At 44.7% G+C, this 143478-nt stretch overlaps 7 protein-coding genes and 2 non-coding genes across 9 annotated transcripts; 4 read left to right on the forward strand and 5 right to left on the reverse strand.

Annotated features, from left to right (window-relative positions):
• Nucleotides 1-12858: 12858 nt before the first annotated feature.
• On the reverse strand, nucleotides 12859-53901 carry prkar1b (protein kinase, cAMP-dependent, regulatory, type I, beta). Its single transcript, XM_068750133.1, has 10 exons — nucleotides 53728-53901; nucleotides 46871-47041; nucleotides 45141-45232; nucleotides 30948-31009; nucleotides 28200-28246; nucleotides 25406-25564; nucleotides 21449-21509; nucleotides 19053-19174; nucleotides 14542-14623; nucleotides 12859-13078 (listed from the first exon to the last, which is right to left on the reverse strand). Exons 1-10 carry the CDS (start codon nucleotides 53899-53901, stop codon nucleotides 12906-12908), a joined length of 1143 nt encoding a protein of 380 aa, XP_068606234.1. The 3' UTR covers nucleotides 12859-12905.
• trnal-uag (transfer RNA leucine (anticodon UAG)) lies at nucleotides 50181-50262 on the reverse strand. Its single transcript has one exon. It is a non-coding gene; the product is annotated as a tRNA-Leu (tRNA).
• Nucleotides 53902-56466: 2565 nt separating the features above from the next.
• Nucleotides 56467-73412, forward strand: LOC137906009 (dynein axonemal assembly factor 5-like). Its single transcript, XM_068750298.1, has 13 exons — nucleotides 56467-56995; nucleotides 57490-57674; nucleotides 57793-57917; nucleotides 58105-58223; nucleotides 58897-59129; nucleotides 59359-59583; nucleotides 63053-63196; nucleotides 64680-64848; nucleotides 66379-66526; nucleotides 68754-68904; nucleotides 69928-70084; nucleotides 70443-70634; nucleotides 73004-73412. Exons 1-13 carry the CDS (start codon nucleotides 56467-56469, stop codon nucleotides 73153-73155), a joined length of 2529 nt encoding a protein of 842 aa, XP_068606399.1. The 3' UTR covers nucleotides 73156-73412.
• A 516-nt stretch (nucleotides 73413-73928) lies between these two features.
• LOC137905577 (glycerophosphodiester phosphodiesterase 1-like) lies at nucleotides 73929-77377 on the forward strand. Its single transcript, XM_068749823.1, has 6 exons — nucleotides 73929-74189; nucleotides 75546-75721; nucleotides 75809-75914; nucleotides 76721-76813; nucleotides 76903-77114; nucleotides 77224-77377. Exons 1-6 carry the CDS (start codon nucleotides 73929-73931, stop codon nucleotides 77375-77377), a joined length of 1002 nt encoding a protein of 333 aa, XP_068605924.1.
• Nucleotides 77378-78498: 1121 nt separating this feature from the next.
• Nucleotides 78499-81318, forward strand: LOC137905290 (MAPK regulated corepressor interacting protein 2-like). The gene is made up of 5 exons (XM_068749510.1): nucleotides 78499-78841; nucleotides 78933-79002; nucleotides 79186-79325; nucleotides 80300-80404; nucleotides 80615-81318. The coding sequence occupies exons 1-5, from the start codon at nucleotides 78790-78792 to the stop codon at nucleotides 80683-80685; spliced, it is 438 nt and encodes a 145-aa protein (XP_068605611.1). The 5' UTR covers nucleotides 78499-78789; the 3' UTR covers nucleotides 80686-81318.
• trap1 (TNF receptor-associated protein 1) lies at nucleotides 81296-86011 on the reverse strand. The gene is made up of 18 exons (XM_068749509.1): nucleotides 85912-86011; nucleotides 85198-85347; nucleotides 85020-85102; nucleotides 84796-84936; nucleotides 84259-84330; nucleotides 84023-84183; nucleotides 83791-83900; nucleotides 83609-83682; nucleotides 83370-83525; nucleotides 83169-83289; nucleotides 83023-83092; nucleotides 82785-82932; nucleotides 82517-82702; nucleotides 82287-82425; nucleotides 82100-82185; nucleotides 81844-81989; nucleotides 81687-81759; nucleotides 81296-81428 (listed from the first exon to the last, which is right to left on the reverse strand). The coding sequence occupies exons 1-18, from the start codon at nucleotides 86009-86011 to the stop codon at nucleotides 81327-81329; spliced, it is 2118 nt and encodes a 705-aa protein (XP_068605610.1). The 3' UTR covers nucleotides 81296-81326.
• A 1043-nt stretch (nucleotides 86012-87054) lies between these two features.
• Nucleotides 87055-87245, forward strand: LOC137906199 (U2 spliceosomal RNA). The gene has a single exon (XR_011105888.1). It is a non-coding gene; the product is annotated as a U2 spliceosomal RNA (small nuclear RNA).
• Nucleotides 87246-87732: 487 nt separating this feature from the next.
• Nucleotides 87733-113100, reverse strand: crebbpb (CREB binding protein b). The gene is given in 31 exon segments (XM_068749824.1): nucleotides 87733-91063; nucleotides 91165-91446; nucleotides 91606-91767; nucleotides 91974-92141; nucleotides 93378-93543; nucleotides 93642-93755; nucleotides 93843-93989; nucleotides 94389-94539; nucleotides 94636-94703; nucleotides 94818-94895; nucleotides 95014-95072; nucleotides 95178-95295; nucleotides 96238-96326; nucleotides 96467-96706; nucleotides 96798-96916; nucleotides 97076-97253; nucleotides 97416-97589; nucleotides 97980-98285; nucleotides 98513-98695; nucleotides 98965-99086; nucleotides 99228-99290; nucleotides 99391-99565; nucleotides 99895-100012; nucleotides 100111-100248; nucleotides 100585-100681; nucleotides 100778-101023; nucleotides 102210-102323; nucleotides 103250-103496; nucleotides 104136-104303; nucleotides 107009-107607; nucleotides 113016-113100. Coding segments are annotated over 31 exon segments (7308 nt in total). The 3' UTR covers nucleotides 87733-88729.
• Nucleotides 113101-117824: 4724 nt separating this feature from the next.
• On the reverse strand, nucleotides 117825-139473 carry LOC137905324 (adenylate cyclase type 9-like). The gene is made up of 10 exons (XM_068749550.1): nucleotides 137661-139473; nucleotides 125127-125299; nucleotides 123536-123646; nucleotides 123173-123429; nucleotides 122946-123048; nucleotides 121443-121651; nucleotides 119901-120060; nucleotides 119568-119710; nucleotides 119402-119425; nucleotides 117825-119169 (listed from the first exon to the last, which is right to left on the reverse strand). The coding sequence occupies exons 1-10, from the start codon at nucleotides 139471-139473 to the stop codon at nucleotides 117825-117827; spliced, it is 4338 nt and encodes a 1445-aa protein (XP_068605651.1).
• Nucleotides 139474-143478: the final 4005 nt, after the last annotated feature.

Consider the following 143478-nt stretch of genomic DNA (forward strand, 5'->3'; position numbering starts at 1 on the left):
GCACCTTTATAAAAAAAAATCGGATTAGTGATGGTTTATATTTTTAAAAGATTTAATATGCAAAACGGTGATTATAATCTATAACATATTTGTGCTTGAGTTTAAGGTAGAGGAGCTAATCCGTGCATCATGTCAGGAAATCAAGAGCTGGCAAATATATATATATATAAAAAAAAAAAAAGGTTTTAAAAAAATCAGAAAGCAAACAAAATGAGACAAAAAAAAGATGATGACATCTGATCATGCATGTGTGTGGACGTGAGTTTGGGACCCAGGAAGCAACCACTTTGCAGAAGGTTAACTATAGAGACTGGTCCAGACTTGTGAGGAAGCTGGCGGCCGTGCCGCGCTGCGCTGGGAGGTCTGGAAGAAGAGCCTGAAGGGCTGATAAACAAGACATACCTATACAGAAGCTGAGACAGACAGCGTGCACGCACATTATCAGCCTGAGGTGACAATCAGCAGGGGGCCAGGGGTCAGCCAACCAGGTGGTCTGCACTCCACCTTGTCCATTCAACCGGCTTGCATGACAGTAGACAGTTCTGGAGGTGTTGTGGCTGGAAAAACTGCACACACACACACACACACAAATGCATTGCAGCAGCTGGCGGAGTAAATAATAATAATAATAATAGAGCTAATGTCAGGAAGTGGAATGTTTATTTATAAAGAGCAGTCTCCTGTTATTCATGTAACACGTTTCTCCTGTGAAATTCTCAGAACAGTTTCTTTTACCCTGTGCCAAAAAAATTAATCATAGCAGATTTTATCTCAGAGAAAAGCCCATTACTTTTTGTATCACTTCACCCACCATAGTGATGTCACCATGATGAGTTTGCTTTGATTGGTTGTCATATTAAATAATAAGAGTCAGAGCGCAGAGCGCAGACCTCCGCCGAGCACCTCAGTCTGCCTATATTGTGATTTACGGCAAAAATTATTGTCCTACATATATTTTTTATTATTTCTAGATCCAGAGGTTTTGAAGATATAACAAATCCTTTTTTCCTCTACTAATTCCACAGTATCTTAGTAAAGGTCAGCAGAAACAGAACCTCCTTTGTAATAAGAGAGATATCATTGAAAGTGTGCAAAAACAAAATCGTTTTGTTGTGAAAATGTTCCGCCGATTTCAACTGGATCTGTTTCCTCAGGTATTAAAGATAGAACAAATCCGTTGCTCCGATGTGGATTTAACTCAGCTATAAGACGAGGCTTGTTAGAAATCTCTATCTCTAATATAAAATGCACAGTAGAACCAAACGCAAGTGTACCTCCATTTAAAAACAAATCTTAAACATCGGTCAATAATCAACCGAGATATCAAGGAACAAATTTTGAAGTTCCCTTCACTGAAATGTTAACAAACATTTCGAAGAGATCCAGAAGCCAGGATTTCTTTCTGGATCATTAACAAAATGTATGAAAATGTTCCCAACATTTCTTGGAAATGTCAAAAAGATCTGTCGGTAACGTTTTGAGTTATGTCGCTGACAGACAGACAGATAAACGCCGGCAAAAGCATGACCTCCTTGGCAGATGTTTGTCGTCATTAGGTTCATGCAAAACCTACAACATGTCGTCATGGTTACATCACAGGTCAGCCTCCTAGCCTAGATGTAATCTCAGATGCATGAATCATGTGTTTCACTTTGCACCACAGTAGGGAGCTGGGGGGTCAGAGGAGGAGGTGAGGGAGCAGACCACACAGCGGCAGTAAGTAAAAGAAACAAGTAGCAGGTGGAAGTGATGCTTTCCCGCCTTTCTCTTTCACTGCCTCCCTTTTAGGTGAGTTTGTTTTTATTGTTTTGGGCTCATAAATATCGGGTTAAGACAGATTATTATGATTTGATTTTGAGACACAGAAAAGAGAAGGGGTGGATGTTAGAGTGGATTTATGAAAGATAACTGATGTGTAGAGAAAATAACCAATGCACTATGAGAAGAAGAAATGAAACCAAGGAAACGAGACCATGGCTCTCTCGTCTGTTCTGTGTGAGCTATTAGGTAACGTGTTTACTGGCGACTGAGGTCCGTGTACTTAACAACATTAACCCCATTAAATGGTTTTATAGATGCTGGCATACAGTAAATGTAGCCATAAAGATGATGCAGGGCGGATGCTCTCTGAGCGAGGGGATGACCACACGTAGTCCCCACAGAGAGGAGAGTCTGCAAGGATGTGATGAGCTGAACGGTCTCTGGGGTGGCGGTGTCATTTCGCACAGGTACTTAAATACTCACACAGTTTGCGCTTAAGTATTACCAATGTATGTTCTTGTTTTTTTTACCTCTCTACATTTAACTTGCAGTTTTATTTAGGTTTCCGGTCAGTGTTTCTTTACCCTCCTATGGTAAAAACGCACATGGTTCAAATTTCAGAACTGATAAATGGATCAATTATCTGTTCCTTTATCAGCTGAAATGACTCTCCTAAGACCCACAAACACAGCTCTGTACCAGTAATATTACAATACAAATATAATGCATTTATGGTACTGACATGGATTTTATTTTCTGGATAAGTACCTCGTACTTTGAGTAAATGCAGCTGATAGTTCTAGCATCAGTGCTTAAACTTCAACAAAGACTTAAAAACATTCTCCACCATTGCCTGACTGTGCCTGATGACCCTCTGTCTGTTGTAGGCTTTTAAATCCTGACTATGAAACATTCCTGACAGCTTCCAAGGACAGCAATCTGGTCTCCTAATACAATAAATGTGAGTATAACACATGCATTATCATCCAGAGCCAATCTCAACTTGATCCCGGTTGCAGCTGAACTCTGAGCCTGCAACAGACGCCTAGGATTTCACACTTGAGCGTGTCGAGGAATCATAAAACGATAGAGGAGCTGACAATAGAAACTCAATATACTGGTGATAACTACATATTTACAAAAGTAATGATCACAGATTTTCCACTGGGTATCCCCGTTCTTTTACACGTTGCCCTACGTTGGATTGCCTTGCAACAGAGAAACAAACACACATTCTAAGCCGGTGTCTCCTCCAGCACCGCCCAGCCGTATCATGAACACGCTTGAGTCACAGTCTAAAGGAGCAGGTCCTCTGTAGCCCGGCGAGGGATATCCTCCCTCCTCCCCGGGCTAGAATTAGGCTCTGTTAACTGCAGCTCTAAGCAGCTCTGTGATGACAAAGTCAATTTCATTAGTGGCTTGTGTTTTGATGATTCCAGTGTGGGGCTGTGTGTTATTTAGCGCAAACTTGTGTCTCGTAATAGGCCAATTAGGAACAGTGGTAACATTTATGGTCGGGTTACTCATGCACACACACACACACACACACACACACACACACTCAAAGGGTAAGTCATTCAGGTGAAATTTCCCAGGAGCAAAGGTACATTCCACAGGCTGGCAGCGCTATAGATTGGACCTGGAAATTATCCAGAGCGGAGTGCATATCCAGGGCAACCGGCTCACACACAAAGCGGCGGCCGCGCAGACGCATACACACTGAGACAACTCTCTCTGCTTGTTGTTTGAAATATTAAAGCAGTGGAGGGAGGCCAAGAACAGCAGCCATACTTAAAACTCACAACTGATCTTAGAGGCAGCTGCTCTTTTATAGGGACAATTACTGGCAGCCACTTACATGCCTTCATCTCTCCAACATGCATGGCAACCTGAAAGAAGGGCTCTGTGGGGCCTCCCAGCCCCCCCCTTTCCTTTAAGGCACTATAGGTGTGCAGGCACAATGTCCAATTTCTCTTTCGTATATGTGCAGTCAAGTCCACCTCGGGAATGAGAAATGACACCACATGTCGATGGCCAAAAGGCAAAACCTCCCATCTGCAAAATCCTCTTTTTTGAGAAAAGTAAAGAAACGGGTTGTTGCTATGTTTTAAGGACACTTAATGCACAATCCACTGATTTTAGACTTTATTACTGTATCATGTGTAAACTGCACCGACTCAGTATTGATGCCTTGCAAAGTGCACAGAGAAGGTTTTCCACTTCTTTTTCTGGATCATTTTGCAGATAGGAGGTTTTGCGTTTCGGCCAGCCATGTGCACAGAGAGGTATGAGGTTCGAGACGGAAAAGGCCATCTGCAACACATTACACCTAACAGGGTACGCTTCAGTCGCTGAGGGACTGCAGTATCCTTCCCGCCTGATCTCCAGATATGTCAAACTGCTCTTGTCATAACTCTGCCTTGACTTTTTCCACTCTGGAATCCTAAAGCCATTCTTAAGAATGTGGCACAGTGGGTGCTTTCCCACTGGGCTGGCATGGCCTTCCGCCCCCCCCAGGTGGATTAACTAATGTTATACTTTTATTGTCTTAATTAGAAGGGTTGACTCAGTCGGACGTCAGACCAGGGAAGCTGCATGTCCCTGTATGGATGCTACATCTGTGTTTACACTCCTGACCTCCAGCTTTTATTTGATATGATGTTGGGTGTAACTTGAACTTTCATTTCAAGATTTGGTCTGTTTTCACAAAATTGTTCTTGTGAATATGATTCACGTACAACTTTCATCCATATCTGTCATCGTCATGAAAAAGCAAACACAAGTGAGGATATTTGGGGGAGTGCTGGCGTCAAATTCTAGAAGTTGTAACGTCTCCATGCATTAACTGAATAAAAAAAACTATTTGGTCCTTGCCAATAACATGTTCAAATTCTACAGCTTTTCGTAAAACTGTTGGAGAATTCCACATTTCCGGACCTGGATGTATTATCATTCCACCCATAGGGGAGGCGGGTGAATGAAGTAAAGATATACAGAGACTGCTGCAGATGATGTGCAATAATTAGTCTGTCAGGAAGGCTCCGTTTCTTCAGTGAGATTTTGCAGCAGCACAACAAATCCTCTGATCGAACACAGTGGCGGCGGCGGCTGATGATTCTGCTGGGACTAATCAGGCAGATGAAATTATGGATATATGAAGACTAAAGAATAAAGTGCATTTGTTTGCACACACTCCTAACATCTAGTTTCTGCAGGTTCAAAGCACAAAATGCGGCGCAGGCATAAGCATTTAAATAAAGAGTATATATGTGGGAGTATACACACTCCTGCATATAGACACACACACACACATACACACACGCTGGTACAATGTGCATTCTCTAATTTCAACAAATGGGCATAAATCATTTTGGGCACAAGCCCTTACATGCAGTTCCCTGTTCCCCCTGTCCCAGATCCTTTTCCCCTTAAAACACTACCTCTTTATTCTCTATGAACAAAAAAAAAAAAAGTAACTTTCTGCACACACACACACCGACATACACTGAAAACAGGGGACTTCCAGTCACTAAGAAATAGCAGCATAATTGCCGGTGCTCTGTCGTCTATCAAGACCTGACCTTTTCAACATGTGTGTGTCGTGTTGGGAGCAGTGGGAACCGGCAAGGAGGAAGACAGGGGTCTCCTTGCCTCTGTGGTGGTCTGACCTAACCGCCCCTCCTCTTTTCTCCTTCATACATCCCCCCCAAAAAACTCTGGGAACTAACACGACATCCCTCGGTTCTATGAGTTTGGACGCTCGGAGGGGAGGATATGGTTAACCCACAAATTGCGGCACAGAGACATCAAAGGCAGAGCATGAATACGTGGAAAGGTCAGGGTGGGGGGGGGGCAGAGTTGCCCTGTCTCACGTTTGTCCCAAGGGGTGTCAGAAAATTTGAGGTCTATGCATAGAGCCCAGACATTATAGTCACACAAATGTAAGCTTTCTATTGGTGCCAATGGGAAAATAGTCGAGTAGTATTGTTTTACATGAATCTGGGCCTGAAATTAGGGCATGGAGAATAAACCATATACAGTGACATACTCATAATAAACATGTGGGAGTTTATAGAATTATACATCAGTGGCAAGTGGAAAGAAATGACTTGGGACTGGCAGACAGAAGTCATCCAAACAAATAGAGAGAAGCCAAGAGTGAACCAGACCGAAGACCAAATGCTCCTCGTCATCCTCCGAAACATTATACGGCAAACACAGTTCAATTCCATTTATATTGTTTTAGATATGGGTTAAAAAAGATAACCAGCCCACAGAGTCAAGTTTAAATGCTCTTTTACAATTGGAAAAATGTTTTGACTGCTGTTTGTGTGGGAAGTTTTTATAAACTGGAATTTATAGATTTACACCACACAGAGTAAAATGAGCGCACCTCAAAACATCAAAGACACAAAAGTGTATCGTGTTCTACGTACATGTAAAGATTGGTAAAGTCAGAATTTACACTTTGCAAGATCTGCTCTGTGCCCCTTTCCCCTTGTATTATTTTATGCTTCCTTGCCCTGCCTTTATGTGTTGCATTATTTCCTGTGTTCTGTGTCTGACCTCTTTCCCTCTCGTTGTCACACCTGCCCTGATTGTCACACCTGCTCCTCATTCCCTTCGTCGCCCTGCCTTCTTACCCCTCCCTCTGTCTCCAGTCCTCTGCCAATTCATAAAACCTCACCATCTTTCTGTGTACCGAGGCCTTTTTCCTGGAATAAACTCTTCTGTTTCTCTTCCGTTAGTCTGTGCCTCTGCATTTTGACCGCCTGTTCAGCGTTCGTGACACTCTGGACAAATTACCTCGCAATACTCACCGTATAAAATTCCACAGGAATCAATGCAAATTAAAATGTGTGGCAAATTCAAAATGTAAATAAAGATACTACTTTGTAGTATTTGTGTAGCTAGGGAAGCTCAGCGCTCGGAGGAGGCACACAAAGCTGTCCTCAGAAATGTATTAGGAGCCTCTAAGCCCATAATTAGACCAATTGGCGTGTCAGATGGGGACTTTCACTTTGTTATTTACTCTTCCTTCTTCTCTTATCCTTTCCCTTGCCACAGGCCTCCCCTCTAATGGTATAGGGACCATGAGATGGGGGGGGGGGCAGCGGTGACTGTGATGGTGGTGGCGTTGTCCAGGTTGGAGAGGGGCAGGACTTTCTATCAGGGATTAAAGAGAGATTTCTTTGCTTGACCTGTGTGACTTCAGCCATACACAAATGAGATGAGAAGACATGGACGGAATGAGGACATCAGAAAGGGTTACAGGGATTCTAAGGAAAAGATACCACCAAAGGAATAGCATAGGATTATAAGGAGATTAAGACCAGTTAGAGAAACCACTTTGCTGCACCTGGTTATTCAGTGGGTTTTCCTTGTGTCATCAGCCCCAGGGGCAAATACAGCTCTGTATAAACTCCAACATAGATCAAGGTCTTGAATTGTGTTCCAGATCTTCCTTAACACAGCACCATTCCTATGGCAACTACACCTTTCTAAGCCATGCAGGATCTTAACCTCCTGGAGCCCGATCCTTTTTATGGGCCTACCGTGATGCCGTTCTGAATGCTTCGTGGTAACGATTAATAGTGGCTAATTTCATGCTCCTTACCCCCAACATCAGTGGTCCCCAAACTACAGCCTGCGGGCCGGATACGGCCAGTATCATTGTTTTCTTCAAAAGGTCCCAGTCTTGCTTGAACGCACCCATCCTCTGAAATAGGATATATCCTACTTTATTGATTATTCTAATAGCCTTTTTTTGTAATTTTCCTAATGAACCTATTAATGTTTTACCTGCGCTCCCCCATATTTCTGCACAATATGACAGGTAGGGTAAAAGTGCAAAGAGAAGAAAACAAAAAAGAAAAATGTGACTATCCCTCCTAGTTGTCTTCTCTCAAGGACTGATGATGAAGTGTCAAAATCTCAATGCAGTGGAAGATCACAACAAACTGGTTATCAACAGGAAGTGGGTCCATCGTGGGCTTTAGGACAGCAGCGAGTGTTCTCTGGTTACGGCACTCCGTTAAATCCACACATTCCTGCTGGGTTTAGGGAGAGCCTGGTCACCCCTGTGGACGCTGCTGCACAGCCACTGCCTCAGCCCCCGGGGGGGGGCACTGTGCAAGGTACAGCCGGGATGTTGGAGGGATTTGGCCTCGTAATCAGGAGATAGATGACAGTAGCTGTCTTGTGACTCTGCACACCTGCAGTGAGTGGATATATATATTTAAGGGATGAGGGCAAATCCACTGGGATGCGTGCATTAAATCCCATCTGATAGGCCCTGATGACAAATCAATTCGTGGGCAAGATGCCAAGTCTTATCCAAGCATTGAAGAATTTGAGCACACCCAGTCTATCTCGGAACGTCGTAGCTAAAGAGCCGACAGCTGAATTGGAAACAGGAGATTTTACGTGCAGGAATCTCACAAGCCTGGAGCAAATCACTTATCCAAGCTGTCTCAAAGCCGAAGATGCATTAGCATTGTCTGAGTGGGCTTTCAAGGCCATTCACAAACTGCCCAACTTGGACTTTTCGTTCATTTAATTCCTCCAAGTTCCTAATGTGATTAGAACAGTGCTGATCTGTACTCATAACACTAACGACTGCTGTGAAAATAGACGGGCGCAATTGAGACAATCGTTCAGATGCCTCTCTAGGGAGTTAGGAGTCAAGGCGGGCAGGAAGACGTGCACAGTCATTTGCATGATGGGAATTTCTCACTCGTAAAAATGCTACTGCATCTTTTCCTTGTACAGGCGGAACTTGTCAGGCTTGTGTTTGCTTTGCCACACGCTGATGAGGTGAGTCACCAAGGCGCCGTTGTCTGGGAATGGCTTTGAAATCGGCGAGTCGAGTGCTGATTTAAAGTGTTGGTAAATGCACAAATATGAATTATTTACTCATCGTCCAGCAGGAAATGAGGAATGATAACAAGCTTGGGAAAGAAAAGCAGAAAAACAAACAGATTGCATCTCCTTCCCTCATTACTTTCCCTTTTCCTCGTTTCCTTTAGTGAGGCAGTCAGTCGGCCACGTCCCAACTGAAGACAAATGGCAAAGGACAGTGGCTGAAAAAAATTAAGAAAAACTCATTGAACTAGAAAAAGCACTCATTGTGCACATAAACCTGCGCCAAGGCACAATAAATAAATAACCCGGTCATGTTTTTTAAAATTCCCGGATCCTGGCGGTGACCCCCGCATCATCATAAAAAGGTTCTAAATAGTTCCTGGTATCTTTATACACCAACCATGAAAAGTAAAAGTGAATTGAACTGATTTTTGAATCCATGAATGGAGTTTTCAATGTTAAAATTCAATATTTTTTTCCTGACCTCATTCTGGATCCGATCCAGAAGACATTCTGCACGATAGTTCATATCGGACGCCTTTATGACTGTGATTTTTGGTGACTGAATTGAATGCACCTTTTACAAGATGCTGTCATTATAAAGCCTTCAGTAAATGGAAAAATAAATATATTTTTTTATCCATACTGGTATCCGGATCACTCTCAAAATTGTATTTGATCTAAGTTAGGCAAAGACGCTTGTTCAGATTTTTATTCATCAAGATCCATCCAACAGTTTTTCCTTTATCCTGCTACCAGACAAACAGACTATAGGCGGCGCCAGAGAGGGGCTTGGCGGTGCTGGAGCTCCCCCTGGATTGACCACAGCACCACCGTAGCACCCCCCAAGGAATCTGCGCCCCCCTCGTCTCCTACCACGTCTTTTTAGGTGCACCCACTGAAACAGACTGACAGGCAAACAAACGGCGTCAAAAACTATATCTCCTGACCCAATTTTTGATTCCTCTTTCTCCTCCTGACCTCAGCACGACACGCCCTCTCATCCCTAACCTTTCAATCCCATCAGCCCCACTATTGGCCAATCACCTGTGACCAGCCCTGGGCTGCGACCTCTGACCTTATGAGGTTACGATTAGAGCTGAGAGTCAGCGTGGGGACCGGGCAGCAATGAGATGCCCCTGGACCGAGAGCTTCCACCCAGCCAGGCTGAACACTGCAACAGTTATCTCACCACACCCAGTATATCCAGGAAAGAAAAGCGCTGCTTATCAAAGGCGTTGGTCATTAGCGCACACGACTGGGGGGGTGATTTTTCTTTCTTTCTACGAGGGGGTGATGGATCGTGGAGCAGGGAGAAGGCAGAGGGGGGAATTAACGGAGGTTGTAGCCTAGTGTCGGCAGGCATTTTAATTAGCCTGGATCGCCCTAGACAAGGGGAGAGAGGGGAGCGGAGGTGGTGGCTATGGGAACACAGAAGAGGACAGGAAACAATAGGGAGAGAATCGGGGAGCAGCGGGGGCCACGGGCCCACAGGCTACACTCAGTGTGCCAAATCTAAATATACAGCACCGAAGAGGGAAAATTGTTTTTTTCCGGGGCTTTTGTTTTGGTGGGATAAATTCTTAAAAGCTTTACCTAGTGGTTCTAAGAGGACTTCACACCAATAAGCTTTCTCCCAACCCACTCCCCAAGCCTGGCCTCTTGTCCGGGTCACTGCAGGAAGCACAGGAGTCAGAGTTGATGGGAGTTATTACGTCCGCCGAGGAGGTTATGTTTTCACCGGCGTCTGTCGGTCTGTCTGTCTGCTAGCAACATAATTCAAAGTTCAAAGTTACGGACAGATCTTGATGTAATTTTCAGGAAATGTTGGGAATGCTACCAGGAGCAGATTATTACATTTTGGTGTGATCCAGAAGAGATTATGGATCACTTTGAAATGTTTGCTAATATTGCAGTAAAATTGAGCTTCCAATTTTGTTCCTCAATATCTGGGTTGATTATTGACCAATGTTTACGGAATTTGATACAGTCATGTAGGGTGGGGACCTCTGTCGTACCTTCATCTGGAATGGATTCAGGATGGCGGATACCGGTACTATCACGATACAAAAAAATCCCATTTACTTATAATGAAGGCTTTTTTAAAAAAAAATCATATATTGTAAAATATGCATTCAAATCACTCACAAAAATCACAGTCATAATGGGGTCCAATATGAACTATCGTGCAGAATGTCTTCTGGATCTGATACAGGATGAGGTCAGGAAAAAATATTACATCTCTCAGTGCTTTTCTAGTTTCTAATGAATCTATCCTCACCCTGGCATCATTTCTCAGGATGTGTTTGGGATTAAGTGAGACTGAAACATGACCCACAGAATGACTGGAGAACATTTGATTCATTGTAAAAGTCCCTGGGGCTAAACTGTGAAGCCTAACTGCTTACCGGTAATTGTCATTGTGCTCTGCAAGCAACTGATGCCTGAAAATGTAACAGTGAACATGGCCATGAGGAGAAACAATATCTTTGCATAACATACAAGAGGAAGCATTTAATTATTAATGTTCATCTGTCATGCATGGACATGTTTTCATGCCTGAACGCAAAACTCAATGACCTGCAGATGGAAGAACACTTGTCTCACTGAACTAAAATCCTCAAACCTGCATTCATGTATTTTGAGTGTATTTTGTCTCAGTGATGAAGTTGTGTTATCCCGTCTTTAAGTGTGTGAAGGGGGCACTAAATTCAGCGTTGGCAACATGGAAGCACATTCCTCAGTTGATTTAAAGGGCATTAAGATGAAGCGGAATGTCTAAAAGCTGCATGGGCTTTGGTTCACTGCATTGTAAAGCGGCTGGGGGGGAGGGGCCGAGGCTGTTCTGACAGCTCGGAGTGACAGATGACAAAGTGAGGAGGACAGAGAGAAGAGGAGAGAGGAGGGCGGCCAGGAAGCAGAGGAGACGGGAGGGACGGTGGGAAGTGTGATTGAAGAGGACAGGTTGCTCTTTAGAGAAATACATTGGAGATTGATAGAGATAAAACATCCAGGGGAGGTCGAGTGTGGGCATGAGATGAGATAAAGGGAGGGGAGGATCAGTTGGGAGAAATGTGAGAAGGAGATCAAGAGAAAATAACCACTCGAGTCAAGAGGATTTCAGAAGCTTATCTTTATTTTCTCAAGATGGTTTGATCGTTGAAAGAGACAGAGAGAGAGGATACAGAACATTAGCTTTTTTAAATGTCCCATTTTATACAACGTCAGTTGTGCAACTTTTGACAGACGCATAAAGGCAACACAAACGTATTTCTTAACTCTACATAAGTTGTGTCCTAAAAACATTTAAAGCAAACGTGTGTATTGAACAGTAAAAACTCTCGAGTGGAGCAAAGCTTTCTTATCGCAGTTTAACTTAAATCAGTTTTAAAAAGCATCACATAAGGCGTGTGCGTGTTTGTGTTTGTAGATTCACGTTATCCTGAGACAGTGTCGGCACATACAGCATGGTTCTGTGTTTCAGACGCTGTGTGTGAGTGTGTGTGTGTGTTGAACTGATAACACATCTGTGCCTTTGGAAAAAATACGGCTCGTCGATAAGGCTGAACCGTTTCAGGAAAAATCAGGACAGAGAGGAATTGTATTTTAAGAAAGAAAGTTGTCAGTTCATTTCGTTGGAGCACGCCACATAAAATCATGACTCAACAAATCTCTGCCAATAACAGCAGCAATAAAAGCACATAAAAAGCAAAGCACTAAAATGAATGTAACAGCCAAACTTGATTTTTCTTCCATCCTTTACGTTTATGATTGAGGAAATAACAGTGTGTGTGTGTAGTGCATATCGGATTTGACCTGGAAATGGCACCACACACACGGCAAACCACAGCCAGCAAGCAAAGAAAAGCGTACTCGCTTCCTCTCGCTGTACGTAAAAAATGACATGACTTCCTCCATATTTCCTGAATTCATCCGGACCCTTCGTAAATCCAGGAAGGTGCAAAACTGTTTCTTGTCAGTCTAAAAGCATGCATCACACACAGCTGAATCGTTTACAGATGAACGATAGCAGTCCTCGCTAGGATTTTACACCCCTTCGTGTTGTTTTTCACATAAAGCTACGCGACGGCACAGGTCAAGTCAAAGTGCAAAAGGTAAAAGAAAAGAAAGGAATGCGCCAATAGGAAAAAGAAAATAGCAGGAAATGAGCTCCCTGGTCATTGTGGATGGGAATCCCCTGTCCTTTACCCCGTGTCCTCGCCTCTTCCCACCCACGGACCAAGACGCTGGTGCCTCCCTCCCCTGCTGGTGGGGAACTGTCACACGGTGAGGGAGATGAAGCTGTTGTACCTCTGGATGTTCCTCTTCAGGATCTCCGAGCACAGTCCCAGAACGCGCTCAAAGCGGGGCCTGTCCAGCTTCACGCACTTGAGCGGACCCCGAGCGACTACGGTGGCCGCCCTGGGGCGATTTAACAGCAGGGCGATTTCACCTGAGGGAGCAAAGGGACGATGAGCTGGGACGACATAAAAAATATACACGTAATACTTATTCATTTTTATTTGAAATATAAACAAATTTGTTTCGGTGAGCATCTGATTTTTTTTCCCTTTAGCTCCACGGGAAACAAAATCAGAATGCCCTGCGACAACTCTGAGTTGGGTGCAGCTTAGTTTTAGCCGGTCCAGTTTCAAGCAGATTAAATACCGGTAAGTAACACTGCACACTTTCACTTTAGTTTGACAGTTTGATTTGAGTTTGTGAGATGCTGAACTCTGAATCTGAGATTACACTTCTTTACGAGTTGCGTTCACGGACATGAAACTGTAGAAACAGGGAATGAGCAGGGAGCTCAGTTTGCAGCTAATATTGGTAAAAGTTCATCATCATACATTTACCATATATTACTCACGTTGCAAAGAGACAAGAGGTTGAAAGACTCCCTTTAAAAAAAAAACAAGCGCTATGGAAGGGCTGATGTCCAAATTTAAACAAAGATATTACCAAGAGGCAAGAGGGTCGAAAATTAAGTCTTTTCAAAGAGCACAGAGGCGTAAATGTGAATTCAATAATTTGAGCCACGCAAAGCTAAAACGCTGCTCATGTGGTAAAATATATTGTATAGAGGTGAGCCATGTGCTTCCTTAAAATAATCAATAATTCTGTTTCATCATTTTTCCCAAGAAAGGATGAAAAAAGCATTTTGGATTTTCAATTTGAAGTCTTTTTTTTTTTTCCAGGGGGCATGAAGGAGCGCCGCTCAATTAATGAGTTTTGAAAGTAGCTCTTAAATATCTCTTATTTATGTGGTCTGTGGTGGTTTTATGATGGATCTTTTTATGATGTATCAAGTTGCTCTTTCTACTCCTTCCATATATAGAACTTCATAAAACGCTTTCAAATGAAAGTGTTTTTCAAGTATGCCACATCAAATGCACGTTTTGGGTTTCGGCCTCCTTTGTACAAAATGCCATCAGTTAGTTGCTCTAGTGAGTCGCTCCAGTTTATGGACCTAATACGCCGTCACAAAAAGTCTTATTGGACACGCCCCTCGCCTCTCTGCCAGTCTGGGATGATTGACCCGAAACCACTTGACCAAATACCCAACCCATCTTTTTAGGTCATATGTGTGGTATATATATATTTTCTTTTACATTTCTGATTTTCCTGTTTGATGCCCGTCCTAAAAATAGAATATAAGCATGCTGCAGTTTGACTTTGCTGAAGTAGGTTGACCTCTGAAGTAGGTTAACGTGGCAGAAGCCTATTTTGCCACAGCTTATTATGTGACACGCCAAGAGTTGCTATTTTTCGGCCTTCTCCTTTGATGATTTAATTTGCCATCCAGCATAATATGAAACCGATGAACATTTTATCCATCAGCGTTATGTCTGTGGTGACAAGCTGGGAAGGGAAAAAAAAAAAGAAAGGCTTCCTCGGCCAAGAGCCGCTCACCAAAATAGTCGGAGGGCCCGAGTCGTCCGACCTCCACGTACTCCTCATTGTCAGACCTGCGCTGTAGAACAGAAGCTATTCCCTGGAGATGGGGAAAGAAAGGGAGAAAGAGACAAGCGAAAGAGCAGGATGAGAGGGAGAGGAAGAAAAGAAGGCGGGAGTGAAAGAGAGAGAAAGGAGGAGTTATTTAGTAAGCGAGTGAAAACCAGCAGGAGGATTAAGTTGAGGAGAAATTCCTTTGCTTCATAAGGACACAGGTGCACAGGATTTAGGCCATTTTTTTCTGTGGAACAGGTACCTGCTCCGTGGGACAGTGTGAGCAGGAACAAAACATGAATCACACTCAAATACTCCAGTGGGGTACTCCATACAAATACTGCTTTGTAATAAATACCAACTACTTAAACCCAAATCATTTCAGCGTCTCCGTCACATAATCCCCTTTCTCAGCATCCACCCAAGAGATGGAAACAACTGCATTGTCCAAGACTCCGTCTCCAACATAGCGTCCCTTGATGATTGCAAAAACACAAACACACTTTTTCATGCTCCAAAGTCACATTTTGCAAACACAAAATCCAAGCAACCAGACGAGAGAATAGACACAGACGGAGGCAGACAAACACGCAAACTGCACACACACACACACACACACACACACACACACAGACGGTGAGAAACTCAACAGCTGATGTCTGCTGGATGGACTGAATGGGCCTGAGTGCCAACCAACCAAGCTACGCATATTATCACGCCGTGTGTGTGTGTGTGTGTGTGTGTGTGTGTGAGTCATCTAAAACTTATAATGGACATATCTGGATATCTGACTTCCGTTGGCTCTGTCCAGCAGAAAATAACAGCTCCATGTTGAGTTTCGCAGCTGTCGACAGACTTTGAGAATGTCAATCTTTGAATATTTATCTTCTCATAAGAGCCGCTAAACTTCTGACTGCATGTTACAGAACGTACTGAGACAGCACACACATTTCTAGAGAGTTATAATGTTATTAATGTCCAGACATTAGCAGGTATTCAGCTATAACGATCCATCTCTGTTGCCTAATAATGCCAAAGATGAACGCAAGAAGCTTTAATGAGAACCCCAAACAAGGACAAGACCCTTATATTTGATATAATTCATGTTTTTTCTTTTTATCTATACTTGATGTGGATCAAGGCACTGCAAAGCATACAAAAAATATTATAAGCAAAATGTCTGTGACTGTTGAGCGTAGATGACATCCTGACATCCAAGCAAATTATGATTGAATTTACAATTTAAAAAAAATGCTTCACTGAAAATAAACACCTCTAGAAATCCTAACAGCAGCATGCAACTGAAGCTTGCGTCTATTACAGAGCGTTGCAAAGAGAGGAACAGCTACCCAGGATTCTGGTTTGGTGCCGGCGTGTTTGTCTGATTCAAGTTCTTCTTTCCAGCTTTGCAGGTTAATCCCCTCATTTCTCTTCGACATTAGATTTTAAAGATAAGCCAGTTTATGGAGATGATTGATCCTTGAAGACATTTCTCTGAGCATACCTGCGCATGAGGCTGAAGGCTGCAGGGGCAGGTTTCCCTGCTGCTCCGGGTCCTAATGCTGCTGCTCTGCACCAGCAGAGAAACGGCTGCTATTTCAGTTTGCGTTTGTGGTCGACTCAGACGCTGCTGTGCTAACCAGTGAGGCTTTTCATTGCAGAAGGCATGGAATCTAAGCCACAATGTGAACACAGCATGAAGAGGTTTACTAGACTGCGGAAAATGGAGTCTACATCACAGGGATTTGGGGGGGGGGATGTTTAACCCAGCAAACTGATTCAGAGCCGTGGGAAGTATTAGAGCTGATCTCCATCCACACATTTGCTCTTCTTGGTGCGCGTTGGTGGCCTTTGGTCTCCATCCTCTGTTACCGATCAAACCTCATCACTCACATACACTAAATAACCACAAAGACATGCTGTGGTTCCTAATCCCACAAATCAGGTTCCAATTCCAGAAAACTGGCACAAGAGAAAGCGCTGATGAGTATTTCCCTCCAATTTGCACGTATTAGCAGACGGGCAAGACAAACAGCCGATAGCGCCGGCTCACCAATCGAAACACATCTGATGTTTTCCTTTATTTGTCTTCTCTCCGGCAAAGCAGATGCTTGATGGGGGAAACCATACCACAAATCACTCACTAAGTCTAATTCTTTTCACTGAAACATCACCTTTTTCCAAATCAGACAAATGAAAACAAATATTTGTATTTTAGACAAATGAATGGCTGGAGTGCAAAAGTAAAGAAAGAGACTGAATGGGGGGACGTGGAATCGGAGCTCCTGTGTTTACAACCGCCTGATTCCTTGCTTTTCCGTTCATGTCCAAACAAAGAAAGTGAAAGAGTGCAGCGCCAGCAAGTACAGTAGATCACTGGTGAGCAGGCCTCATCAAGTGTGGTCCAGATAACCATCACATACTGTACCACCCCAGGGGCAGTTCTTTTATAAACACTGAAGATCCTCCTTTCCATACAGGGAGGAACAGACGGGGAAACAAACTAACGTAAAAGCATAATAACATAGCTACAGAGAACTGAGAGAAGAAAGCAGGAAAAAAAAACATCTCCGTACAGACACTCGTACTTTAACAGACACGCATACCACACACATTACACGGCAGGTCATTCAGTGGCCACATGTCATAATACAGCCTCTTACATGTAGGAAGTAAGAGAGAGGGAAGAAGGAGAAGCAGCGTTGGAGGTAGAAAGGTGATATCCTGAGTGGCCTGTTCACAAGGCCACCCAGCACCAGTGGTGTCTGCACCTTTTCACTCAAATGCCAATGCACACACACACACACACACACACACACAAAGATCGCTCTCTGGAGAACATGCGATGGCCTGAGGGTGGCTTTAGGACATGGAGAAAACTGGTTCCAGCTAATAAAGACATGCTAAGTTTAAACTTTCTCCTCCTGACTTTATGCTTCTACTCGGACACAAAAGACTTCAGCCGTGAACTGCATTGAGCTTCAGTCTAATTCTTTCTTTGTTTTATCTCCTTAACGTCTCCTTTCCAACTCACTGACAACTTCCACTCTAAGCTTCCCTCATTCCTCCATCTTTTCATATGCATCACTTTGGGTGGCGGTGTTGAGACCACGGATGATGGGGCGGCCGAGGTTGAATGAACAAGTGAGAACGAAGGAGAAGGAGCGCATGCTGAGTGAGCAGGAACAGAAGCCCCGAAGAGAGGAGGAAGTGGAGGAAAGAGAGGAAGGAGAGAGGAGTCTTCACAAGCCCAGAGTTCTGTAAAGGCTTGTTTGTACAGTGTGAGAAAAAATGTAAACGTGTCACATTTTATTTGGGCCCCCCCTTCCTCCCGACAGGCAAAGAAAGTGATGTCTCTATGCCTCTGCTTTGTAATCCTCTCCATTGGCAGCATGTAATTAGTGATTGTGGGTTTTATCTTTGACTGATTCCTCCAAACCACAGAAATAACAACGCAGCGGAGGAAGAGGAGGGAGGAGAACCCCCCACACTAAAATCTAAACCTGGATGAGATTAAAGAAAAAAGGTGGGAGGAAATCTATGGTTCAAAGTAGGTGAGAGTGATATTGCTTCTCCTGTGCTTTAATTGTGGTCAGTTTTAAATAATTATCTCTCCCTCCCCATCCTCTTTGACTCATCCTGCGCTCTCTCGTCTCCCTCCCGGGAGGCTGAGTCTCCTGACCCTGTGTGAAAGTCAGTAACATGCATTCCACCAGAGCCTACCGTCCTCTGGGAAAGTCAGGGCCTGCTGCATGAGATGGAGGGAGGGGAGGGGAGGGAGGGAGAGAGAGAGACAGAGAGCTCAAAGAAAAAAATGGAGATATACATGCAATAAAGGATGAGCCAAAAACTACTGTTGGGGGATGCAACTTCATGTTTCTATTATCCTTGAAGGATGAGGGACACTGAGTTCATCTGGACATCAGTTCATATTGAGAGAGGTACATGTAAGGGAGTGAGAGAATGAATGAAAGAAGGGTGGAGAGTAGGCGTGTTGTGCTGGGGAGGTGGATAAGAAGCAATACATCACTCAGCACCTTTGATAAAAGGCCAGAATGCTCCTCACCACTCCCATCCACCTCCAGTCCACCTCTCACGCCAACTACTGACGGACATACATGAGCATTAGATGAAGCTGCAGACAGAGACCGACGCTGAGAGAGGAAGGTATGGGGCATGGACCCAACCACGGCCGATTGTGTCTCCACCCCCCCTCTGGAGAGGGCCTTCTTGATTTGACCCTGGTGAAAGCCGTGTAAGTATGGAGTTAATCAAAAGTGTGTTCGGATGACAGGCGGGGGGGGGGGGCTTCATCAAGCTGCACCAGGGGCCCCAGCTCCACAAAGCATGCAGTATGACGGAATTAAGGAATCAGTCGTGGGCCAGAGAGGAGGAACCCCACCAGGTTCCACCTGATGACACGCCGGCTCAGGCCCAATATGTCAGTGAGGAAACGAGTGTCCCTCAGACCTCACCTCTGTAATAATGAAGAAGTCATCGCCGGGGTCTCCCTGCACCACTATCCTCTCTCCATCCTCAAACTGGACGGGCTCCAGAGCATCGGCCACCGTCAGGCGCTCCCACTTATCCAAAGACTCTGTGAAGGGAGGGCAGCGATATTTACAAGGATCATTGCAACAGTAGCCGACCGGACGTGATGTGTGTGCGTTCTACTGAGAGAATGCCTCTTGTTCAAACCGGTAGGAAGGATAATTCCTACCCTTGTCATCAAGAACCATTACAATCTCAGGTCCTCCTGCGTTCTCTCTCCTAGAGCGAGCGACACCACCTTGAAATTCACCTAGAATTCTGTGAGACTTCGACTCTGGCGATTTGAGGCTAGCCGAAAGCTATCGGCTTTATTCTGACCACAGAAACAGAACGATGACAGTCAGACCATCTTTGAGAGAGGCCCTCCCCCCCCTGGGTATCTTACTGTAAAGGAGAGCATCAGTGAGGTGAATGATTACATATCAATCAATCACCTGACACTTAATAACTTAAGCAACTCAAGATAAATTAATTCAGCCCTGTGGATGCCACCCAAAACGAAAGCATCATATTTGTTGAGCAGTTTGAAGGGCAGCAAGAGATGAAGAATCATTTTTCATGTCCATAGCCTAATATAGAACAAACTATAAATAACTCATGTTTGTTCAATATTCACTTTTCCCGTAGACATCAATTCCAGTCCAGATTTAAAACTGAATATATATTCACAGGAGGACAGAGGGAATATTATTTTGTGATAGGACGTATCTTTTTTAGTTTTTGTTGATCCTGAGAGCTGGAGGCAAAAAAAAAACAACAGTCTTCCGAAAGAGTTAGCCTGGGAAATTTGCAGAAGCTGTTTGTGTGACCACAGAAACTAAAAACACAAACAGTTGAGGTTTGAGAAGAATCATTGTTATTTACAGAAACACCTGAACACCTCCATATGGAAGGATTACCAAATAAGCTCCTCCTTCTTGATTTTAACAGCATGTGCCTGTTGGCACTGTGATTAGTCTGCAGGGAGAACACGCCTCATCTTAAGCTCCGTCTGGATAAAAGGGTGATTCGGTGTTTTGATTTGACGACGAGTTGGGAGTGTGAAACGGCAGCAGTATCCTCGTTGTCTCAGACTATTGTCTCCTGATGTGCTCAGTAACCAATAGCAGTGTGTGTGTGTGTGTGTGTGTAAAATGTTTGTATAACCAGGATTAACTAAAGTGAACCGTGGCCAGTTGAAGGTGTTCAGTGTCCCCTCTCTGCTGGGGCCACGGTGTCTGCCGGCCCCAGACGGATGTCCTCCGTCTGGCTGCAGGTTAAAGGCAGCAGGTCCCTTAGAGCTGATCCTTAACAGCTCGGCACGTAACACGATACACAATTGTGCTGGCAAAAGAGCCTACATTTCACGCTTCACGTAGCCCTGCACCCACTCGGATCACCTTGCTCCACAAATGGGACAACAGAGGGCTAATACAGGGAATAGACCACTGAATGTTCGAGTCTCCGTGTGCATGTTGTTGCCATCGCCCCTTCTCCCCTCGACATCAAGGGGCTTGCACCCAATTTCATGACTATCTTAAAAATCAAAGAGAAACAAAAAACACTCCCGCCTCGTTCCCCGCCTTCAATTCAATGTCGATTGGAGTTGCAGAGCCACAGCAATGGGAAGGAGGAGGGGGAAAACACTCGGGTGAGGGAGGTGGGTGTGTGAATGCGGACCCTCAACAAGGCTGTCGAAAAGGGATACGCTGAAGAAAGGAGGAGAATGAAAAGAGAGTGGATCTTGCAGGGACGTTCACTTAAGACCTGAGTCTATGTGTTTACTCAGCCAGCTAATAACTCTGCACAGGGGGCACAGCCTCACTCTATACACACACACACACACACACACACCATCAAGTGGAAGAGGAGGAGATGTCAATTCCAATTGTGACTCGTTTCAAAAGTCTGAATGAATCTTGCTTACCGTTATTCCAAACTCGCTGGCCTGCGAGGGCCGGCGTTAACCAAATTCCATTGGGGGAAAAAAAAAAGAGGCTTAGCTTTGTTCCCTATTCTTTAATTGTCCTCACAGCGACAGGGCAGAATGTGAGCGGATTTAGTGTGAACAGCGCGAGATTAGGACTGTACACACGGATCTCCCTCAGCTATGGGGCTTGTGTGACAGCGTGCGCCTGTGTTTACGTGGGCTAATCCACAGTGCATGTTGGACCCAGCAGACGTGACTGTCCGGCCCGCTGTTTGCAGTGAATGCATGACGTGCAATCGCATTCTACAGGAGGCTGCAGTCAGATCAGAAATAAAACACCAAAGAATTGTCCTCCAACATCATCGTCCGTCATTACGTATGTTCAATTTCGATGCACGCGCACTGACTCACCAAGAATGGAGACCTTGCTGAGGAACTCTTCATACATCTTCCTCTTCCTCAGTGTGCTGCCCTATAAGATAAAACGAGTAAAGAGACTGATCATGAAAACCACATAGTCTCAAAATGTATTTTAATATAATCCAGTAATTGCAATATTCCACAGATACTTTGATTAGATCTTGATTTGGAGAGACAGGTTGTTGAACTAGTGTATACATCATTTCCTGGGATAGGTTTCCAACTCCTGCAAAACTACAAAGGTAAACTGCTGATAGAAAATGAATTGATAGTCTATCGAACTTTCCACTGAAGGTATTGTTGCATGTTGATTGATTTTCGAATAAGTACAAAATAAAAAAAATGCATTATACCGGTAATCTGATTATGTACGAAGTTCATGAGGTCATACTTATGGATGTGTGCGTAACCTGTGTGGCAAGGTTCACTATATGTGTGTATCTGTGTGTGGCCCACCCCACCCACCCACCAGCCAGGGTACTTTCCCCTCTTTGCCTCTGCCATGAACATCAGGTGCTTCCTGACAAGTCTGGGCCAAGACGGCCCCTTCCCAAAACCCAATTTCTTCTTTTTTTCTCTTCCTTTTTTGCACAGAACCACTCAGAGAGAGCAGGAACATAAAGAGAAACAAAGAGAGTGAATCCCGTCCCTGCGTCTGCCTCTCCATATGGAAATGATATATTGAGGCTCGGGGTGTCTTTAGTGCCTGAGTCCCACTGCTGCCTCTAATTTCATATAATTTCACATTTTGTCTTAAAAGGGGAGGAAATGTTTCCAAGTGAGCCAATGTCAAACTCAAGCTCATAAACAGGCTGATTAAAGGAATTCTAGCCTGCATTGTGTGTGTGTGTGTGTGTGTGTGTGTGGTGTCGGTGAGTGTGTAGAGCATGCATGTTTGTTTTTAGTTCTGCCACTTGCGTTTTGTTGCTGTCTCTACAGAGATGAAACTTCATGCTCATTAAGCAGGCACATACGGAGACCCATACAGTACAAGTAGACCTGACTGCCAGGAACCTTACACACACATACACACACATGCACGCACTTCATCGTCTATTGATGTCATAGCCTTTGTTTCTCAAGACCGGCTTTTGCTGAGCTTAAAGGCTCACATAACTTTACATTTCACACGTTGTGATTTACGCCACTGGTGTGAGAAGGGCTGGGTGGGCCAGAATAAAACTTAAAGTCATTGCATAAGAAAAATACAATCATTTATTATGTTGGGGTCCATCTTTTCTATGTGTTTTTTTTCTGCCATTATTCTTCCCGTCTACTTGGGAGGTTCTGAGCACACGCTCTGCGTATAGACAACTCCCCTACTCCCGTTGGCCCTAATGTGTCTGCTCCTCCTGTGCTTAAAGATGAACGAGCCTCCATGTCTGCTCACTGTCTTTGAGGTGGAATCATCAAAGGTTGGAGGTGTGGCAGAAAGCTAGATGAAACCAAGCATACGTAACATCCCAACATTATCTTCATCGCTGTCCAATGAGAAAGACACACATCCCACCGCCTCTTACGTCCCTCTTCATTTCACACTATTGTTTCTCCTCATCTCCTTTTGTTGTCCTTCCTGTTTGTTATACTTATATAAATAAAACATTTTTTTAATTTACAATAGTACCATATAGACCATATTTTCAATCAACAAGGAACATTAATTCACTTTGAGAATTTAATTATTACAACTGCATTGTATAAACATTACGGGCTGTGAACTTGACTGAGACAATATTTCAAAAGTCCCTGAACATGCATCAATGAGCAAAGGTTTATATGTTCTGATGGATACAGCCTGTGATTCTCTTGATACACAATTAATGAGAAAATATCGACAGTCTTGATCGAACATGTGCTAAAGTAAAAACTATTTTACAGTAATTTCACTGTATTTAGATCCAGCAGAGAGGCGGGACAGAAGAGAAGCAGATGTGTAAACAGTGAAAGTGATTGTAACACACCTTCCTGAGAACTCCACTAACTGGATGCAGATGCAGGAACGCTGCATAATTACATCGGGAAACACAAACAAACACATACTTAGACACAAAGATAAGCCTGACTATGTTGGTCTGAGACGCTGCCATAAAACCACACTTGTAAAAAATAAAAAAAATAAAAAGCAGCTTTACAATTGACGGCAGTAATTAAATACAGATTCACATTATTGAATTCTGCTTCACCCCATCTCCCCTCCAGCTGCTGCTACTGGAGAGGATGGAGAAATGAGGGCCGGAGACGGAATCTGCTCAAAGAAAAGTAACCAGGGCGGACTGCGTCCCGAGTTAAACTATGCACTTCAGAGGTGCTGGATGGGTCGCTGCCAACCGTACCCTGAGCTAAAGAGTTGCCAACACAGACACTCTGAGGGTTCAGGCTTGTTGATGAAGTCTTGGATGCTTCGTCTACAAGTGTTGGGAAGGCTAATTCGAAGCTATCTGGTTCATTTGGAATAAGATGGTCGGAATATGTGAGAAAGTATTTAGTTTGGCATGGAGACTCACATAAACACACACATACACAAATGGAATAATTAGCATTTCCTACAGCAACCAAACTGTACGTGTGTGTGTGTGTGTGTGTGAGCGAGCGAGAGAGTGGGAGAGAGAGAGAGGGAGAATTTGTATGGCAGCTAGGGCAGAGCACCTTGTGTTTCCAGTTTAAACATTTAGACATTCCTGCGAGATAAACTTCTGGAGCTGGACGTGTGTGCAGAGGCATCAGGGGTAACCCTCACTCTCCCCCCTCAGCCCTCCCCCTTTCCCTCTTTCTACTTCCTTCATCTAGCAGCAGATCCAGAGAGGCATGAAGAGGGGAGGATGCACCCGGTGGAAAGGTAGTTTTTGTTGTCGTGTGCATGTATGTAAAAATTAAAACGACCGTTTTGATTTTTAAGCGGTTGATTGGAGAGAGAGGGAGGAAGGGAACTACCAGAAATGATGATTAAAAAACATTATATTACATTCTGTGTACATCAAACTTACGACTTATTTTTGTGTTATGATAGAACACATAAATAAAATAAACAAATAGAAATGGAACTTCCAAACTACAAAACTTTCTTGACTTCACTTCCTAATCTGGAATGTATTCGAAGAAATGTGAGGAGCTGTTTCTATTTCTATAACTATTTATAAATATACACGTTCGCAAGCGGCCCAAAAAAGACCTCCAAGTTTCGGCTCCATTAAAAGGCGGTTTTTCCTACCCACTCTTGCCAAGTGTATGCTCATGGGGGGATTGTTGGGTCTCTGTTCAATACAGAGACGGACTTGATTAAGTGCCTTGATATACATATTTTTTTATTTGGCACACTACAAAAAAACATTTGATTGGAATTGTTGTGCAGGCTTTATTATATAATATAAATGTATGTTATTTATGAAGTAATGTGAACTCATATCATCCACTGGGGATTAAAGCGGCCCAGCAGTGCTTGATCTTTAGATAAGAAATAAAAACGCCAAAGCATATTCACATGAATGGATAAAACTGCATTTGTGTATTTTCCTTCTGATCTCTGGTGCAGGTTCTGTGAGACTGCTAAATGTGAATGTGTGTGTGAGTGACTTATTTCAGATGTATTGCGTGAGCATGTGCAGGGCAGCATTTCGCAGCCTCATCTCTGAGAATAGGACCAACAATTAATTATATACATCTTTTATCGTTTGAACATCAAACAGCAGAATAATTTTAACTCTTTTAAACCCTGATAAGGACGATGGAAGTTGTTCCTCTATCAGTGGGTCATTGTTTGATCTCATCCACTCATATAGGAGTGCAAATGTGCACACAGGTGATCTGATCCACAGTTTCCCCAGTGGTTTCAGACTAGTGAGGCTATGACTCACTGGTTTTTACAAATGGTACCTCATTACATCTATGAGAGAGATGTCCGTATGCAGAAGAATGTGCTGAAGATGTGTGAGTGCAGTGCCAAGCTCGTACCATGAGGATGCGGCGGTAGCTGTCTCGATCGATGCCCCACAGTTTCAGGTCAGTCTTGGCCTTGACGGTAGCGGCTCTGGGAGTCCCGTAGATCAAGGCCAGCTCTCCAAAACTTCCTCCATCTCCAATGCTGGTCACCCACTCCCCATTCACATACACCTGTAGGAAGAACAACGCAATGGACAGGGTAGTGCGTGAGAGATGAAACGCTTCAGAACAATGTCAATCATTTCTGGGAAGACACCTTCCCTCGCCCTTTATGCCCTCTCTACCTCCCCTCAGTTTCCGGGCTGTTTGGTATTCTAACTAGGCTTGTCCCAAAGCATTTGATCCCCCACTAAGCCCTCAAACTGAGACCCTCTAAAAGGTCCTCTATCCCTCCTAACTCTACATCTATCCCTTTTATTCCCCTCTGCCGCGTTCCCTTTGATTTGAGAGTGATGGAGGACAGACAGCTCTGGTCGACATTGTCGATTTACTCCCTGATCTAAACAGGGCACTAACATGCTTGTACACCTCCATGCACATGCACACACATGCACAGCTGTATTTAGGCCAATCACTGTAGCTCAGCAGACAATGCAATCTCATCGAGACGCATTCAGGCTGTCTCTGGGGCAGTTATGGTTTCACCTGTTGACACAGTATCCTCTAACCTTGTTGACTTAATCACACAGAAAGAGGGAAAAGGGGGAGAGAAAGCAAGGGAGGGAGGGTTTCTCCCTCCGGTGGTTGTGAATTTCCGGGATTGTTGAAAGTCATTATCTAAAGCTCAGAGATGACCACGAGGGACTTATCCTTCCCTATTAAGTGTGGTGGCTTCAAAAGAAATGCGCTGCCCGCTAGGGTTACGTCGAGATGAGAAGACAATGCTGCAAACGGGTTACATCAGAGCATACAGATAATAGTATTCACTGGTTCAGTGTACTCTCACCATACATCTAAATACTCAAGCGTAAGCATGGTACAGATGGCTAAATGGAGTTCAACAACTGAAGTCTGAGACTATGTCGCTGTCTCACAACAGGAAGCTTCAGTGTGTGTGTTTGTGTGGAGCTACTACATATCCACCCTAATACTAATAATATTAATAATACTAATATTAAAACAAGGCCTTTTTTTATTAACAAAGATATAATCGCCTGTGATTAAAGCAGGCTTTTCACATTAATTTAGGATTAATAAGCATTTTATAATGGTCTACAACACATGAAAATACAGTTGTAAGAATGTGGGGACATTTTTAAGTGTTTAATAACATTTACAAGTATAATATTCACTACTAAGACATGGTTAATTTAATTAACTGTGTTTTACTATGTGTCATTTAGGCTCTGTTTAGAGTTATGAGGTCTCACCACTGGAGTGTGACTGAATTACAGTGTGAAATCAAGCTTTTATTAAGTGTTACTCTACTGCAAATAAACTCTAAATAGGGTGATTTAAAGAGTTACCGCATATTCAATATTTAATGAAAAGCTGCATATTTTCCAAACTCAACCCCCATGATGAAAGCTTTAAGTTCCTTTGAGGTGCTCCATAATAATTCCGAGCAACTGTCTGCGAGTCAATGTATATAATGTTTACATCATTGACAGCAGCAGTCAGCTTACATGCAGTTTATGGGATGCCAGCAGATTTACACCCCCGTCTAATGTGAGACATCGCCATACTTTAATATCCTCCTTAAAGCTAAGCTTGAAGTGGTTTAATGTCTCTGTGCTGTGGCTGGGAGGGAGAAACTGTCTGTGGAGGTAAATGAGGCACGAGGGGTGAGGTCAAGAACAAGAGACTTCCACCAATAAGGATGTGGAATGATGTGATCCGGTCATACAAGGAGATGCTTGAAATTTACGAGTGGTTGACAGTGGGAAATTGAAGCCCCAGACCGAAGCACGTCAGACAAAAAAGGACATGAAATGATGCTGTGGCTGCTGGATTGTGAGAACCACAAAATGTTGGGCCAAAGACATTTTCAATAAAATATAAAAAATAATAAGAAAGCAAGCCTATAGGCTACGCTGCTATTGCAGGTGGAAACATTTACCAAACTTGGTGTTCGATAAGACTTTTAAGGATGAACTGGGATTAAAAATAAAGACTTAATTTCACCCAATAATAAAAAGGGCTACAGTAAGAATGACCATAACAACAAAGGTTTGCTAAATATTTGATCTTACATAAGACTTTAACGTCAGTGAAAGCTGACAAAAAATGAAAAAGAATTTTACATTTGCAGACAGAAACATTAGGAAAACACCCCCTCCTGCGCCTTGGGGTAGCTGCATCCTCACACTGGGGCAACCTGCTTCTCTCCTCTCACCCGCCGTCCCTGTGCGCACCTCTGTAAACTGATAAGGTCACTTCCTGTTTGACTTTCCGTCAGCTCCTGTTTTATCTCCCCCACTTAACTCTATCACTCTGTTTCAGACTTGCTAAGACAAAAGAAACCCTCAGTTTGGCTGCCTCCACAGTGCGCGGGACCTCAAAGCACTCTATGTTCAGATTGTCATCAGAGTGGAACCAAACTTTGAAGAGAACAAAACATGAGAGCAACTTGATACAACCTGTCCATTGTCAGAGGCAAAACATTGTCTGAACATGAGTAGAGAAGGCAGGGTTTCCCACTGAGACCCAAGGCTTCATCGGTACACTGACAACTGGAGGCCCTTTTTTTCAGTATTTATACTTTTGTAAGTTTAGCTCATAATTAAAGAAATGCCTCCAAAGTTAAAATGAATGATTGCTTTTTTGTTTTTGCGTGTATGCTTGTGTCTTCATGTCAGCCACTTACGTCCACTTCACCTTGGTCAATCACATAGAAGTTGTCTCCTTCATCGCCTGAAGCAAAGAGAAGAGGACAGGAGTTTGTCAGCAAGAAAGAAAAGGAGGAAAAGTGCCTTGAGGCAATAGGAAGGCTTTTGTTCAATTAAATTAATAAAATAAAACAATTTCACAAATACTTCATGATGCACTTTTTGCCATATTTCTCATATCAATTGATTTCCATCCATTCTCATGGAATGAATTAAAGCATATTTGTTTCTTCTTGTGTCCTATCAAAGCTTCAAGGCAATCCTGGCATCAGAGAAGCCGCTGCCTCCTCCAAAATGCAGATTCCATTAATCCATCCAGGATCAGACTGGAGCGGCGTTCTCGCCAGCAGAAACGTGCAGGAACAGTAGTGTTTCCTTTCTACAGCCTGTGGTGCTTAATAGTGGAAACTGTGAAGCAAAGGTGCTTCACAGAGTATGCAGCGCTGCAACATCGGGCTGAATTTAAACTATATGAGTATGGACAGCTGTTTATTATATTCCAAGAATGCAGTTTTGAAAAGAAAATGGACACATTTAAATATGTTCTGTTAAAAATTTTGTTTTAAATAATTACCTGACTGTAGGATGTGTCACTATTCTGATATTTCATAAAAATTATTATTACATTTTTATTGTCATAATTCAATTTTGACCCAAATGTGATCGATCTTAGTCTCGACTTTTGTACCTGGGCTATGTTGGTGAATAATGACTAGAAAAGTATTTTACACAAATTGTGATGTTATAATGCCATTCCCTGCTGCGTCTTCAGTTATCAAATCCTTGAGACGGATGTGAGGTCACAATAACCTCTGACACTAAAATCTAATCAGTTCATCCTTGTGACTAGTTGCCTTAGTTGGACGTAAAAAACATTTGGCTCTGTCCGTAGGGAATAAACTCTGGCCAGCAGCTTCAATAAATCTTACTAATTGACAACTTGGGACTTGTTCGTTCATTCTTCCCAGGAATGTGTTAAATCCGACATTTTACTGCAGGATAGTTTGATCAGAAAAGATAGATACAGGAAATCACCACTGTTTGCATTGGAGACAACACAAAAATGCAAAACCTCTGTTGAGATATGGCTGGAGGGTTAACCAGATAAAGTTTTTGCCTAAACATGAAAGGGTTTATTCTTTGGACATTTTAGGACATCTCAAATTAAGCTTGACAGGAGATATGACTATCCAGGAAACTACCTATTTCAACACTCCTTGCAAGTTGAGGGCGTTCCATGATATCTTTGTGACAAAGGAAAAAACAAAAGCAGCAACTGAGGCTAAATTTGAATTTGAATCCAGCTTCAATAGTTCAAACCAAAGTTACACATACGTTATGTTTCCATTATTAGCTCTAATTAATGGATAGCCATTACATGTGCAACGCAAACAAATCCAAAAATGCTGCCTAGTCTGCAGACCGGATCTCTTTTATGTAACTGACAGGAGCGCGCCGTGCTTTCAAAGCGAAACTTAAACCTGGAAGTGAGCAATGGGATCTGGTTGGTTGACTGCAAAAGGCCCCTAGTCTAGAGATAAGGCTGAAAATTGTGAAGTGTTCCTTCAATTATGCTATCCATTACATAGGGCTGAAGGGAAATTATAAAAAAAAAAGGACTGAGAGCCGCGTACAAGATCCTTGACCCAAAGCTGCCAGTAAGATGTAAAAGCAACTCATTCATAAGTACAAGAGTTTCAGGCATAAAATGGAACTTTGGTGGGTAACTATGCATGACATGATGGGCAGAGACAAAATTTATTATTTTAGTTACTACTAATCTTTACATGCATCTCTTCAATAAAGACCTATTTCTATGTAGATTTTCCTCAGTGTGTCCATACTCCATGGTGTACTGTTGGGCCACAGCAGAACCCAACCACATACCTGCTAAATGATTTAAGACAGTAGGATTATGATTACTATTTTCTAGCATAGGATTTCATCAAAAAATGAAATGGCTCTTATTTCTAATTGGCTTTCATGTTACGGAAACCCCTGTAACAGTGGGTGTTGATGACACGAACATTTCTTATGTACAAACAGTGTGTGTGTGTGTGTGTGTTCTTGTGTGCATGTTGACCTTAAGCGTTTGCAAGGCAGAGCGCCCTGTGTGTAAAGTTCACAGGAGTTCACATGGCTAATTAATATTGAGTGGCGAGTGCTCGTTTATCATGCAGCTCTATTTGTCACACGAAACGCTCCTTGTCTATCTGAGGGTTTGTCCCAGTGAAGACCCCAGACCCAGACACACACACACAACCTGCTGCAACCGGGTCCTCTCCTATCTCCCCCTCTCTGTCTCTGCCTCCCTCGCTTTCATCTAATCTATCTCTCTTTCAATTCCTTCTCGTTCTGTCTCTCTTTTTCTTCTACTCTTCCTGTCTTTTATCACTTTGGTGCTTAAGTCTTTGTTTTGTTGCCTTCCAGCCCCCCCCCCTGCGCATGAGCGTGCAGGCAAATATTTGACCAGAACATGCAAAAACACAAAGACAGACACACACACACACACACACACACACACGCACACACGCACACACACAAACTAGATTTGTTTCAAAATGAGCTGGTTGTCGTATACGTACATTTTTACTTTTAGCAAGGCAGAGCTTTGTCATTTTCCAATCAGTCACGATGATCAACTTTAGACAATTTCCCAAACTGTGACATCAAGTTTGCACAGGAACATTTCCTACTACATACACTCCCCAAACAGCTATGCATACCTTGCTGGATAACTGTTTCCCCTGCAATGTGGGTGACTGGAAACATGGCATCAAAGATATCACTGGAGGAGTAAAAGAGAGAGAGGGGGGGGGGGAGAAGAAGGGAGCGAGAGAGAAAGAGGGAGAATAGTTATTACCAACATGGACTAATTACTACAGACGTTTAGTCACATAGAAGAGAATATTATCATCAGTTGAAGCTACCAGCAGTGCACAAAGATGCAAACGTGCCTGATTCAACACATGATCAGAGTCTGTAGGGGCTGAGAAAACAAACACAATGACGACTGTGTCTGAACATTACCGAGCAGGAAGGTGGCCTGTTTGACTCCGCCTAATCAGACCGTTAAAACACACCAAGCCCCAGCAGATTAACGCCGTTCTCTTGAGCCCTGAGATGTGTTGGGGCAAGAGAGGATTCAGTATCCTTCTTTTCCACCTCTCCTCTGCTTGTCTCTCACCTTCGGGGTATATTTATCTATCTAATCGGCCCGCATACCACTCGACTTATGAAGGAATATAGGAAAAACAATAAACGAGGGTCAGGCATATCAAAGGCGTGCGAGGCCTTGCCGTGTGAATGCGGGGCAAGTTGGGACATGTTTGTGGTTGTGCGTGCGCTCAGATTTCTAGAAAGTAGTCATGACGCTACGCCAGCCGAAGAGAAACTTAGAAATGAAAAGGTTTACACAAGAAACATGAAATTGTTGCTTTACGTGAAACTTTCTCAGGAAAAAACAAAATGCAGGTCAACAGATGTCGGGGAGAGAGATCTGAGGATGTTATTGAGTGGTTTGGAAGTGAGCAGACCCTGCCGGCATTTGTTTATGTGACACTGAATAAAAAGCAGACTTAAGAAGGTGGATTTGGGCCAACTGCACCTATGCAATGCAGCTGTCCACTGACTCACACATACTCAGGACACACAGTGCACCCATGTGTGCATAAAAACAAAAACACACACACACACACTCTTTGAAGTGCGCAGGCAAGCCTGAGAGACCCAAAGCCACTCATACGAGGCACAGCCCCCCCCCCCCCCCCGTAGAAACCCGCGGCGCACTCCGTTGTGCATGTCAACGCACTTAAAATAAATACAAATGCACTTGGAAAGACGCATACTGGCACTCTCGTGTGACACGCAGACACAAATACTTTGAAGGTGATTACTCAGCGCAACATCTGCAGGAGTGCCCTCGAGTCTCCTCACGTCTATGCCCACCTGCGCTCAGCATGGCGTCCGGTTATTTAACCAAGTCGCTTTCAAGTCGTGCTTTAAAAATGCACCGTTTTGTTGAAATTATGACTTCAGCAAAAACGGAAATTCCAATAAAACTAATATCAAAAGGAAATCGGCAAATCGCACGAGTCATGTGACAACTTGAACGGTGTCAGAATATATTTCAACGCTTTCCTAAATCGAGACAGGCTGGACTTTGGTGTGAGCACTTTCCTCTGGCGATGATGGCGTTGATGATGACGACGATGCTAATGAGTGGGGCTCGTAGTCAACGTGATAGGATCAAAGTAGAGCGTACCTGCTTTTAGGTAACTACCCTTGACCGCCTTTCTATGGCCTTGCCCTGCCTCTCGCTGAGCGCATCGGTGAGCACAACAAAGACACTTAAGCAAGTAATTGCTTCCCCTCGTCTCTGCCTGTCGCTTTTTCCCTTTCTTTATCTCCAACTTCCTCCCTGTCTGTTCTCGATAACGTTTTCCCTTCCTCTCCCCTCTCAATTACCCCTTTCTTCCCTCTAATTCTCCTGCTACCCCACCTTCTCTCATCTCTGTCGACTTCCCCCCCTCCCTGCACGGCCAAGATGAAGTGATTAATCTTATCTTTTCTGATACCTGTACCCCCTATGACCTTATGAAAAAGCAACACCCCCCCCACCCCCAACAATGGGTTGCTGTTCTGACATGGAAGGAAAGATAGATCATACAGACTCTCAGTGGAATAGAAGTTCATTTCCACCCTAGAGAATCAGAAAAATCATGGTGAGTCTTTTGCAGAAATGTGCAAACACACACTAAAAAGCTCACAACCACAAGATCATGTGTTGAAAGAAATTATATACTTTTATGTATCCCCAGTATTTCCTCTTCTATGGTACCAAGAAGAGCTTGGTATCAAATCAATTACATTTACTAATTTGAGCAGGAAGCGCTGCCTATGAAGCACAAAAATGGAAAGGACGACAAAATATTGCAAATAGTTTCTCAAAAACTCTTTAAAACCAAAGTACAGGAGATTTCTACACCACAAACAGAGTAACTCGAGCAACTGTTCTTAACCCAAATACATCTAGATTTGAATTTAATGAAAAAAACAAATCACTTCACTAGGTAGGTGAAAGAGGACAAAATGCCAGACTGTATGAAAAGCACAATAAATAGGAAAATGCTGTTCCCATGATGCCATGCGGAGCTTTTTCTCCAAGCGGACGAAGATCAAGTGCAGCAATAAGTCACGTGTCCGCTGTTCATGATGGCTTGTATTCACGACTTAGCAGTTAAGTTTTGAACAACTTATTTTCAAAGTATCATTACTTATTGAAATAATTACTCTTATTTGCTTAACTTCTAGTGTTGGCGCAACAAATGCAGTTTAGTAAGTCATCTTGTTGTGATCCCTTTGTTCTATTTCTTATACATGAAAATAAATAACTGCAGATTCTATGAGGCTGCCGCACCTAAACTTCATGCATTGTGCTGTTCTGGGCTTATAAAGGTTCCAGCCACAATATAGCTTCCATCTCAGATTACCAGTTGCCTTTCATGCAGTGACATTTAGGAAAAGCTCACATGATCCTTCTCCCTCTCTCTCTCTCAAACAGATGCACACAACAACACAGCGACAGCTGACTATTGTTGTGAAACACCCATAAAATGCAGTTAGCTCAGGGGATTTCAGTCATTAATGAAATTAAGCCGGGCTTGCTTGTTGTAGCTGGATTGCTTGTTGTTCTTCTTCCTCGTTGGTGTCTGACTGCCTTTTTCCTTCGACTCTTCCCACGCCTTCTTCTCTTACAACACAGCTGTTTATTTGTTCAGCAGCAAATGCCTTATCTCTTACTTTGCTGTCTCGATACACAGCACTACCATTATGCTACTACCGCCAAGGGGATCTTAAACTGCGTGGCGTGCCGCCATGTCTTTCTGTTTCCTAATGGGCAGCGGAACGCGGAGATACACAAGCCACTTAGTGGGGATCCCTTCCAGAATGCACAATCATTTGGGTAGAAGAGGTTTTGCAATAACCAAAACGGTCAACAACCGCACCACACTAGTGATTAGTCAGCATAATGTGCCCAAGCAAGCTCACAAAAAAGGATGAAAACATCCATTACCCTTTCACTGACCGACACTCCGTTGCTTCGTGAATTGTTTACAACCTTGTGGTGTGACTCATTATGACTCTATCGCAGTAAGATGGAAAACAGCTTCATGAGACTGAGTGATGTGCAGTTTACCATCCAGAGTTCAAGGCCGAGCACCGCCACACGTCCAAGAGCCCTGTCAGGGCGGAGACAGTGAAATCTGGATCCTAATTCATAAGCATCATAAAATACAAGCACATCCACACACAATTAGCACTTGCAGACAAACACAAACTGACATTCGGATGAGGGAGTATGTGAGCGAGGCGCCGATAAAGGAGGTTTAATTTTAAAGCGCAAAAACATTTAGGGAGGATCAGGCCTCGTCTCTCTTCCAGGAGGTGTGGTGAAGAACCGGGGGTGGGGGCAGAGGGGGCTGGACCACCCCAGCATCTGGCTTCTGGTGTATGTTGTATACAATACTAGATAAAGACAAAAAAAAACATCCTCATCTGAGCAGAAAACTATCAACAAGCCACACAAAGAGTAGAGGTGATGCACATCGGAACCTCGGTTATCGAACGATGCAGTAGCTTAACAACTCAGTATTCGACCAAAAAAAATGGAGTTTAAAATGCCTCAGAATGCGAACACAGGGGTGGATCCAAGGCGAACCAAACACATGCGAACGAAGGCGGAGTCTACCCGAGTAGGTTCAGTTTGAGTCGGCCTGCCATAGGAGTTTTAGGACAGAGTATTTAATAACGCTTCTCACTGATAGTTCATGCTCAAAGATTGAAGGGGAGCTGGCGTCGACATACGTGGAGGTCGACAGAGACCTAGTTAAAGCAAGCCGTGTGATTAAATGCATTAAGTTTTATTTAGCACGAACGGAGAGCAGGGAGCACACTGTGTTAAACGCACACACCTGGACCTGGAGGGTTTATAAGGGGGTGTTAAACCTGCATGCATCCTGTCGCCTGAAAATGTAGTTACAGTGTCGAAGCACCCGAGGGCCAGGCCAGAGATCTGTGTGACCTGCAGTCTGCTGCTAAAACCCGATGAAGCTAGCAGGGTCATTTACGTAGACCCCGACGATCAGACAACCTGAGAGACACAACATGGATATATAAAATCAAAAAAGTGCAGCATCTATTGGTCTGAAACAGGAACACTGTGATCAAATGCAAAAGTCACCCTGTAGGATTTGTGATGTGTGGAGAGCTGATTCAGCTGATAGTCAGCAAACGTCGGGGAGTGTTTATCCAATGATCTCATGTCTACGAACTCCCAAGCCCTCTATTACCGCCTATTTAAACTCAACCGGTTGTTGAGATAAAATGAAGCATAATTCTGCGACTGCACACACACAGCTTCTTGGCTGAAATCCATTCAGACACTAATTTTGAACAACAGTTTTTCTTTTCCCAGCTGGAGAATCAGAATCAAAGGTCACAGAGAAAGCAGCACTTCCGTCCCATTTGAAGAAGTAAGAAGATCTGATTTTCTCTCAGTTGGAACAAAGTCTAAGGCCGGGGCGTGAAATATACTTTACAGCTGCGTCTCCAACACAAACAAACACTGACGGCGACGCATATCAACGCTTTGCAGAGAGGAATGCCTGATGTGGAGGAAAGACTAACTGACACAGTAGCTTTCCGTAAACCTTTGAGCCTAATTGAAGCAGTCCTCAGATAAAATATCAGACTGAACCACAACTGAACTTGCACCGTCACCTTGGACCCTGCTAGCCTGCCGATGCCAACTTCATGAGCGGGCGATATGCTATTATTGCCTCCTCGTCCTCCTCATCATGGCCGCACTCAGTACTGCTGCTTTTCTCACACAGTTGTGTTGCTGGCGTGGCAACGGGAAGAATGGACTAGGGAGTATTCCCTTAGAGGTAAAGAGGCAGAAATAGAAAAAGCAAAAATAGACAGCGACACTGGAAAAAAGAGAGATTTCACTGACGCCAGTTAAAGAAGGCCAGACAGCTTACACCTAATAAACACCTTGTTTATTATACTCACTTGTACATAAGTAAGTAAACACACACACACACACACACATCAGTGATAATGATTCATTGTACACGCTGAAAGATTATCCTGCTTTGACTACCGCATTGGAACAAAGCCTTCCGGCACACACACACACATTTACACATTCTCGGGTTGGCCTCGGGGAGGTGAGAGGCAGAGGTGCATGGCAATGGAAGAAAGGACCAGTCTGAGGGAGCGGTTAATGGAAGGATGTGAGACGAAAGGAGAGCGTTCACAGTGTCTTGTGGGTAAACACCTGACGCATCAGAATCGCTGATGTTCAAAAGAATGGGATTATATGCTGCAGAGAACAGCGTGCTGATAAAACAGTAAACTGGGTTTGGGGGTGTACGTTTTCTTTATTTCCTATTTAAATCTTGTAGTAACCTGCATGAAGGTTGCCCTCTTTCCAGACGGCGGTTTGTACGTGGCGTGACGTGGCTGTTTCACAGCCCAACCTGGTGATCCAACACACTCCACCTGCTGAAGCAGCCGTGATGTCAGCCTTGAAACATCACAAACATGTCCGACCCTGCAGTCTCTCCCATGCATTCCTCTCCCTTTATTCCTTCGTTACATGAGGCTGCCATGCTGTTGACTACGTTTGCTTCAAACGTATTTTTTTTCCGTTTTCGAGATCACATTTTCATTCCTGCTGCCTGCTTTCCTCTGTGGCTTGTTGCCCCCGGGCCGAGGAAGGAGTGAGTTCTTCCTCCTCTTAAAGAGAGAGGGTCAGGGAGGATCAGGTGCTGACAGGGCTAAGCTTCTACCGCTCCGACGTGTCTACAGGACATGTCACTGAAATAAGAGAATGAGACAGAGAGAGAGAGGGTGACAGATAGAGCGAGACATGCTCCTCCTCTCTTCCACAGAGAGAAAGGAGTTAGTTTATTCTATTCACATGAATATATTATGTAAAGATGAAACAACGGCATACATTTTGTATTTCTCTCTCGACCGCTCTCTCTCAAACACACACACACACACACACCCTGCCACATTGCTAAACATCACAAGACATGCCGCTGTCCCGCGGGCATGTATTTCCTCCACTCTCTTTCACATCCCTCCTTCCTTCCCGCCCTCATTCCTATCCTGCAAAGGAAAAGTGCAAGAGCAAGATAAGTATTTGAGAAGCTGACCGGGACACAAATTGTCTTCTGTCGGGGTTTAAACCTGAGAGGAGTTTACACAACAGAACACAGTGCACACTGGACTGCAGACAGACAGAAAATGCCCCAGAGCCTGAGGAAGAGGGAGGGAAGGATGAGCGGATGACGGAGAAAAGTGAAGGACACTGTAGAAATACTCACGACTAAATCTGTACGCTGTACTCAAGCGCCTGTGTGTGAACCTCATCAAGCAGCGCTCTGGGCAATAGGGGATAGGTGCGCCGGGTGCATGGAGGGGAGACGAATAGTTGACATTCAAGAGCTGACATTTGAATGATGTAAGGCAGGGGGTCCCCAAACTTTTTCCTGTGAGGAACACAGAACTTTTCCCTTCTCTGATGATCGCAGGCGTGCCTAAACATTTATTGTTTTCCAGGCAGCCACACATAACCAAATAACCCGTTCTTCACAGAAAAAAAAGTCAGGAAATAAATAATAACACTGTTAATAAAACAAATAATAACCAAATAACTCATTCCGGGTTTGTCACAGAAAAAAAGTATCTGGTACTGTTCAGGCCAGGCGGGCCGTAGTTTGGGGACCCCTGCTCATGAGGCTTCATCTCACCATCACTCCTTCTTACCATATACTACACACAGTCACATGAATCGAGTGAACTAGAAACACACACCTGAACTGGCAGCCACATTAACATATGCACCAAACTCCAGCGTCACACACGCCTTACCTCTCACACCCAACATCAGTGTCTCTCAAGCATTATCACAAATGGGCGAAGATGGATTCTTTCAGAGTCGTTTTACCCTTGAGGTTCTAGCTGTAGACAAAACCTAAAATGACAGCCTCAATTCTAGCATAAGCTCTTCATATCTTTACAGACATGGGCTGAGCACCTCTAGTATAAATAAAATTCTTAAAAAGGATGATACCCACAAACCGACAAGGAGGTCATGGGAGAATTAACACGCTTCCAACAAGCTGGTTGCCTGTGACTGTGCACTGGAACCTATCACAGTCGCATAGACAAAGCAGAGGGGATGTATACAATAGGAGGCCGACTCGGGCTCGTCTGTAGGGCGCTGGGCTCCTCTGCAAATATGTGGTCGGCAGAATGTGGGTTCTGCTTTGCCTGAGTTATAAAGGCAATGGAGGCTTGCAGGAACTTCATGTCCTCACAGCAGGGGCAAACACTGTCATGCTCACGTGCAGACATTCACACATTCATCAACAAGAAATGAAACGCAACGCTCTCTATGACGTGAAAGAACACATTTCGGCTCAATGAAAATCTTTTCTCTCTTTCACTTTCACCGTCTCAGTGTTTCTCAGTTATTTTTTTTAAGAGCTGCCAAGGTGAGATTGAGGTGATTCGTTGCGCCGTAACTCCGAAACGCTCATTCCTTGACGGCGCAAGCAGCAGAAGACGCAGGGTTTGATCACAGCTTGCTGGAAAACTACTCCACACAGCCACTAGGTCACATTTAGATGAAGGAAATTATTTGATACGCACTATTTTCTGCATGAAGAAAAGTACTCGAGTGAAGGATGGAGGAAGATGACGGGGGGGGCGGAAGAGGCAGCAGAGGGTATGAGAGAGGACAAAAGTTTCCAGATATTTGTGCAGTTGTCTGTGCAACTGTGCATATGTGTATTGTCTATTCTTCTGAGTTCTGCATTTGTCTGTGCGCTGTGAGAGGAGTATTGTTACAGAGGTGAAGTCATGTGGGCTGAGGAAAAGATGTATCGCTGGGGGGAGGTGAGGCGGCCGGGCATTTAGTCCTCTGTGTGCTGGGTGGTTGAGGGGATGGTCGAGGCTCAGTCAGGCCTGCAGCTCTCCTGTGGAGAGTGACCTCATCTCCTGGCCCCTGGCATTGTGGCAGCGGCACAAAACCATGCATGGGTGAGAGAAGGGAGATCACGCATGAACGTGGGGGGGAGGGACTGGATTTAAGCGTGGATGTAGATGTGAATGAACCGCTGCATGACTGAGAGAGGCAGAAAGAGAAGACGATACGGAAGGTAGCGGTTTTTACAAAAAGGAGGCGAGAAGACCACCAGCAGGCCGAGAACACACACAGACAGTCCATCAGTGTGACAGGAAATGCAAACAGTCGTGCAAACAAATAGACTCAACAACACAGACCAGAACGCTGCTAATTTGTCCATGCTGTTGTTGCATAGCATCTTATAAAGACAAAAATCCCACACTGTCAGGGACAAACATCCTCACAAGGCCTCTGCCTGACCACACAGAGAAACGATTAAAAAAACCACATGATGAATAATAATAAAGAGAATAAAGAGACATCTTATGATCGCTGTTCCAATATTGCAAGAACAAACGGCCCATCCACAACCGTGTGTGCAACATCCCGTTTCAATGATACTACTGTCAGGAAGGACAGTCTGCAAGTGGGCGCCTTAAATCAATTGTTGTTGCTTGTTTGTGTGTAAATATTTGTGTCCAGAAGAAGGATTCGTGTTCATGAGTCGCAGAAGCAGCGAGTCAAGAGATTTTAATATCCGTATTATCTCTGTGAGGTAAAAAAAAAAAAAAAAGAAAAGAAACACCCCCTAGGGGTGTGTGGTAAGAACACATTTTAAGGGTGACTGTGATATTGATGAAGATGAAGATCAGTGTAGTATCAGTGTTGGAATATGAACTCGTCCGTCGCAGCACAGAGATCAAGTTCCTCATCTATTGGACGTGGAGTCTGAATGAAATGAACGAGCGTTCACATAAAATGATGCCGCGTTCATCTGATACAGCTGCACAGAGCTCCAGCTCACGTTGCATCCTCTTTGTTGTTGTTTTTAACTTCACACGGGCCTTAAATAAACTTCCTCTGGAACACAGTTTTAGTCTTTCGCTTTGTTTTTGTTTCTTTATCTAAGTTTGATGTCATTTGCTGATTTATTTGCTTTTTTTTGTGCACGTCCTCGACACACAAATATAAATATGGAGACAAAGAGTGCCGGTACACTAAAGATGTTCCACGTCCATCGACAGGGCTAAGTAGGGAAGGTGCAGAGGTCAGGGTTTAGGAGTCAAAGGTCACCTAATCAGTCACTTCATCAACTCATTACTCTGCTTGTTAATTAGGGGATTAAAGCAGGACGGATGAGGTAAGCGCCATCTCTTTAGAATCCTTTCCCTCATTTTACCCATTGCTTTAACATTTTAACTGCAAACTCCAAACTGTTATAATTACCAAATGATACTCTATATATTTAGTTCTGGAGTTTTCCTCTGCATATAAAAGATAAAGTACTGTATTTCCTAGAGTTGCAATTTGTTCCTGAGCAGATAGGCTGTTAGCTATTTTAGAATCATGCAAACTTTGCCATGGCAGCTGTATGAGTGGAATAAACAGGATTTCCTAATGCTTGCCAGACTGTTGATGTGGTTTTAAAGAGAGCAGGGATTCTTGTGTCTGTAACTTCTCCAGGACAGTTTTGTTGCATGAGGGCATTGCACTAATGAAAATGGACAGGATTGGAAAATCTGGTGCACATATACGGTTTTTTTCTATCTATGTGTTGTTCTCTAATCAATGACTTATCTGTGGTGTTCTATGATTGATCCCTCTCTACAAGCGATCTAAAGCAATCGCTCAAAAGGCACTTCCTTGCTTTCTCTTCATTGTTATACTCACAAATTAACAAAACTGGAAATCACTGAGGTCATTCAACCAGGTGTGCCTAGAGACAGACAAAACAGACCAACACAGCACAGGCTTGCTGTTATCAGAAGTCTAATTTCATATCGCTTAGTAGGAAGTCAGATAAGAAGCATTATTACAGTAGGAACTGAGAGAATATATGTTTGAACAGGCGATAGCCTGTGTTGACCATATGAAAAAATTAATTCTCAATGGGCATTTAACAAGAGGACGTGGTGGGGAGGCTGGCAAATATCATCTGAGGGTGCAGCTGGGCAAACAGGCGGTGTGCATGCATGCATCACGCACAAGCCTGTAAACTTGACTGTTTGATATCCAAATTGGTACAAACCAGCCTGAACTGATTACTTCTGTTAACAATCCCGACATTTTTTTTATCTAAACTTCAAATCGAAAAACTATCATCTGAGTGCAGTTACGCAGCTGAAACAGACATCCAGGTAGAGAGATAATAGTTTCAGTCAATATAGTAAGAACTACTTACTGTATTGTTACGGTAGCGACACAGGCGGTTGAGTGAAATCTAACACCTGTTCTCATCTTATCTTGTGTGATTGTGTGGCTTTTTATTTGGGTATACTGAAATGAGGTCATTATGGCCACTAATGGACGGCAGGGAGAATGATCCGCCCTGCAAACCGCCGGTAGCCACACCATGGCAGAGGCACAGGAGTCCGTTTAGAAACCAACCAAGGTCAAGAGACAATCAGGCAGAACACCTGTCGGTACCGTAAAAACAACTCCATCACAGTGTGGACCCCTGGCAAGCATAGCTTTTTGTGTATATGCATAAAATATTAGTGTTATACACAAGTGTGTCCTAAAGGGTAAATCTGAATATTTGTTTTTTAATATCTCTATTCCTATAACTTCTCCACTAACTCTAACTTTTTGGTAACAAAAACAATCTTGTTAACCTCTGTAAAGAAAACATTTGTTAAAGTTTAATTCTCAGGCAGCTGAAGAAAGATGGAATACACACATCATCTGAAAGGAAACACACACACACACACACACACACACACATGCACACATGGTTGGTGGAGCTACGAGACTTGAGGCCATGAAGTTTGACATATGGAATGAAGTGTTAATCAAAGACTTTGCGCTCCCAGCTGGAGCAGCCTCAATGGGAACGGTCTGACATGCATTCTTGAGAATGTTCTGTGTGTGTGTGTGTGTGTTTCTCATGATATTCTAATCCTTTGTCATCCTTTGTAGTGGTGGTGGTATTTGTGCGGCTGGTTATAAAATGTGTTTGCCCTTCCCTTCTGCATGCACAGGCGTTAACCATGTTTGTTTTCCTAAACCCCTGCACAATTTAGCCCTTTTCAGCGGCTATCATCACCAGCATTTATGTAGTTTACAGGGAGGATATCAAATTTTGCTCTGCATTTGCGACTAAAAAATTAGTTTGTTAGTAAATCCATTCAGCCCTTATCACTAGTTATCTTTTGCATGGTCCAGGAGACAGGAAAAACATAATTCATTTAACATCTGAGGGGAATATTCACCTATATTCATGTTTTTGAACAGTGGGAGGAATTCGGAGCAAGGACATGCAAACACCACACCGAAAGAAATGCTTCTCCTCCTTCAAGGTCGGCAACCCTCAAAGATTGAATCAGATGCAACTGGACTTCTGTTTATGGTTTGAAGGATAGTCAAACCTTAAATAGAAGTCTACACAAACAGGCCACAGGCGAAGACTTGAACCTTTTTTTTGCTAACAAGTGCTGCCCTGATTAACAACACACCAGAGAAAGAGAAAGTAGAGCAAGTTACAGAAAGAGAGGTCAGATCTCTCGGTACAGTCTCCCTGCGTTGCTGGTCAAGATAAGTACTGTAACTGAAGAAGAGAAGATAAATGATGCAGGGAGAGAGAATGTACGATAATAGAGAGATAAAAGTTATGAGAAGTAATGGAGAACATTAGAGGGAGTGGAGAAACACAGAGGGCTCCATTATCTCGATCATTACTAAATGGGATGGTAGAATAATTTTGTCTTAATGGAGGAATAAATCATGCGTTGGTTGGCTTACAGAACTGCCAAGTGTCTAATCACAGAAAATGTTTCCTTGGCACGTACAGCTAAGCTATAAGCCCTCTAAATGTTTTTATTGGGTCTCAAACAACATAAATAGTCTTTTGTGAATGCGCCAAACTAATTATTGTAGAAAAACAATCTGATGCCAATAGTAAAGAGAAACTCATCCGAAGCTGGTCATGCATGTAACGGCACTGACCCATCAACCTTGGTGTCAATCAAAGTCCCACACAGAGCACTGGTCAAATATCGCAGCCTTCTCACTCAAGAAGACCACGTGAGCAGGAGTGTCTTAATAGCTCAAATGACCGGCTGTTTTCAAAACAAGAGAAGAGCGATAAAGCGGAGAAAGTGAGAGCCGGAGAGAGACTCCATCTGTTCCTGTTTGTCAGTGCTTGGAGCCAATGTTCTTCACTGATACCAATAACAGAAGGCGTCGACAAAATCAAAAATATAAACAGTTATTGAGTCCCTGTCTAGTTGTGTGTTTAATGTTTTCTTTGCCTGTATTAATGTAGATATAAGTTTCTATGGAAGATCGCCATCGCTGTACTAAATGCAGAGATGAGCGCAAATCGAAGTTGCATATTCTCTCAGGCAAAGTTCTGTTAAAATCCTCATGAGTAAGATGTTGTACCATAAGCACGCAAAGGTCAGCAGGTGGCCGTGTTCATGTCTTCATTAAAGATGAAGCACTCCATTTACCACACATCAATACGCTTCTATCGTTACAGGCTGCAAGCGTGACAACTGCAACGCAAACCAAGCCACCGGCCAGCCGGCCAACTAGAATCATCTGCTGGAAACATAAAATGAGAAAGAACAGAAGACAGCAAGGGAGACTGCAAGAGTGACGGAGACAGATGAGTAGAGCGTTAGCAAAAGACACAGCCAACCAACTGCCATTTCCCTGCACAATCTAGCAAATCAGACATGGTCTAAGAGCCTTCAGCGCTACTGGCTCAACAGCTACTTCCTATTGGCATGGCACTCATGACCAGTCAAATACATTATACATCATGCATGGCTTCAATTTCTGATGACATGCGCGATGGGTTATGGTCAACTGCCATATATTTTGTGATATTTCCGCAACCCTCCACGGGAGCCACCCAAGTACACGTTTTGTTGCACCGTCGAGATCCATCCTATGTTGCTCAGGGCAGTTTCAGAGGTACTAATGTGCAGTCAGAGGCCTGCCAGCCTGTGGCGACGGAACGCGGCACGCAGTCAGCTGACCAAAGACTGGTAAGAGTGCGTTTTGGGTTTGGTCCGTCAAACCTTTAGCCAACAGGAAACTCCTCTGTTTTCGTCTCCATGGGGCATAATGGATTCTCCTCGCCAATGAAACACTATTCCGGCTGGCAGGACGGGCCCACCAGCCACCTGAGACCCTTTTCCCACAACGCCCACCCTCCCGTGTCAGAGCCAGACGTAATCATCACTGGAGATGTGCGACAGATGTAGAGAGGATGGGTGAAGAGACGAGGAATGTGAAAGAGCCATGTGAATAAGAGCAGATGGTAAGAAAAAGGGAGGGGAATGAAACAAATTGGCGTCGCTCTCTCTGCGACAACTATGGAAAATCGTTGATTTCTGCGCACCACCACCCATATCTGAATACACAATAGGATACTGATATACACCCCAGTTACCATGACAACCAACAACATAGCATAATGCAACACACACATGGCCCCTTACCCATCTTTTGCTGCAACCCCCCCCCTTCTCTTCTGACATATATCCACATCCACCCCTCCTTTTCACTGCTGTCTCTGCAGGCTTGACATTCTCCCAAACAAAGCAACACTGGCACATAGTGGCCACAGGGGCATTACACTCAACAGGAGAAGAAAAAAAAGCCTGTTCATGAATCTACCACCTTTCAAGCACACACACATTTGGATCACCGGCATTTCACTGGAAACGTATCAAAGAACTGAGCTGGTTCGCAAAAGGCTTACCTTCTCTCATTGTCATCAAGGTGAGCAAACAGAACGTTCTTGGAGATGGCCTTTGCCAAGGCAGTCATAGTCTTGTAGTCCTTTGGGATCACCTGGGAATAAGCAGAAATACCCATTACAGTCAAGTGAACTGCAAAAACACTCTGCAGGTGGACACATGAAACAAACCAGCACAAACACATAATAGTCCCAACTTCAAAGAGTCTAAATTGAGTAATTAAAGAGCAGCATATTGGCAGACTTTAAAAGGAATATCCCGCACATGTGTCTCTGTGTATTTTGGGAAAGCCCATCTGTTCAGAGATTACACTCAAAATGTCACACAGGCATAAAGATTTCACAAGAAGCCTGAACTCATTCATAAAACATGCATTTTCATGTCCCAGATTGGTGTGTGTGTGTGTGTTTATCTGCGGGAAAGGGTTTGGCAAAGTGAGCAACCCGCAACAAAGCTTGGGGTATGTATCCCTGAATAGAACTCAAGCTCTACTCACGACAAAGTATGAGATGCAAAAAGAGAAGGGGCAATACGACTGAATAAAACCCTTTTCATGCAGAATATCTAGAAAAAGGAGGTGTGTGTGTGTGTGTTTTGTCTCTGGTGGTGGGGCAGAAGAGGGGATAGGCTGTAATTACATTACAGCAGCAGATGTCTCCACATGAAGACGACCATGTGGCATGTAGATACACACATGACCACATCACATATAAAATGAACAAGTACAACATTTTTAACCTTCCAGTTTGGCTATCACGGACGACAGAATGAGAAAGTGTCTGGAAACAGATTTTGAGGAAAGAAGAAGGAATTCTTTGAAAACCTCTGTAACAACATTCAAAGAAATGACATCCAGCTGTCATATGGTGGCTGGAAGGGGCGACTGGAGGTGGTTTTGGGGCATTAGCAGCGCCCTGCTTAGTATTTTCTTTAAGGGGGTTCATGCAGCAACATGGCTGTTTGGGGTTAATGAAAATGATGTCAGAAGATGTCTTAGGCCCCAACTCAATGTGTGCATGTTACCATGGCAACTCTCAGGCTGAAGCAATGATGTGGTTTCACCTTAATGCAATGCAAATTTACTTTTCTCTTTTATTTATTTTTTATATACGGCTAACCTGCATGCATCAGCCATTGTGTGTGTGTGTGTGTGTGAGATAGTGAGAGACAATGAGGAAAATGAGGCTGGAGATGGGGGCAGGTCTGTTGCCATGGCTGCAGCATCTGGTGAAGACTTCAGAGGCATCACAAAGGTATGTGGGCGTGCACACGCACCTGACACACACACACACACACAAACAGAGCCGTTTAATTGCCCAGTGGTGACTCGGGTTTTGCTGACTTAAGTCATAACCCAGCAATTAATGGAATGTTATGATCGACTGAGCAAACATGGTAACGTAGGGTGTGTGTTTGTGCGCGTGTGTTTTTGTGTGTTTGAGTCAAGAAATCCATTATTTTGCAAAGAGTCCATCCCTTCCCACAGCTTCATTAAATTATGGAATGAACACATGGCTGCGGGATGAAGGACACATCTGGAAGCCGCTCACTGGTTACACTGAGAAAACAGTGACAGTACACAGGAATGCCTACCCTTCAGCTCTAAACAATACTGTCTGCAGTATCGTAGCGTTGGTTTGCTGCCAGAACCAGCCTAACATTGTAGACGCTGTACTGAACACTAAACATGAGTTCAGCATGCATCTGACTGCATCCATCTCCCGAGGCTGACCTTGCGTACGTAGCTGACGGCATCCTCTTCGGTGTAGACCTCGGCGCTGACCCCTCCCCTGCGGCGCCGGGCCTTGACGACGGGGTTAGGCGGTGGGGGAGAAACCTCGTCGTCGTGTGAGTCTGACTGGCTGTTAGATTTCTGCCGTGCCATGATCTGCTTGCATTCTTCCTGATGAGATGAGATGAGACAACACAAATAATAAATCCAAAAAGTTCATCTCAACAGTGCCCATTTAAAAAAAAAAAACTTTAATACAGACCAAACTATTATTACAGCTTCAGGGAAGATCAGGTACTATCAAGTACTAATATCTGCAGACCTGAATGTGCAGACAGAGGAAGACTCAGGCAGGCGCGCTCTTCCTCTCGGATAATGAACGAGACATCAAAGGGAGAGCAGACGCACCGCAGAACACACCGTAGATAATGAATAATAGATTCCGCACTTGATTAACACATTAGCATAAGCACACAATGAAACCACCGGGGGCCTGCGAGACAACGGTAATGTGATAACAGTTTCTGAGTTGAGCTGGCAGCAGCAACACCATGTATTCTCTTCTTCTGGTGACAGCTTGAGCCACGCGCTGCTTAACTGCTTCATTACTATGTCATCCAATAAAAAATGTCGAATCATCATAGCGAGAGCAATAACTAGAAAAAAGAAGCTGTCGGATTGCATGTTAAGGTCTGCCACGCTTCATCACGAGGAAGCTGGGTTTATTCTGCTACTGAACAAGCGTTCATCCTGGACTGATCCTGAGGCAAACACTGAAAAGCTTATAAATCATCTATATTCAGGTTTCAGTGGGAACAGTCATGATTAATCAGTAATTGGCAAAATCTGCAGGTTAAAACATCTGTTTACGAACAACAAACTCATCCGTAAGGCAGGTGATGTTGTGGGGGTGAGCCTGAGGCCGCCCCCGTCAAAGACTGAATGCCATGGAAGGTCTTTCCTTCCTGTGGCAATATATTTCTTAATATTATAGTTTATTATTCCTATTAATGCACAATGCACATACTGTCAATTTCGTATTGCTGTGTCTTTTTGAGTGGAGCAATGTTTCTGATAGAATGTCCCTCTGGAATTGATAAAGCATTCTGATTCTTAAGTGACTACTGGAATGTTCATCAGTAACAAATCAAACAGACATTATTTGTTGAAATAACATTTTAAGCATCAGAAAACATTCTCTCGTTCAGTCTTCTAATATGCAAAGATTTTGTCATCTAAATAAGAAAATGTGATGTTTTTTGTGTTGTGTGCTTCAAATTATTTAAAGGGAGAGCAGACGATTCTGCAACCTTTTAATATTTCATTCATTTTTGAGTTCCACCTGTGCGTTTAGGATTGTGTGCTGTTAAATAAAGCACAAACATTTTCTATAAAATGTAGTATAGCAGCTTTTTTCCTAAAACAAAAAAACTGGAGAATGGAAAAAAGAAGAGGAACATCGTGCCACTGTTGAGAGCATCGTCTCTCCAGCTGATTGCATCCTGAGTTTACTGTCTGAGGCTTTCCTCCGAAAACAATTTGATAATGCAGATGCCTGACACACACACACACACACACCTACACATAAAAAAAACATTTATTGTTTATGCATAGTCACTGCCTGAGGGAACACAGCCAGCAGGAGGAAGTGAGGAGACGCTGAGAGCCGGAGAGCTGCATCAATGCACACACACAAACACAGACTCTCATAAAAACACAAGCAGCCTGAAGGTGAAAAGGAACACTCACACACTCACACACATCTTAATCGAGGTGGAAAGATCAGAAACGATACTAAAGAAACACTAACAACACTGTCAGCATGCTGATGTCAGTAACTCCAGTTCTCATGTTCATACGCATCAAGTACCGAACGTCTTTACCTTCCAACAAAACTTGCTCTGATGAAAAAACCTCCCGCCTCTAGTGAGACTGTGAAAGGTAGCTCCAGGAGGCTAATGTCTGCTAGCAGGGCTGTTTACCATGGCACCGAGGACCCTGGTCAGGCCTGCTGTGTAGAGGAACCGGGCATCAAGTCACAGTGCGGGTGAGTCAAAGCGTGCACGCCAATCAATGCACACGGATCCCCGTCTCATCTGACTCACATATCACAGCAGCATGACAGCTGTGTGCGTGTGTTGTGTGCACGCGCAGAGATGCAGCATGTGTGTGTGTGTGCGTGCGGGTCAGCACTGTTCGTGTGTGTGAAGCGTCTGCAATCCTTTTGAAACAGCAGCGACACAACGGAGCTACTGATGAAAGCACTGGTCGCAGCAGAAAGCCAGCCTCTCCGTCGCTGCTGCGCAACTCTGTTTCCCAGCATCCCCCCCCCCCCCCCCCCCGCCCACCGCCTTCCCCATCTCTCTCTCTCTCTCTTGCGCACACACACCGAATCAGCGGGGGGTTGTTGGGGTCGTCTCGCTTCCCTCCTATCTCTATGACAACTGGGTACTTAATCCTGAATAGACAGTGTAAGACTCGCACACCTACACTCAGCACACAGATTCCTGTTCGGGGCCAGGCGGAGTGTGTTTCCATGCTTCTGCACTGGTGAATGGGTCCAAACATTCCTATGGGCAGTCACGGTTGTGGATACATTCACAGTGTGAGTCAGACTCTGGTTTGTACCACGCAGTGTCTCTCTCACCCACACAGGTTCCTCTCAGAGGGTCGGATCTCAAGTATAAGGGCCTTGTGTCTGACACTGTTCTGGCTCAAACCCAGGAAAACACAATCTAAGCCGATGAATCGGATAAGAAATACATCTGAGGTCAGCTGAGGATTGAGGTCGGCTGCGATGTGCGGTTTACCCACAAACGTTTCCTTGCTTTCACTTTATCTGATGAAGTTATTTACATTTCACACAACATTAAATATATTTCCAAAAATATTAAATAATAATCACATTAAATAATATCCAAAAAAATAAAGTTATATTTCATGCTATCTATTCTAGCCGTTTTCCAACGCATTCTGGAGTGCAATCGGTTCCGTTACCCTTTCTACCCTCTCTCTCCTTCCTCACTCCTCTGCTCTCCTCTGCGTCATCATCGGCAGATGGATGCCAGGGAGCGAGGACAGGATGGGACAAAGGCGTGAGCACGAACACAAAAGCACCAAGAAAAAGTAGCTCTTATCAGAGAGGAATGCAGCGACGGTCAAAAATGTAATAACAAGCAATGTTATTATAAAATCATCTTACATGTGCACGATGATGTTAGAGTAGTGGTCTCCATTTTTTTGTTGAGTCAGTAAAAATCAAGATAAGACATTTATGTATTAGTCCTGCAAGAAATAAAGATATTCTTGCTGGCAGTGGTGGGATTTGAACCCACGCCATTGAAATGACTGGAGCCTAAATCCAGCGCCTTAGACCACTCGGCCACACTACCCCATACGGCCGGGTGCACAAGCCATGAAAAACCACTGCACAGATCCGCACAAATGCATCAATTATATAATTTCACAGAGACGGTTACCTTATCGAGCCCTAATCCTGCGATGCAGACGATGCCCCTCATGCAAGAGAGGCAAAAAAAACAGCACAGCGGCACACAAACACGCAGGTAATGGAGCGTGAAGAGCTGACCCACCAATGGAGCTCACAGTCTGCTCATCACTTTGTTCCACACCATTTACAGCAACACAATGGGCAGAAATGTTTTGCAGTGTTGCGGCTACATGCATGTGTGGAGTGCTGACCTCCGGGCTGTGAAGTCTAAAGACACCCAAAGACTGATAGCATTTTATTTTCAGTATAGTGCACTCTGCTTCTGGATGGTTCCGCATTGTGCAGGACTCTTTTAAGTTTGTCTGCAGGGTACGGTTTCATACACAGTCCTAGAAAAGTCAACTGAAAACTTTAGCCAGTAGACACATTTTTGGATGGACCAGCTGCAACTGGAACCATTTTTGTTTTTCTTGCTTAATTCCTGCAAAGTTCCTTCACATAAACTTCATCTGTACATAACTGTGTTGGGCTTAATTCTCTATGTCTGTACACCTGTCAGGTTTTCTCTTCTCCGACACGGATTACAGATTACTTTGGAAGGGGAGGAGGAATGTAACAGGTAGATGAGAGAGGACAAAGAAAGGACCACCAAGGAAAGAGGAGCGAGGGACCTGATTTACCTGCCGGGGCCTCAGGGTGGGCCGGGGGAGGAGGTTTAGGCCCGGGTCACTGCATGCACTTTAGGATGATTTGACAGAATCCAGCATGGTGGTGATGACAGACAGAGGCTGGAGACACAAGTTACACTTGCAAAACTCTGACAACCGTTGTGAACAGCACATAGTGTTGCGTGTTTTCATTTCCTAGACCAACGCTGCTGTAATGCTTCATGCATAAACGCATAACTGCCACGCACAGGTAGATCGATCTAAATTCTGACAAAGGGGAATGAAAAGAAGTCTGACGCACGCAGAAAGAAACAAGAAGACAGGTGAGATAATCCCAAACGCCAATTCAATTCTCCTCTCAGCAGGCCCAACGGTCTTTAAAAAGATGACAGATTTGTTGTGATGGGTCCTACAGACAGCAACACAGACAGGCGTCTCACATTACAGGACACGGACAGACTAGTTGACTGAGAGGGAGTCTCCCATAATGGGAGTCGACGGGATCTTTCACAAGTAACACGCTCATTTGTTTGACCTGACACGCTTGATGAAGCTGGAAAACAGTGAAACGGCACCGGACATTAACTGATATTTAAAATAGGTGCTCATGTAAAAGACTGTGGGGGAATACTGCAGGTTTTTTCACTCGTGCACCTACAACAGAAGCCATGAAACCAGGTACTCCTGACACAAACAGGTGAAGGGAAGCTCAAGTTGACAAGGAAAACTCCATGGAAATAGTTGCCGAGCAACTATTGTAAGATGAGGTATGAGAGGGAGAAAATGCAGAGTCAGCAGAAACACATGAGACTCAGTGATTGAGGCAAATTAAAGCCAATACGTATAAAAGCAGCAGCAATGACAGTGAGGCTGTGCTTGCATTGTGAATGGAGCAGTGCATGCAGCACGATTAAGCCAAGCAGGAAACCTCAGGGCGTGAGGGAACTAGAATACACGCATATTTGTTTCTAAGATGGGCCACAGATAGAGGAAGTGTGCAGCATCAAACACATTATGCTACTCTTTGCTCATGCTGAGCTCCACCGCAGCCATTAGTATTCCTGCTGCCTCTCTCACTATGCAGCATTACAGTCAGCAGCAGCTGCAGCATGGGTGCCGAGCTCATTCCAACGCTCCGTCTCCTTGATCCCAGAGCTCCATGAAAGCCACTAGCCTCAGAATACTGAGAGCAAAATGAAAACCTCAGGCCAAGTTTGAGAAACGCATTAGGACAAATAGCTTCACCCTGACTTTACAGTTCTTCTATGTTCCGTCATAAAACCTGATCTGTTATTTTACTTGTCTGTGTTGATGAATACATCTTTGGGTTTTGTATTTTTGGCCATGGTTTTGTGATTTCCCACAAACTGATCCCAGCAGTTTGGGATTTCTTGTTTTATTGTGATTGTTTTCTTGTCACTGAACTCTCTCTCCCTTCCAGTTTAATGATACTAAATTCATTTTTTTATTGACTTTTTTATTTATGTATCCACTACTGATTTGGCTTTTTTTTTTTTTTTTAGATTTGACTTCTTTGTCTGTTTTATAGATTTTTGATCTGGGCTGGATCAGTCTTTGTTCAACTGAGCTGTTCCTGGAATTCCAGCTGCTTTTATTATTTATTGTGCGTGCTGAAGTTGAAACCTGGAGGAGTTTAATAAATTTATCATCTGTTCATTCTATTTCATCTGCCTTTTAGATTCTCTGTCTATCCCTTTGTTTTCAACGAAAAATCACATGTTTAGTGAAAATTAAACATGTTTGAAAGGACCGAGTGAACTGTTACCGGAACTGTTACCGGAATTCCGCTGCTTTAACGTCACACAGTGACAAGCAGCTGCAATGGAATCAATGAAAAAGAACTTTATGTTCATTTCGAGCAAAATAATTATATTGCAATTAATAAAAATAGTAAGAAATGTACAAAGAATTAAAAAAGTTACAGTCAATTAACGTAATTACTGTTAATTACTGTTAAAACATTTCCTTGCCAATTAACAGTAATTACGTTAATTGACAATGAAATGTTTTTCCAGATTCCAGTTTACATGGCTCCTAAACTAAATACTGCAGGAGCCAGCAGAGCATCTTTTATGTAAACAACAACAACATCTTGTTGCTGCTGAGGTGGCAGACAGAGCAGAAATCACATGATCCATGGGGTACCAGGAAGGACCTACACAGAGCCAGTCACTGTTTTAACCTGTTTTCTCGTCATGATTTTTCTTTCCTCATTCTCACAAAAAGCCTCCGCTCCTCTCTGGAGCTCTGATCTTTTGTTTCTCCGCTCACATACAGAGGGATGAGGGGCTACAAACAAGCCTGGGTCACAAGCCAGCAAATGACATCGGCCTAATGGCTGCTCCTCTCACATTCCCAAATGTATTCTGCTATTATGAGATGAAAAACGGAAGCTCTCGTACGACGGATGGAGAGCACCGTACCTGCATGGGAGGGGGGGGGTTGGGCCTACGTTGTGATGGCAACAATAGTGCATTTCATGAAATTCTAAAGACAAGTTGAGCAGATTCAAAACAAAAAATAGCGCAAGATTCTTGATCTTGATTTTTACACACACACAATCATCCACAACAAAACAGAAGCATTTTTTGCCTCGTAATAACAACTAATGCTGCAATCATGATTAGTGTCACGTTTCATATCTGGGTTAATTACACTATAATGAATTTATACTTTAAACCCAATGAATACAAAGAGGAAACTTTGTTATCACCAACCTTTTCCAGCTTTTCAAAATGCTCCCGCAGAAACTTCATAGGACGGTCAGGCTTAGCGATGCAGAGGTTCACAATGCACTCTTTGAGGATCTGCTGGATGTTGTGCTTCTGCACAAAAATCTCACAACCCTTCAAACTCTCGTCTTCTTCCAGAGTAGAGGAGGAGGTGGCCATCTTTTATCTCTGTGACAGTCGGAGAAAACAGGGTGGAACATGAAAGGAGGGCAGGGGAAGCAGGGCAGAAGGGGGAACAGAGATGAGGGGGGGGGGGAGGAAATAAGGAAAAGTCTACAGTTCTTATAGAATAATGAGAAGGGAAATCAGAGAATGAATAGAGGAGAGCTGGCTCAGGGGAGTGAGGTGAATGTTTCCCTCCCTGTTTCTTGCCAATGAACTTCAGGCATTAACTTTTGAAAGTGACCTCTGGAGACAACAACCTTCGACCTTTTACCAAGATGCTCCCTGAAATTAAGCTGCCTTGGTGGCGGTTCATCCACACTCAGGTACCAGAAAGAGTCCTTGCACAGCACGTGTGTATCAGCGTTTAAAAAGTGCACAGACTTCATGCACAGATGCTGAATTACTGATCCGTGATCATGCATTCACTGCTTCTGTGGATGAAGATGAGCCTGCATGGGAACCGATGCTTTGACCAAAGAATTCAGGAAATTGCACAACAGGATATAAACGAGTCACTACATTGGGGTCAACCAGCAGCAGCATATCTCACAGGAAGCCAGGAAACAAAGCAGGTGCAGCTCGCCGTGAACTATTACTTCCTGGAAGGGAAACGACGTGTGCATATAAACATAGTGTCTAACTCTATGACATCAAAAATAATTATTCCTAATTGGGGACATCATGACAAAGCAGGACCCACTTCTCACATGTTGCCATGTCAACTGTTGACCTGGCAACGCGCTGCAGCTGTTTCAGATGCATTCAATAGCCCGGCCACACAGCAACGCAGGGGACTCACCGCGACAGTTGAGGGCCTGGTCTATCCCCTTGCTTTTTAAATAAACGCGGTTCCCTCGGTGCTTTCGCGGGAGTCCCTACCGTTTCTGGAGGATGCTCGGTGAGAAAACGCCTCGCCGGCGGAGGGAGATGGGTCAGGTGTCGGCTTTTTAAAGACGGGATGCTGCTGCTCTGCTCTGCCTCTCTGCTGCTTTCCTCGACTCCGCTCTGCGTCAGTCCCGATGACGTCACTCGGTCAGCTGGGCCGCAGCAGGAAAGGAATCGAGAGGCCCGCAGCAACAAGCACGCTCCAGCGCGTTTAAATTAAAGGTAATAAAATCTTGAAAGGAATCATCCACCGTGAAAATGACCGAGGTGGGTGTGTTTTCAATAATGCAGTTCAAACCTGCTGATTTGAAGATGCGCATGCGTAAAGAGAAATCCTCTCTGACGCCTGGGAGTAGCCACTATTTGAGAAATACACCATGGAATACGTCAAACATCTCAAATGATTGTTAATAACAGTTAATTGTTTGCAGTATTCATATTTTTTAAAATATCTTAATATTTTAATTTTTGAACTTTATCTAAAAATTATTTCCCAGTATGAGAGTCCATAAACTGGCAAAGTCTTCTCCACAACTATAAAGCACCCAGAATGCATTCCCATTCAGTAAAAGTAAAATATTATCCCTACCATTTAGAGTCACGTATTTATCAATAGTTTATGACTTATCAACAAACATGTTATATTTTCACCAGATCCAGATAATGAGTCAAGAATCAAGAATAAAGAATAAAGACATTTTAATGTCACTCCAACACTCGCATCACAGGAATGAAAATTGCACTCAGGTCCCAGTTCGAGGCGTACAACAAAGTCATTAAAACAGAACACATTCATTCAATGCAAAAAAAAATCCTTCTTAATATATACATGTTACTAATTGCACATAACCCAAATAGCAGCATCCAACAGTGTAACATGAGTCCCCTTTTTGATCTGGATAGTCCACCTCAGAGTTATCCACTGTTCATAACTCTCACAGCATCAGGGAAGAAACTGTTTTTGAACCTGGTGGTTCTGGACTATTCTGTCAATAGTCAGATACCTTTTCATTCTAAGTCATTATATTATAATTTGTTTACATTTAGAAATTAAGATTATGTTTGCTGTTTGATTTCAGAAAAGAACCTGAGATTTTGTCCTGCAGCTTCACCCTTCCATGGCACCTAACGTGACTCAAGAACAAACAATTTGATGTACAAAATAATTTGTTTACTAATAACTGTCAGATGCAGTTTAAAGCAGCATAACTGCTTTCAACTCAACTGAATGTCTCAAGGAATAAGAAGCTATTCTGCTTGTGACGTTTTTACAGAGAATCCCAATTTGTTCAGGTCTGACCGTCATAAATTGAAAGCTCTCGTGTAATAACAATATAAATAGTAGATTGTCCTGACATTCAGGCTTGGTTGTTACAAACTGATACGTTGTTATCTCGTAATACCATAACAATATTGTCATTAATGCTGTAATAATAAATCGTTAACGTTTAATTGATACTGACCCTTGTTTAATTTTATGGCGTGGCAACAATATGCTTCCTCAAACAAGTATAGTTAATGTTTTGTTGTCCTATGATGACGTTATTTCAGTTTGGTTCAGCTTTGTCAGCAAAAATGACAAGACAAATAAAGTTTGCGATTTTGAATCGACAGCTGTCGTAAAGCAGACGTTTGTTTGTCGTGCGGACTCTGGTTGCCATAACAACATCCAAGATGGCGGTTGAAGACCAACGTGCGGCCTCTGAAGTTCTGAGAGGGCTCTCTCGTCATTTAAATTGCCTGGAGGGGGACAATAAGGCAGCAAGGAGAAGAGCTCTGGATCAAATCCGGAAGGAGACCGTGAATAATGGCCTGTCCAGCGGCGTCTTGCAGGAGGTGTTCTCCGCTCTCCTTAAACCGTTGCTCAAATGTCTGTCAGACCCGATGGAAAGATGTCGAGAAACGGCGTTAACGACAATAACGGAGTTCATTCGCTGCGTGCCTAAACCCGAGGAGTCGCTGCCTTATCTGGTGCCCTGCCTGGCCCGCAGGCTCGGGGATAAGGACATCCTGGAGCCGGCGGAGGAGCTCCGGCTCTCGGCTGTGGAGCTGCTGGCTCTGGCGCTGGAGGTGTGCGGGAAGCATTTAAAGCCGTATCTTAACGAAATGATGAACATATTACAGAAAACCATCGTCGACCCATTCCCGGATGTCAAACGGGAAAGCTGCGAATGCACCGTCGCCTTAGCAACGTGTTTACCAGGTTCGTTTTGGTTTGTTTGTTTTGTTTTTGAACTCTGTTTCCATGGTTTCAACAGCTAGCGCCTAGCTTTCCACTGTAGCTAACGTGCTAAGTTTCGTGGATATGTGGAACTCTAGAATGGAAGAATGATTTTAATTACTTATGATTAGAACTTCTGTGACTGTCCTCAGTTCGGGCTGCACCCAAATAGCTATGCATTTACTTCTAGACTTTAAAATACAATAATCAACTTGCTATCTTACTGCAACCATTTTCCAGCTTGCTAGCTTCCATTCCAGAGGAAACGGTTTCAGATTTCTGAAAAGGATTACCTCTTCTGTAAAAACTTGAAATCCACACCTCAGCGAACCCCTTTATCAATCAGACTTGTTTTCAGATTATATCACGTGATCACTACTTCCAACGCCGTTGAGCTCCTGGCGCATATTTCTTGTCACATTTCAATAATAATGATCAATGCATCGCTCAGCTGGGCTTCACCTCTTTATCTTCAGAGCACTTCCACATGCAGGCTGAGAGTCTGGTCAAGCCTCTCATGCAGACGATCACTCACCAGCACGCCAGAGTACGAGCGTCCGTCATCAAAGCCACGGGCGCCGTCATTCAGCATGGCTCCGGGAAGGATTTGGACGATGTCCTCTCTCACCTGGCACAGCGACTGTTTGATGACGCTCCGCAGGTTAGCCACTTACCTCCCAACCAGTGTGATTAGATGCGCGATCAATTGCATTTTCAATCAAAGCGTGTCATCTCTTGGTTTGAGAGATCAAAGATTTGTCTTTTTTCTTCCCCTCCAGGTGAGGAAAGCAGTTACTACGGTCGCTGGTGATTGGCTGCTTCACCTGAGGGACAGGTATTCCTATGTCCACAAGCTCATCCCACTCCTGCTGAGCAGCTTAAGTGATGAGATGCCAGAAATAAGGTAAAAGTAGACATCGTAGCTCTCTGCTCTTTGCTTTATAAAAGAATACAATCCAGTAAACGATCATATACTATATCTGCAGGGTAATATGACGCTAAAAGGAAAATGTACCTAAATATCTAGCACATATATGTGGAATTTGAGTGCATGGCATTGTAATAATTACCGGTACATATTTTCTCTGTAGCCTTCTTGCAGGCAATTTCTGGAAGCAAGTAGGTGCCCAGTGGGAAAAGGAGAACGAGGACGACATCAAGGACAAGATGGATTTTCTCTTCGCCAGACCAGCCTTCTACCCACCAGGAGGTCCGTCATAAACTAATGTCCATTTGATGAGAGTGGCAGGGGTCAGAATCCCATGTCATAATTATTTTTATTTAAGTCTGCTTCATGGTTGAAATTAATTTGTTGATCTACATTTCGTTAATTATCTTCAAGATATTATATATAGCTTTTATTTGAAATGCTTTACATCTGAGGAAAATCCTCAGATGACAGGAGGCGGAGAGATGAAGATGCTGAGGTTCTCCTTGGGAGTGGCCAGGTTGGATAGGATTAGAAACGAGGCAATAAGAGGGACAGTGAAGTTTAGACGTTTTGGAGACGAGGTCAGAGAGGACAGACTTCAATGGTTTGGACATGTCCAGGAGAGAGTTCCTCTCACAGTTTCACGTGAGCAGTCCCAAAATGTCACAAATTCAAGTGAATGTTCGCAGCAGCGCGATGCTCACTCATCGAATGTTATCTCGTTGTCGTAACGTACTGTGCCGGCAATAAAGTTATATTCTCTTCTAAATATAGACACCATAGTCATTCTGGACAGCTAACTCTTTCACTAATAAGAGTGGTAAAACAGGCCGGACGGGGGGGGGGGGGGGGGGGGGGTTCTTCTCCAAGATGAGCTTGAAAGTCACAGACTGGCATCAGACATCGGAAACGTTTCCAAAGCTACATGTTCTGTCTTCATTTTCTCCTCCAGTGGAGCGTCCAGGGCTGGGCTGCCGAGAGATCGTGGTAAGAAACCTGGGCAGGCTGGTGCCGGCCATTACCCACGACATGTTCGACTGGCTGGAGCCCACGAGGGTGAAGACCTCCCAGCTGCTCTCTGTGCTGCTGCTGCACAGTGAGGACCACAGCACCCAGCATCTGCAGCCTCTCTTGGCTGTGCTTTACCGGGCCTGCGCTGACCCGGAGAGGGACGTGGTCAGCAATGTGAGTTCCAGAGAGTTGAGTCATCAGATGAGCAGGATGTAGTCATGTAATAATGTTCAAAATGGACACAGACAGAGACTCAGACTGGGGATCAGATTTATTAGTCGGGCTTGCATCTGATTCTGTATATACATTTTTGATGCCCAAAAATAAAAGCACTTGTTTTCATCCTCTTTAATTGCACACCCCACTTTTATCTCCTGTCTCCATCTTTTGTCTCTCCATCTAGTGTCTGGCAGCTGCCAAACATCTGGGCACCTTCGTCCCCCCCGCTGTCTTCCTCAAGCTGCTCCTGGACCACGTTAGGAGCCCTTACTCTCCCTCTACCCCATGGACCCCTCTCATGGTGCTGGCTGCCTTGCTCAGAGGCTGCCCCCGACCCCTTCTTCAACCCCATCTGAAGGAGGTTGCAAACGCACTGGCCCAGCCTGAAGTGTGTCAAGAATATCAACAGGTCAGCAGACAGATGGCTGTTTTTGGGGTCGACCTGAGAATGGCAACTGCTATACTGTTTTTAACCGATTAGCTCCAATTGCCGTAACATATTTCTTGCTTAATTTATCCCTCATGGAAGTAGGTTTTGTGATAAGATGCCCCGACCTCTTGAAAGGGCTTTATGTGAAGAGTCTTGAAGAGTTTTCAATAGCACTACTGTACACGAGGGGTTCATCGAGTTCGCTGTTGAGTAATTCTATAAAATGCAGACCACGCTAAAGCGACAGCCTTGACCACGAGGTGTTTTTTCAAATCTAACGTTTCAAGCCTCTGATCAAAAGGATCCTGCTCGCACGCAAAAGTGAAATGTTTTCCCACAACGCTGCAAGCAAAAAAAAAAAAAAGCCGTTTTAGCTTCTCAGCAAATAACAGCGTACCAGTGGAAAAATCCCATGGAGTCCAGCACAGACTGTAACCCCGCTTCCTCTCCTCTCACACCAAACACGTTTCCTTTTCAGACTCAAAATAACAGTTGTCTGCTGTAGCTATTTTCTGATCCCCGCCACATTAATGACTCGCCTGTAACCCATGACCCCGTCCCTATCCCAGTGAGGCCCTGCAAGAACTTCCATTGTGGGACAATAATAACAAAATCCATTAATTCCGTGTGCCCCCTGCTTTGGGTGCTCGGGAGTCGGGACCTCTCGGAGCGGAGCCTTTGTTGTTTTATGGCTGCGTGTAAGCGCTCTCTGGCCCTGATTGTAGTTCAGCCGTGCGATCGAAGGAATCCCTGAAATTTCAAAGTCTGTTTGGTCAAAGCCGGTGATAAATGGAAAGGAAAGCTGACCCCGTTCTGTCCTCCCTCGTCGGTATCCGGCAGGGGTCAACCAAAGGGGGGGAAGTAACAGGAGAGGACTGTCACACATTGTTGCACAGATGGAGGCAGACCCCTGTTTCCTCTTGGTCTGTTTCTCCATCTACCCCCCCCCCCCCCCTGTCATTCCCCATGTCTCTGTTCATCCAGACAAAGCACCTGCAACATTTTTCAATAACAGCCAGGGTTCATAGCAGAGAGCAGGAGCGGATCACCGTGTAGCTGTAAATAACACGATTGGAGACACTAGCACCTGCACCCCCCCCCCACCCCCCCTTCTCTCTATGCTGAAATCCTGACCCCGAATATGATCTCGGACAGACAACGATGAGTTTGACATGTTTATTATCACAACGGCAGAACATGCCACAGCGTGGGTTTGACTTCTTATCATTCCCTGCAGATATGTTTACATGGAGGAACTGATGAGTGAGCAAACTTTATGAACCCCCCCCCACAAACCTGAGCATACAAGTGGATGCAGGGGGCAGTTGGTGAGCCCCAAAAACGTTGGTAGCAGCAGGAGAATTAGCAAACAGAGGGCCTGATGGGAACCTTTTAGGAAGATGAGGCCTCTTATTTGCAGGGTTCACTTCCTACAGTCGCACAGCTTCTCACGGAAACCTTATGAAGCCCTTAGTTTTCATCCTGGACTGATTTAGCTGTATTTGACGACTTCATTACCTGCAGAGACGTAATCGAAAGACCAGCATGGACTCGTAGTATGTTTTTTTTTGTGTGTGTTTTTAGTAATGCATCGTAAGAACTTCAAATATATTTATGTTTGCATCTAACTTGCTACGTGCCACATACATTGAAGGACAACAAAATTAAAGAGAGGTTTGAATTGGATAAAATGAAGCCCGTTATGAAATGGAATATAAATCATCTTCAAAGTGAACGGAGACGACGGGGGGGGGGGGGGGGCAGGCCCCCATGGGGAGTTCCGGGAACCTGCTGAAGATTTAGAAGCTATATGATACTTCTGCACTCTTTCAAGTCCCTGTTTTCTTTTCTTTACTTTAGATGGGGAAGACAGCATATAAAAATAAAGGACAGATGCTCAGCGAAAAATAAAAATAGCGGTCCTAAACTTAAGATGATGTCAACGGTTTGGGGGGAAATGAAAGGCGAGCCGGTGGTCGGAGAAGCCGCCGCATTCTGAGGCACCTTGTGTCGTGTTTGTTAATGAAGCACATACTGGCTTCTTTTTAAGGCGGTATTCCACAGAGGGTTAAGAAATCACCATCGTCTCTGTCGCTCTCTCTCACACACACACACGCCTTGCAGGGCTGTGTCACTTTGTTGTGGTTCGTCATGGTGACAGGCTCATCACAACATCTGCAGGGCTTGAGTAAAGAGGTAACGATATATCCGACAGAGAGAAAGAACATCTTAAAGATAAAGACGAGTCCTGACAGTGAAATCTCAGGCACATTTACAACCACGCTTGTTAAGCATGACCCCCAGAGACGGACATGGGCAGGAGAGAGATGGGATGTTTCTTTTTATCTTCTCTGTGCATAGAGACACATCGCTGAGGGTTCACATCGGCCTGTTCGCCGAATGCCTGCTCTTTGTCAGGAACGGCGGCTGCACTCTGCTTAGCAACAGATTAAGAGAGGAGAACAAAGACGGGATTGCAAACTTTACCTGAGCGCGAGGGGCTGGCATCCTAATGTTTATTTTCTGTTACCATAGTAGCACCCATAGCCGTTGGGGGTGGGCTCTCCCACTGGATCGGACTCCAGCCTCTGGTATGGCACCTTTTTAAAGTGGGGCTGTGTTACAGTGATGCATCCAGTTGCAGACAGACACACGCAGACGTTGTGTAACGAGGCCCCTGGAGCGTGCCCGGGCCAATCGAACCAGGTGTATCTCACCTGACTCCAGGTGTCCGCCTAGGCGTTACGACACACTACTTTTTCTGTTCTTTCCCAGTTGGTCCTAATGGTTGTTTTCTGTGCTGGTTACTGAGGTTATATATAACAAGCCCTTTTCCAGCGTGTGCTCACTGATCCACTAAGTAAAAAAAAAACACTGCCTGCTATTTTATTTTTTATAATCTCTGTGTCTTTTGTCATCCAACCCTTCCACTCTTTGTCACTCATGTGGGTGTGGGTGCTGCATTGAGCTCCCCTCAACACCAACTCATCACCAGACCAAAGCAAACACCTGGAGGCCGCTTTTCCCACTCTCAACCCTCCACATACAAAAAGAAAACACACTCTCCCTCTCTTACATAGCCTCCCTTCAGCCCCCCTTCTTCTCCATCCAGCCCTAATGACAGGCTGCCCCAAAACAGGAAAAGAGGCCGTGATCCTGGTGATGGCATAGAAATTAGCCTGAGCTGCAGGTTTTTGTCTAAACATGACCTCAACGCAACACTCGGCTGCTGTGATGCCAATTTCACACAAACACACTCGCACACCATTTCTCATGTCTGGAGATGGAAAGTTCTCACTTTGAGTTATTCTGGATGATGTGTGGAAACCAGAGGGGGGGAAGAAGGGGGGGTGGAAAAGGATGCCGTGAGTCCTGACGCATAAAGGCGAATCCTCACGTGTGATACAAACCAAACGAGATGATCTCATGATGCTCTTCTCTTTTGCAGCTCTTGTACTTGGAGCAGTTGTGTGCCTGCGTGGATGCGCTGCTGCGTCAGTGCGAGTCGGACTGTGGGCCAGTCAGCCTGGAGCTGCTGCAGGTGCTGGTCGCCGTTCAGAGCCTCTGCAATGAGCCGGATCTCAGCAAAAAGGTTAGAAAACACCAGATATGTGGTGAACCAGCATATTTCCTCACTTGTGCAATTCTTCATTTTCTACCCCCCCCCCCCCCTTCACACACACACCACTATCTTCAAATGTAGTTTTTACATCCTTCTTATTAGAGAGGTAAGCAGGTTTTATTAAGCAGGAGAGCAATTTAAGGTATGCAAACGTTTTGTAGGCGTTCAAAGTGGGCATAGAACACCGTATAATTACCCACTTAGGCAGGGGAGCTGAAATTGCACCTTTCCAGTGGAACTTTAAGTCCATTCCTGGGTGAAAGGAGGCGGCCGAAAGGTGCTCCCTTTCACCCAGGAATGGTGCGAAAGGTGCGAAAAACAGAACGTCTGAACTAGACAGAAATCGGATGGGGATGGATGAGCCGCGAGGATCGTCAGCCCAGCCTGCCTGCCACGTGACTGAGTGACGCCTCACATCATTTTGCTCCCCCTTTGGGGGGGTCAAAGCACCAATGCTTATCGGACCACGTGCCTTTATGGCATTAGTATGCGACCAGAAAGGGAGCAGTGTCGGGAGAAGAGATGAGAAGGAATGGATTAAAACTCAGAGACGCCTCGGGCATTCCCCATCCCAAAGGAAAAGCGTTGCATGTTTTCCCAGAAAAGAGGCACGTCTTTCCCATCAGTGGACAGCTCAAAGGCGCTCCAGCTCTCTTCTGGAGCGGCCGATCGATGACTCAGACATTGTCTCAGTACCCGTCCATCCCCGAGGGACTGCGAATGGAACTATGACGAGCCCTTAAGGTCGATTCCCCTGCCCTACAGATTCTGCTAATTATTTGCTCTCCTGTCTCACATTCTTCCTCTTTCCTCCCAACTCAACTGTGTTGGGGTGTGTGTGTGTGTGTGTGCGTGTGTGCGTGTGTGCGTGTGTGCGTGCGTTTCTGTCGGTTCCTGTGCCTTGGTGACATCCTCTGTCTCTGTCAGGGTTTTATGTTCGAGACCTTGTCGTGTCTGCACTGTTGTTCTTCCCATGGTTTCACACGATGAGTTTTGCTGCGTGACCCGAAAAATGTCATTGAAATTATAAGAAAACAACTGGATCGGATGAACTTGAGCACAGTGTCCCTTTTCTTTCTCATTTAGTCTCTCACCCTCCAGTCAACCAGATATTATTTTCAGCATCTACGCAGATTCTTTTTACAATGTATATTGATTAGTCATAAAGTCTTTAATTTCTGTAAATCTAATGAATTATTTTTTTAACGACTTCATTTAGAGCCAAAAGTGTCTGTTTTTGATCCACCCAACAAAAACCCAAAGTGTCTTTCCTTATTATAAATGATCAAGAAAAGTTCTAACATTTAAAAGTTGGACCCAGCAAATGTTTTGCTTATAACGTCACTTATCAAAATAAGGTTTCTCTCCATTGATGAATGAATGAATCCTGGAAGCCCTAAAGTTAAACGTGTGTTAACGTCATGCTGCACCCACCCGTCTCTCCTTGTCTCAGGCCTTGGAGAGTGTCCAGCTCTTGTGTCAGGTGCAAGGCCTGGGCTCCGTAGCGGAGCTCTATAGACGGCATATGGGCCAGCTGCTGGGCTGGCTGTCGGCCTCTGTCAACGATTGGACCAGTTACTCCCCACAGAGGCTCCAGCTCCATGTCATAGTCACACAGTCTGGTGAGCTCAACAGTTTATTGAAATTATTTGTCGTCAATAATATTCTGCACTATCTAGGATGAAAGTCCCCGCTCCAGACATCAAGTGTTGGACAAGAATGGTTGGAGCAAATCATCAGCAACTTTACGGACGGCTGTTAGACGGACTTAAGATCTGCACAATTTATCGCTTGACCCCCCCCACACACAATAGAAGCTGTTTTGTTTTGTGTGTGTCTGTGTCTGTGTCTGTGTAGGTGTATGTGTGTGTGTGTCTGTGTGTGTGTAATGTAGGTTAAAAAAGCCCTGACCCCGTCTTTGGTGCTGAGACTGTAATCCTCCACCATCAGCGCCTCCATGCCACACTTTCATCTCCATCGCTTTCTCCCACCCTCCCCTCTCTTTGTAATCAACTGGGTACCCGAGCACCACCCTAATCCCCCGACACACACACACACACACACACACACTCTACCATGACTAACTGACCAGTCCACTCGGTGATCCCCATGCAGGTCACGACATCAAACAGCAGCATGGTCGCTGCTCTTGACCTGTGGATCAAGGCTACTTTGAAGCTGTGTGTGTGTGTGTGTGTGTCTCATGCGCAGGGTTCCTGGAAGTCCCGCTCTCTGCTGAACAATCGAAACGTGTTAATTTGACGACTGAGACTTGATCATTTTGTTTGCTCACCGGTTCATCTTTGTTGAAGATAAATAATTGGGACCCTCCTGCATCCTCCTGGTGGTCTTTAGATTTTCTGCTGCTCTGACGATGTGTCTGTTTGCGTAGCACAGTGTTCTATAGCTTTTTATGTCTGCGGTCGCTCTGCGGCGACATGCAGTCATCTCCTCCGACACCTCTGACTGAACGACCCGCCCTTTGATTCACACACGGAAATAGCTTTCTCTTTCTCAGTCCTTTCATATCTGCTCACAGCAAGTCTCAGGATTTCCTCTGTCTCCTCTCATGTCTGTCCTACCAGGGCTGGACTCTTATCACTAATCACACACACACACACACACACACACACACACACAGGCCTGGATCACCATATATAGCTCTGTAAATAGCCCTCAGACTGTTTGTGTAATTGGGGAAACTTGCCCTGTGAGCTCCTCGGTTTTCCTGTAATAGACTCATTTAGGAACGCTTTGTCACACAGAGACTTTTATTATGTCTCATTTCCTCTGAGCTCTGTGTCACCGTCTCGCCAATCCATCGAGGCCAATAACTGGAGCCCGCTAGTCAGTGCTAAGGATAAAAACACTGTCGGGAAAACATACTATGGTGGTTTGGCGGAAAACGAATGGTTAAGTTGATGCTGTCACCCCAGTGGTATCAAATCTGGGATTAAACTGTTGCTTTGTCGTTCAGTTTGGTTGCCTTAGCGGCATCCAGCGCCTTAATTCATACTCGTACTCCATGCTGCAGCATTCCCGATTTGATCAAGGCTTCCCTGTACGTAATATATATCTACACTGCAAACTGCGTCCATAGTAACCATTCAGATATTTGTGTTTGTGCGTGTGTGTGTGTGTGTGCGTTACAGGTCCAGTGATCGGGGAGTTTGTCGGCCAGTTAATGCCTCTGCTTCACTGCTGCCTCCAGCCGGACAGAGACCCAGAGATGAGGATGAGCATCTTCTCAATGCTGGCAAAATTGCTATTGGATGCGGAAAACACACTGGATTCTCAGGGGTGAGAGAGAGAGAGAGACATACACAGATTCACAAACTGGCACACACACACACACACACACGCACACACACAGGCACGCAAACTAACAAAGCGCAGGCTACGACCGTAAATCAACACACACAAGCATAATTGTGTCTTTCCATGAGGCCATCCTTTTTTTCAAGGCTTTTAGGATTCCGGTAGGATCTGATGGGGGTGTTATTACGGTTTTGTCAAGCTTGAAGAAATAATTAACCTCATTAATATCTCAACACAAAGAGTCCCAAAGAAGCAAACACCAACCCCTCAGGGATATAATAACTTCTTTGAGCGGTTATTGACTGACGAGTGAGGTGGGACGTCCGAGACGGGACCACCCATCCGTAGAGGCTTCCTCTTTATTCTCCGAGGTCCCTCCCGTTCCTGCAACGACCGCAGCTGCTGCTGTCAATCAGGCAGACACAACCTCGTCCAGGGGAGACGTCTGTGCGTGTCACTGCGAACATCCATCACGGTTGGTGTCTCCACTGTTTAGGATGAGGGAGAGCCTGGTTACTCTTTGCGCGGTCGGTGACACATTGACAGCTCCGTCTGGCAGCAGTGCAAAGAACACAGAAGGAAACTCTATCCTTTGTTATTTAAAGTTGCACAAACAACAGGAAACGTTCTCGAGCCAAAGACATGGAAATTCAATCTTTGAGCTTTCGTCGGATTGTTTTACACCTAAACGTGAACATCAGACAAAAGAGGCCTGTGTCTCTTCCCGACTCCCGGCGAGGCCACCTACGCTGCTCCTCCTACTCCTCACCTGCATCTCCGGTAATCACGCCCGACTCGCCCGGCAGACGGAAATCGCGCAACACCTTCAAAGCCCTCCGAGCCGACTGCTTTGTTTACGCTTTGCGGTCTGCCATAATATTTGCACTCGCGCCCGTCTCATCCCTCCATTCATGTTTTACGGTGCGGTCTGGGCCACATGCACGCTCGCAACACCTCGCCGCGTGTTATCAAGACGACAATGATAGTCGTAGAAGAAAAAACGCTTCTCTTTGTTCTGCAACCAAAGCGACGTAATGACAGCTCCACCGTAGAACAAGCGAAAAGGGAAAGTAGGTTTATCCACATTTAAGTGCCTTTCATCCCCACGTGCACGCTCTCATCTTTGGTTGCGTGTCGACTAATGCGCTGTGATCAAAAAGCTGCGTGAAATTTAAGTAGAAGGTGACGAATGAATGAATGAATGAATCCCGTGGCAGTCACAAAGGAGCTCTGAAGGGTTTTCGTCTTCATTTCAGATTCCCCGTCGTAAAACAAGGCAGAATGATGTGCTGTCTCTGTTGAAGGGAGATCAGTGGTTTCCCTTATGTCAGTGGTTTTTTTGTCGAAAAGAAGCCTGACGCGAAGAAAGACGAGATGACGACGTAGCACAAATGAATCTGTCTTCAGTGTCATAGTCCAGGGACAACTTTGAACATCTCTTTATTCAGCTTTAAGGCGGCGAGGTTTCTATTCTGGATAATGTCGCCGGAATCATCACAGCAACGATGTGGATGGTTCCTATAATCGGTGTGACTGGTCCGATTCAACGAGAAGCTCTTAAACGTTTTGCTGAATTACTAATCGGTCCTACTTGTCAACGTGTAGATTTCAGCTGTTAGAGAAAAGTCATGTTGTCAGCTCCGCAGTTTCACTGGGGGACCCAGGAGGTACGGTCACCGTTGCCCCCCCCCCCAGGAGGTACGGTCACCGTTCCCCCCCCCCAGGAGGTACGGTCACCGTTCCCTGGCAGTTTGTGTGTCTGCACGGAAGCCGAAAGCCAAAGTCCCACTTCTTCCCTTCGGACGTCGCGCTTTGCCATGTTGGAAATATGACTTTCAACACCTGACAAAGAATCAGATGCTGAGCTCCAGCGTCGTCCCCCGGCTGCTTAGTGACGCACTGTCTCCCCCTACTGGCCTTTAAATGTTACAGCACGCGTTGACACAGTCGTCCGTGACACCAGCTGAAAGCCAGAAGCTGGAGGGGATGAAGGACTCTGGAAGTGTGTGGGAGGCTGAAGGACCGGTGCCAGCATGGGAGAGTGAACGTTGCGCTGGTGCTGCAGTAGGACGATAACTAGTACAACCGCTGCTTTACGCTCTCAGGCACTAACTGAGGTCATTAAAGACGTATAAAGGGTCCTCAGCGTAGTCGTGTGTTTCTGTTCTACTGGTCCAACGCCATGTTTTTACTTCCTGCTTCTTTCCAGACGCTTCTATGAAGAGTCAGAGAAGTTCCTGTCGGACACTTTGGTCCCTAACCTGGTTTGGCATGCGGGCCGTGTTGGCGCGGCCGTCCGTACGGCAGCCCTTAGCTGTCTGCTGGCCCTGCTGCACGGGGGGGGCGTCACACCTGCACAGGTAAATACACACAACCCATCTGCACAAAGACACAGCAAATCCATCTGTTTCCACCGGCGAAAAAGGAGCTCCTAAGCATCTGAAGCAAACTCCTGGTGGGAGAGCTCTCCTTTCGGATCAGCTCCTCATCTCCATTCTGCAGAAACGGCTGTGAAGGATGTTTCTGGATGTTCTGTTATGTCCATTCTACATTATCACTAGGGGGTCCTGCTTGGCACATTTACGAAAATACATCATCGGCCGTCGTTTCTCTCCTTCGCTGAAAGACTTGGCCATGCCAGGTAGCAGGTGTACGGGAGGGCAAGCGGGTTCACATACCTTTGTCCCTGCGGAACAATCCCTCCGCTGTTCTGGCCCTGTTCTGAGGAGCAGAGCCCCCCCTCCCCCCTGCACCTGCCTGTCGGAGCATGCGCCCAGTCTCAGTGCGTCTCACCTGGAGAGGCACATCTGGCTTTGTTTGCCTTGCTTACGCAGAGTGACCAGATATCACACCGCTGTTTGGCACGGTACAAACAGTAAAGTCACTGCTCGGGAGATTAGATACTTGAGGTAACAGTTGAGACAAACTAATCAACACGTCCTGACGGGTAGATCAAAGGAGCGCGAGTATTTCCATGGCATCTCAAAGAGACTTTCATTTGGAGGGGAGTCGTTTCCTCCCGACTCCCTGTGCAAACATTTGGCTGCTCCAGCTCCGCTTTTCACCTTCAGATTGTCTCTGACGTAATGCCGGATCACCTCCCTGCCAAATCTTCCTTCTCTTTCCATCTCCCTCTTTTTGTATTATTATTATTATTTCTCCTGTGCGGTTTTAAAAGCAAACCGACAACGCAGAGGTTTTATCCATCACCTCTTGGCTTGCGGCTCGCTGCACCTCATCCTTGCCTTGTTTATCCATTTTTCCGTGGTTCTCATCCGTTGTCGTGATGAAAACAGCGCTCATCGCTGGACTTTTGACATGATATCAATCTGCGGCTCTTGAGATGATATTTCACCTGTGTAACGTGTGTGTCCTGTGTGAAGGTGATGCTTCTGGAGGAGCGGCTGAGTCCCCTGCTGCTCTCTGCTCTGGACGAGGACTCTCAAATGGCCCGACTGTTCGCTTGTCGTTCTCTGTTGACCATCCTCAAACTCGCAGGAACCGGGTTACACTGTGAGGCCCTCAACAAGATCTACCCCGGTAAAAACCCGAGCGCTCACGCCATTGTACTCTTAACATTTGGAGTAGTGACGCAGTAAAAAGACGGAATGCCTCGGCCTCACTGCCGATTCTTTCCAATAGTTTATATTGGTAATTATTGTCAGTTTTTAAGAAGCTGACGGTAAACAGCGTCTGAGTCGTTTCAGCCGAGTTGGTTGACCTTTGCTTTATTTGCCCTAAACCCCAAAAAAAGTATCTCCTCGCATACCCAGACCAGCCTCTGTGGGACTCTTAGCCCGTTTTAGTCTTCCTCGTCCAGCATCTTAATGTGTCTGCTACGAGTGTGCCGGGCTGTTGTTTTATCTACATCCCGCCCCCCCTGGGCTTCTCTCCACAGAGCTCCTGAAGCGGATGGACGACAGCAGCGAGGAGGTGCGCAGCGCCGCCCTTCAGGCCATCGGGATGTGGCTCTCCAGCTTGACCAAAGACTACAACCATGAGCGCTGTACTCCTCATCTGCAGCTCCTCTTCCAGCATCTCCTCCTGCATCTGGACGACCCCGACAGCTCGCTGCAGGGGAGACTTCTCGGTGAGACCGGCTGGGACGTTTAGAACCTTTTGTGTCCTCTCCCATAGCGGCGATTATGACGTCCGATTGCTTGCTAAATATCATCTGACGGCAAAGACGATAATGTGAGTGAGATGATGAAAGCCGGGTTCACTTTTTTGATGACTGCATACCAGACATTAGCAGAGGGATAAGACGAATTGGGGGTATCCCCTATCAAACGGCAGATTATCGTCTGGCACGCTGCCACTGGATTCCCCAACCCTTATTTCAGACGCTCTGTTTTTCTTCTTTTCCACACAATTCATCATGGGGAGCGGGGGGTTGACATGCGAGCCTTAAATCTGTATCTCATCCCCTGCCGGTCCACCTGGGGTACGCCAGACCTTCGGGTCAGCAAATCCCTGCTGCTCCACCCTCCACTCTCCCTCCGTCACAGAATGGGCCCGCCTGATTGCAACCACATGGGTACCGCTTTCTCTCGCCACCTCTCCACATCTGTCCTCACATCCAGCCCTCTTAATCCTTCCATCTTTTATCTACCCTGTCAAACTTGCTCCTCTCATACCGAGCATGTTCTGTAGCAACGGCAGCTTACATGGCTGCTTTTTTTTTATTGATGTGTCGGTGGAAAGACTGAGCTTTTCCTTTCTTTTTCTTCTTTCTGGAGCTCAGCTGGACTTTCACTCTCTCCCACTCTCATGGATGTTAGCTGTCATTACTTCTGACAGGATGCAGGTGGACTCTGAGGCCTCGGCCAACAATGAAGTCTTACTATGGAATCCATCATTTTCTTACAGCTAGATGGAGGGGAAACAGCAGGGAACGCCAAGGGACAGGCTTCCGCACTCTCTCCAGACACATCGATACTTTCCATTCCTTGAATTCTAGCTCTGCAGGACAGCTTTGGAAGGCCTTCTAACGGCAATAACGGTGTTGTTACCGAGTTTCTGTAACATGCAGCCAGCAAAACATGCGTAAATTAACTTTATGAACTTCAAACTGGGAATGTCTATCTGTCTATAAACTCAGGATTATGGTTCAAAAACAAACTTTAATCCCAAAACCTGCATTCAATCAATCAGTCCTCCTATGACATTAGGTCTGGTTCGTCTTATTCTAATGTGCCAACAAAAGCCACGGTCATCCATACACACAAATAATTGCATTGATTAACCATAATTTTGTACATTATTAGCAACGAAATGAGCTGTAAATGTTACACGCTCGCACTCCTTTGAGTTTTTCCTGAAAATAAATAAGTATATTTTAGAAACCTGCTTTAAAGATTGATTTCCTTTGTAGGAATTGATGGTTTTATGACATCCAGGTTGTTGGCGTCAGGATGTACTTTCAGCTGGCTGTTGCCATGTCAACACACTGTGTGCCATAGTCATTAAAGCTGATTGGATATTTATCTCACTAGCCTTAAACACAAACCTTTGTGTGCAGAAAACGCTGATCCCCAAGTACAGCCGATCTGCAGACAGCTCGGAGTCTCGGTGAAACGAGACGAACCTCATGTCTTGCCGAGTGATTCGCTGCGTCTGTGTGGAAGCTTTCTTCACACTCATGCACGGCTCTGTCTGAAGCCTCCTCTTTATCCTCCGTTCTCTTTCTTCTCCTTTGTTCCATTTTAATAGTTGACGCCATTCTTCTGCTTCTTGAATTTCAAACGCATATCTGTGAAGTGTCCTGATGTCTGCAGCGTGTCCTGACAGCATGATGGACAGCACCCCCCCCCCCCCCCCATCCCCTGCTTTCTCTCCACCCTTATAATCCCACCATCCTGGCAGCGCTGCTGCTGCTACCTGCTCAATCACAGACTGTTGGCACGAGCATAACTCACTTCTCACAAGTTGTCATTGTTCTCCTTTTTTTCAACATCCCCCCCCCCCCCCCCCTTCCCAGCTCTGTGCAGTAAACACAAAAGCTAAAAATCCCCCAGATCGCCGTGCTAGAACAAAAGCAGGTTGTGTCGGATGATGAACTTACGTGAGCTAATTCATCTGCGTTGACGGCATGTGACCAACTGGAACTTTTGAATTGTGGCTTCCAAAGACTTTTACCCAACCGACGGAATTTCGAGTAATTCAATACTGGAAGGTGTGTGAACTGAAAGAAGAGAATACCTAAACAGAGAACTGGCGCCTCAAAGTGGTCGAAAAGTGCGCTGACACACAGGTTGGAAAGTATACCTTCACTGCCATCCGCTGGCCGGACTTGATTTAGCTGCAGAAAACGTGACGTCATCTGGACGTGCATGGGATTAGAGACTAAAGCCTTAAATTCAGATCTGTAGTGAAGTTGCGTTTCACTATGAGAAGTTCCTCTCTGAGCGCTTTGATCCGATGAAAAGTCCGACATCTTGTTTGTGTGTGTTTGTCCAGAGGTCCTGAAGAACGGCAGCTCGGTCCACCCTGCTCTGCTGAAGAGGGCGGTGGAGGCGGCGAGAGACAAGCATCGGACTCCTCTGTACTGTGACCAGCTGCTCCGGCACATCAGCTCGCTGCCCACCAAGACTCCGCCGGGGGAACCCTGAGTGATGGAAAGATGGAGAACGACGGAGAACAATGGAGAACTCTTGCCTTCCATCGTGTCGTTGATGGTGTTGTCTTTTATCCGCACGCTGGAAACGTTCAATGTTCTTTCAATCCACAATGTCTCCTTTAAAACATGTTCAATAACGTTTTTTTGTTGGTTTTGTGGTTCTCCTTTGAGACTGACGTTTGGAATGATTCTTGTTTTTTATTGATTGATTGTGTAAATTCAGATCACACCAATAATACAGATGAATCTTTCAAGTAATAAACCACGTTTGATTTCTTTATCTTATTTTCATCACTCACAAAATTACTGTTCATAATTTATGTCATGTAGCCTCAAGGGTGGAAATAACGAGATGTCATGATGCGACTGCAGGCGATGAAAAGTTCATAATCGGAGCAGCGGATGATGTCAGACCGGCACCAGAATCTGCACCGTGGACACACAGAAAACAGCCGTCGCTTATTGTTTACAGAACTGCATGTTGTGTAAACAATCAAATATTCAACTTGTCGAATGATGGAAACAATCGAATGTTTATTAGTTAAATCAAATAACTAATCACAACATGTTCATGAAATGTCATCTTTATATTTCTGTTCTGTCCCTTCAGGAAAGAACCAAAAACATTTTGCTCTAATTGAAGTTTTGTATTTACTCTTTTTACTGGCACAGGCATGGGGGTGGGGGGGGGGGGGGGTCTGCCCCCCCAGTAAATCGGATCCAGCTCCGCCCCTGCTGAGCAGCATCCTCCGTCCTCCGCTCGTCATGCTGCCGCTCGGGGATGAGCTGGTGTGTTTCTCGGTGCTCTTTGTGCTGCTGATGCTCGGAACGAGGAGCGTGGCGGGCGCCTCCTTCCTCACCGCATCCCTCTACGGCTTCATGGTGATGTTCCGGTTTCCTCCGGTGCCGGCGGAGCAGGCCCTGCGCGTCCTCCGGCCCAGAGCTCCGTGTGGCGGCGTCCTGGTGGTGGCGCACCGCGGAGGGAGACACGACGCGCCGGAGAACACGCTGGCAGCGATCAGAGAGGTGACGTCAGCAGATGAATTGTCTCATGAAACTGTGAACCAAAAGATTATTCCAAATGTTTGTGCGTAATTCTAGAGCGCTGGGATTAAAACCATCCGGTTGCTTTATTTAATTAAGATGCTGCGTCAGCTCTGTTTGAAATGATCTCAGGTATTATACCTGTCCTCCTTATAATTACCTCCTTAGGGCGAAAGGATAATAATAATAATAATAACGCTTGATTTTATATAGCGCTTTTCTGGACACCCAAAGACGCTTCACACCGTGCATTATTCATTCACACCATCGGCAACGACAGCGGACACGCGTGCCGGAGCCAGGAATCGAACCGCCAACCTCTCGATCACAGGACGACCAGCTCAACCACCTGCACCACTGTCGCCCCGGCACCCCGTAATAACACCCTGTAATAACTGTAACTGTAATAACACCCTGATCGTTCTGATTCTGAAGGGTTCCACCGCTAAACCCAGTCTGTGATGTTACTGGTCTTCTTCTTTCTCTTTCGGCTTGTCCCTTGAGGGGTCGCCACAGCAAATCAACCTTCTCCACTTCACCCTGTCCTTTGCATTGTCCTCCCCAACACCAGCCACTCTCATGTCCTCCCTCACTACGTCCATGTATCTTCTCCTGGGTCGACCTCTAGCCCTGTTCCCTGGCAGTTCCATCCTCAGCATCCTTCTACCGATATAGTCCCTGTCTCTCCTCTGGACATGTCCAAACCATCAAAGTCTGGTCTCTCTGACCTTATCTCCGATACGTCTAACCTTCGCTCTCCGTCTTTTTTTCTCATTTCTAATCCTGCCCAACCTGGTCAGCCCCAAGGAGAACCTCAGCATCTTCATCTCCTCCTCTTCTAGCTCCGCCTCCTGTCTTTTCCTCAGAGCCACTGACTCTAAGCCGTCCATCATGGCTGTCCTCCCCACTGTCTTGTAGACCTTTCCCTTCATCCTCGCTGACTTTCTCCTGTTGCATCCGGCGTAAAACTTTGCCAAAATTGAACATGAAAACGCTCATTAAAAATACTCAAGCAAAAGTCATATTCAGATAAAAGTACTCACACTAGGTGCGTTTACATGGACAACATTTATTTAACCCGATCAGAGTTCAGAGTAAAATCTTATGTGCCTTCACAGTGTATTTATTTGTTTTTGCGAGTAACAAATGGAAATAAGTGCATTTTATCAATAGAGTTCAGGAATTGGGAAATATTTTTACACACTTTATATTATGTTATGGTCAAATAAATGTAGTTCAGGAAAAACAAACAATACTTCCCTTCAGAATAGGAAACGACAACGTCTCCAAAGATAGAAACCCTCACCTGATTCATATCAAAACTGTCTCCCGCTGCAGGCCAGTAGAAATGGGGCGGCTGGAGTGCAGCTGGATCTGAGTTTCACAGCCGATGGCGTGGCCGTTCTGATGCACGATGAGACTTTGGACCGCACCACAAACGGAACCGGACCAGTCAGCAAAGTGCAGTTTGTCCAGCTGAGAAGACTGGATGCTGCCGCTCATCACAGACTGAAGTATGCTCTCTGTCCAGCGCTTTCATTAATGGGGGGACACGTCTGTGAGAAGAGAGACAGACGGTTGGTGCTTGCTTTTATCGACAGGGACAGGTTCGGCGGGGAGAGGATCCCGACTCTACAGGAGGCCGTGGAGGAATGCATCCGGCACCAGCTGAACATCTTCATTAATGTCAAAGATCAACCTGATAAGGTTCGATTCCTTAACCATGAAAAGACATTTAGCAGTTTGATTCGCATTAATATCATTATTCGTTTGGAGGTTATTCACAGAAAGCACACTTTCAGTAATGGTGGATTCTTCTGGATCTATAGATCCGTAGCATTTGAAGATACAGCGAATCCGTTTGTCCTCTACTAATTCCACAGTGTCTTAGTAAAGGTCAGCAGAAACAGAACCTCCTTTGAAATAAGAGCGATATTATTGAAAGTGTGCAAAAACAAAATCGTTTTGTTGTGAAAATGTTCCCCAAATTCAACTGGATCTGTTTCCTCAGGTATTAAAGATAGAACAAATCCGTTGACCTGCTCCGATGTGGAATTAACTCAGCTATAAGACGAGGCTTGTTAGAAATCTCTATCTCTAATATAAAATACACAGTAGAACCAAACGCAAGTGTACCTCCATTTAAAATAAATCTTGATAATATCCGCAATCTGGATCCGATCCAGATGAAATTCGGTTGTGAGACAGAGATCCCCACCCAACATGGCTGCATCAAATTCCATAAACATCGGTCACTAATCGACCGAGATATTGAGGGACAACTTTTGAAGCTCCGTTGACTGCAATGTTACAGACAGACTGCATCAGGCGGAGGTAACTATACATTTGGAGTAATGTAGCGACGGAGATGTTCCGTCCTGTAGCTCAGGTTCTTCTGATCCGTTTAAGACGCGTTCATCTCCGGGATCACTTGAAATCATTTCTCATTGATGGAATGACATCCTCTCTGCCATTGATCCATTTGTCATAGAAGAATCTCTTCTCTCTTCTAGGCTGCAGCGGTGCTTCATGAGATGTTCCAGAAGCTTCCCGCCCTTTATAATTCCAGCATCGTTTCCTCCTTTGAACCCAAAGTCATCTACAAGGTATCAAACCCGACTGTGGAGGATTATCCGTCTGAAGACGCTGAGATTTCTTCACAGCGGGGGGGGCGGGGTCATATTCTGCTCCACAGATGCGCCAGACCGACCCCGGCGTGGTCACGGCTCTCGCCCACCGGCCCTGGAGGCTGAGCCGCTTCGGCGACGGCAGTCCCCGGAGCCGGTCCGCGTGGAGTCAGATGTGGATGGGGGTTCTGGACATCCTGCTGGACTGGGCCCTCCACCACGTGCTGTGGAAGCTCTGTGGAGTGTCTGCCATCCTCATGCAGAAGGACTTCATCTCTCCGTGGGTGACATTAAAGGCGGTTGCTATTGAACCCCCACCGTTGTCCTTCAGCCATTAACCCTTGAGTTGTTGTTGTTGTTGTTGTTGTTGTTTTCCTCCTTCCTCCCAGCGACTACATCCAGACCTGGGTGCAGCGAGGGGTGGAGGTGGTGGGCTGGAACGTTAACGCCGCCGTGGAGAAGGACTTCTACCTCAACCTTCTGAGGATTGGCTACGTCACCGACAGCCTGCTGGAAGACTGCGACTCTCTCATTACTGAATGATCGCAGGTTAAAGATTCAAATTTAAAATGAACAATAAAAACAAATTATTTTACAGTCTCTCAGTGAACAGATCAGGAGTTTTGCAGAACTCCTTGGTTGTGAAGAAGATGCCATAATTCCCCGCCCCGGGGTAGATACAGCCGCCCTGGGGTAGATAAAGCCGCCCCAGGGTAGATACAGCCGCCCTGGGGCAGACTGACAGGCGTGAGGCTGCCAATTTACACCATCGGCCCTCCTGACCACCACCGACATTCACTCGCTCACTACATTCACACCCGATGAGATCTCCCATCCTCCATCCGTACTAAATGATGCGTGATTGTGAAAGAAATTCTTCTTCTGTTGTGCAAGAAACTTTTAATATATGATGTTTGAAGGTTTAATGTCCTCCTGTCCTCTGTAGTGGACATGTCAATGGGCTGGGCCTCAGGAGGACACATATGATGTATGTAAATGTTTGATGTTCTGCGTCAGCATCCATCTGAGGTACCACGAAACCTTTTTTTTATTCTTTTCACACTGGAAGCATGTAAATGTTATTTCATATTAATAATTTCTGTTAGTACATGTAGTACTCGTGACCACCCAGTTTATCTTGTGTTTCTCTTTCAGTTCATGTACTAGTAGAAGAATCATCATAAGGTTATATTTAGTTTATATTTAATTTTCAGTAAAACTTGTGTTATCTTCCTCTTGTGTGTGTGTGTGTGTGTGTGTGTGTGTGTGTGTGTGTGTGCTGTAAACACAGAGATCTCACCCACATAGGGGTGCAGACAAAAAGACCCTGTGAACACATTTTCTTTTCTTTTCTATTTTTGTTAGTAGTATTCTTATTATCTCCTAAACTACGCGTACTAGCCCTTTACACATTAAACTTTACACATAAAACAATCATAATATGGAGCTGCTGCGCCTTTTAATAGTTTGGATTCTTCTACAAACTGTATGATTTCAGGGTGCCTTCCCCATAGTACCGTAGTATATATATCCAAAAGCGATACCCACTACTGGAGAGACTCCACTCTGCTCCGTGGGCGGCGGGACTCTGCGCCTTTAACGCGCAGAGGGAGGCGTGTCGTGACGTAGCAACATGCTGCGGGATGACGGCGCGTGCGTGCGTGCGTGACATTGCGGGAGCGCAGGACGCCTCGGATCCAGAGACATTTAAATGAACCGGACTCACGCACAGAGGACAAGGTGAGAGGGAGGACCGCGCCACGCCACGCCACGCCACGACCGCTGAGTTTTACGCGGAGAGGAGCGTGACGCGCGGCGACCCAAACACGACCTCCCCTGTGGATCTGCGTAGGCGTCCAACTTTCACGCGTTGGGGGGGGGGGCACCTGTTATCAGGAGGAATGTGACGGGTTTTTTTTCATCTCCGTCTGTTCTTTGAAGTTTACGCACGCATTATGTACACAATTACAAGAGGACCCAGCAAACTGGTCACCCAGCGGAGGACAGGTGAGACGACGCGCACGCGCTCCAAGATCCGCCGCGGGTTTAAAAGAAAGTTCAGGTGATTGAAATGAAGCGCACCTTTCTCCTCCTTCAGGACCGACTCAGCAGTTTGACAACAAAGTAACGGACTCCAAGCACAAACGCGCGTCCTGGAGCGTGGACGAGTGAGTGGGGGCTCGTTTTTATTCTTGGGGGGGCTCTCAGTGGGCTGTGCGCGTTAGTTTTATTTATCTTTTGTTCACATCGAGCCTTTGTGACCTTGTGTGAAGGCCCCCCCATGTGACCTCTGACACATTTGTGATGGACTGTCCTCCCCTCATTTCTTCTTCTCCCCCCCCCCCCCCCAGCCTACCTGCCCCGAAGATAGTTTTCAGCCGTCCTAATGGTAGGAAGTACCAGCACCCTGCTCCGGGCCTCGCTGCAGACGACCCCCAGGAGGAGAACTTCACCCCGGCGCACGAGGAAAACGTCCGCTTCGTCAACGAGGGTGAGAAAATAAATCCCCCCCCCCCCCCCAGGACTCACCCACACAGCTGCTATGACATGATAGCAGAACTTGGGAGGCACTTACAGCCCCAGAACTGTTCTCATACCAACATGACACAACGGGGGGGGGGGTGTTAATCCTAGAGGAAACAAAGACCCACGGGTCCCGCTGGGTCCCCCGTTGGGTCCCGCTGGGTCCCCCGTTGGGTCCCCGTTGGGTCCCACTGGGTTCTGCTGGGGTCCCGGTCAGGCCCGGGGAGTCCGTTTCCACATCAACACGCTCCTTCAGCCTTTATTCGGTCTCACTTTCTGTTGGTTTCTGCCACTAAAGCTCGGCCACAGCATTGAACGACCTTTCCAGCATTGACCTTGTCCTGAGGTAGACAAGGACACAAAAACAGGCCCCTCTCCCTCAGTGGGGCGGATTCATTCGCTCTTTTCTTTTTTTTTTTAGTTATGGGCTTTGGGATAAAACCAAAAATAAAAGATTTGCTTTATTTAAAATGTAAACGTCACCGTGAGGACATTCGGAGCGTCCACGCCTGATTGGTCCGGTTGGCGTGACGCTCCCCGGGGATATTTACTATCGCCTACCGAGTTCACTGCTGGTGCAACGATCACTTAGTTTCGGTATCATCATCCTTATCGATGCACAAGTTCCTGTCGTTAACTAGACGCAAGTAAAACTTTATTGATCCTGAAGGGCATTCTTTCTGCAGTCACTCCAAAATGTCAATAAACAAACAAAAAAACTAAGATGGAAATAGAAGCAAATTCTACATCTATATAATCACGACATAATTCCATAACTTTTAAATTTGTCCTGTACTAATAACTCAAATATCCAGATGTGTTTTCTCTTCCCAAAGATGTTCAACTTACTTCGCTTTTGCTTTCATTTTTAACCTTGAACCTCCGAAAATAAAGTGTTTTCTGGCGTTTACTGGACTTTGACCGACGCCGTTGTGCTTTCAGTTTGGCGGGAGGTGCTGCAGCAGGACCGGCGGCCCAGCTGTGGGTCAGGAGACGCCAAGGAAGCGGTCCACTATGAGGAAGCCGCTCCCAGCCCTCACATGGACAGTGAGTGCAGCTTCTAAACAGTCTCAACTGGAACACGCTCCATTTGTTTCACCGCCAAACTCTGAGCAAACGGCACAATGGATACCAATCATTTTAATATATGCATGCATTCTAATTGTTAAATGTGATTACTCTGCGTCTCAGGCTTCATGTCTAAGCTAACGCCCATGGGACCAGAATTTGAATGTTCTCCTTCCCTTTATTTCTCAGACTTCGTGGCCATAGATCTGGATGAATGGTGGGCTCAGCGTTTCCTCGCCAACATAGACAAACTCCCCTGATGTCCTCCTCGGAGTCGTGGATCTCGACAGACGGTCGGGTGGAGACCTTGAGTGGGGACGACTCATGGAGGAGACGAGTCCGACGGGGGTCGGAGGTGCGATTTAAAACTGATCCGAGACGGATGGATGGACCGGGCTCGGGACATCGGACGATAATTTCGGACACCGGAATTCGCCCGTCTGCGACTGAGTACCGAAGGACAGCTTCTCCTTTCACACCAGAGGTGTCATGTTACACGGAACGCAGTAAAAACAACAAACGTTTAAGAAGCTCTGTATTTTCATGTTTTTAATGGTCATGAGAAGCGTCGTTGACGTGTCTGTTAAGGACAGCGTTTTGATTATCGAAACCTGTGGAACCCGTTCTAGCTCCCGACGGTTGAATCACCCGGAGCCTCTAAACAGACAAAACAGTTTCCATTTGAGAGACGCTCGGAAGTCACAAAAATAAGTTAAAACAAACTCTGGGAGCGCGAGGAGAAAGAAGCGAGACTCCATTCAGATCGTTCTTTAACCGCCGCTGGGCTTTGTGTTCTCTCTAAAAAGGGGGAAAGAAGGGATTCTTTTTTTTTTTATGGCGTGTCGTTCCTCTCAAACTGCAGGCCCTTCAGCGTTCAGCCATTGCACTGGTCACAACTCCGTCAGTGCCTCTCCAGAGCTTTGGTCAGTAGGTCGTTCAGGCGGGAGATCATCGGTCGGGGATCGTCGTTCAGGCCTGCTGTGATCATGGCGTTGTCGTAAATCTGCAAAAGAGAAATGCGTGTAAAAGACCGGAATCTCCTCAGAGCCGATTCCGTTCTGCCAGACGACACTTCTGAGCGACTGAAATGCTTTTAGTGTGGGAAGAACCTTTGCAGGGAGTTTAACGCTTCATCCCCAGTGCCTCAGACAGTTTTAATTAGAATGGGGATGAATAAGGGAACAAAATATATCATGACACGGCCTTGTGGAATTTAAATTAAATTCAAATTAAAAGCTGCGCACGACGAGACCGACGGTACCTGCTCAAGGAGCAAAGCAGCCAGTTCAGAGTCCGAGTCCTTCAGCGCCTGCAGCTTCTTGATCAGATCATGTCTGTGAATTAAAACAAGAGTCCAACAACAAAAGCACACATTAAAATACCCCCCCCCCCTCCCACACACAGCACCTCCCCCCTACCCTGCATTGATCTCCAGTGTGGGCTGCAGTATCTGAGCCCTCTCCTCAGCCGTCCGGGCCAGCTGCTGGGTGCGGAGGAAGTGTCGCGCAGCGCCCATCTCCAGCACCGTGATCATAGCCGGGTGGGTGTCCAGCCGAGGAGTCAGCTGGGAGGCAGAGGATGAGAAAAAAAAACTACATTTACCATCACTGCAAGGAATAACACGAGATGTGAGAGCATCGCTGCAACAGCAGAAACGGTCCTCGTCTGATAAACCTTTATGTTGGCGACTCGAGAACCCAAAGCGTTCTTCATCCAGGGTATGAGGCCGTCGGTCTGTTCCTGTGTCAGACGTTCAGCGGCTGCAGGGGGAGGGGGGGGAATAAAACAGGAGTCTGTACGGCAGCCCTGAAGGAGACAATCCGCTCAGGCTTTAACTGGAGACGTGGGCAAAGGAGCGGACCTGGCTTGCTGTCCTCAAACTTCTCCTCCTTGTAGTGGTCCACCACGATGTCCGTCTCCACGGAGATCAGCTTCTTCTTGTCGAATTCGCGAAGGTGGAGCAGAGTGAGTTCGTCGAATTGCTCGTAGCAGAAGAGCACCTGCAGAAACGATCGTCTTGGTAACCGTTGCATCGAGACCTCCCAGCATGCATCGCGTGGCGATCATCATCATCATCATCGGCCGTCTCACCTCCATGTCTTTCTGTTTCATGGCCTCAAAGTAGGGGGAGTGCTCTGCGAGGTGGCGGTTGGGTGCACACAGGTAGTTGATGTTGCGCGTCCCAGCCTTCATGCGGGAGGCGTACTCCACCAGGTTGGTCTGCTGGCCGGCCGGCAGGGCAGAGGACTCGTACCGCAGCAGCTTCGCGATGTCCTCCTGCACAGAGGGAGCACAAAGCACGACATCAAGACGCCACGTGCTCAGCTAACGCCGCCACCGCGGCGTGTCTGCTCGTCACCTTGACGTCTTGCTCCTGGGTGGTTACGATGCCCTCCCGCATGAAGAGGCCGTAGTCCTCGAAGAACTTGCCGTACTTCTCCGGCTCCTTCTTGCTCTGGTCCAGAAGGAAACGGATCACCCTCTGCTGCAGGACGTCACGAAGCTTCCTGAAAGGCGTGAAGGCGCAAAAAAAAAAATAATAATAATAATAATGACTCGTGCCGAGCAACAATTTGGATTTCTTTCTGGTTGGGTACCTGATGAGGGCGCTCTCCTGCAACAGCTCTCTGCTCAGATTCAGCGGGATGTCCTCGCTGTCCACCACACCTACCCGACAACATAAGCGCTAATAAATAACAAAAGTGAGAACTAGCAGACGGTGGGGCCTCTGGAGGAGTCGCACCTCGGAGGAAGCGGAGCCACTTTGGCAGAATGTCCGTCGCTTTGGTCTGGATGAGAACCTTCCTGCTGTAAAGCGCCACGCTGGAGCCCATCTCCCTGCTCACGTCGACCATGCTCGGCTTCTGGAGACGGACATGGGATCTCGGTGACGCGCAGCTTCAGCTCCGAGCTCGTCGCCTCCGGAGGAAAATCTGTTCCTCACCTGGTCAGGTACATAAAAGATGCTCCGGATGTTGAGCGGGGCGTCGGCGCGGTAGTGCAGCGTGTAGCGGGGCTTGTCGTAGGCCTGGGCCACGTAGCGGTAGAACTCCTCGTGCTGCCAGTCGCTGATCTCCTTGGGCTCCATCATCCACAGAGCCTGAACGCGATGCAGTGAACTCGGACTCAAACTAACAACCTTAATCCCGCGTTCATGAGCCGCAGCGGGGGAAGGGTTCATACCTGCAGCGTGTTCAGCCGCCGTCCGTTCAGGAAGATGGGGAAGCTGACGAAGTTGCTGTATTTCGTCACAACCTCTGAAAGCGATACGACGGCATCATCATCATCATCATCATCATCATCATCATCATCTTCTTCTTCACCGCACGCAGCGACTTGTTCAAGCGTCTCATCGCTGCAGTTACCTTTGACCCTGTCCTCAGACGCAAACTCCTTGCAGTCGTCCTTGAAGTGCAGCACGATCTTGGTTCCCTGTTGAACGCCGCTGGCTTCGGCGATCTCGAACACACCGGATCTGGGGGGGGGGGAAGGGCAACAGAATACGTGTTCCGTTGAAGTCGCATTCTTGGTTCTGCTATAGAACCGTCACATTAAGGATTTAGTAGTTCCGTCTGTGATCCAGCTCCGCCTCCTCACCCGTCTGAGGACCACTTGTATCCGGGCGAGCCGGGCTCGGCGGATTGGGAGTACACATCCACGCGGTCAGCCACCATGAAGGCGGAGTAGAATCCCACCCCAAACTGACCAATGATGGTGCTGTTGGCATCCGCCTGGTTCTGCAAGGCATCCAAGAACGCCTGCGGTGCGGAAGGACGATTATTGTCATCGTTTGTTCGTGCCGGTCATGCCGGTTGAATGTGTCGAGTGGTCACCTTTGAACCCGAGCGGGCAATCGTCCCCAGGTTGGCCACCAGCTCCTCTTGGGTCATCCCAACTCCCGTGTCCTGTAAAGAGCGCAGAAAAACGAACGAATAAAAAACAAAAGAAATCATTCCTGCTTGTTGGACAATATTCATCCACCAGGGGGCGGATTATCAACCAGGAGCTCTTTTTCTGTGACCTTTTCGTCTGGTTCTTCATGTTTCCGCTGTAAATAAACGGATGTTTTAGACCGCACGAGTGTGGAATATTTTATTTTTTCCCCCAAAATGATGTTGAAATCTTTGTGAGCATCTTTTTTATTATTATTATTATCTTAATGCCCAGTCCATATTACTAGCTAAAGCTGATTAAATGCAGGATCCTGTTGCCTTTCTTCTTCGTTTCAAATCCTAGGTGAGACTGGGCAAGGGAAGGAAGTGAGGACAGGACTCAAGGACGCACAAAGAGAAGAAATGAATAACTCTTCTTACATCCTGAAAAGTTGCCAAAAGGCATCCCAACAGCAGCGATGGAACACGTCGGCGTACCTGGATGGTGAAGGTGCCCTTTGCAGCATCGGTCTGCAGGTGAATCTCCATCGGTGCCGTTTCTCCACCTGCTGTCATCAGTCTGTGACGCAGTTTTTCCAGAGCGTCGCTGCCGTTGGAGATCAGCTCCCTGATGAACACCTGGTGGGATGTGGGGGGGGGGGCATTTAGAGATGAACTGAAATGTCAGTCCCGGTACGATTATTTCTCTCCAACCCCCTTACCTCTTTCTCCGAGTACAAGGATCTGGCAACAATGTCCAGCAGTTTCTTTGTCTCGGCCTGGAATTCATGTTTGGAGAAGCTTCCTGCAGGAATCAGCGCAGAGGAAACATTCAGGTCGACTCCCGCCTACGAAGCGATTACACTCGGGGAGAGAACGCGTCTACAGCTGCAGCAGCACCTCGGACAGACTCCGTGTCGCTTATGATGGTGTGCAGAGGCTCGTCTTCGGGCTCTTTCTCGGCCTCCTGGGTGCTGTAGAATGACGGCCGGCTGAAGCCGAGGGAGGACCGGCGGGCGCTCCACCGCTGCTGGTGTCCGACCTGCACCCCTAATAACAGGAAGCATCGTCCGGTAAGGCCGCATCAGGAGAACATCTGGGGAGGGCTGAGCGATACGACTTCAAATACATCATATTCAAAACTATAGCCTCACTTTATTTCATATAAAAAGCTACAATTACTACACATAGGGAGCTCTCAATGCTGCTACATGCTGAATTGTTACGCCCCATTTTATACTGGCTGCAGTGATTGGCAGAGGCAGATGTTTACAGATGTTTATTTGTTGCATGAACTTGCTGCTGCATTTAAACTTAAGACTGGCTTTTGCTTAAAAAAACATTTCATAATACGGAATATTCTGTATATAAAATGAAAAATGGGTATCAGCTGTGTATCAGTTCACTAATAATGATGTAATATGCGAGCCTTGTTAAGAAATCAATCGACTGACATTCATTTGTAGTCGTTTTCACTTTTAAAAGGAGATCCGGGTGAAACACGACACCCCATGATTAAAAGGCTGGTTAATGATCCAAACCTGCAAGCTGGTTTACGTCACTGATAGCATGGGCTAGTCGGTTAGCTTAAACAACAACAACAACATATCTTACCTCCAGTGATTGAGCGCGAGACAGTGTGTTTGATCAGCCGTAAACTCGGCCCGCGAGAAGAACCGAGCGCGAACCGAGTCAGCGCGAGACAACGGAACATTATGACGGCCGGTTCCGACAGAAACAGGCAGGCCGACTGACCGTGGGGGACACACGCCTACGGACAGCAGCACACTCAAGACCTACAAATGCGCCTTTTGATGACGTCAGGGGGCGTCAATAACACTGCCTGATGAGAAAATATAGACTTGCAGGCGAGATGCAGCGCTTGATGGTGGACAATGGTCTTTTACGCCTAACATGTCCAAACTAATTTAACAAATAGTGAATAATACTATGCGCATGTGCTGTTAATTATGTGTGCGTGCGTGTGTGTTTACACATCTATTGTTGGTAGAAATATTCAATGCAGCGTCTTACTTATGTGCTGCACTTAAACTCCCGCCCACTAGAGGGTAGCGCACCGCCGTAGAGCCTTGCAACACTCCTGAGTAAGAATAACATCTCGTGAGACTTGTCCCTGGGTGGCTTCTTCGTATTACAATCTCGCGGGAGTTTAGAGTACAGCAGAATTCAACATGGCGGAAAGGGAATTGCGAAATGCTTCAAAGCAAATTTCTAAATCGGAAACCTGGGTACACTTTGGTTTTTATAGCAAAGACGGAGGCATGGATTATGATAAAGAGTCACGCTACATGTAAACACTGCAATGCGAACATAAAATACTGCAGAAACACCACAAACTGCGATCTGTTTGTTAAATACTGTTGCTTCCTGTTCTGACAATGCAGATATGTACATTTGAAAAATCGTTTTCCACTGTTGCTGAACTATGTCATGTAAAGTAGACTTTGTATAATAAAAACATTCTTATGCGTTAAAAGCACTAAAAATAAGGATTTCTAGGCCATTGGTTTAGCTTCGATCAGGTGACCAGGAAGTGTCAACCAGACGGCTTTGTTACTTCCAATTCATCTAAAATAACTAATTTTCCCAGCGATTCTGGGACGTTTTCTTTACTGTCTTGTGTTTACATTTATTCACGTGACCCAGATCGCCTCCGGGCTGTGACTCGGTTCTGTAGACCGTCAGTGAGAAGTGCAGGGCGGCGGATGACACCCCTGCCTCGGACCCTTTTCCGTTATCGCTTCTCGGCCTTTTGGCTAAGATCAAGTGTAGTATCTGTTCTTATCAGTTTAATATCTGATACGTCCCCTACCCGGGGACCATATATTAAATTGATTTTTGGAGCAGGGAGATGGAATAGGGGCTTGCTCCGTCCACTCCACGCATCGACCTGGTATTGCAGTACCTCCAGGAACGGTGCACCCCCCTGAAGATGTACAAAAATAATGAGTGGAGTTATGAGCTTCACTACCTATTTTTTGATTACTGACGATCTGAACAGTGTGATCTCTGATTTATCTTTCATCATCAAATGGTTGGAGATGATCTCAACAATGAAAACGTCATCCATGGTAGCAAACTATGAAGCTTGTTTTCAGGAAAATATATTATGATTGTCTTTCTGTATAAGACGGTAATTGTCTCCTGTGAAATGCATCCATGTGTGTCAAACAATCCTTCGGTCAGTAATCGTATAATAAATAACAGACAGAGGGTGAAATGAAGAAAGTAGTATCGGATGTCTTAATGTTTAAACAGTGGCGGTTCTCCATGAAATTACACCCCGGGCAAGATCCCCTCTATAAACCTGGTGGGGGGGATGGGTCTCACAATATTAGTAATGCGTGGGGGGGGGGGGACATTTAGACTTTAGATGCAATCCTACTGCGCAACAGAAAAAAAATGAAGGCAGAGTCTGTGGCACACAGGTTTATTTAACAATATGTTATATAAGTACGAAATGAGCCGTGTGAACCAGTTTGTACAGATTTCCATTCTTACTTTCTGCATATTTACAGTACTGTCTAGCTGCGTGATTTACATTAGAGAACAGTTCATTATCAATTCAAGTTTAATACAGGTGAGAAAACGATGCACAAAACTCTCTAAGACAAATCAGCAGTTGAGTAAGTTACGTTCCCCACCACAGGCAAAAAAAAAAAGTTTAGGATTTAATGAAAACTTCTTTAGACTGACGCAGACAAAGCCATTTTTTTCTTCTTTTTTTTTTTAAATATATATTTGCAAGACAAATCTGGGCTTAAGCCAGTTACGAATATCATTCTGGCTCCTGTGAACATTGACGAGCTTCAAAGCAGGTTTCTCTTACACCTGCCTGTTGTGTTCGGGCGTGTGCAATAGTTCGTAGATCTATACAAATATGTTAATCTCCCATATACTCTGCAAACGGGAAAGAAATTAAGGCTTTCCCAAAGGCAGTCCTTTTTTGAAAAATGGCATAATAGAATAAATTAGCCAGAAACAGAGAAAACACAGCAAGACGCGAAACCTGGCAAGAATTTCCACACAAATAATTTTAGTCTTTTCAACACAAATATGATATCTAGCAAAGGTAGAAAAGAAAAAGAAAAGAAAATGAAGTATTTTTGTTTTGAGAAGTTTCATTATACCAGAGCATAACAAATGAAAACGTGAAACACGAAGACCAGGAAGATTCTCGTATGATTGGTCTGAACCAAAAATATATTTGTGTCTTTGTTGTCTTCTTTACAACAGCAATTATTAAATCGCTGTGTTGGAAGAAAAGTAGTCCATTCATTTAAGGAGCGTTCACAGTCTGCAGGCCTCGTATGACTCGTGTCTTTAAGCTTTATACATCAGCAAGTACAAAAATTTATCAGCTCAAAACAGAACAAGGCCTTCAGTCAAAAAAAAAATAGAAAAAAAAATGCTACAATCCTTCAACAAATTTCTCCAGTGTGTCGCCCGTTGTGTCGCCCACCATACCCATTTCATTATTCAGCCCCCCTCTGTTTGGGGTGTTAAGCTGCGGAAGCATGGCGCTCTGCTCTGGCGTTCCCATGTGTCCTTGCTCCATGGAGCCTGACATGGGGCCTCCGAGGCTGTGGTGAGGAGAGCCGGAGTGCAGACTGCTGTGCTGAGGGGAGGGCTGAGGCTGTATCCGTGGGGAGGGGCTGGAATGTGGGGGCTGCTGCGAAGGAGGACGAGGGGATTGCACTGGAGCCGGGGACCGGACTGGGTTCCCCAGCGTGGTCTGGCCGGGTAAGTGAGCTGCTCCCTGGGCCTGGCCTTGGAGCATGTGGGGCTGTGGACTCATCGAGTTCGCCTGTGCTGGGGAGCCCATCTGCTGCTTCAGCATCTGCTGCTGCTGCTGCTGCTGCAGCAACATGCGCTGCTGGAGGAGATTCTGGGGCCCATCCATGCCCATGCCAGGTTGGCCCATGTGTGAAGTGGGAGGGAGCTGTCCCATGGGCCCTCCACTTCCTTGCATAGCCATTTGCTGCTGCATGCGAAGCTGGGAGTAGCTGGCTGGCCCTGGCTGCTGCTGGGGGAACTGGCCATGCCCTTGAGGCATGCCTCCCTGCTGCTGCTGCTGCTGCTGCTGCTGCTGCATTTGCTGCATCCTGAGCAGCTGCTGTCTCCGGTACAGTTGGGTATTGCCGTTCTGAGCAGCATTCATCATCTGCCCTTGGGGGCCCATGGTCGCCATTCCCTGGGATCCGGCCTGCTGGGCAGGCGGCTGCTGCTGAGGCACCATCACTGGTCTCTGGACCTGGTTAGCCATCGCTGCAATGGCCTGCATTCCCGCTTGGGACCCCAGCATGGCCTGGGGGTTCTGCTGCTGCACCTGCTGCACCTGCTGCGGTTGGGTTGTGTGGTACTTGGCTGTCCTCTGTTTAATGAAAGCAGCCATGAGGTGGGGGTTGGACTTGAGGATGTTGAGGACCTGCTGTTGCTGCTGCGGGGAGCTGGGCGACTTGAGGGTGAACAGTAATTCCTGCAGCGCACTTGGAGCTATGCTTCCGGGTATCCCCCGCGGCATATTCTGCTGCTGTGGTGCCATGCCCTGCTGTGAGGTCCCTTGGGGTGGCATGACTCCAGGCATTTGGAGACCCTGTTGCTGGGGCATCATGGGTCTCTGCATCAGCTGGCCCTGGGTCATGGGGGCCCCCCCTGGAGCCTGCTGAGGGGCCATGGGGCCTTGCTGTGGAGGGACCTGTGACTGATGACTCTGGGCATTCTGCATGGAATTCTGCATTCCCGGCCCCCACTGGCCCTGCTGCATGGCTTGCATCACCTGGGGGCCCCGTGGCCCCTGCATCATCTGCATCTGTCCCTGAATGGGCCCCATCATTCGAGGGTGATGCATGGGCATTCCATTCATCGGGTAATTCTGTTGGTGCTGCTGCTGCTGCTGCTGCTTCGCCTTTGCAACCACCTCAATCTGTCTGGCCACCTTCAAGGCTGCCAGCAGCGGCTGCTGCTGCTGCTGCTGCTGCTGCAGAGGCTGGGGCTGCTGCTGATGGGGCATGCTGTGCAGAGGCGACTGCTGCTGATGAAGAGGCGACTGCTGCTGATGAAGAGGTGACGACTGAGGCCCCGGTTTGCCCTGTGGCACCGGTGTTGGCGGCTGGCTGCTGCGGCCATTGTTGGGGAAAACGTGGGCGATATTTGCAGGGTTTGGTGGTTGGTGTTGTTGGAGTTGGGGTTGGTTGGGCATGGGCTGGGGGGTCTGGGGGGTCGTAGGCTGCTGCAGAGAGTTGGGGGTGTCGGGACCAGCTGAGGTAGGTGGAGAGGGCATCGGCATTCCCCGTCCAGCCATGGTGGCCATTCTGCGGCGCATCATCTGCGCCTGCTGGAGCCGGTGCTGCAGCTGCTGCTGCCTGAGCTTTTGCTTGATGTTGAGGCAGAAGGGAACGGGACATTTGTTCTCCTGACAGTGTTTGGCGTGATAACAACATAAGGCAATGAGCTGCTTGCACACAGGACACCCGCCATTGGTTTTGCGCTTGCAGCCCTTGGTGTGTTGAACCACCCTCTTCATCTTCTGGCATGAAGGCAAAGAGCAGTTGGCGTTGCGGCACTGGCAGGCGTGGACGAGGGACTGGATGCAGCGCTGGATGCTGAGGCGTCTGCTTTCCTGAGGGCTCTTGGAGGCCTCGCCACCCTGACTATTGCTGTCATCGTCTATACCCAAGCCCCACTTCACCATCTTGTGCTCATGGCTCTTCGAGTTGTAGCAATTGATGCACAGGTCATAGTCCTGAGACAAAGTCAAGAAGATCGCCATCGAGGTCAAAATTGAAATTTAACGACGCAAAAGCCGATCTCAAACCGTGCAGGTGAAGTGCCACCATTTCTTACCTCACACACGGTGCAGTGCCAGCGCGTCTCCACGTGGTGCTTGCACTCGTTGCAGGTGTAAACAAAGCGGTCTTGTCCCTGGTTGTGCAGCTCGACCAACATGCACATTGTGCTCCATTTGCACCTCCTCAGGGAGCTGAACTCCCAGTGCTTGTCCCTGGCCAAAGTCAGAAAGGCGTCACGGCCATCCATCAGGTCACAGGTCAATAAAGGATCGGGGTCCATGATGGGTGGCAGCGTGTTAATGACCGGCCCGGCATGCAGATGAATAACAAAAAACACCTGGTAGTGGAAAAGAGGGGAAAGTGTCTGAATTCAGTACAGCTAAAATACTTCTCCCTGCCATTTACCCATTATAAAAAACGCAACCATTACATGGAACGGTCTACTTCAATATGAGGAATGAAGTGCAAAAACAATGTAGCTGTCAGGGTTCCCCACCTCCTTGTGCTTCTCCATCGTGGCGTAGAGCTTCTGGGACAGATCGTTGGCTACATTCGGCATCCCAGGCTTTTTCTTACTGGCTCGACTGATGCTGCTCTTGTTTTTGTTGGTTTTCTTGTTATTCTTCTTTTTGGCATTTTTGCTGTCGGCATGGGCTCCCTTGAAACATAAAATGTCAGAGTAAAAAAAACAACAACAAAAAACGCGATTCTGCAGTAAAGCCGAGTGGCTGAAAATGGACCAATAGTGAACGCTGGAGCAAAACAGAGGCGTACGCACCAGGCTGTTGATTTTGGCATAGCAACAACATTCCTCTCTTGAAACCCATCTCAAACTGCACAAGTCCCCCCATCCATTTAATTTACCTCAGTTGTTTCAGAGCACGCCGTGTTCTCCTCTTTCTTACGCTCCTCTTCCTCCTGCTCAAGCTCCTTAATGCTCTCTTCCAGTACGTTAGGCCAAAAGTCTCCCTCAAAGTACGGCAGCTCGTTGGCACTGGTCACCCGGTCTTCTGTTGCCTGCTTAAAAATGTCCTGCACACAGATACACAACAATGTTTGCTAATTTCATCAGACTGAAAGATGGGGGGGGGGGGGGGGGGGAGATCTCTACTGGACACACAGCATTTGAGCTGTTGCATTGTTGACCGTTACATTTTCTGGCATGTGCGTGATGTTGAATAAAACACACAAGGGAACAAATAGGAATGCTTGCCTACTGGCAATGGGGAAAAAGGTGACTGTTGTCCCTCAGAACATCAAAACTGAATCTTCGGTCTGCACCAAGGATCAAACTCAAAACCAAAGATGAAGAAACATTTGCTGCTTTAGCATCCGGACTCCAGTAGCCTCTGTTTAACCTCAATTTTTAGAATAAATGACATAAATAATACTGAGCTAACTCATTTTAGTTCACAAATACAAGACATAACTATACAAAAAAACATCATATTCATATGCATCATGTTTAACAAATACAGCAGGTGGCGCCACTAGGAGTCATTGCTTAATCTACAGCAGAGTCAATTCTGCAGACCAGAGACTTTGAATGGAAGCCATCACGATTCGTTTTTGTTTGACAGGATTGGAAGCTTCTGATCGGAAAAGATGCAATCAAAGAGGAATCTTATTTTCAGCATGGCATCAACTGAAACAGTCGTCAAGAATTTATTCAATGAATGAAATCAGAAGTATTATAATGACTGGGGAAGAAATTATCTGTAGCAAATGAAAAGCCAGGAACGGCTCTTGTTGTAAGTCGTGTCATCAAGTCCGAATTTTTATTTTTAGGTCATAAGTGGGCCGCATTAGAGTCAACGGCCTGGCCTACAGAGAGGCGGTGGAACAGCTGATGGTGCTGGTGCAGGGACAACAGCCTGATCCTGAATGTGGACAAAACAACAGAGATCACAGTCGACTTCAGGAAGAACCAGACTGGCCACGCCCCACTTCTCATCATCAACACGGCTGTGGAGGTGGCCAGCAGCTCTAAGTTCCTGGGGGTGCACATCACAGACAACCTCAGCTGGTCTGTGAACAAGGCGCTACTTGAAGAACGTGAGGAGAGTGGTGAGGACAGCAGAGAAAAACCATTGGGACTTCTGTCCCTGGGATATGAAGCACAGAAGCCCTGCATATCCCGAGCTAAAACCATTAGCCGGAACCTGCAGACCCCCCCCTGCTCCACAGGAAGGAGCATCTCTACTCCAACATCCTCATCAGCCCAGCAAGGATGCGTACAATCTAGAGATATGTGGCCCTTCTGTGTACCTTGTAATCGTGTATGATTCGCTCAGCGAGAGCCTTATCCACCATCTTTCTGTACCACTCCTGGAGCCTTTTGGGCTTGGGAATTTTCTGGTCAGGCGGGTGGCAGTGGAAAATGTAGTCGTCTCCTTCACTGGGTGGGCATGCCCAAATGTGACCCGTCACATACCTGTGGGCCACAAAACGGATCGGCATTTTAGCACTTGCATGAATATCTTAGCTGGAATGTTGTGAAACAGTCCACTACTTTCTCTTCTCTTAACTCACCCTAATTTCTTTACGTACTCCAGGTAACCTATCAAAATCTCATGGTACACCGCAGTCCTTAGCAAACGTGGTTTGAAGAAGTGAATACTGTCAAGGTACGATATATAAACCCGTCTGTAAAGTGAAGATGAATTCAATTAAAGACAAAAACACAGCATTCCGAAAAATAGTATGCATCCTCTATCGCAGCAATAATTGTACCTGGTATTCGGGAAAGGGCATTCTGAACCGTACTCCTGGACGTGCATGCCAAAGAAACAAACGTCCACGCCGTCTATTTCCTCAAAGGCAAAAAGTGCTTTGGTTCTGTAAGGGAAGGTCTCCACCATCTCACCCGAGTCCACAAACCTGCAGAGGCATCACAGAAGCGGTAAACGTTCATGTTTTTTTTGGGGGGGGGGGGCAGAAGAATAAATTATTATTTTTGACTGACTCATGAGTTCTCCTGGAAAATGTTCCATGATCTATATTTATGAGACATATTGATAACAATAACAGATATATGAACTATTGTACAAACACATTGTTTATAAAACACGCTTATTCACTTAATTTGATGCTTGACGCACACGTCCGCAGAAAGCATTTAAAAATCATCAAGTGTCTTCTGGTTCATTCTTCAGATCGGAGAAGCGGTATGTACCGGTAGCTTATTTTCCCACAAGGTTTCATTGACACAATAAAAACCACGAGGTGTTTGCAGATTTGACCAATTAGAGACGTTTGACCAGCAGGTAAGGACCTTACCTCGACTTCATGCCAGGCTTTATGTCCACATTTTTGTCAGAGCTGGCCACCACTCGCACAAACACCTCACCGGCCTCTGGGTGGTTCTGTCTTTTCAAGTACTTATTCACTCTGTCCTCAATGTAGATCCCCAGCCTTGTGGACTGTAATCCTTTAAGGTCAAAGAATCAATAGAAATAATATATTAAACAAAATGTAAATGTAATTAAAAATATATTTTATTTTTTAAATACTATTAGTAACTTACGTTTGGCTGAAAACTTGTTCTCCTTTCTTGATTTGCCAGACTTCTTCAGACAATTATCACAGATGAAGCTGGAAGAATAACCAAACTATAGTTCAGCGTCAGCATACAGTAACTCCGCAGAGTTACATTGAATTAATGCTGTTTGGGTCAAACATCGACCGTCTACGCTTGATAGACCTTACCCCGAAGGCCAAATGACATCATAATGCAGAACACAGATCTGATGCATCTTTCGTCCACAGTCTTTGCATTCAACGAACCTGTAATGACAAACATTCTCTCATTCCGTGCTTACTTGGAAAGAAAGAAATTTCACTGACATTTCACTGCCATTAAATAAAGGAGTTAAACTGAAGCTTCTGTCCAGAGAATACTCACGGTTCAGAGTCCAACATGTCATTTTTCTTCTTTTCAAACTGCTCTTTTGAAATCATGCTGTGCAAAAAAACAAAAACAAAAAAAAACAACCAAGTTCACGTTGGCTCCTGCGATCCAAACTCTTCCAGAGAGAAAACAGCCTGACAATCTCGCAATATGATCATCGGGCAGCGGTTGGCCCGCCCAGGCCTGCTAACTTACGTCTGTGGCTGTGCCGGGTCCTCCCCCAGGGTCACACTGTTGCCCTGGATCTCATTGAAGCACTTCTCACAGAAGTGATACCTGTCGGCAATAAGGCCATATTTGGGTGAACTGCAGCCAGCACACACAGTAGCAGCACAGGCAAACCGGCGCACAGGTGGGAAAACAACCGAGGACAGAGCATGGGCAGTGGGCACACCGAAGGACACACACACACACACAGGCAGAGGGGTAAAGGTTAGTCACAGTTGAAATGGTCACAATGCACAATGCATTCAAACTGGAACACAAATGAGGGAAACATGCTAAAATTCTACTTTGATTAGTGAAAACAATGTTTGAGCAGAAACTACTGTTTGGTGGCACTTCCTCATCTAACTGCATGCTGAAACATGAAAGCAGCAAAGATGGTTTCTCTCTAACAGTACACGAGATAAATACCGTGCATTACGAGCTGATGGAGTCGTGCGGTCATGCCGGGGGGGGAGATGAACGGAGGGATAATGCAAACTGAAAAGTGCGTGTCTTGAAGCTGCTGCAAGTTTACATGACTAAATTCATTTTGGTCTTTTTATTTGTGGCATTCAGGTCAAAGTTAGTTAATTTTTGAAACTTTCTCGAGAACCTTTTGGGAAATGTAAATGGTTTATTGTTATTAACACTCTTTATTTGAGAAAATCACAAAGCCTAAACTTCACAGCATTCGTGACAACTGCAGAAAGACATCGGCGCTACTTCGGAATGATATTGAGCCGCAGTAGCAGATTCTGTGCAGCAGGGGGCGCATTGGTGCTGAGCCAAGGCACCCCACACTGCTTAGTACCTGATCATGCCCATTTTCCTTGGACATGTCTCCCACCCCGAAAAAGCTCATCTTGTGAAGCTTTGATGGCGCCACATACGAGCGGTGCTTTCGGCCATGTTTTACATTTTGAGGAAGAAGCGGCGCTTCCCTCAACTCCTCCTCCACCTGTTTACCTGTCCCTATCGCTCCGAAGAGCAGGAAGGTATTTATTTTTTTACCTGTTTTGGTAGCTGTAGTAGGTGCCATCCCTGGATATGGTACACAACTGTTTGCCATAGCAACACAGCGTCTGAGGTGAGAACTCAAACTGTGGAAACGTCAGACAAACATCAACAATTTATATCATTGTTAGCAACCGTTCGTACGCCACGTACCGGCAGACGTAAATGCAAAGCGGGAAACTCAATCAGGTAAAATCTTCCGCTTTGGCGTTGCGACTTGGCTCACCTTCCTGCCGCAGCAGTAGCCGAGGCCCTGCATGACGGGATCGATCTCCGTTTCAAACACTTCGGCCAATTTGGTGCAGTACTTGTAGACACGAGAGGTCTTACGGTTGTACAACCAGGCGTTGTTGAACATAAGCCAGACGTCGTCCACGTACTGCCACGGTTCCTGGTACTGACCAGTATCCAGCTTGCGCTTGATGGTCGATAAGTCAATGGGATTCCTCACAATTTCAAAGTAGTCCTGAGCAGAAGTGAGATATTCGCATGAACGACAAAATTCAGGCTTGATATTTATATTAAAGGCATCGGCGTGTATAACTTCAGACACTCACAGGGATGCAGAGCTGCATGGGGTCTACGGGTTGTCTGAAGGGGATCGACTCGGGGTCTTGCCTGTAGAGGGCCTCAAGCGTTGGCATTAGGGCTTGTCTCAGCTCCTCTGGCTTGAAAACTTGACACACAGAAATTACAAGGAACCAAAAACAAAAAATGGTCAGTCTTATCTGACTGGAACCACAGGTAGACATCTTTACAATACCTTGAAGGACCACCGACACGTAGGCTGATAACAATGATAAACACTTTATACGAATGATATCTGTGACCTCACTTTTTTTGCGATTCTGAGTGTTAGCATTAGCTGATGCGCCGTTGGCCCCGCTTTCTTCCTCCTCTTTGGGTTCTGCCTTCATTTCCGGCTTCTTCTCCTCAGTTTGCATCGGTTCCCGCTTTGGCTCCACTGCGTCCGGCTCCTCCTTCACCATCGGGGGTTTGGTTTCATCGTCGTGCTGCTCGAAGACAACAATAGGTCAACAGGTTTATCTTACAGTGCCGAGTCAGCAAAAAGTCAAATAAGAGCGTGATTGCAAGCGATTCTTTCCATCTCTCGTACAAATGATAGATTAGTGATTTCACGCCTACAGAATAAACTTGTTGAATGGAGCACAAACCTCCATTTTTACATCAATCTGCCTCTTCCCACAGAAGGCGTCATCGTCTTCATCTTTTACTTCAGGCTTGTTTTCTTTGCCACGCATGTCTGGCGGGGCTTGCTGGGAGCTCAGCTCAGCAACAGAGGCCGGTGTAGGAACTCTGTTGTCTATACTTGCTGCAGCCTGGGACAGCTTCGGAGGAGGAAAGAAGAGACATTCTGATCATTTAACAGTCGAGTTGCACTCCAGCTTACCACGCGCTCAAATGTTGAATTGCATCAGTGAATGGCAGGCAGCCAAAAATCTAGCCAAGAAGCAGCGTCATAGCCGTGGTACGGAGCACAGCATTGGCCGATATGAACCAAAGACACGGCATTTGTGTTTTGAAACTGAAAAATATGAAGACAAACCTTTGACTTAACCGCACCGTTCTTGTTCAGGTGCATTCTGGGAGCACTATACCCGGGATCTGAGCAGAATCCTACCACATCATCTCCTCTTTGTACACGTTTACCTAATTATAACTTCCACATGAACTGGAAAACGTCTAAGCGGCACAAAGCGCAGGAACTCTTATCTCACCGGTGTGCTGGGGTGCTGCGCCTTCACCGAGGTGGGCTGCTGCATTTGGCTTTGGGGTTCTGTCTGGGGCTGCAGGGGCGTAAGCGGCAAGGAGGTGTCCGGGGGAGTGCCAACGGCTGAGGGGGGGCGAGGGAGACCGCCGTGCATGTGGGTTGGGGTGGAAGAAGGCCCGCTAGCTGAAGCTGACGGAGTGGAGGGTTGCTGTGGCACATGGGCTTGTGCGGAGGCGTGGTGAAGCTGCATTTGCTGCTGTTGAGGCTGCAAGCTGGCAGAGGCCTTGGGTGGAGGGGTGGCACGCAGGGCGCTCTGGGGTGCGGGACCACAGGGCAACTGTGGGCCAAGAGATCCCAGCGCATTCAGTGGGTGGTTAGAGTTCTGTGGCTGCTGTAACAGAGATGGGTGAAGTTATAATTCCAGCGTGCTCCACTCATACAACCCACATGAGGGCAATCACAAGACCACGTTCACAAAGACAAATGCTGGGAGAACAAAAACTGTCAGCATTTCTCCGAGCTCAGCCCAGGTCTCCCTACCTGAGTGCCAGCAGCCTGGCCCAATCCCACATTCACATTCATTGCTCCACCTGCAACGGCAGCCGCAGAAAACTGGCCCTGTGGCAGGAACTGGCCCTGGTTGGGTGGCTGAGCGGACATGTTATTAACATGACTTCCCATCATTCCTTGAGTCTGGGGCATCCTTGATGGGGACATACCCATCTGTAAGAGGGATGTGAAACCTTTTTTTAAGATGCAGGACATTTAATACATGCCACATAAAATATCATCAAGTGTGAAACCGATGAACGACAGAATTCTAAAGATTCCACAGCTGCTTTATAAAGAAATCAGGAGCTGTGTCAAAGACAGGCAGCACAGTTCATATGAATGCATGTTAAATCGGTAACGAGTAAGAAATGGATCGTGAACAAGACCAAGAAAGAGCGTGACGACAGCGCGAAAGAGAAACATTAAATTAGGGATCTCACCCCTGGGACGCCGCTCATGTTCATCTGCTGTGGATGGTTCATGGGGGAGGAAGCACGCGCTCCCATGGGCGCCTGAGACATCTGCGCATTCTGCATTGCCATGGTGTTAAACTGACTGATTCCTGTGGAACAGACACGCACACACGCACACACACACACACAATGGTTCGCATCGTTATCGTATATATTCGGGAATTGTCATTTAATAATCCGTGTCCTGCTGGGCCGGCAGAGGCCCGGAACCAGCTCACTTCATCTCATACCTTGGGGGACTTGCATACGGCTCATCATCTGATTTGGCATGTTGGGCATAGGTACCGGTCCATCTGAGAGAGAACAGAAGTGCTCATGTTTTGTATTCAAATCAACTAAGAGCTACACAATGTCAATATTAGCATCCAAAATGTCTGGAGTTTGAGTACTAACTGGGAGGATGGACACCCTGTGCTGGGCCCATAGCGTTGGTCTGAGCAATGCCAGGTTGCTGAGGCCCAGCTGTGCCCACGATGCCAGGCTGTTTCTGCAGCCGGGAGCGCCTCTTCTCCTCCAATTCCTTCTGGATTTTATAGATTTTCTCTGCCAGGAAGTGGTAATATTCATCCTGTTTGAAAAGATGAGAAGAAAAAAACAGTGCGTGAGTTATTACCACCAAGGAGGTTATGTTCTTGATGGCATTTGTCTTTCTGTCTTTTAGCAGGATTACGAAAGAAACTGCTGGAATGAAAAGAAAATCTGAGGATGGGTCTCGGCCTAACTTGAAAACCCAGACGGATCTCCGAGTGCTTTACTAGTTTTATATTGATTGACGTTTTGAAAAATGTAAAATATTCTGTTCATTTCTCTGAACCGTGAGAAATGTTGAAAGCTTAAACTTTAGAAGAGGGGCTGTTGTGGTGCGAGTTAAAAACAGAATACTGTTATATTAGTTACCCTGCTGTTCGCGGACTCGTACATGTCACCCTCAACTTTGCGTGCGTAGGCCACCAAGTTCTCCATGCGCCGGTCCTTCAGTGCTGCGGGGTCGGGGGTGGGGAATATGGCTTGTACCCTGAGGAGACGGAGGAAATAAACCCAATGATCAAGTTCCGTTTCATCTAACATAACCCGAGCTTTTAGAAGTGACACCTGTTCCATCGGCGGACTCACAGTTTGTGCACCAGGTGGGTGCGCAGGTCCTGAGTGACGTGTTCATGCCAGGCCTTCCTCACCCCCGTGGCAGAGAGAGGTGTAGCAGCGGGCAGGTTGCCCATGCCTCCCGCGATTGACCCATCTGGCATCAGCTGACTATACGACAGAGAGACAAAGACACAATTACTGAAGTTAAACATTCCATAAGGCTTCGGCGGAACGTGACTTTCAACTGGTAGAATATTTAGTACTGCTGGAATAGTTCTGTTTTCCACTATTATACTTTACAAAAACAACAACAACTAAGGGAAAGACAATAAATTGTGGTCGTGGATGATTATTTGTCAGCCGATGATGCGTAAACGCCGACGTGGTCACGTTTCATCGTGTGACTATTAACAGCGCAGCACAGATCGTAATAACATCACGGGGCCTTTAGCAGCAAGAGCAGTGCTTTGAGAGCTATACTGTGCTAAGGATGAGAATACTCACCTGAGCGTGGGTGGGAGGGACGAGTCGGCGTGCATGCCACTCTGGTCTGAAGGGGGGGCACCCATGCCTCCTGTCATCTGGTTCATCTGATTAGTGCCTGATGAACACACAAAGAATGACACAAAAATGTCTTAGAAAAAGATTTAAAGAATTAGGACGGCAAAGTGGCTGTGAGCCGTTATCTATTCCATACCCAGTGGGTTCATATTTCTCATCTGCTGGTGCTGAGGACCCTGGGGGTTTTGCTGTGTGGCGTTCTGCCCCTGGACCCGAGCAGGGGACTGGTTCCCATACGTCAGGCCGAGGGCGGCGTACGCCCTCTGCATGGAGCTTGGGTCGATTTGCGTAGCAGCACTGTTGATGGACGTAGCGCTGGGCTGGCCAGGCCCCGTCGTACTGATGGAGTTCTGCAGGCCAGCCCCAGGTGAGCTTAGCATGGCTGGTGAGAGGAAATGAGAGAATACATAAGCATCTCGAAAACGATTTACATGACAGCATCTTCTTAGAAAGCAATGAGTCAATGTGTCCAACCCGTATAACAAACCAGCACCAGCGCTTTGAGTGAATCAACAGGATCACGCTTGGGAATGCCTGAAATTCATTCTCTAACTCACAAACATGCACCATTAGCATAAGCTCGCCCACTTTCCCTCACCCTGTGATGCATAAAATACTCCACAAAGCAAACTGTATGTGCGAATAGTAATTAGAGCCTAAAATGCACTCATCCAATAAAAGGTGTGCTCGGTTTAGCTTGATCGCAGTGCGACGGGTCAGCAGGTATCGACACACCTTTCTTAATGGGAGTTAATTGTACATCACCCCGTCTCGTGACGCAGCACCTCTGAGCCGCATGCAAATGTTGGCCTTTTTAAATTTTAGCTTTGCATTTCAGGAAAGGTTTTTCATCAAAACAGAGAATGTATTAAAACTCTTTAATAACATAAATGGCTTTGGTTAATTTGACAGATAATATTCCTGTGTAGAATAGAAACCTCATTTTATTTTCTGATTTATTACTGCTCTTTAATAAAGCAAATGTATTTCCTATAATTCTCGATTAATAAAACTATCTATAGATGAAGCTCTAACTAATACTGTTTAATAAAATGTCTCTGTGGGCTTTGTAATTTCTGTTCTTAAAAATCTATCAATTACCTCAATACCATGATACAATTTATTTCAGGGCAAAGAAAAAAAACCTCTTCAGCCCAAAAGATCCACTTCTTGGGAAAGGAATTCCTTCTAACATCCTCCCTCTGCTCCCTGCTGTGTTGCCGATAAGCAGCATGCTGCTTCTGTGAGGGATTTAAATCTGTCATAGGGCCTTTTAACCAATCGGACACCATGTCACCCCTAGACCCTCCCCCCCCAGTTGTAGCAGAGGAACAGAGCCCCTCCCATGGGTGTCACATTACAGGCCACAGATCTGTGAGAGGGAGACACGACCTGCAGGTGGCACCAGTTCATGCCACACACAGAGCCTAGCAGCTAGCTTACAGTGTCAGAAGCATCTTCACAATAATCCCAACCGAAGCAGCCATTAGGGTTTCTCTGCTTCCCATTAACTCCACCAGGGTGCATTTTCTACAGATTTATAAATGCACAACCTGCTAGTAACTCACGTTGCTGGTTCCTCTTGTCACTCGCATTCTTCAGAGGCAGACAGACTGGACAGTCGTGCCGTGTACAGTTCTTCCAGTGGGAGATGATCTGCCTGGACGATGCACAGTGAGCCACTGGAGGAAAAGAGTATGGAAACAGAGTGGCAAGTAATGTAGTATCATCTGCTTAGCTGAATGTGTGTATCTGCGTTCACACAAACAACCCAAACAACACTAGTGAATAGATGACCTCCTTGATAGAGGTGTAAAAAAAAAGTATACAAGTGTGCATTGGCTATAAAAAAAAACAATTGCACATTGTTGTGAAACCACAAATGCAATTACCTCAGGTGCACAAATAATATTAATATCAGCATTCAACTTCATTAGCCTGAACTGACATCCTTAATACAACCAACTGTTGGTTGCAAGGTTCAATGAGGAAACATGTAAAACTGCTATAACTTTAATTAAATAAAACAAAATAAAAAAACAGCAAACAGACTCGCTGGTGCGTTTAGTTACCGAGGCTCGTAGAGTGAGTAAGCAAAAGATAAAAGAGGCTACTTGGACTACTATTGTATGAATGGATAACTGTATCCTGATGAACGATCGAGTAAAATCGCTCTGAAGGTCCCATATTATACCCCTTTTCCCACAAGTCAATGCAGTTCCCAAACACTTGATGAAATATCTAATACTGACTGTAGTCTTTTATTTTCTTAGCAACTTGACACACAACATCGGCCAGGTAACCTGATGTGTTCTTAGCCAGCCATTAACGCAACTAGAAAACACATCCGTTTATTAAGTGCTACCGCTAACGTATCATTAAGACACCAACAACCTGGTCGTTTCTATTAAATGTCAAGCCAATGCATTCTGTGAAAAAGCAAAGGTCTGGATTTGGAGAGAATTCTAAATTAGATTTCAGTTTTGTCACTATCTAAGAAATGAATAGAAAAATAAACAAATAAATGCCCCACAACAAAAATCAGATTAGAAATATGCCATTTATTTTAAATTCTCTGAAAACCCATTAAGTCATAGCTCAAACTCACCCTGGCAGGACTTGCCGGCCTGGCAGTGGGTCATATGGTTGAGGACGTTCTTCATGGTGCGGCAGTGGGGCAGACTGCAGGCCCTCACCTCCCCATTGGCCTGCTCCCGCCGCTGGCACTTGTGTGCGTGGAGCAACAGGACCAGCTGCTGCTGAATGAGTTTGCGCTTCTCAGGGTCAGCGGTCGGGCCCGTCGACACACCGCCAGCCCCGGCGACCATCCCACCTGAGGCTACCTGCTGTTGCATCTGGGAATATGCAGATAAGTTAGACAAGAATAGACATGGATGCAGACGAGGATTGCAAACGTACCACCTTTGGCAAGGCCAATGGAAAAAGGCGATAAGACATGTTAACGTGTTAAATACTCAACTAAAAGTGAACAGAAAATGAGAACTTTCTTAATGAGCTATCCGAAAGGGACACATCGCTGTTTACAGCAAATACGTCGGCACATGACATTCGCTCGAATCCATTGGTGAAGCCTCGAGTAGTGAATATTGTAGATTCCTGCCAGACTCAACAAACATCTGCAAGGTCAGTGATGTTTATTATGATGGAGCTGAACTGTTAAAGACATGTTCTCAAATATCTGTGCCTTCCTGCACAACTCCCGTCACAAATTCTACAACTTGCCGGTCAGCCTCTGGGGTTTTTTCACTGACAACAATCACACCCAAACGTACCGAAAATAAATTTGGCATATGTGCAACGTGCACGCTGGGGGAACGTCAGAGTTTCTTTAAGACTTTATGACAACTCACCGAAGGAAAGCACAGAAAAACAGCGCTAGTGAGCTTACCTCTATGATTCTATGCTATCTGCAGAGTAAAGCAAGCCTAAAGCCCATCTTTCTCTAACAGACAATCAGAAGAATGGACACTCACCATGTTCGGCACACTCCCAGCTCCCTTCAGCTCAGCAGGGAACTGGGGTAGGTTGTTGGAAAGAGCAGCTTTGTTCTGGAGTTGTTGGCCATTGACACCCGCTGCCCCCATCTGCTGCACCCCAGCCTGGCCGTACTGCTGGCCAAATGGCGCTCCCGTCATCCCCATCTGCAACGGAAATAACGACAGTGCAGTGAGAAAATGCGTAATCATGTAGCATACCAGCGCACTAGACTGATCCTTTGCCTCGGTCTGTGTGCGAATGGAAGGCTGCAACAAAACACACTTCAATTCAGTCACCCTGACAGTTTGGTACAAAAACACAAATGCTTGCAGCCTTAAAACAGTATTTGATTGTACTCATATTCTAGTAATCTAGTACTAAAACTACTTTTAAAGTCACCAGAAAATAACTTGTAGAATAACCTCTCTCCCATCACTGGCCAGAGAAAAGTTTTAGTGACATTTCTTGTTTGGTCTTGCGAGATAATTCCTCCTCGTTTCTTTCCTGAAGCCGTCTGCAGGCGTGTGTGCGCCGCCTTTGCTCGCCTCGCACTGAGCACGCCTAGCCCAGCAGAGAGAGCGAAACGGGGAGAGACCAGCCTGCTTGACAACTGAGCAGAATGCTTCAGTTTACCCCTCCCCCTACGCTGCTTGCCGACTGCCTCCCCTCACAGGCTCTTATCAGCGGCACGGCATGCACCAGGCTACTGCTAACCGATGAATGCAGAAAGCCTCCGCTCATCTTGTGCTCTTCAATTCCATCCGAACGACAACATACGAGTAGCACCCTCTTAACATGGGTTGCAGCTCCAATATCAAGAACCAAAGGAAGAGTGGTGGCATACACCGGAGAGAGAGAAATTGAAAAGAGGTTGCGTCAACAAAACCATCCGAAACCATCTTATGTGATCAGTGTGCAAGCATTTGCTTTATATTCGGTCTGAAGACCAATTGTTACTTGCAAAGATGTTTGCTGCAAGAAAAGGCAGGAACAACGTGCAGCACTGTCGCAAAAATAGTCCCGGCTCTTTATTTCTCTCAGATCTACTAATGCCACCGCATTGTCAGCAAAATAAACCTCCCCTGCTTCGTAACAGTCTGCACACACAAAATAACTGAGCATATTTTCATTATCACTGGCATGAAGGCTGTACTAGTTAAACCAAGATAAATTTGGAAAGTAAATTTGGAAAATTTGGAAAGAGCAACAGAATTATGTGGGGGGTTTTAAACTCGTGTTTTACTAATGAGCTAACAGCTAACAGAAGAGTAAGAACAGACTCAGCATGACTCTGTTTTATATCCGTTTGGAGGAACATAGTGCATTAAACAGTGAACTGCAGTTCACAATGAGAACACAAAAAGTTCACAGCAAGTAATTGAGCTGAAGTTCTTCGCCCCAGGAACACAGAGTCAGGAGATGCATAACCTTTACGCCAGATACAAGCAGAGTCCAAGTGGTTGAGAAGAGCTACAGGGCCTCAGCATGAAGACTGAGGGGCCATTTACACGGCAACCATTTCACCCAAAATCTGTCTGTTATTTATGTACCGGTAGATATATAATATATATCTAAATCATTTTCTCCTCACCATAAAAATGGAGAACACTTATAGTGCATAACCCAGGCATGGGCAAACCCAGGCCCGGGGGCCATATGCGGCCCGTTGGTCTTTTTAATCCGGCCCGCCAAACTTGTCCAAATTATATAATTAAATAAAATTGTATTATGATTAAGCCCCATTAATTTGACCTTTTCCCTGCAATGCTACCTGTAAAAGGCCAAATCCTTTAGTGCAATAGCTTTCATTTGTCATTTATATTCGCTCACACAAATACTCCATCCATCTGTTTCTGGCCCGGCCCATCTGTCAAATTTTAGAACCTATTGTGGCCCGCAAGTCAAAAAGTTTGCCCACCCCTGGCATAACCTGACATTCTGAAAAAGTAATGATTCAAAACAAAACCAAAAGCTATTTAAAACATGAAAGAAGGTAGGAAGTAGCAGTGGAAGAAAACGACCTAAAATGAACAAGAGTACGTTTTTCCCCACTTACAAACCTTGTTAAACAGAAGTCAAATGAATAAAATTTGTTATTTGTGTATTAATATAATGTTTATGTCATGTCTTTCAAAATAAAAGGAAAGTCAACTCAACATCTGGGTCTAAAGACAACACATCACTTCGGTAAAACATACCCATTTAAATGTAAGTAAATCCATCTTTTCAGTTTCAGGGCTAAATGTGGTTGGTAAGCCTTCCATGGATGTACGCTTCCTACAGCTACTAACAAGAAGAAACCAGTATCATGATAAAAGAGACAACTTGTGATAGCCCAGCAATGGAGCAACGCTACAGAAATAGATATCTATCGGAGGAAAAATTCCATGAAAATTATACTGAAACCATAAAGGTACTTAAATTGACAATGGTTTATTCTACAATTTTGAGTCAAACCAACTCAAATTTCAGTCTTGTGTTAAAGAGAAAAATGCAGAGTAGATGGTTATGTTCTTTAAAATAGCCAGATGGAATTACTTATAAAGAGTCAGCTCTCCTCCAGAAGCAACTTTAATCATACGATTAATGTAGACAAACAAAATACAGAAAAATGGCTCTTTGATTAATGTGTTAGCCAAGCAAATATGACAAAGGTTTAAAAAGTATTACCCAGAGCGGTGAATAAAATCACGATGAAGTCCATCATTTTTTCCCCTCACACAGAAATTCAAATCTGAATTTATTAATAATCCATATTTGATGTGTTTGACAAGACTATGATCTTTCCGTACTCTGAACCGGTCTTGTATTTTTCTGAGTAGACAGCTAGTAAAGTTTTAGGACACATCAAGCTGAACTTAAGTCTTACCTTCTTCATGTTTCCAGCTTGCTGAGCATTCATCGCGTTGTGGGGACCCAGCTGTGGCCCTCCTTGCGTGAGTGTCTCTGCCAGCACACTACCTCCAGCACCAGGTCCTTGGGCTCCTTGCATGCCTTGACCCTGGTACTGCATGCCAAGTCTACCCCTGCCTGCTGGCCCCAGAGCCCCATTCATCACATGTCCTGCCTGGCCCGTGACCCCATGACCCGGCCCGTTGTTCACCATAGTCGGGTTGAAGCCCATGCCCGTGGTTCCATTGCCTTGTCCAGCAGCTAGACCTCCTTTCTGAGCCTGAGGAGATAGGTGATTGGTAGACCCTGGTCCAAGCGGATTTTTCCCAAGCACAGCACCTAGCTGGCTTCCCAGCATGCCACTCTGCTGGGGGCCACCACTCACGATGGAGGAGCTTCCTGGTCGAAGCAGCTCAGACAGCTGCTTGTGTTTGGCAGCGGCATCAGGGAGTACCGAATTAAGACAAGGTCCTCCTCCACCAAGACCACCATTAGACGACATTCCCATTCCCAGGTCTCCATTAGGGATGAGCTCATCTGGAAGGTCATTTTCAAGGTCGAACAAAGACACGAGATCTAAAAAATGAAAAAGGCAAATGGAAACAGGAATTAGACATCATCACTGATCCACATTCTAACACAAAAACAAGAGAGCAATAAGATATTCATCAGAGGATCGCCTTAATCATCTTAGTCATCTGACTAAAAACACAAATGTTGGTCCTAAACGCCAACAGTAAAATGAAACTGTCCTGATGTGCACCGACAAAAATAATGTAGTCAGTTACGTACTCGGTTGGGTACATAACTGACTTCATTACCCATTTCTACAAAGGAATATGACAAAATACCTTGGAAATATTTTTTTTTTATGATAAAGTATGCTACAGAGTTATAGAAAGAGAAACATGCAAAGGAGTAAAGATAAAGAGTGTTCTCAATAGAGGCACTGCACTTCTTACTATTAGCATGGACCCTCTAAGCAAAATGCCTTAGCATTAATGTATGACATTTCGACTTAAATGTCATACATTATGCTATTATACAACATAATTATTATCTTTGAACATTAAACAGTTTAAATTCCATCCTGCCGCTGCAAGAGGACTGATAGTAAACCAGAAAATGAAAAAACATCCTCAGCGGATCAATGTTACAAAAGACATTCTCCCGTTCTTGATTTCCACAGTACAAAGTGGGAGAACACCAAGGGTTACAGCTAATTTCTCTGCTACAAAACAGATAAATAAAAGGTACTGAAATCAAGGTTTCCTCCATCAAATTACAGACTCAGCAAAAAGACACAATGAATGAATGCTCCCTAATGCTAAGCCCGTATGGCACGCGAGAAAATAATAAATTCCACATATTCAACAGTAAATACTGTGCCCATTAATGGGAAATTAAATGTTGCAAAACGGAATCCCTGAACTTTTAGTGCATCAAATTCACTCATATTTCACAGTCAATTCATGGTGCAAGCATGACATGTATGCAACCCACTAGCGGGAGATTTACAAAAAGCAGATTGTAGGAGTTAGCGGCTAACCAAAAGAAGAAGAAAATGGACACACACAAAAAGAAACTCTCGAAGAACCAGCATCAGGTCTGACGGCAGAAAACAAGGCCAACTGTCACGTAACTGGGCGGGTCATTGAAGCATTGAGAGTCTCTCCATAAGAGTAAATGGATTTGATTTTGCTCATTATACAACAAGGATATGATGGGATGTTTTTCCTACCGGATAAAGTAGTGGCAATACTTTGATGTACTAACCAAAGAACTCCCGACACTCGAGTCACACCCTTCACTTAAAGCTTCTTACTACAGTAAGACAGAAATGGGATGGATATGTAAAAAGCGTATTGCTCCCACTCTCTCACAAGAAGAAAAAAAAGCCACTACAAAATTATGGAATTTTACTTCAGGCACATATTTTGATTTTTAAGATATCAGACTGTTGGAGACTGAGATTGATAGATCAATGAAACAAAAAATAGGGAAGAATATGCAACATGTTCTTTGTTCTGTACAAACAGGTTCAATTGAAAGAGACTCCTGCAGGCTGAAGCAATATGACTTCACAAATTTTTCAAACGTTTCCCTTCTTTAAGATCAGTAATCAGACCTCAATAGGTGCAGTAAACTACGATGTTATCATTGAAGTGATACTTTTACCATCTATTTTAATCATATAAATTTTTATTTGTTCTTCTTCTGAGTTAACTCTAAAATAGACCGGATTTTGTTCATCACAGAAAGCCTCCTGAAAAGCCATTAATTGAATTTATATGAGGGGACTCTCGCTGTTGTATAAATGAAAGCAAGCCTGACACCGGCCTTTGATCGGTGAAACACAAACTGAGTGTAAAGGACCATAAAAAAGGACACACATTAACCTAAATATCAAAGACTGGGGGCTAATCTGTAGCCGTGAAACACAGCAGAGTGCAGCAGGTATCATTAATTGAATTTGTACAGCCAATGAATACTGAAACTTAACTTTGTAATTCTAATGCTGCTAGATTTTATACAGATTTCCTTCATCAACTGAGTGCTGCTCAAAGGCATTGTACATTAGGAGTGTACTGCCTGCAGGATGACACTCACATCTTCCAAATGTACTTAATGCTGGGCTAAGATGCCATGATTGAAAAACAAAAACAAAGCCTCATGCAATTGCCCTTTCTGTGACACGCCCCGTCCCGACTCCTCATGCAGACAGACAAACATTGACCAACATGGAGGAAAACTTATGTAGTACAGAAGAAGTTGACAGATCTCCCTGATGATTTCTCGGTCATGTTTTTGCAAGGATACTGATATTTTGCCGAGGAGCAAATAGAAGGGATTCAAATATGTCTGTGGCGTGGGGGGGAAATGCTTGCTGGAACTATCAGTAGCTACTAGCTATAAACGTTATGATAGCTTACCGACATGGTTAGTCGTCACAGTAACGTTAGTATGCAACACAAATGGAAATATTAGGTCTTTGGTTTAGGGAAGGGAATAAACCGTACACCTCCTTCCAGTCTTCCAGGATTCCGTTCGTCGCTGTTACACAAGCCAAGATCATAATTTTCACAATTTTCACAGATTTTCGCTTTTGTAAGACACGCTAATCAATGACGTGTAGCAAAAGTAATATTGTAAGCCAATGATGTTGTTCAACAAAGTCATGTGAGTGTGTTTTACAGAAAGGTAAATTTTACTTTATATTTCTTCTTTTAAAGTTTAACCAAAGGTTTCACAATAAATGCTTGATAAACACCGACCAAAACACTAGAGCACTTTTGATATGAAATACATACAGAAATTGTTCATTTTTTTAACTGTACAATGCAGTATGTGTATAGTTTGCATGGATAATGCTTTCATTATGTTTTATTGATTGTTTTTCACTTAAATGCACCGTTTATAATGATGACACTACAGATTTAAACATCTTTTTCAACAATTAGCAACATCGAATACTCCCGTCTTATTTTCCCATTTAGATATTACTAATGCTGAGCATGTAATATTTCTTATTCAAATACACGATTAAACGATTACCGGTACCAAGATAACTGATTATTATGTGTTGTGGACACCAGTCAACGAAACTCAGATCAAGTATCTTGTGGGGAAAAAAGATCATTCTCAATTTATTTAGCAACTGCAAATATGTTTGCCACACAGATTACACAATGTACAACAAAGACCCTCCTTCACTGACAGAAAGAATAGCGACATGCCGTCGAGCGCATGTATGCTTTTAAATAGCACGTCAAGGCTCCAATTCAGAAAAACGGGTAACAGATTCGTTGTATTGTCACATTTTGTGGAGGCATCAAGATGCGTTTTTAAAATAGCCATTTATCTCATAAGCCTGTCTCGTAAACAGATCATTTGGGTTCCATTTCTTCATGTTAGCCTCCAACTGCTGTTAGCTGGCTTCAAATCTTGAGCTTGATTAAGTCAAGTGATTTTATTTGTACTGTTACAAATCACAACAAATGTGATCTCAAAGCACTTTAGGTCTAGACTGTATACTTTATACTCAAGACCCATCATGAGCGACCCCCATTTAGCATCATTGCCACAGAAAAGACTACCTTTTACTCACAAGACAAAAGAAATGCAAAACCCCCGTCCAGTCCCTCACGAGTTCACTCCCTTGCAGACTAAGGTTGACTTCGTGTTGTAACAACCTTCACTTGTGCCATTGGCACAACAAAAAATATCTCCACTCTGCCTTGGTTTTCTTCAATGCAGGAAATTAAGGCACAACAGTCAGATTTGAACAAAAACATACTCTCTGTAGAAAGCTGACCTGCTTGATGTCAAGCTGGGGGAGCGTGCACATGCGTGCGTGCGTGCGTCCCCGTGTCTGCGCTCTCTTCACCGCCATGTCGACGAGTAGAATTTTTCAAAAAATACTTCCACGTGAAACTGTTCACAGGCATACGTCTTATGCATCTCTAAGTCCATGTGGCAAAATACAAACATTCCTTTCATGCGTTTTTAGACTAGATAGCAGTTAACTGGATACAGGGCTTGAAAGAATTTAAAAACAAACGATGAAACTGCGTCACGCAAGCTGGTCGAATGGTTGGCACTCACATTGACACATTGTTATATTCACCAATACACGTAACAAAGCTGTTACGCCAAGTCGGCAAATTTATATCAGTTAAAAACGTCTCATGCTACAGGTAAAGTCTTGCAGGTAAATGCAGTTGTGGGTTACACTTAATAGCAGATAAGTCTAATAAATAAAGGCAAAGTCTGGAGTTTGGTCATTTGTAAATTTGCTAACCAGAAGTCCAGTTTCAACCTTAAAAGACTCCCAATGATTCTATTCTGTGGAAGAAATCAGTTATTCAACGACGCTAAACCCGTCACATCCAACATCATCATTTTGTAACAACCACTAAACGCGAACACAAATCAGTGTGAGCAACATTGGGCAACCATTCCTTGATTACGCACTTGTGTTGAAAACCTTGCAACTTTTGTGAGATGTTGGTCGGAAAATCAGCTGCTAGTTTAGTCAAGAAATCTTCTGACAACAACATAAAGAGCTTATTAAAAAGAGGGGCGCTTCCGTTTTTTTTATATATACTAAGGTTCCTCTGCTGGTGGGACTGGTGGCTATGCATGCCTGAAGAGTAGCTTAAAATAATTCTGCCTTATCATGACAGCAATTTTTCTCAGCTCAAAGGCCAATGCTAAATGATGACGAAACAGAGAAGTTGGACGCAGGCACGAAACCCATGTCATCTTGCAGTATTTTTCCCCCAGTGCTAAACGAGGGCCTGAATGTCCAGTGGTCAAGTGGAGAGATCTTCTTCACAGAAAACAATAAGCCTGTGGTCATCAAGAACGTGCATCGCTGAAGTGCCGATTCTCTTGGCACTAAATGATATCCAAGTCCAAAGATTCGATGTCGACGTGTTCACCTGCGCTGATTGCAGAAACATACTTTATATAAATAATCAAGAGGGGTTTGCAATTTGTTTGTTTTTTCATGTCAAGGTAAAACTGTACATGTTCCAAGTGCGCAGCACAAATCCAGAATGATAGCCAGAAAAGAGGAAGAAAAAACGTAATAATTAACGCCTGAAGACATTTGCTCTTGTTAAATTAACACTTTATTCACCAGTGTCTCAGATATTTTATAGCGGACACAACTGGATTTTTTTTTTTTTTTTTTTAACTCCTTGTAGTTGAAAAGTTCAAAGCACTTTCTCCCAATCGAATAATTCCAATGCGACGACATTGTTTCACTTTTAGTTTTAACCCTAAACCACAGATCACAGAAAACAACGTGCAGCTTCCCGACGGGTTTTACTTCACTCGTTTTCCTGAAAGAGCATCCGGCTTCAAAACACAGCAAGACCGCGCGTTAAGCTGCTCCACTAAACATTCACACATTTCAACGTCAACGTCAGAACATCGTCTTCATCAGCTAGATTCGTCGGGGGCAGTGCTCCATTTACCTGGGCCATCTGATCCAGAGAGAGGTGAATTCAGTTTCGGTCGCTTTGCAGTGGGGGGTCCAACGTCCAGCAGATTGTCAGCCATCCTTGCTCGGCAAATTTTATGAAGGATGATACGCGAGAAAAAAAAAAAAAAAATCACAATAAAATCCGTCCAAGTCGAAAGGATGTGGCTCGTAATAACCGGTAACTTTTTCTAGCGTTACATGCAAAAGGAGCAATTTAACGTTTTGGGTTTTTTTTTTTTCTTTTCTGGATTGGTCGACTGGCGAAATGTTGCCTGGTGAAAAGGGCTTCAAAAGAAAGGCAACAGCGCCACGCTCCGCCGCCGAAGATCACCCCATGATAATCCAACACCCAACACCCACATAATTAACCTTAATAATTACGTTCAACTATTATTTTAGTTCGAGAAAAATAAATAAAAATCAATCATAAAATATTACAAAAGGCATAAGCAAATCCTTTTCTCGGAAGATCCCCGGCTTCACGTCCGTACAGAATCATTTTTTTCGCAGTCGAAACGAGCAGCCATAAAATCTAGCTTTACCTTAAATAAAAAGAGCAAAATTCAGAAAATATTTTCTATGAAGAGGATTATTTTTCCCGTCGCTGTCTCCCGGATAATACAGCGTCTCGGGACAGACATACGGCGAGAAGCGCCGCTCTCTAAAAGGGAAATCAAATACAGAGTGGGCTTTCGAGACGATAAAACCCATGTAAGCGCCAAATGCTTGCAATAATTCCCATCGGAAGACCCAACTCCTCGATTTTCTGCACGAAAAAACCCGTTTGAACCTAATCTGGGTAGCTCCGGTCGGTTTTAAAATTAATGCTCCCTCTGAAATCCTGATTCTGAGCCGCGTCAAGATGGCGGCTGTTGATTCCTCCGATACAAAAAAGTTTTTTTTTCTTCCCAGCTAGACTGAGGGGGAGGCGGGGGGAGGCGTCGCGCTGTGACGCCCTGACGTAAACCTGTGGCCCACCGTGCGTCATGTGGCGTACGTGTATTGTCGAGGTTAACAAAAAAAACATTAATACTTCATATTCTATAATGAAAACTAAAGACACGCCATGGTTTGATGTACTTTTACTGCGTTATTGCCGTGATATACTTTAAGAAATAATTACATTTTAATATTATTTTGTATCCATATGCGAAGTATATAAGGTTCTTAAATGTGAAACGTTGCAAGACTATTAAATAATATGGTGGAAATTTGCTGCACATTGTCTTAAGCAAAATGAACAATTAAAATGTACGAATTTTTGTTGTGTTTTCATGTTATAACATAACGTCATTCTCTTTAGGGCTATTCTGCATCATGCACAGTAGCAATTTAATTAAACAGTTTTACTCTTACTGATTTTAAATGCAGGACTTTTTAATGCTGTGGTATTAAAGCATACGCTGAAATCTAATCATGAAACATGCACATTCTGAGCTATTGAAAGTGAAATGTGTTCCCTTATGTTGGTTTACATATTTAGATTCCGGCTTAATTACTGATTCATTAAAATCTATGTAGCACTCAATTGCGTGGCTTGTTATACAAATATTATATTGAGTGGTTTAATCCAATTATTAAACTATCAATACTTTTTATGTCACATTCAAAGTGATCAAGTGTTTTGTTTGAAAATGAGCAAAAGTAATATTGTAAGGCAATTATGTTGTATAATAAAAAATGTGCAGTATTAAAAAGCATATAACAAAAATTCCAAAGAGCAGTTCCAAGTTGTTGGCTCCTTTACAACATGTCCGCAGCTACAATACAACACTGGTAAATACAAAACCAGATGTAGTGTACATGTTACAAATTTAACAAAACAGCATTTTCCAGCAACTGACTTTATTCAGTTTTATCTTTCATTTGTATAACTATTAACGTGCTATATACAAAACATTTCCAAAGAAAGCAACAATTTCTTAAAAACTGGCCACAACTGGCCTCTAAACACTGCCTACAACAAACACTAGTCTTATACCCATGTTATCTGGCCATTTTAAATAATAACAAATGAAAAGCTGAAGTGACTGAAGCCTTGCTATTCTAGCATGTCGTGCTTTTGAGATGACAAAGAGTATAATCGCAGTTACTTTTCTGCTTAGATAAGTGCATCCTTTAAAAGAAGAAAAACACAACCACATACTTTAACAAACACTCATACAAATCTTATACACATGCTGGCAAAGAAAACACACAAGTGTTAGTCCAATATTGTTTGAATCACCCAGTTGTTTACACTATTTAATCCTCGATTACATGCACTTATATAAATCATAGAAAATGCTCAAATACTATACAAATAATATAAAGGAATGCTGTACATAAGAAAAGTGTGCAAATGGGTTTTAACAGTGAATATATAATAAGGTGTATGATGCAACCTGCAAATTAAGGAGATACGATATTACACACAAAGATGGCAGTGACACTCTTTGGCATCATAATATTCTCAATGTCACTTTCTTCTGGTTCAGAATGTTTTTACAACTTGATAAAATTAATATTTAAATGTTTACAGTAAAAAAAAAAAGGTGATGTGAATCTTATCATGCATGTCTCATGTACAACAACAATAAACCAGGAAAAAAGGTTCATATAAAACACATTATTCAAAAGAGTTGATTAGAATTAAAGAGAAAAGAAAAAACAAGAAATATAGCTTGTACACTAAACCTGACACTCAAGTATCATGAGCACTATTAAGCAATTAATCTTGGTTTATAACAACGATAACTATTATATGTTTCCCTTTATTGGACTATGACAAATATTAAAAGGTTAAGTGCTCATAGGCTTAAATAAGTTTCTTTCCCCCCTCACACGAATGATGTGATAATCATTTAAAACAACCTGACTGAGCAATATATACCACGCACAATGAAAAACAAAGACTTAAAAATAACGTCCAATAAGGTCAATTACTTACCAGTGTTTTTACATTTAATTATGAATATTAAGACAAGGCACTGCTTAAATTGTAATGACCTTAGAAAAAACTTTATGAACTTTTCCTGTGACTTAAGCACAAAGTTGCACATTCTCCTTGCATGTACAGACCATGAGCTTTATAGAAATATACAGTGTCTTAAGAATTTAAAGCAAAATGTTACAGTATTAAAAGGCACGAGCTACACTAGTTGGACACAGAGAGAGAAAAACATATCATTGTTAGGATGCAGCAGTTGATATAAATTACTTCAGGATAAAATAGGAAATGTAACGTTGTTGTTTATTACTCAATAGGTACAGTTTATGAATATGAATATTCTTTTAAACTCTTTAAAATAAGACACTGGCGAGCTTTTATGCCTCTGAGCACACAGACCTTTTTGCTAAGATGATATGGAGATAAAGTAACTGCGAGAGAAATTTACAGGTCAAGCAGTTTGATGCGCTTAATATCCTGACACGCACAGCATGAAGTAAATGAAGTCAAGAACAGAAATACATTTGAGGAGCGAGAACTTCCTTTGGTGCGCTGCCTTAGTTGGTACATTGCTTTTACATATTGTTTCCATTACTGTTTCCATAAAGTAATGTCTCACATTATAGAAAGAAGAAACAGGATGTTGAAAGTTGGGAAAATGTCAGGTTTTGTGCAATAAACAAAGCAAAACACAATTACATCCGATTTGTGACATCGCTCTTTGATTATCTACGTTTTAAAAGCACTATAACAAAACACAGTGGAACCCAGAGAGAACCAAGGCCGCCGTTTTCCCTAATAAACTGACAGTCATCGCTAAAGACGCTCTTGCATGTGCGGCAGTGCCTTTTAGGATCCACAGAAATACCCATGGACACCACTCACAACTCTGGATTTTGAGGCAGGGCACAAACACAAGCAACAGTTATCCTCATCTACATTATTGTTGTTGCAAGCATGTGGGATCAAGAGTGACTGAGACCATGATGCCCCAGTATTAAAACAATAGAATAACCTTGATCAAGGCCAAAAAAGAAAACTGCAGCATCAGCAACACAGATTTTTATCAGTTGCATTCCCAAATTTTATATGATCCTGCAGTTTTACTAATTCAGTTGTGTAACTCATCAGCACGTACACACACGCATTGTATGCATTCAAATAAAACAACGCGGCACACAGCTCGACCTTGTCGGGCCTTAAACGCTGCTGATTGGTCTCTGCTGTGCCTTCCATGAAGCGTTATGTTTTTCAAGAAGAATGTCAAAACAAGATTTGCCTTATTCTAGTGCAGTAGTTTATCAAAACATATCTTTGAACAATATCTTCTTTCCTTCCCATTGTGATGCTTTCCACACACAGCATCATCATGCCAAGCTCTTTTTTTAGTTTTTTTTTTTTTTTTACAAAAGGCAAAACCCTGCAGCAAAACATAGTCTACAAAAAAAATGTAATGAAAGCAAAGAATTTTACCAAAACATATAGTAATTAAGAGTTTTCCCTTTATGTTATTCTTCCCTTATTCAAAAAGGCTTAGTCTAAACTTTATTCTAGTCTAAAGGCACTTTAAATACACATGAAAGAAACAATTAAGATTAAAGGTATACAGATAATCAAGTACGTTTAAGGGAGATGATGGGATCTGTAGCAGGAGAGAAGGCTCAGAGTCAGCCATCGCATCTTCCTATGGGCTCTTTGTGCTCCTTCCTAACATCTCCTAGCAGTGCAGTGACGAGTCCTGCAGTTCATCTGACCCCGATACTTCCTGGAGTAAGACCCAACATGTAGCAGTTCTTGAAATGCCAGATGGCAGGAACAGGAGCTTAAAGGGCAGAAGGTTTATTGTAATAGTGCAATCATCACTTCTTCTTCTTAAAGTCTGGTTATCTCTCCAGCGCTCCTGTCATGGTCGTCCTCTGCTTGAGCCTTCTTAATGTCTTCCTGGGACACTGCGGTGGAATTTTGAGGAGTGTTTTCCTTGGCCACTGAAGAACTGATTAGCTGTTTGTTATTTTCAGAGGGAGGAGGTCCTTCTCGGTTGGTAACAGGGACGGATGTCATGCCGTTGCAAGACGTAGACCTCCTGCCATTAGGGGCTTCTGTTGAGGGGCACCTATCTGCCTCTTTCTCATGATTAATCCCTCTGGTAGAAGAACCACTGGTGGTATTAGGTACCATGATCGTTGTACTTTTTGTACTTGTGCTTGTCGTGGGCATCATGCTGGCAATTTCATCAGTGGGCGAGCGCCCGATGCTGCCATCCACTTGCGCTCGGATCTCTGGTGAGACTGAGAGCTGGTACTGAGGAACAGGGCCACTCTCGCTGCTCTTAGGATAAAGGAAGGTCTTCATTTGACCTTTGCCTTTGACATTAACTGTGCCACGGTAATCAAACTCATAATCCATGCCACTGAGCACACAGTAGCTTTCCTCACTCACCTGGACACGACACTCCACGCCTGTAGTATCCATGCGACTAGCAATGTTGACCGTGTCACCCCAGATATCGTAGAGAAGCTTCGTGGTGCCAATCACCCCCGCCGTTAGAGGCCCGTGGTTGAATCCGATGCGCAGCTTGAAGCCAAAGCCCAGCATGTTCTTGTTGAAGTCATCCACCACATGCATCATTTCCAGGGCAAACTGGAAAAGGGCGCGAAGGTGGGCATGCGGATGCGCCGCGTCTGCGCAATGCTGCGTATTAAGCCCCGACGCTGCCATGTACGTGGCACCGATTGTTTTGATCTTTTCAATGTTGTTGAAGGCAAGCTTCCGTAACAGCTCATCAAAGTCTCCAATGAGTTCGTTTAGGACCCGGTAGCACTCCTTACCTCCCTCATAACTCTCCTCATAGAACTCGCTGAAGTTAACAATGCTGGCAAATATTACACCCACATTGTCATGGTTCTTGGAGTAGCTCTGGGTGACCTTCAGCTGCTCAGCCACATGGATAGGGATGATATTTCGGAGCAGCCAGTCGGCCTGGTCCCTCATGTTCTGGATCTTGATCCGATGCTGATCGGCCTCTACATTGCCATGGTAATGGAGGCGATGACTGACCTCAAATTCACGGTTAAGGAACCAGACCAGGAGAAGGAGCAGGAAAAAGGCCAAGCAGGCCTCAGGGCCTAGCATGTCCCGTGGGTCTGGGTCTGCTGGGCTGGCAGATGGGACAATGGAGATGTTGCCAATGCTGCTGTTACTGTTGTGGCCATCCGCCCTTTAGGATGGAGAGAGAGAGAGAGACATCCTGAAAAATGTTTAAAAGATGACCAGGATAATGCTTCCTAAAATGGTAAATATAGATCTTCTACAGCTGTCAGTAACTAGTACTGTATGGCTGCGGAAGATACTGGCATAAGCTGCTAGTTTTTCACCTTCAACGGTCTACCAAAAAAAAATCAACCACAGAGTAAACTAATAATAATGCAAACAATAATCACAGAACTTACCAGGAAAACAGACTCTGAGAGACACTGGAAGAGAAACACAAGTAGCACTAATTGATAAATCAGCTGCATCTAAAAATCAAACACCAGTCAGCATCTCTCACTCTGCGTTTGCCTTTAAACAAGAATGTCTGTCACTTCCTGCCAGTGTCTCCTCAGCATGTCGTACCTGCAGGAGGCGCAGAGGAGCAAAGCAAGCAGTGCGAGCCCAACCACCGTCGCCAGAGCTGAGCGCATCCAGTAGCTGAGTTGGCAGAAGTTACAGTACTGAATGATCACGATGATGACAGCGCAGCAGATGAACATGGTGAACTGGGGAAGATATGGACCACAGAGTCATTGGTTAAAAGCAGCCCATTTGATTATTATGTGAATCCCAAGTATTGTGCACATACGCATGAAGAATTAGGAAGAATAAGCCTCCTACGAAGACTGGAGCCAAATTTGAGCACCCTTGTGATACCTTTCTCAAATTAGAATAATATAAAAGCTAGAAGTCCACCTGGATGGACAGATGCATATCACACGTGACATGGGAGAAGACAGCCACAGAAGGCAGGGACACAAGGGCCGCTCCACTGAGGTGGCGCGCTATCCAGCCTGAAGCCCCTCTCATCAGCACCCGGGTGCAGATCAGCTCACTGTCCAGGTAGAAAGCCATACTGGAGAGGAAAAACAAGAGATCAATAAACAGATCATACATTAGATGGCTGATTCATGAACACTAAGCATATAAGTAAGTAAACCAAATCTGTTCATTTTACAGTGAATCTAATATTATAATTAATTCCAATACATAATACATATATATGTCTAACAAAAAGGACTTCCGTGCTCCTGGACCCTTCTCAAACAATTTCCTGCGTCATCATCTCTGAATTCACATGGAAAAATAGAATATCCATAAAGTCTGCAAGAGCGGGGATGGAAGGAGATTCATCAGATGACATGTCATCAAACAGACTGCGGTCCTCAAAAGACAGCGAGCGACAAGAGAGAACTGTGCAAACAGAGCAGCGCAAGATTTATTTGAACTGTATTTGGAGCAACAGGCCACAAACTGCAAGCTGAGCTGATAATAGTGGTGGAACCAGCCCAACCTCACAGCTGAGAAGAGGCTAGCTAGGGACAGCTTGCATGTGTCACTGACAAAAAAAAGAAAAAATGGATGATTTGATGAACACTGGCCTGGCCCCAACCCTTGAGCATTTAACAAGCGACAAGCATCTAATGATAAAGTCAAGGATTTATGTCTGTCATGATCCATGGGCTACGGCTCAGTCAGTTAATCCTCAAACCAAAGAAAGAAAAACAGCTCTTCAATGCATGTCAATCCACAGACTTTATTTTGTGCTGTGAGGTATCACGTGACCAACACATCATGCGTTTTGATGTGGGAAGATTCACAGGCGAATTTATTTTACGTCAGATAAAATGCGGTCGTTTATCAAAATAAAACACCTGTCACACTCTAATAATCAATACAACAGAAATTATGTAGATTATTTATTCTTTCTGTGCGGCCTGCTAACAAATGCCTCACAGACCGGTATCGGGCCACAGCCCCGTGGTTGGGGACCCCTGCTTTAACAGAGAGGCATGCGTTCTAATAATAATACATCTAACAAAAAAGCACATATGAATATATGATTTAATATTGATTTATTAAAAGACCAAATACTTAATTTAAGATTCCTTAATGTGAGAAAAATATTAGGGTGTAGATAGTGATTTCATGTATGACGCACTCACCTAGGTTCCTTGTCCTAGACAATAAAAGGCAAAAAATAATAATAATATAATAACAATAAAATAAAAAGTGTGAAAAGAGTTCAAACAACAACACGTTTACAGAAGTATTCGAAACAAGAATAAGGTGGAAAGAGAAGGCACAAATGATCATCAAACTGACAGCAATATCCAGTTGGCATTCATCTGCATTGTCAAAATAATTATACAAATGCAGAAGGAGAGATGAAGAAGATGATTTATTCATCATGCAATAATGACCAAATCGGACCCATGGATCATTAGTTTGTCTCACCGTATAGCAAACAGCAGAGCCACAGCCTCCAGCAGGGCGGCCCCAGCTGTCAGAATAAGAGCGGGTGTGGACAGACTTTGCTGGGTGACAAGTGGCTGCAGGAAACAGGCCAATGAGAGAGCCAGAGAAACTGCAGAACACAGCAGCATGTCGAGGAAAGAGCTGAATGTTGGACTGGCAAATGTCTGCACTGCTGCTTGGGCCCCCACCTGGAAGGTGGAGAGAGAAGAGAAAATTAAATATAAACGTACAAATACATGGTGATTAATACGAATGAGGCATTCTGAAATTATAGTGCAACAATATCAGTTGAAAATAATGCCTTATTTCATTTGGCTTTTTTTTTTTTTAAACTGATGCAGAAGCAGCTGCACAACTGTTTAAATTGTAAATTTGTAGGATGCATAACTCCGTCAATGCCAAAAGATCCCACACGTAACACTTAAGATTGTTTAAGCCATCCCACCCTCAGAAAATTGCATGAAAATCTGTCTAATAAATTCTTTTTAATAATAGGTTTAAAGATCCCATATTATACTCTTTGTCCACAAGTTAACGCAGTTCCCAGACACCTTATATGAAATATCTGTGACAGTCTTTGGTCAAAACAGCAAACAGATGCTGCAGGACAGCGTCACTCTCTTCTGTCTCAGACAGCTCTGTAAGAAAAGCCTCTGAAAACGAAAATGAAACCAAGTCCATTGCTTGCACACGCACAGCTGCGTGCACGGCAATGAATGTCTATGCATGTGCACACAGATATTGTGCGCGTTCTAACAATGTGACATCACATTAACGAAGATTTCTGCCAGACGCGTTTCAGTAGGGGATTACTGAACTATGCAAACTACGCAGGATTAACTGAATGGTTTATTTAGCCGTTTTGGGGTTGATAAGGACCCAAACCCAACATTATAGTGTTGAAACATGGGTTTATCATATTATGGGACCTTTAATGTACTTCTGAATGGACTGGCCTCATCCCTCCACTATCCAGCAGACAGGATGAAAACATATAACTTCTTTAGCGGAGGTAAAAGTCTCAAGATGAGTCAGACATCAATTTACCCAGCAAACAACAACAATTATGCTCAACAAATTAATTATGTAAACACTCATCAGATCCCCTCCCCAGTTATCGCATAATTCAAACTCTAAAATTAAAAATGCAGTTCACGGTTTACACCAGCAGAGGGAATCACAGCCTCGTGCAAAACTACTCGGAAAGTCCTGCAGTGATTTCTCTTTGCCGCAGTCTGGTCTGGACAAAACACAAGGCAGACAGGCTCTACAGACAAGACACAGGTGGGCAAGATGCACCAACAGGTATAGGACACGCAGAAACACAGGCAGATTTCACACTAGCTGGTAGAGATGGGAAGAATTCAAGCGTCCTCTCTGAGCTGTGAAACTGAATGATTGTTAGATTTTAGGGATGTAGACAGATTTAATTAGCTCACAGTATGCATGGATAAAGTTTGAAACGAACACACACACACACACCTCCTCCTGGTAGCTTATTCTGTAGGCAGACTCCAGGCTCTTCTCCAGAAAGGTTAGGCTAAGCTTGTTTATGGGAGGTTTGTAGAAGTAGTCCTTCATAAGACTGTCACGGGCACAGAGGAAAGTCAGTGGTAATTATTTCTTTGAGATTTTACATATGTTCCAATCAACGGCTTAACTATATGTTATTGATTGTTCTGATGTTTTTATCCTAAGGTCATTTTAACCTGTCCTCCTTGATAACATCAACAAAGTGAGCGTCACTCCTCTCCCTGAAGTTCTTGGAGCGGAGCGGGATGAGCACCGAGTGGTCCATGCCCATGGCGCCTCCGCTCCACGTCTTCTTCTCCTTCTCCTGCAGCATCTCGCACAGAGATGTCTGGCTGTTGTTCAAGGCCTCCAGCTGAGGACTGAGCAGGCCATTCAGAGCCCGGGGGCAGTGCCCTGCAGAAACCGCTGGGGAAAACTTAGCATTTGAAGAGTCCTGTGGTGAAAAGAGGGGACAGAAAACACCCAAGGAACATTATTGCATAGTGGATAAACAGTCTAATAGAGCCAAAGAGAAACATTGCTGACAGCAGCATCGTAACCTTGCTGATGTTGGTCTTGTGGTCATCATGGCAGCCATTGTGCATTGCTTCTTCCTCCAGAGCCTGATCATCTCCTGGAAGGAGGACCATACTGCAGGATAGACAGGGAGACTGCAGGGACATAGAGAGTGGGGAGTGGGTGGGGTGGGGGAATGGAGCATATGGTGCCAGGAAAGAAGAAAGAAAATAAATAAATTGAGAGGAAAGCATAAGTGCAGAGAAAAAACATGAAAAGATATCAGCGACTAAGACTTTTTTCCCCCCAAATGTGGAGGCGGGCCGTAGTTTGGGGACCCCTGCTCATGAGGTTTCATCTCACCATCACTACTTCTTACCATATACTACACACAGTCACATGAATAGAGTGAAATAGAAACACACACCCAAACTGGCAGCCACATTAACCCATGAGCCAAACTCCAGTATCACACACACACAGTACCTCTCACACCCAGAATCAGTCTCTCTCAAGCATGATCACAAAGTGCAGAGGTGAAGAACGACTGGAGAGCGCTCGCCTGAAGCCGGCTGGCTCAATCAGATGATCCAATACAGCTGCCGAGGACCAAACAGCAAACCTCAAATTCTTGTAGGGTGGGCCTAGGGCCTTACCTGGGCGGAGTGAACTGGACCGGTCCACTTCACTAGTGGGATTTGAAACCAGGGCTTGTTTTGAACAATTCAACAATGCCACCGTGTTGGTACTGTATTACAATTACAAAAATGTTTGATCCTCAAACACTATTAATAAAATAAATAATAACCAAATAACCCTTTCTGGGTGCGTGACAGAAAAAAAGTCCATGGAACATTACCTTTCTGGTCGTATGTGATTATCATTAGAATTGTCCCAAACAAAAGGAAGGATGCTTTTCTTCATAATATGAATATATTCTCCACTATCAATATTATATTCAGGAAACAAAATATCAAATTAATGACCCCTCTTAAATGCACCAAATACCATTATTGATCCCCCACCAGCTACTCATGTTGTATGGAAAGTAAAATAATAATATATATATATATTTGGCTTCTGGTATTGTTCAAGGGGCCGGGCCAAACGTGGTGGTGGGCCATATCCGGCCCGCGTGCCGTAGTTTAGAGACCCTTGTCCTAAGGGAATAAATGACAAGAGGATATAAAATATATTGTAATAAGACAGACAGACAGACAGATAGATAGATAGATAGATAGATAGATAGATAGATAGATAGATAGGCTTGGAGCTATGTAAATGATCACACCTGTACAGATTAAATGAAAGTGAAGCAGGAGATCAACAAAGATGAAAGACACACGCTGGATGCCCGATGTTCAAATCATGTAATTATGCAGAACGAATGGGAAAACAGATTTGCATGCTAATGACAGGGATGCAATATTTTCTTTTTCACTTCCTTCACTCGAGACAGTGGAAGCTCCTTCAAGGCAAAACAAGAAATATATCAAAGCTCCACCCACATGAACACAAGTACACAGAGAAAAATCGAGAGTTCTTCCTGAGGCAATATTATTCCAGAAATACTTGACTTCCCCCACAATATTGATGATTGTCACATATAAGTTTGCAGAGGTGGCACGCACTCACCTTAACACTGTCGAGAGGCAGGGGGCAGGCGGAGGGAACCCCGTCAGGTGTGTGCACCCTGGAAATGGGGCATTGAGGATCTGAATGCTCATGGCCAACGGACCCCAACTGAGAGCAGCTGCAGTGAGAGTGAGGCTCCACCTTCCTGACAGAGATCAGGTAGGTCTTCAGACCTGGGGAGCATTTAAAAAGAGAGCGAGGAGGCAGTTCTTCATTGAAAAAGACTTGAGTTGGGTTTAGTCATCCCCATGAGGCTAAAAGCTTTGGTGGCTGTTTAGGGATTGATCAAAAGCTGCTGGAATTCCCTCGGCGTGAAATAATAGCATTTTCTGCAATGAAACTCGAGAGAGTGAGGAGTATTTAAAAAAACAAAACAAAACAAGGTCACATACAATAGTGATTCACGTTTCCATAAACATATGCATGAATAAGATGCACCTGAAGGGTTCAACGTGTTGCCTTCATGTGCACGTGAAAATCTGTCTCCGTGTGAGGTGGACACACATGACCATGAGACAGTAACAGTTTGAGACTAAACAGGCTCTGGCCAAATATTTGGACAGCTGCATCCTCCCACATTTCATGTTATCATTTCCTTCACACACGTGTGTGTGTGTGTGTGTGTGGGATTACTTTAGTTTAAAAAGATTCCTCCCCTCAAAAAACACTTCTAAAATAATATTTTTCACACTCAGATGGATTTCTTCATTAATTTTGACCACTGGGCCACATGACATACAGTATTTACCACTTCCTGCTTTATTATCTCTGCCGAGGTGATGGTTATGTCATTGCCGGCGTTGGTTTGTCTGTCTGTCTGTCTGTCTGTCTGTTAGCAACATAACTCATAAAGTTGCAAATGGATCTTGATGACATTTTTAGGAAACATTGGAAAATTTACCAGAAACAGATGATTAAATTTTGGTGATGATCCAGAAGAGATCCTGGATTCTGGATCACTTTGAAATTTGTGTTAACATTGTAGTCAATCAGGTAGGACCATAAGTTGTATAATAATTTAAAAATGTGTTCCTCAATATCTCGGTTGGATATTGACCAATGTTTATGGAATCTGACACAGTCATGTCCGGGGGGGATCTCTATTTCACCACTGAATTTCATCTGGATCGGATCCGGAATGAGATCGGGCAAATCAGCATATAGGTTAAGTAGCACTGAGTATGTGCTTATCCGGATAATTAAACTATTGGTGAAGCAGCAACCTTGGGCGCTGAGAACTGTTTGCCACAAGTAGCTGAGACAGGCCTGCCTGTGGTGAGTGACCCCCGAGGCTGCACCCACTGACACACACTCCAGCAAAGATCACACAAATCACACCAGGATGAATGCACAAACAAAACATAATGCTCAAACGCAAGGATCGGTGGCCATCCCGTTCATGTGATAATGAGATTGTATGTCACATCGACTCGTTTCAGGGAATCACTTCACATGGCAGATTCCCGACAGCCGAGAAGAGCAAGACAAATCGAAGGCGGGGCCTTCCAATGATGTGCGGTGAGCTAACTGTGTGTGTGTGTTTGTGTGAGGGGTTATCTGCGTTCAAGTGGTTGCAATGTTTGTGCACCTTTTCACGGCCATTCTGGAATGATCACTCGTCTTTTACAGCCCAACCTTTGGCAGCTGGAATTGCAGAGTTGTCGCATGGAAAATAGTGGCTGTGATAAACTGGCCTGACCAACAGCTGGCTCCAACATCAACAAGATGAAGCTGTAAAGCAGAGGAAAGCCGCATGCTGTGCATCGCAGCTGACGTCCCTCAATCCTTGTGTGTCTGAATGTGCATGTGTCCGTCTAAAAGGTTTCTGGGTGTCCAGCTGATAGAAGAGTACATGACCTTTTCCCATGAGAAGCCAGGAACATTACCCCCCCCTCCAAGTCCCTTTGTTCAGGACATAAGAGGATGACATGGGAAAACAACACTAATTAATCAAATAACAACACAGCCGTTCATCCAAGCTCTTCTGGGATAACAGCCAGCCCGGAACTCCTTTTTCAATGATGCTCAGAGAGTCACGCAAACAGGTGAAAAATAGGTTGGTGTGGCTAATGAATGGTCCAAAAAGACGCAGCCAATATAATGGCCCCATTGACCCTGAGCAAAGAGATATTTTTTGCAGGAATGCAAAAAACAAAAAACAAAACCAGCAATCCGAAGTCTGACCGCCGCAAGGCCATAATTTATCATAGCACGCTATACAAGAGAATAAATGATGGAAGGCCAAACCATTGGGATATGCAACAAATGGCAAAAGAACAGCTTAAATACCTCAATAGAAAAGATATTTCAAGTGGTGTTCTCAAATACAACACAAAATCCAAACGTGAAAGTTATTCAACTTTCTGAATTAAATCCCTCATGGAGGGAATCATAAGAATTATTTGCAAATAATTAATACGAAGGCCCTGCGATGAACCCCCGTAACAGACAAAGCGGTTTAGAGGATGAATGAATCAATAATTAGTATGAAAAGGATGGCAAGAACTTTTGATAGATGATACTTTTTGGCACTTTCAGCCTGTAGCTCCCTTTTTTTTGCTCCACTGCATCCCTGTCCTGGGATTTACTGTACATGCCATCACTGTTGGGGGGGAGGAGAGTAGGAGGAACCAGAGCAAACCTGCTGTTCTTGTAGGACTTAATTACTAGAGATAGGAAAGATCTGGGGAGCAAATCAATTGCAGAAAAATTGCACAGAGGAGAATAAAGTCAGTGAGCTGAATGGTAATTCCTTTTTATCTGTGAGTGAACCCATTCAGTCACAAAACATGAAAGACACACAGGCATTGTTCATATGGTGTCAAGAGGCAATAATGCCATCATTTCTGACAGTGACAAAGAATGAAATGCTGAAATGCTTTTTTATTAATCATCATCTGCTGACACACACAATGAAATCGAATTTTCACCCTAGAACAAGAGGCAGCAAGTGGGTTTGGGAGGAAGAGGAGCCGAACATTCAGGCCAACTCATTTCTGAATCAATGGAGTCTGAGAAATGAGACAGGGCTGCGGCATTTTGACACTTTATGTGTGTGAGCCACAACCCAGGAACTTATCAGTTAACCAAAAAAATAAGAACATCAGATGTCTACAAACACAAGAGACAGTTCGAGGCTGGGGACTCCTCGGCCTCCGAGCAGAGGAGGACATCGACCATCACAAAACACGGATGAGAAATAATGGCTGATGCCTTGTTATTCCATTGTTTAGAAAGCTCTGCGTGGCTTTTATGTAACACGCCGCCGATGCCGCTGTGTGCATTTACGACAGCTGTTTTTGTTCGGCATAAACAAACGCAAGCAAAAGGAGAATAAAGAGGACAACATGAGACAAAGAAGGGCAAACATTTCTCAGAGAGAAATAAAAAGCAAAGGTTACAGTGGACAGCAATCAGCACAATCTTGGTTTACTTTTGTTGGGATGTCAGGATAAGCTTGTAATGTAATGCTGCGTCCAAAGCCAAAGGTTTCGACATGGCTTCCTGTCCCTAAACGCTGTAAGCTTATGGCATAGAAAAATGGAAGTCCAGATTTGGCTTGTTTGGATGGTGGATGTTCTTGTCCTGGCTTCAATCCAGCCCCATCACCATCACAGCTCACTCAAAACGACAGAGGAAACACTTGACACCTCTCCAAAGTCTGTAGCTGCCGCTCGGCTGTCCTATCGTCCTGCTGTTCTGTATTCTGCCTCTCTATCCCAGAGCGTCTCAGGCTGCCAAGGTCTGCTGGCAGAACAACAGATCCGGTTGACATCTCTCCACAACCTTTAAATCCTCTCACCCTGGGCTTGTTGACCTGCATTTTCTCCTCGGTTTGTCAATCACACAACTCGCTGCCCGTCTGTGTAGGAGCCGACTTCCATTTCTCTCATCTCTCCATGGGCTCATCTGAAAGAAGAATCTGTCACGACTGACCTCATGCCAAAAGCGCAGATTCACCGTCCAATATCATCTTTGTCAAACCCTGCATCCATGCATGCTCGTCTGAATGCGAATCCCCCTCTAATTAATTTCTAGTTTGGGCCTCTAACCAAAATGTATATTCATCACATGCGGAATTATTTCAACCAGACACACCACTGAGCCGCAGCAATGAGCCGCAGCACCCTCGATACAGATCAGAGAGGCTTTGGTTTTGGGTGTGCAAACAGCCAGCAGAGATAAATATCTCTCCCCTCCCCCCCCCCCCCTCTCCTATCCCTTCCTGCTTTAATACCACACACTTAGCTTACTCAGCATTTTGAGTAATGGCATTTTCACCGGGGGGGGGGGTGATGGTAGAAGTGGATCTTCTGCTGAGCACTGTGGAACTCTCTAAGGGCTGATGAACATAATGGCTAATTATGCAGCAGGGGTAACGGAGGCTTTTATGTAAAAGCTCAGCTCCCACCTTAGAAACCCCGGAGTCACATTCTGCCTAAGACGGAGACGCGGCTCCGTGTCTGCCGATGGACGTTTTTCGCTGATGATCTGCATCTCTCTGAAAAGCAGAATTGACATATTCACTCAAATGTGCTGTCGCGCACAGAAACCAGAGTCAGAGACAATTTTGTTCGCGGCCTGTTAAGATAAGCATGTCTGTCCTGTTTGTTGAAGAAGGTGCCATTTCGAAAACCGCAGAGGCAGCACTCCCACTCAACAGCTACAGCACGAGATAGCAGCAAGATGGAGGATAGGAAAACAGACAGGGAGGCTGAAGGAGACGAGATTGAAAGTGATAAAAGGAGAGGGAATAACCCCTGTCATGCATCTATCACATGCCTTTCACATGCACCCACACACATAAATACACGTCATAAATCCAAGTGACCAATGGCCCTTAGGATTGACAGCTTGGAGGTATCCTGCGGCTATTAAGCGAGTGAAAGCAGGAGCAGCTGGTGGCTGACGGGGATGCAGGAGGAGCGTCCTGCACCGATGGAGCCGAGCCTGAGGCAGGGAGCCCATCTCACATGGGAGGAGAACAAGCTATAACATGCTACACAACAATGCTGCGGCTCATCTATCAGCATCGGTGAACACAGGACTTTAACCGACAACAAGATCAGTTTCAGAAAGGAGAAAATTCTCGAGGTAGTTTATTAACAGCATCAACAATGTGCCATAAGACAACGACCCACTGAGTGTAACACCAAACAATGTGTATGTGATATCACATAATCAATCATTAATCACAATTAATGTTGATTAATATAAAATACTTGGTCATGATATACAATTAGATAAAAAGACAACATTTAAATTTTTGTTAAAGAAAATGTCTTAATCAATAACTTACCTTATTAGCAAGGAAATCACAGCAAAGCATTACATGCAAAACATTACATGCAAATTGCTGCCATCACAGTAAACAGACATGTCAGTTAAGTTTTAATCAAGCAATTTAACGGTTAATTGACGTCTTTTACTGTGCACACACACACACACGACAGAACGCAATACAAGAACAAGTAAGATTGTTAAAGATTAAACATAAAAATACATGTTTGAAACCTAAGAATATCCACCATACAGGAGAAGTACATTAGAGTGACTCGGAGTCAGGAAGGAAGGGATGGAGTGGAAAAGAAGAGGAGCCCGAAGTATAAGATAAATAACTGGATATGGAAATTTCTTGCTATTCATTTAAAAAAAGTGTCTTCATTTTTAAAGCAAACACTTCACAAATACCTCTAATGGTTTACACAGATAGATTGCATAGAGGAAATCACATTTTAACTGTGTATTATACACTCACACACATATTGAATCTGTGCAGGATGAGTGCAATAGCATGCTTCAAAGTAGACAAGAAACCTGTCATTGTCGTTCGTCCATAATTCATACCACTTATTCCACATGTTTCGGATGTGCACATCACCACAGTCCACCAACGCTGACGGGGTGTGGCTGCATGTGTGGGAAATTGCACAATAACAAAAAAGTGACCTTGAGGGTGGGTGGAGGTTATTGTACTTATTATTATTATGTTATTGCATCTATCAGAGGGAGTGAAGACAGCTTCTGTAACCTTGATCACAGAGGAGACAAGCTTAGGATGCTGCAATGCAATGAATGCAGGAATTTATCGCCCAATCATCTGCACAACAACGAGAAAAAGCTCAGGCCCCAGCTTGGTTCAGCCTTTTAACCCAATGTGACTGCCGGTATTTTTGTCTGAATATAGTCAGGTTGGTGCTTTTCTTCCAGTCAGACCACCAGTTTAAAGCTTTTCCCCAACCATGTCAATAGCCTTGTGCCATGGCAATTAGCCTCGGCAAGCCCAGGGTGCATAGCTGGAGTAAACGGGTCTGTGTGTCGCCGCTTGCTTTCGAGTGTGAGCCAGTTGGAGCCCTGAACAGGATAAACCTTGAGGGTTAAATCTATCAATATTTCTATATATCTGTTTATACTCCCTCATTATATTCCCTTTAACACAAACACCTTGACTCATTTATTTTCATCACATTTGCAGGAAGACATCCAAGCAGATCTCAGCAAAACCGCGAATATGCTCACAGTGCTTAACAACAGATTGGCCTGTCAGAGCAGCAGGAGGGTTCTGTTACAAAACCCCACCTGTGTTGCAGAACATTAAATCACTTTGTGAGGTAGCTATATAGACCTTGCTGATTTAAGATGAGAAACAATGCAATGCCTACAACTAAGACATTATATAGCCAGCAGATTAGTAATCCTGCCACCCTCCACTGCTCATATCCTCTGAGTTATGGGCTGAATAATTGCAAAATAAATGAAAGTATCACATGACTTCCCACAACCGAGTAATACATGGTTGCAATAGATTTGTTTACCTTGCATAAGCTTAATGGTGGCTAATGGAGCGGTTGAAACAGGAAGCGTCAAAGCGTGTTATTCACAGATGTCCCAGATAATAAATGACTGCATCTTAGATAACGTTCCAATCACAGACTAGGTTTGCCAAATAAAGGCCGTTTACACAGTCAGATATGTCTTATTTGATAACTCATAATCAAATGAATTATTGCTTATTCATTTAGCGTATAGAATAATGCAGGGTTTCAGAATTGAAGGCCAAAAGCTCAAAGTTAATTCTTTAACATAGAGATAATTATAAAATCCTCAGAGTAAAGAAGCTGAAACTAAAGAATATTTGGTGTGTTTACATGAGAAACTCCTAAAACAACAATATCAAAGAAAAACAAGTCCATTTTAATCATCTTAAATCATTAAGTCAAACTCATTAACGTGCTTACATGATGGTAGTAGAGGCTTTCAAAACATTTTCAAACTCAATAATTATTATTATTACTCCTGCTCCGTGCCCCTGGGAGTCCCGTTCTTATTTTTATTTTTTAATTAGTTAAACTCGTTAAAAGTTGTCCTTTTTATTACATTAAATAAGAGCCATCTTCAGAAAGCATGTCTCCCAGATGTCCTCCAAAAGATTGTGAGACAAATACATCAATATGTGATGTCATAAATCAAGACATAAAAAACATCAATAAAAAATCTAAATATTAAATCACCCAATATTTATCATGGTTAATTTATCTGTAAAGTCTGATGAAGCTAGAATTGCAGTCCAATTAAGGATATAATGAAGACAAGAATGTCCCAACGTAACCCCAACCCTAACATCCTCCTATTATAATGGCTGCATTATGTAGCGCTGTAAAACACTGCTTCATAAGCAGCATCGCAATCCATAGAGAATACCTCCACGTAGCTCTGACAGCTGAGGGGTCATCTGAAAGCTATACTATGTCTGCATAGCCACTAACATAGATTTACTGTTTGTGCATGTTTAATTTACTGTATTAAATTGCCAGCGGGCAGCTGAGCAATGTGAAAGACAGTGTGTGCGTGACAGTAGGAGGTTGTGAAGCACGTCCTGCATCACATTCTACAGCAGCTGCCGCTTCTGGCTCCTTATCAGACCATCAGCGGTTGGCACCGATGTCAGGCGCTGTCATCCACCTATCCCCCCCCTGGTCATTTCATTCAGAGCAGATAGAAGCAGCACATATCAGCCCTGAGCCAATTGGACATCTGTCTCCTATAGGGGCGAGCCGGGAGGTCTCAGGTTCCATCAACACTTGTCATGATCATTAGGTACAGCGCAGCAGGAAACACAGATGTACGGATGAAGATCTCCAACCGTATAAACTCAAAGGAAGGTTTCCCAGGCCATGCAGATGACGCTATTTGCAGCCCTTTGGATTCATGTATTTTCTGCTTTTTTTGATCTTGACCGATAAACTCATTACGCGCCCTGAATGCAAATCTTTTTTGGGCTGAAGCAGTGAGAAATACTAAGTACAGGTAATTTATTCCTGCTGAATACAACTAAATGACTGCAGCTATCAAATGCAGCTACACACACACACACACACGGCAGACCTTCAATGACCTCGCCACAATCGTCAAAATACAACAGAATGCAACAAAAGATCCGGCAAAGTTACTTGCTATGATAAAGACAAAAGTGATTCACAGTGAAATTGTATTCCTTCAGGTTAAAATGGCATCCTGTAGCGGATAATAACGTAAAGAACAGGCTGATATTGTGCAACACAGCGTGGTGGATTACGCTGTTACCTGCTAATTTACCACACAGAGACATGGTGTTCTAAACGTAACGCCTGATGATGATGATGATGATGATAAACGAGGAAGAAGAATTAAAAAGGGAGAAAAAGGAAGAGGGAATAAAAAGAGATAGGAAAAAGAAGAGATGTAGAAGGAAAGAAGCAGAAGAATTCATTTTCTGGTGAGTCACCGGTCCAACATACACGACTACCCTGCTTCAGCTGAGGACATTCCTCGAGGAGAACAACACATTATCTCCCTAACCCAATCTTGCTCTTTCTTCTTTGATGACAGGTAATAATAAGCCTCATTTTCCTGTCATGTGAAAAGGGCTCATGGTTGGGAAGCAGGCCTGATGCAGTCTGACTGCATCGCAGGCCACCAAATGTTAACCTCTCCTGAGCCCATCAGCGCCATGAGCCACTCCACTCAGAGCACTTTGCAATCAACCACCTTGTCCTCCTGCAGGAGGGCTGCGTACATTGTATGCATACTGATTTGGACTCAAGACACTATGTGAATGTGAAAATTACATTATTTCTCTCTTGTCTTCATCTTTCCATCGCTGTACCGTTGAAAGCAGCCTCCTCCGTTGTGGCCAAGGTCACCCGCAGCCTCCATTAAAAGCTATTCTCAACTCAGCCTCGAGCAAACACTGTGCGCTCGCCTGACTGACAGCACACCCCAATGCAACGGCATTCACGAGATGAAGGAAGGCGTGTAGGAGTGTGAATGGGCGTGCGAATGTGAGTCTTCCAAATGTACAAGTAGTTCTCCTGATAAGTAATACCTGCTGCGGAGCGTGAAGCAACAAGGCCAAAGCGAAGAGGCGCAGGGCATTCATCACTAAGGCTATTTGAAGCTAAACTCTGCTCTGAATCAATTCCTATGTGGCTAATCTATCATAGTCCTGAAGGCTTAGATGTGAAAAAGAAATTTGTACAAATTAATAGCATGCACTGGAATATATATTATCTTCTGCTTCCTGGCCAACACAACCCCAGGCTCTGGTCGATTCTCTTTGATAGCCACACACTTGAAACCTTCTCATGTTGACCCATTCGGGACATCCTCATTAAAAATAATCAATACCGTTGCTGTGATAAAACGGACTGGCAGTGGTCAGGGTTGGGATAATAATCGAGAGAGAGAGAGAGAACATTGATGACTTTAGCAAGATGATTACCCAGCTTTAGTTTATGAACCATCCCGATGGCAGAAGAGAAAAGAAGGTAGATCGGGAAGGGACGTGCTGTTCGCAACAACACGGAACAGCTCATCGATGGCTAGGCCAGGAAAGGTCAAACCGAATCTGAGAACATACCTGAGGCTGAGGAGAACAACAGACACGAGCCGTCGCACAAGCCGTTACACGAAAGAGCTGTCAGATGCTCGCATTTAATGAGTACTCTTTAAATCATCAGTGTTCATTTGGCTCATTTCACAGATTGTAGACTCATTCAAAACGAGTTAAAACAACCAGCCAGATTTACAGCACAAGTTGGGTTTGGATAGTTGGACGTTTATCTTGATGCAAGATGTATTTTGGTATCTCAGAGAATGGGCAATTATGAGCAAATGAAATAAAATGAAATAAAAATCCAGATCCATGTCTGTTACTGAGCCAGACTTATGACTGATTACAGGGCAACATGCCAGACTCTTTCATAAAGCCTCGTATATTCCAATACTTGTTCGCAATAATCATAATAAACCTTTATAATAAGAAGAAGTACTGCTACATAAGTAACTGGTAATGACCCTAAATACAATACAATTTCTCAAATCTTATTGTAGGATGCAAAAACAGTAAACAATTTCATTTCCCCTGGAGACAAATGCTGCCTGGAAGAGAGACCCATCAACAACAAGATGACCTTTTGGGCAGGTGCCATAATTTCATACAAAGGAAGGACAAAGGAAGGACACAGGCAGGTATTTCCCAGGGAAACCGAGCCAATTATAGCTCACATTTCCTGCAGGGAAAACATACAATAACAACAACACACCCTAAAAAAAGACCTGCCTCACATGGAGCCCCTTGGGCACAAAACAAAAGAGACCATTGTGGCCCATGCTGTTCAGCTCCTCCCACTATCCTTCAAACAGGTTGTGTTGCGTTTTCAGTATTGATTATACTGATTTCAACTGTCAAATAATAGACATTTTTTATTTTTCCTGGGGGGGGTATATGTAGTGCAGCAGGTATTATTCACTACTTCCCAATACTTTGTAGGCAAGACAATTAAGAGATTAATCAGAAGAATGATTACATTACAAAAGAGTAACCAAAATATTAATTAGCGTGAGCTTCAAAGCTCATTTCAGTGTGGTCGAGCTATCGAACCGCAGCGGCTAATCACTGGGACGTAAACAGCATCTACAACCACAGGCCTCGGGTCAGCGGCGAGGAATCAACAGGAAGCAGTTATAACAGGCAACTGACCTCACAACCACACTGGCTGCACTGCATGCGATCCCATTACAATGACTCACTGGAAGCTCTAGAAAAAAAGCTTCAACAATGTACACCGACAGGATGAGATGACAAAACATCTCACATCCTGGGTATGACGTGTTTAAGAAATGTGAAAATCCAAAAAGGACGTGTGAAAATAACACTCAATTAAAAAAAAAAAAAGCGACAAAAAGCTACACACAATGCAGGTGCACTACAATGAGGTCAGAGCAACAGGTGACAGGGTTCAGCCCGGGACAGAGCCCATGCTCGGCTGCAGTGTTATCCAAGGGATTAATACAAAGGCAGACAGTCAAGGGAATCCACAACACAGGAGAACTCATTCCTGACGCCCAGCTCTCTCACTGGGACGGTGGATTTACGGAGAAGGGAATAAATCTTAAGGGGAAATGAGCCTGTGATGGATGCAAGAAAGGACTGGGGTAGATAAAGGAGAGGAAGAAGGAGGGGGTTTGTACTGATGTTGGTAACACATTTATTTTCACTCTAAAATGAAGGAGGGCTAAAGCAAGAGCGGCGTTTGGCGAGTGGTAGTCACTCATTAATCTGACAGACGAAGGGAAAATGCAGTTCCATAAATCTCTCCTGAGGGCTGGTAAACAAGCGGTGTGCTGGCTCAGTGTTGTTTCTTGACTGTCACATCAATGATTTCCAGGCTAGAAACCGAGGAATCGGTGCAAAGTCCCACAGGCTTTCTTACTTACTATGCCTAGAAGCTTCCAAGGACGCATTTTCATTGTCTATTGAATTTAAACTGAAATTATAATCCGTAAAAAGGCAGATAAATACAATCTACAATACATTAGTCAGTTAATTTACACCAAGTAACGATCTATATGAAGTCAACATTTACCGGTAGATTTCCCGAGTTGATTTGCATCAAATAAACGCTGAGAGTCGAGCAGTTTGGATGCGGAGGTGCAGGAAGGAGAAAACAAGATTGAGAGGTGAAGATAAAGCTGCAGCCAAATCTATATTCTAATACAAGACAGTTGTGTTAGGTTGTAAAGCAATCCCCAGTGTTCAGGGCAAAGTTAAGAGAACGGTGCATATTGGGGGGGCATCTGAAGGAGAACAAGGAGTCAGTAGAGACGGGGGGGGGGGCGTCTATCTGTGATACAGTCGCATGATAATACAACCACATAGGACACTTGACTCACACTGACTCAACAATGCCAGCCCATCTGTGTTGGGTACGATCCATGATGCTGACTCCCAGTGTTGACCTTGGCAAATGCAAATGCCCCCCCCCCCCCCCCGATCCGCTGTCTGAATCAACCTGTGGTGTGAACTCCTGATATGCTGACTTAAATGGTGCTGCAAATAATCTGTTAAACTGCTGCTGACCTTGGAGTTAAATTATTGTTTAAGATCATCTCTTTCTTTATGAAAGCTAAAATAATAAAGTAGCTATAGACATAAAAAAAATAAAAATAAACAATGTCATTACAGTTCTACTTTTGCCAAATGTTCACACCTACCTTTGAGCTGGTCAGCCAACACGCTCTGGCCGATTCGTTCAATCACTTGTCCATTTTCATGTTGGTAGCGATCATCCAGGAAGTTAGCAGTGGCCTGTGAAAGGTGGACTTTCCCGGCCACTCCCAGCTGCTCCATCAGGTTGGCGAAGTTGACGTCGTTTGACCAGACGTCGAACTTGAAGCGTTTCATGCCCAGGATGCCACACAGCACGGTGCCGGTGTGAACGCCCACCCTCATGTTGACCATCTCCCTCTTCTCCTGACAGAACTGTTCAATAGCCTGAATCATGCCCAGGCCCATCTCCACGCAGCAGTAAGCGTGATCTGGTCTGGGTTCAGGACAACCAGCCACACAGTAGTAACAGTCCCCTAGAGTGCTGATCTTCTCGCAGCCGGTGAGCTCGCAGAGTCGATCAAAACGACCAAATAGGTCGTTTAGAAGCCCAACAAGGGCGTGAGCAGATTTGTTGGCTGACATTTTAGTGAAGCCTACAATGTCTGCAAAGAGGATGCTGACTGGCTCCATTCGTTTCATGTTGAAAGGTCTGAAGATGATCTGGCCTCTGGGGATGGACGTCTTCTTTCGTTTATTGTTTTTAGGGCTGGAAATGACAGCGGCTGCACCGCTTGTGGAATACCGTTTGACAGAATGATCACCGATTTCCTCATCTCCCTGCTTCATCAGTTCATCCGCGATAATTCTGGGCATGACAGAGTGGATCATTCTCTCCTTCAGGGCCTTCTCCACCTCTAAATCTTTGCCGTGCATGATAGCTTGCCCCACTTTCAGGAAGGTGCTGCGAGACCGGACCTCAGACATGATGAATAAATGGATGCCAATGGCGTGGGCACACAGGTGGAGGAGCGCTTTGGCTGGACCCAGCCAACTTAGGGTGTCCCAGTCCGATTGAGTGGATAAGGTCCAGTTCCCCCCCGCCTGTGTCAGGTGCACCCAGCCTAAACTCTCAAAAAGGACAGAGTAGAGAAACCCAAGCAAGGCCGAAACATAGAGGTGAACATGAAGAGCGCTGTAGAGCAATATGAGAACCTCGATGCAGAGGGAGAAGGTGCCTACTGGAGAAAGGCAAGGGTACAAGATGCTTCCTCCCGCAGGCTTCTCAGAGGACAGGTTGTATATTTGTCCCGCGTCAACAAACTCCCCGACTTCCAGCACAGGCATAGGAGTCTCTGGGTCCCTCAAGCCTGAGGTCTGGATTTGCGGCGCGAGGGTCAGGGCGAAGGTTACAACAATGAGCAGCAGGGATGCCTGGTTGTAGCAGCGAGAGTAGAGTTTAGTAAATGTTAAGATGAAGAGGAGGAGGCACAAAAGGAGGAAGGACACGGTGGGAATGAGAAAGATAGTCCGATCGCATCGGGAAGGGTTGACGGCAAAGTATAATCCCCACAGGAGGCCAACGGCCACCAGGTACAGTAGTACATAGCGGAAGCGCCGCCGAGTCTGCGGGAAACACCGTTCTCTGCAGGCCTCCTCGAGGATCGAAGAGTCGAACTTGGGATCCCAGAAATGACCAGCAGATCTCTCAAAGAGCTGGGGCATCTTTCTCTGCGAGCGGAAGCTCTTGATTGCCGGCCTTCTCGCTCCAGACTCCCCGGAGCTGCAGCTGGAGGAGATGCTGTACTTGCAGCGCTTCGACCCTCCGATGAAGCCCCCCCCTATTGAACCCAGTGGTCCACCTCCGTGCTTGTGTTTGGCACAACTCCCAATCCTCACCGAGACGCCTCCATCTCCGCTCGAGTCACAGCTCACCTCCGTGTTGTGAGGCAGCAGTTGCTGATGCTGCGGGGACGCCATGTTGCTTGTCTAAAGCAGAACTGGAAACAGATATCTAAAAGCAAAACTCGGCGCTGCTCTTTGTCCACAGGGGGAATTATTGCTTTCTCTTAAAAGTGAAACGAAAACTTTCTCTGAGAAAATTCCTTCTTGTTAAAAAATAGAGTGGAAACAGCTGGAGACTTTCCGCAGGTCCTGGTTCGATCATGACTGACCCTCTTGACGTCGGTCAGCGCGTCCCTCCTCATTGCCATCGCGGCTTTGACGCACTCGAAACTGACAGATCCACTCGCTGCCGCTTCGGTTCAAGTCAATAAACTTCATATGAACGCACCATTTCACACGTTGGGGAAAACGAATTTCAAGGCGCGTGTGCGTAAAAGGTTTGGCCGTGCGTAATTATTCGTGAAATAAATAAAACGCGTTCTCTGTAATGTTTGCTTAGAACTTCTGTTTTCCGTCTTGGACTAAATTATTTTTTTAAGGCGCAGATTAATCACACACACACGCACGCGCGCACACACACACACACACTGCTGATAGCGCAGCTTGGAGTATACTTGTCTCCTTTTTCTTTATCCAAGGCAGTTCAGTCTCTCCTCTAAGTGGCAGGCGACTCAAGGCCCAAGAGAGTCGGGCTAATTAAAAGGTCTTCCTCTCCGCTCCACGCCTCCACCTCGCCGGTCCCACAGGTCAAAGCAGAGTGCCGATCTGTCTCCAGCCGCAATGGAATTGACTCACATTGCGCGCAAAAGGAGGCGTCTTCATACCGCTAAATTATTCCCTTTTAATCCTCGACAGCTGCATTGAATTAAGGCTGCTGCATCGTCCATTTCATTCCATGTATCAACCCGCACGGAGATCAGAGTCTGTTCTCCGTTATCTGACCGGCGGCGCGCGGCAGAAATGCAGATTGCGCGCTATCCAGGCGCGGTGGGCAACACGGTGGCCACCATCTTCTGTGCGCTGACAGAGAGAGAGCGAGAGAAAGCGAGAGAGAGAGGGGGAGAGAGAGAGGGGGGGGGGGGGGGGGGGAGAGAGATGCACAGAGAAGAAAAAGATGCTTTCCTATTGATCTTTCTCAATAAAACAATGCGTAGTGAATTTGCAAAGGCCTAAGTTTACTACACAACCTCCACTAAACCATTTTGTACAACAATGAGACCCAGAGAACAGAGACACCACCATGGTGGTGCAGTGGAGCCATGACATTGTCTTATCGCATTAGCCCCGTGTCCAATCACCACCTAACTCCCTGTCCCTTTGTGCTCACGTGTTTATCGTCAGAAATGTATACGAGTTATTTACAATATTATGCTTCCCCATCATGGCAGATCCGGATCTATTCTTTGTCAATGTGTCTCAGCAACATCTTGGTGGCAGTGTCATGTCTCTCTCCCCACCAATTTTGATCCAATTGCGTACCATTGATGGAATATGAGTGGCACTGTCTGGGAATTTTTAATTGATTGACCCATTTTCTTTTCCTGACATGAAAATGTGGAAAGGTACATTAGAATCTGCGCTTGAATTTGGATATTCCTCAAAATGTACTCAACTCTTCCTTAAATTAACTTATGGAAGATTGCAGAAGCAAAATTTGCAATCTCAGAGTTTAAGTTCTATATTTGAACTCTTTAAAATTCAGTTCAGGTTCGAAATTTTGAGGCTTTAATTTTGAAAAAATATTGACACGCATCCGTTTTGTGGGTTAACGCGTGCTTGACGCTGCTGTCTGTGGCAAGCAGAGAGGGGGAGAAGGGTTGACTCAGGATGGGAGGGTCGACGAACGTGCACGAGCTCCATAAAGAAACGAGCACGCGTTTGCCGAGGGCTGAAGGATTCCTTCAAATTCAATTATGTATTAACAATATTCAGTGAACAAAGCCAACACATTAAGGAATACTGAACTCTGTATTGTATTATTAGTATTGTATGTATTATTTACTTGAATAAGTTTGATTATTGATCGATGGAGTAGTGTGGTTTTCTTAACCTGATCAATTGAAAGGATTTATGTTATAATAACAGCAATAATCTATCCATATATTTTTACAACTATACAATTGAATATGCAATGTTTGTAACTTAAGTAGTAAACTGATCAAACGGAAAAATTCAGCAACATGGCAATAACAATAGCAGCACTCTGCAGTCAGGAGATTAATAATCTGCTGGCGGTGACTATTGAAAGTCATTTGAACTTTTGTTTTTTCCACCTTGTGCTGACATGTTGACCCCGGCTACATATGGCACTCAGGATCAGCACCGGACAGCTCCATAGGCTACATATGGAGCTGTTCAGTGCTGATCCTGAAAGGGCCGTCTTTTCCGCGGCATTGACTTGGGGAATGTTCTTTATCTTGCCCACTTCGGTTGTTTTTTTTGGTTTGCTCATGTCCATGACAAGACAAGGTGGTGGCTTTTTGGTTTTGCTTTGATTTTGTATCGATTATCTTTGTTCCTGCGTGATGATTGCATTTGAATGGAACTTTTCCACATTATTAGATGTGTTAATTTATTCCCATCACAAACTTTGGTTCATACTTATGATTTTTCTCATTTACAGTATGGCTTTATCTCTAACAATTTTCAAGTTACAACCTTTTCAAAAAGTGATATCAAAACCGAATACTTTATTGTAATTACTGTGGCAGCTAAAAAGTTAAATAAAAGATTAAATAGTTATTTAACAGCATGTTAAGGAGTAGTTACATTTATTTTACATTAAATGATATTACATTTAGTTACATTTTTTACTGTGTTAAGGTTTATATTTGGCTTTTGGAGGGCAAACATAATGCTAATGTAAAATGAGTTTGACACCCCTGATCTAGGCAGAGTAGCATCGATGTGAACGAGACAAAGAGAAAACAGAGAAAATTAGATTGGAACAAGTTTATATGGTTGTGGCGCCAAATGTTTATCTTGATAATCAAGTTTCCAAATTTAGGACAATATTAATTACATTTTTTAACCAAAACCAAAATGTTTTAACCAAAACAGGTGAATCAAAAATATTTAAATGAGCCACACCCATTCCAGGTATAGTTGAATAACTCATTCTGAAATATACCCAAAGCACAACACAACATCATCAGCACCAAACTACAACCCCATTATAAACGGTCATGGTGAGTGTTAGTGTTGTGTATAACTTTGTTACACAGCACTCTCTAGTGGGCGTGTTCTGGACAAGCAGGCAGTGTAAACGTACTAAACACATCAAAATCACACCTGAAAAAAAGAAAACATAGAAAATGTAGATTTTAGTTTGGAAACATTTCACCATGGGGTTAGAGAGGGCAAACGGAGGGGATTTGTTCATGAGTTAGGCTAAACTGAGCTGTGGTTATTACTACTTTCATTCATTCTTTATTGATTTCGAGCAAATGTGTCTAAAAAAAAGTAGTTTGACATTTGGGAAGGTTGATACCGCTTTTACATCAGCACTGTAAATATGTTGCTGGAGCCCCCTGCTGGTTATCTTAGCCAAACTTAGACTGGAAACTGGGTCCAAAGGTAACAAACTCCTCTGTCTTGTGCTGTTAAAGAACTCTGTTGACCACATTATATCTCATTTGCTTGTTCTGTACATTAAACTAAATGCAAAAGCAACACGTGCCAAGCTGTCTCTCACAGCGGAGGGCAATAGCAAAGAAGGAAAGACTTGAACTGTTAAATGTTATGTTAAAAGTGGACCTGAAAGCAAGATTGACGAAGTATCATCAATATATTTTATTTAATCCCACCTCAATGCCTGAGAGATGAGCACCGCATACTTTTGGCACATCCTTATACAACAAGTGGAGCAGTTTACTGTGGCGACCACACATGTTCAGCGGGGATTCTTTTTTTTTTAATTATCTGTATCAATACAAATTAATGATTTGTTTGATAAATCGGAGTGGAAAAATATCAACATTCTACGTCCGATTGGAAGTTTCCTCTTGCAAATATGAGTCATCAACAAGTTTTCCTGAGATAATGTGCAACGAATTTCAAACCTGATAGATAATTAGCCCC

The sequence above is a fragment of the Brachionichthys hirsutus genome, chromosome 16 (genome assembly GCF_040956055.1).
Source record: "Brachionichthys hirsutus isolate HB-005 chromosome 16, CSIRO-AGI_Bhir_v1, whole genome shotgun sequence".
Lineage (NCBI taxonomy): Eukaryota > Metazoa > Chordata > Actinopteri > Lophiiformes > Brachionichthyidae > Brachionichthys > Brachionichthys hirsutus.

Excerpts from the sequence above, each read along its gene's own strand:
- prkar1b (XM_068750133.1), bottom strand. The coding sequence starts at position 53,901 with ATGGCCACCTCCTCCTCTACTCTGGAAGAAGACGAGAGTTTGAAGGGT. Across the intron at positions 28,247-30,947 it reads GGAAACAGTTATCCAGCAAG|GCGATGAAGGAGACAACTTC; the intron begins GTATGCATAGCT and ends TCTTTGCTTCAG. Across the intron at positions 21,510-25,405 it reads GCTACCGCCGCATCCTCATG|GGCAGCACACTGAGGAAGAG; the intron begins GTACGAGCTTGG and ends TTTATCTTATAG.
- LOC137906009 (XM_068750298.1), top strand. The coding sequence starts at position 56,467 with ATGGCGGTTGAAGACCAACGTGCGGCCTCTGAAGTTCTGAGAGGGCTC. Across the intron at positions 59,130-59,358 it reads AGAGGGACGTGGTCAGCAAT|TGTCTGGCAGCTGCCAAACA; the intron begins GTGAGTTCCAGA and ends CTCTCCATCTAG. Across the intron at positions 66,527-68,753 it reads AACACACTGGATTCTCAGGG|ACGCTTCTATGAAGAGTCAG; the intron begins GTGAGAGAGAGA and ends GCTTCTTTCCAG.
- LOC137905577 (XM_068749823.1), top strand. The coding sequence starts at position 73,929 with ATGCTGCCGCTCGGGGATGAGCTGGTGTGTTTCTCGGTGCTCTTTGTG. Across the intron at positions 74,190-75,545 it reads CGCTGGCAGCGATCAGAGAG|GCCAGTAGAAATGGGGCGGC; the intron begins GTGACGTCAGCA and ends CTCCCGCTGCAG. Across the intron at positions 75,915-76,720 it reads TCAAAGATCAACCTGATAAG|GCTGCAGCGGTGCTTCATGA; the intron begins GTTCGATTCCTT and ends TCTCTCTTCTAG.
- LOC137905290 (XM_068749510.1), top strand. The coding sequence starts at position 78,790 with ATGTACACAATTACAAGAGGACCCAGCAAACTGGTCACCCAGCGGAGG. Across the intron at positions 78,842-78,932 it reads GGTCACCCAGCGGAGGACAG|GACCGACTCAGCAGTTTGAC; the intron begins GTGAGACGACGC and ends CTCCTCCTTCAG. Across the intron at positions 80,405-80,614 it reads TCCCAGCCCTCACATGGACA|ACTTCGTGGCCATAGATCTG; the intron begins GTGAGTGCAGCT and ends TTTATTTCTCAG.
- trap1 (XM_068749509.1), bottom strand. The coding sequence starts at position 86,011 with ATGTTCCGTTGTCTCGCGCTGACTCGGTTCGCGCTCGGTTCTTCTCGC. Across the intron at positions 83,093-83,168 it reads GTGGCTCCGCTTCCTCCGAG|GTGTGGTGGACAGCGAGGAC; the intron begins GTGCGACTCCTC and ends GTTGTCGGGTAG. Across the intron at positions 82,933-83,022 it reads CAGGAGAGCGCCCTCATCAG|GAAGCTTCGTGACGTCCTGC; the intron begins GTACCCAACCAG and ends CACGCCTTTCAG.
- LOC137905324 (XM_068749550.1), bottom strand. The coding sequence starts at position 139,473 with ATGGCGTCCCCGCAGCATCAGCAACTGCTGCCTCACAACACGGAGGTG. Across the intron at positions 121,652-122,945 it reads GAATAAGCTACCAGGAGGAG|GTGGGGGCCCAAGCAGCAGT; the intron begins GTGTGTGTGTGT and ends TCCACCTTCCAG. Across the intron at positions 119,426-119,567 it reads CTCCTCTGCGCCTCCTGCAG|TGTCTCTCAGAGTCTGTTTT; the intron begins GTACGACATGCT and ends TTTCTCTTCCAG.